A 144,179-nucleotide genomic window follows, 5' to 3' on the forward strand; every position below is an offset into this window, starting at 1 on the left:
AGGCAATTGCCTTATGTGGATCTGTGTGAATAATTACCAGCGATGCTTAGGAAATGAGTGTCTAATGTTCGCAGAGGGACTGAAACTGAATAAAAAATGGCTTGGGTCCTGATCCTGCCATCTCAGATCTGCTTGAGGATTCATGCAGGGGAAGCCTAAGCCACAAGGACTGAGATCCCAGTTCTGACTGGACCGCCCTGAATACAAACATAACCTATGGACTATCTCTGAAAGAACTCTTTGCATCTACAAAGCTCACCATCTATGCTGTGAATCTGAAGCTCAAGATTGTACTTATGTCTGTATGTATACTGATCTTTTAACTTATACTCTCTCTTTTCTTTTCTTTTTTAAATACATTTTAGTTTAGTTAATAAGAATTGCCTGTAAGCATGTATTGGGTAAGATCTGAAATATTCATTAACTGGGAGGTAATGTATCCGATCCTTTGGGATTGGTAGAATTTTTTAATATGATTAATATGATTTTTGGTAATCCTCATCATATTTGACTTGGATGTCTAGGTGGAGGCCTGAGACTGGGTTACTTTAAGGGAACTGTGTTGCTGACTTCTGAGTAACCAGTGAGGTATAATAGAAGCAGTTTTGTATTGGCTTGGTAAAGCTAAGTATTGGAATATCCACCAGCTCTGGGGATTGCCTGCCCCATTCTTTGCAGTTCATCCTGAGTGACCTCAGTTGGCTCTGACCGGGACTCTGGTCACACCACCCATTTAATAAATGATAGGAATGTTTTAAGTCTCAAGTGATAAAATGAACTGGAGTTTAGTGTTTCTTGTTTACTACATTAGATTTAAGGGCAATAAAAACTCTTTCAGAGATACCATTCGTCTGGAACATTTGGGTAAAGTAAGTACAAGTGACAATGGGACTTTTCATAGTATAGGATTTTTCTACTTACGTAGGAAAATAGAGAAGCTTTCATTTTCTAGCTTGTCATTATTAATAAGATAACTTGACACACAGGGGTGAAAGTGAGCCGGTACGGGCCGGTATGGCGTACCGGTAAGAAGCCGGTACCGGCCCGTATGCAGCCCACATTAATTTAATGTCATTGCCACTCCCTCTACCCCCGGGCCGCCGATGAGGGCGGGGGCAAAAGCGCAGCTGCTCTGGGGCCAGTGATTTAAAAGGGCCCGGGGCTCCCGGCTGCCGCCGCTGCTACTGCAGCAGTGGCCAGAGCCCAAGGCTATTTAAAATCGCTGCAGGAGCCCTGGGCGGCGGAGGCCAGGCAGCGTACATGGGCTGACTGAGGGAGGCTGACCCTCAGCCCCACCCTTTCCACCCGAGGCCCTGCCCTTTCCAGGGGCCGGAGCTGGCCCCCGTACCAGTAAGAATTTATTATTATTTTCACTCCTGATGACACAGAACAGATTTCAGGCCCAGCTGGATTTTTCTTGCATGCACATTGCAACTTGTCTCATGTGCTCAGAAATAAAACAGCCTGATTCTGATGTCACCTGCTTTACCCTAGTGTAACTCCCTTGATTTCAATGGAGCTGCTCCTGACTTATATTGGTGTAAGATCTAGGTCAGGGCCAAAGGGTTTGTAAATTTCCAACAGAAACATTACCTGACCCAAACTTCAGTCTTTATAAGATTTTACCTTTGAGACAACCTAGTATACTGAAAGTGTAGTGTATTTTATTATAAAAATTATCTGTTCCAGGAATATTCTTTTAAAGAGATGATGATCATTTATCCAGATAAAAGAAATGTCTCTTTACATTACAAATATGAACAAGCCATACGCTACACTTGAGTCACACAGCGCTCCCATTGAAAACATTGAGGAGTTCTGCCACAGATCAAGGGTATATGGCTCTATATAATGCACGAAGTAAAACCAGATTCATTATTTAGGTAGCTGTTCTGTCACTTTCCATAAACTGGTGTTACTAAGGTCTAGCTTGCTGTTTTACATTTCAATTAACTAGCTGCCAAGTTGGACTTTCAAAAGCACCTAAATGGCTTAGGAGCACACGTACCCTTGAAATTCACCCATGTTACTACATGTCCTCAGTTATTTGCACCTCTGACATAAAAATACCTGCCAGATCATTCCTCCCAAGCAAAAACCCTTGGGTGGAAATCATGACAAGGCCTGCCTTACTGAGATCCCACCACATCATCCCACTGGAGGGTTGTAATTTTCACAAGGCCAGATGATGTGCATTCCACTCTCCCTCCATCCCATCCATTCCTCATCCTATTCCTACTCCAGACAGCACAAAGACTCCCTACCGCAGTGTAGAAAGGGAGGGAAAAATGATACCACAAAGATGGTCAAACTCCTGTTCTATGAGGAACTTGGAGAGGTCCCTGCATAGATCCCTTGTGCAAACCTAGGGAGCACAATTTGGCTCACCCACGTCACGAAAGGTGCACATATTGGAAGAAAGAATAGAAAATGGCACTGAGTATGCTTATATTCCCTATCTTGCAAAGTTGTGTTTAAAAACACATCACCTCTACCTGTTGTATAAATACTATTACAGGAATGTTTGCAATAAATAGAAATCACAATCCTCACTTCTTCCAAAAGATGCATGATTTTAGTGGAGCAATGCACAGAATAATTTACACAAAGCATATCATTCAGGTAAGCCTTTCTTCACTGGGCATATAGCCCTTCTGCACAGACATCAAGCCTTTCAATGAATCCTTTCCTGAAACTCCTTGCATCTTATCAACATGGTTACCAGACAATCTGGTAATACCAAAAATAGCTCCCCATGTTTCAACTGCCCTGCTTTTTAAAGTTAAGCTCACTCCTTAATTAACCAGAAAGGTATGATAGGTAGCGTCAGCTTCTTTAGACGCTGCTCCATTAGTGCACTTCATTGGCATTTTGAGACATGCTGTCTCCAGAAGGCAAATGAAGCACGGTTGTCAGATGAGAGAGGATTCTAAAGCAGCCTTAGTATATTCCCAGTTAAAAGTGACATGCTCCTGTTGGGTAATTAGTTGCTCTGTGAAGTGAACACTAGCCTGACCAAGGATAAGCAGGCAGTGAAGAATCCAAACTTTTATCATGCACTGTATAGCTGCCAAATTATTCCTCATGTTTAGCAAATATCTGAGGCCCACAGAGCAAATATCAACCTATTGAGTGGCCTAATTCTATTTTAGCTCCTGAAACACAAACAAACATTAATTAAGTAAACCTTTGGAGATTTCTCTGGTGTAATAAAAATGATTTATTACAGTCAGGGCTTTTGGGCTATTTTTTCATTACTCTAGTAATAAAATCCAGTATACAGAATGGAAAAAAATTATGGTCAACAATCAAAATATCTACTATAATATTTGAAAGAAACTCCCTGAAGTTTAAATAGTCTAGACCAGCTACCACATGATGTATCAAGTGACACCAATACAGCCACCCTCAAATGTTACAAAAATCAGGAAGTCTTATTTTATCTTCCTCTGAGCCCAATCTGTTGCTACAGGTTTCATGGCTATCTTCCAAACCTGCTGAGATAACCCTGATGATGAAACAATGTGAGTCCACAGGAAGGTCATTTGTTGAGCAGTGAATTCCCGCTATCTTGATAACGGCTGTCAACTCTGGCTGCTATACTAAAACATTCTCAACTAGACAAATGGTTGAAAATGCTGGTGAAGAAACATGCTTGAGGTTCACATCTGCGAACAAGAAAACATTTACCTCAGCATGTGGGTGGCAAATGGAAAACAGTTATCCTGAACGCTTGTTAAAAATAGAACATAAGCTGGGTATCCTATATTTCAACCATGAGACCTTCGCCAACATAGATAGGAAAAAGCGAGCATAACCGGTGAATAATGAAAGGCAAAATGGAATATTCAAATAAAGCATTATATAGGTGATAAGATTTCGGCGGGAGGGATGACCAAAAAGAAAAACTGAGCAAAATATTAGAAAAAGAAAAGTAAAATGTGTGAGGAGATATTAGTTAGAATTGCTAGGATATATTCTGGCATTGCTTTCTATAGAACATCATGGGCATGAGCAGAGATAGAGCTTGCTGTACAGTCTATCACACACATTACGCAACAGGAGGAATAAAAAATGTTCAGGGACAGCATGGTACCTATTAACATTAATGCATACTTAAACTGTTTGCTCCTACATCTGAGGGAGTTCATTCAGGTCTGCAACAGGCATATATTTAATCTTCTGCTGATTGCTACTCAAGAAGTGGAAAGAGACCCAGTCATCTTTTAAAAAGGATTTAATTCTTCATTAGATTAGATTCTAAACTTTTAGGGGCAGAAACAGCCATTTCATTGTGTGTTGTACAGTGCCAAGCACATTGCTGTCCTGGTCCATGAATGGCCACTATAGTAATAATACAAACTTATTTTGTAACTACTTTCTACCCACACTGATAACCTGAATTTAAGAAGGATTTAATCTCTGTTCCAAAATTTTCCTTGAGCCTCATGTTGACAGTTTACCAGTATTGAAGATAGAATACTTCTCAGTCCAGACAAGTAGACTTGCACATGTATGAAGGTTTCCATACTTAGTTACTTTACTTACGCCAAGAGTTGCACATTCTGCAAGTGCTGTTCTGGGTGTTGTCTGATTATCCTTGCTAGGAATATGACATGCCAAGTCACACTGTAGACAAATCAAAAACAGTAGTCATCCACCTTGTAGTTTCAAAATCCACTGCTAAAAGAACATTTCAGCTTATCCAGTTTTCATGTCACCAAGCTTCTGGAGCTTTCTGATCTCATTTAAACAGCACTGCATTGTCTAGATTTTTACTTCTCTTTGCCTACAGTTTGATCTCTAGGTTTTTATTTCTTAACACCTTTTGGTTAGGCTACTGGTGTGCCGAGATCACTAGCTATCATGCTGACCAATATTGTCTCCTTGTAGTCCCCCATCAGTTTTTCTGTACATATCTGTTGTCTTCTGACTTGTACACTCCCTGGGGCAGACACTCTATTTGTTCTAAGAAAAGGAGTACTAGTGGCATCCGATGAAGTGAGCTGTATCTCACGAAAGCTTATGCTCAAATAAATTGGTTAGTCTCTAAAGTGCCACTAGTACTCCTTTTCTTTTTGCGAATACAGACTAACACGGCTGCTACTCTGAAATGTATTTGTTCTGGGTTTGTACAGCGCCTAGCACAATGGGGTCCTAGTCAATGACTAGGGTTCTTAGCCACTATGGTAACAGAAATTACTACTAATAATTTATTTTCACATCTTTCTCAAGGTACGCTTTTGGGGGGGGAGGAGGAAGACAAGTGACTTGATTCTTACCCCCATTGAAGCCAATGAATCTACTCCTATTAACTTCAACGGGAGCAAGATCAGGCCCTCTTCTAGCTACAAAATCTTAGGGCTGGTCTGCTCTCGGATTTTACATTGATATAGCTATATCTTTCAGGGTGTGAAAAATTCACATACCTGAGAGACGTAGCTATACTGACCTAAACCTGGTGTAGACAGCACTAGGTTGATGGAAGAATTCTTCCGGCGACCTAGCTATCACCTCTTAGAGAGGTGGATTACTTGTGCTGATGGGACAACCCTTCCCATCAGCTTAGGTCTACACTGAAGCATTCCAGCAGCACAGCTGAGTTGTGCAGCTGTGCCATTGTAGTATTTTAAGTGTAGCTGAGCCCTTATCCACTATGCCAGTTGTTTTCAATCTTTTTTTCATTTGTGGACCCCTAAAAAAATTTCAAATGGAGGAGCACACAGTCTGCGGACCCCCAGGTTGAAAACCACTGCTCTATGTTCAGATAAAGCATATATGTGAAAAGATGCATATGTGCTTGAGACAGCGAGAGTGCCAGTGAGCTTTGGGACCTTCAGCTAACACCTTCCTTCCTGAAATGCTGAAAAAGATACCTAGCAATGTCAGGAAATAGGCCACATCCATCCCTGTGCCAGTCCTTTTAAGTCAATGTAGTTACACCAGTGTGAATTTGGCCAAGTATTTAAAAGGCCTTGAAGAGAAGTGTCTCCCAGGGAGCAGCTTTCTAATCAAACTTCCAGCATTTGTACTCTAATGATGGATATTTTTGTTTAAACATCTATTTCCTACCTCACTGAATTATTCTGAAATTTCTGACAGTATGTTACACTGCAGTGCCCTCCCCTCAGAGAGTGCTTTGTGGTTTAGAGGCCACCACAGCAATGAAGCCATGATGAATGCCAGTGGAAAATCACTAGCATAAGAAAACTGCCAAGTCTACACTTTGTTTAGCTATTTCCCACCAAATCTAAAGTTTCTATTACAAAACATGTTTATATCTTTGCCATTGAGAGGAGGGAGAACCCAGAGCAAAGTGCTGCACTCTACCCTTGTTAATTCAACCTTCCCAAAAACTGTTTCTAGCCACACAAATAGCAAGAGCAGGAAAGGTCTGAATTAAACTATTTCCCCACCTCACTGAGGGGTGAACATCAAAGACTAGGTGGGGGGCTATTTACCTGCTAACATCAAGCCCAGAAATGTAAGTTTCTGTCTAAATGATGAAAAGCTACTGTGTTGTGGGAACATAGGCCAAAATTTTCAAGTGTGAGTGCCTAAAGTTAGGCTCCTGAATTCATATTTGAATTCACTTTGCAAGAAGCTGGGAATGGGCGACAGATCACTTGATGATTTCCTGTTCTGTTCATTCCCCCTGGGGCACCCGGCATTGGCCACTGTCAGAAAACAGGATACTGGGCTAGATGGACCTTTGGGCTGACCCAGTTTGGCTGTTCTTATGTTCTTATATTTAGGTTCTCAAATACAAGGGCTGTAGTATAATGACAGGTTTCAGAGTAACAGCGTGTTAGTCTGTATTCGCAAAAAGAAAAGGAGGACTTGTGGCACCTTAGAGACTAACCAATTTATTTGAGCATAAGCTTTCGTGAGCTACAGCTCACTTCATCGGATGTGAAAAGTATAGAACATCTTTTTATACACACAAAGCATTATTTTCATGTGCTGTATATTTATACCTGCCTACTGTATTTTTCACTCCATGCATCTGATGAAGTGGGTTATAGCCCACAAAAGCTTATGCCCAAATAAATTTGTTAGTCTCTAAGGTGCCACAAGGACTCCTCTTTGTTTTTACAGTTAAAACATGATTCCTTCTACACCACAAGTCTGAAGTCTCCAAGATACTGTGGTGATGAGAATGGGACAGACAGAAAGAACAACCTATATGAGTATGTTGTAACATGATCCCAGAACAAAACATGTGTAGTGTAGCATAGTCCTAGATAGAGACAAGAAGTCACTTTTGAAAAAGTGTGTTCTGCTTTTCCTCACACTTTTTAAACAATGGGCCCCTTGTTTAGTCTCTCTTAGAAGTGGGACTTTCCTGTCCTTGCATTAACTGGAAAGAGCGCAGGATGTTCCAAGACCTGTCATTTTTTTAGAACTTTTTTTTCTCCCGGTGCTCAGTGGAGGCACATAACTCTTTTCTGCTGCATCTACAAACTGCTGTACTATAGATTTCAGAGTAACAGCCGTTTTAGTCTGTATTCGCAAAAAGAAAAGGAGTACTTGTGGCACCTTAGAGACTAATCAATTTATTTGAGCATAACCTTTCGTGAGCTACAGCTCACTTCATTGGATGCATACTGTGGAAACTGCAGAAGACATTATACTATAGATTTCATCTATGAAGGGAGTCCTGTGAGGTCACAGATTAATGCCTTGCACTTTACCCCTGCAGACTCAGCTACTGTCTCTACAATGCTTTGTTTCCTAGGACCTAGATCCTGACTCAATCACTGTCAAATGCATGCTGGTAACAGCCAACTTTAAGTGAATTTACCACTGCAGGCATGGGCTTCCTCCCAGAACTGCGATAGCCACACTATACATAAGCAAAGCCCACCTCCAATCCCTACTGCGTCTATGGTAGGTTATATAAAATGGTTATAACTCTACATCCATTCAACTCTAGCACTTAAGAAGTGGATGACTTAGCAGGCCCTCATACTTTACTGCTTGATGCAGCTACACAATTTTGCCTCTCCGGCTGCTGCTTCACTGAGCTGATTGTTGGCTTGTTTGTACCTTATGCCATGTTATAGGGACAATTACATCAGGGAGTAGGCTGAGAGCAGGCACGTGAATGACTATCATAGTGTGTTTATAATTTTTTTTTAATCCTTTAATCCCCATTCCAAAAAATCCTGAGCATTTCACTAAAAATGTCCAGTTTTTCCCTAAGTGTTAACAATGACATACAGTGGAAGCCATTAAACAATCAACATTCCCCAACCTGTTACCACAGTTACCTTCTACTCCTAGGCCTGGTCTACAGTACACGGTTAAATTGACATAATCTGCCTTGCGTCGACCTAGCTGTGGAAGTGTCTTCACATAAATTTGGCTCCAGATGACCAAAGTGCCTCTCTATGCTGATTTAGTAACAACGCCTTCCAGACCCATGTGGAGTCATGGTTGATGTAGTTAGGTTGACGTAGCGTCAGTATAGACACTGTGTTGCTTCTGTCTACTGTTGCTGGCTTTCAGAGCCGTCCCGCAATGCCCCACACTGACAATACAATCGATACAAGCGCTCCTGGTGAGAACGCGCACCGCTGACACAAGGAGCCAAAAGTACATATACACAGGTGATTAAAAAACTGTGGTGGCTGTGGGCCAGTGTAAGTTAGGACAACATGATTTTGTAGGGTGGATGTAGTCCAAGTGTTGCAGGAAACTGGGATAACCATAGGCGCTCATCCTGTAAACTTTCTTACACACGTGCTTAACTTTACTATGCTGAGTAGCCCCTGAGGGAAGCAAACCACAGCACAGCCTTAGTTTTAAAAAGGTGCAGCAGTTCTGTCCTGAACAAACACAAGGGCAAAGCAGAGACAGTTTCTGCGATTCCCTTGGTCCCTTCACTCACTTTCTCCAGGCTGTTTCCCCATTCTATTAGGCAAACGTAACTAACTTTATCCTGACAGGGTTCAGAGGGGTAGCCGTGTTAGTCTGTATCAGGAAAAACAATGAGAGTCCTTGTGGCACATTAGAGACTAACAAATTTATTTGGGCATAAGCTTTTGTTGGCTAAAACCCACTTCATCAGATGCATGGAGTAAAAAATAGAGTAGGCAGGTATATATATATTACAGCACATGAAAAGATAACAGTTGCCTTATCACATCCTTTATTGGGTACTAAGCAGAAGCGCACCCTAGGAGTGGTGTTTGAGGTGGAGTGGCATCCCCCCATGGGAAATGGAGGGTAGTGTCTCATGAACCTCCCAGCCAGAGGTTAAAATAAGGTGAAAGGAGCAGGTGAGCTGCTTCCTCCAGCCGGGGGTGGGGGGGGGGAGAGGAAGACCCTTAGGGGTTTAGCAGAGGAAAGGGGGGTCACCCTTAGGGGTTTAGCAGGGGGAAAGGAGAGGGAACTACCCTAGGAGTTTAGCAGGGGGAAAGGAGGGGGGCACCCTTAGGGGTTTAGCAGCCGGAGAGGAGGAGGATGCCCTTAGGGGTTTGGCAGGGGTAGAGGAGTGGGGCACTCTTAGGTGTTTAGCAGGGGAAAAGGAGGGGGGCACACTTAGGGGTTTAGCAGGGGGAGAGAAGGGGGGCACCCTTAGGGGTTTAGCAGTGGGGCACCCTTAGGGGTTTAGCAGGGGGAGCGGAGGGGGCACCCTCAGGGGTTTAGCAGGGGGAGAGGACGGGGTGCCCTTAGGGGTTTAGCGGGGGGAGAGAAGGGAGCACCCTTAGGTGTTTAGCAGGGGAAGAGGAGGGGGCACCCTTAGGGGTTTAGCGGGGGGAGAGCGCGCCTCTCCCCCACTCTCCGGGCCTTTCACCGCTGCTCCCTGCGGGGGCGGGGTTCTGGCTCTTCGGGGAACCAGGCGGCCCCGTGCCCGGCCTGCGGCGCTGTCCCCCAGCCCGCTCCCCCGCAGCCGGCTCCGGGCAGGGACCCGCCCCTCGGGCGGGGAGTGGGGGGAGCCGAGACGTCAGGCGGGCCGGGGCTTAGCCGGCGCTGCGGCTGAGGCGAAGGAGCAGAGCGTCCCTGCCGCGTGCGCCCCCGGTCGCCGCGCGCCCCAGCCCGCCCAGCATGTCCCAGACCGTGGCTCTGACCGGCCCCTCGCCCTGGGGCTTCCGGCTGGTGGGGGGCAAGGACTTCAGCACCCCGCTGACCATCTCCCGGGTAAGCCCGCCCGCGTGCCGCCCGCCGCGGCCAGGGCTGCAAGGCGCCCCCCTGCAGCAGCCAAGCGGGGCGCTTAGTTGCCCGGGCTCAGCGCTGGCGGGGGGGGGGGGGCAGCAGGTCTCCGCGGGCAGCTGGGGCTCGTTTGTACAGCTGTCGAGATGCCCCGGTGCTCTCGCCTCCCGCCGAGCTGCGGGGTATTTTTTGGGGGGGGGTGTTTGCAAAGGACGGGGGGGGAGCCGCAGCTCCGCAGGCTGGGAATTGGGCAGCGGAGCTCCGCCTGGAAACGCAGGAGCGGAGCAGCTTGCGGGGTGACTGGCAGAGACGGGGCTGCCGTGCTGGGTCCCCGCTGCACCGCACCGGGCGCGCGCCCTCGCCCCGCTGGGTCTGGCGGGGACTGACTGGTGCGGGGCTCGCGGCCACGGTGGCTGCAGCTGAAGCAGGTGGAAGGAGGCTGTGGGGAGTGGGCTGGGTGCGTAGCTGATCCCGCCGACTGGCGGTTTCATTCATTGGTGTTGGGGGGGGGGTGTGTTGTTTTGCATTGGTAGCCAGACCTTTGCGCGCTGAGGGTTGTTCAGAAAGAAAAGGAGCTGGGTCGTCCAACACTTCCTTGGTGTAACTGTAACTCCACCGAAGTAGATAAAATTATACCCGCTGAGAAACTTTCTGGAGGCTTTGTCTGCCGCGGGATTTGGCAAAAATCAGTGCGATGCAGTTGGGCCTAAATTAAAATTGAGTTAATAGGCTGAAAAGTTGCGTACCCCAGCCTTATGATTTGGAGCTCCCATCCAGGAGAGAGGTCGGTTTTGAACATAGTTGATAAAAGCTTACTTTTCATGCTGCAAACTTACACATTTTCTTGCATTCCTGATAGTGCCTTTGTTTTGTTTTACAATGAACAAAAATCTGCATTTTTGTGAAAGGCAACCAAGTACAGTGACAGTCACCAGGATCTTCTCTGCATAAGGTGGCTGTGGTCATACAATGGTTTAAAGCTTAGATCAAAGTCTCTTAAAAAGTAGAGAGCGCCACCTCCTAAATTATTAATTCTTTGTTCACTCTCCGAGAAAGTAAAACAGTGCAGTATTTTCACCTGATAAGAGAACAATTGCAATGGCATTCCTTGTTCACCTGGAAGCACAAAGAAAGTGACATGTGACAGGATGGCTGGGTAAACTATTATGTTGGGCCAAATTTGGCCTTCAGTTTCACTTATAAAATCCCATTTTTCAAGTGGGGTTTCAGGGACATAAGTTAGGACAGAACTTGGCATTTTATGTCTTACAGGATTGCAAATATAATAAGGATTAACTTAACTCACAGTAATTTACCATGTCATTTAGTTATCAAAAAGTAGTGTTTTATTTTCTTGAATAACCCTTTTTGGGTTCAATTCATTTGGGATGAGCATTTATACAATATAATTTTAATAAATATGATTCAGAATATTTTTGCAGTGTAAGCAGTTTGAAGTTTGTTGCTCCTTTCACAGTAGCGTTGTAAACTTATTTTTCCTTTCTGTACTTAGTATTGCATAAATCTGTCCTCCTTGAATTGGTGCAGCTGGATATTAGCTATCTAATTTATTCTATTTTCCATTTTCCTATAGACAGATTCATTCTAGTTATTTAAATATATTGGTAAAAAAGACACTATATATTGCATCTTTCATGTAAAAATATAAAATATTATACCTGCCACTGGAAATATCAAGGCGCAGTTGGAGGAGAATAGAATTGTGGAAATAAACAAACATGTCTGAGTTTTCTATGGCATCTTCTAAATGGATATTTAAGATGAATTCTTAAAATGCAATCTGGGTATATGTCAAAGAATAACTGTCCGATCACTGCATATTCTGTTCTAATATCTTAAAGGCTAAAACCTTGTTTTCCAAAGTTTTCATATTTGTGTCAAATGCATTAAAAGTAAAAATACATTGATGGTAATTAACATCTCTTCAGTTCTTCTCAGTAAATAACATGTATTTTCCAGTTATTCTGTCCAGTTTTTAGATGTAAAGAACCTTCCTGCCTATACAGTAGAGGGATTAGTCCTGGGGATAGGTCCAACCCTGCAGTTTTTGTTTAGGTAGCTACGACTGCAGTTAATGGGAGCTCTACTTAAGTAAAGACTGCAGAACTGGGTCCAACACCCAATCCTGTGTTGCATAGTAACTATTGCAGTGTCAGGTACTTGTGTATAATACCATAGGGGTATGTTTTGGGAGTTTTTGTTTAAATACTGCTGCTGGCTTGAAGCAACTTGTGCACATTTTAAAAAATCCTTAATAGGAATGTGTGCAGGTAAGTGATGTATGCTGGCCTGGATTAACAAGTGTGGTGCTTTGCTGAAGCATCTAAGTATCCTGTTCAGGGCTGTACCCTGCAAAGTGCAGAGTTCTCTCAACTACCCAAACTGAAATCAATGGCAGGTGGGATTGCTCAGAAGCTCTGAGGAGACATTCAGCACACCCACAGGATTGAGCACATACTTTTTGTGTTGGAGTTGAATAGTAAGTTTCAGGATATCAGTCAAGTGGTCATTTTACTTTTGGAATTAGTGAATAAATGCTCCACAGAATATTGATAGGCATTGCAAGGAGAAACAGCTGTTAGAAGATGCTTCCCCCCACATACAGAAATTGTTCACCAACTCTATACTTGCCAGTAGGAGTGACTGCACATAATGGAAGTGAGTAAATAGGATTTTAGGAAAGCTATATGTGATTATAGAAACAAACCATGTTTTTTAAAAAGAAAATGAGTTCTAGTGGCACCTTAGAAACCAACCAATTTATTTGAGCATAAGCTTTTGTGAGCTACAGCTCACTTCATCCATCCGATGGACGGATCATCGGATGGATGAAGTGAGCTGTAGCTCACGAAAGCTCATGCTCAAATAAATTGGTTAGTTTCTAAGGTGCCACTAGAACTCCTTTTCTTTTTGCGAATACAGACTAACACGGCTGCTACTCTGAAACCTGTTTTTTAAACTACTCAGTTTGTAATCTTGAAGTTACACACGCTGAAAAGCTTTGCATGTTTGCTTTCATTTGGGGGTGTTTCTTATCACACATTACAGGGATCTTTTGGTTTTATTTATTCATTTTAAAATAAAAACAAAACGAAGGAAAAATGTAGCATGGTGAATAGCAACAGACAGTATTTGAGCAAAATATATCTGTTAAACAAACATATGCTAGATGTGCCCAGTGGGGAAGTAATTGGCCTGCAGGTGTCAGCACGTATTTCATTAATTTTAGGAAGTCTGTTAATTTTCTCCCCCATTTTTACAGAATTTATCACAATTAAATAACTACCCGTCTCTTAGAGATCATAAAATATTTCTCTTGTGAAGATTAAAATAACGAATGTAGGTCAGAAAGCCTGTTTTATTGTTACTTTGATGGAAATATTTTGTTTTACCATTATGTTAGAAAAACCATAGAGCCTGGCTTTGCAGCAGACAAGAAGCTTGCCAAATTCCTGATCTGATTCAGCAAATTTAGGGGCTAGAAACTTTTTACTTCAGTGAACAGAGACATTTTACTTTGGTCCTAAGAGGATGTAACATGCGATTAGCAATTGTATAGTATTTCATGTTATTCATTACACTTTATGTAGTAACTTTTAAAAACCAGTCAGACTTCAAGGGCTTGATCTTGCTGTGATTGAAATCAATGGCAAAACTTCAATTGACCTTGATGGTGTATTGGTTTCAGAGTAACAGCCGTGTTAGTCTGTATTCGCAAAAAGAAAAGGAGTACTTGTGGCACCTTAGAGACTAACCAATTTATTTGAGCATGAGCTTTCATGAGCTACAGCTCACTTCATCGGATGCATACCGTGGAAACTGCAGCAGACTTTATATATACACAGAGAATATGAACCAATACCTCCTCCCACCCCACTGTCCTGCTGGTAATAGCTTATCTAAAGTGTTCATCAGGTTGGGCCATTTCCAGCACAAATCCAGGTTTTCTCATCCTTCACCCCCCCACACAAATTCACTCTCCTGCTGGTGATAGCCCATCCAAAGTGACAACTCTTTACACAATGTGCATGATAATCAAGTTGGGCTATTTCCTGCACAAATCCAGGTTTTCTCACATCCCCCCCCCACCCCCATACACACACAAACTCACTCTCCTGCTGGTAATAGCTCATCCAAACTGACCACTCTCCAAGTTTAAATCCAAGTTAAACCAGAACATCGGGGGGGAGGGGTAGGAAAAAACAAGAGGAAATAGGCTACCTTGCATAATGACTTAGCCACTCCCAGTCTCTATTTAAGCCTAAATTAATAGTATCCAATTTGCAAATGAATTCCAATTCAGCAGTTTCTCGCTGGAGTCTGGATTTGAAGTTTTTTTGTTTTAAGATAGCGACCTTCATGTCTGTGATTGCGTGACCAGAGAGATTGAAGTGTTCTCCGACTGGTTTATGAATGTTATAATTCTTGACATCTGATTTGTGTCCATTTATTCTTTTACGTAGAGACTGTCCAGTTTGACCAATGTACATGGCAGAGGGGCATTGCTGGCACGTGATGGCATATATCACATTGGTGGATGTGCAGGTGAACGAGCCTCTGATAGTGTGGCTGATGTTATTAGGCCCTGTGATGGTGTCCCCTGAATAGATATGTGGGCACAATTGGCAACGGGCTTTGTTGCAAGGATAAGTTCCTGGGTTAGTGGTTCTGTTGTGTGGTATGTGGTTGTTGGTGAGTATTTGCTTCAGGTTGCGGGGCTGTCTGTAGGCAAGGACTGGCCTGTCTCCCAAGATTTGTGAGAGTGTTGGGTCATCCTTTAGGATAGGTTGTAGATCCTTAATAATGCGTTGGAGGGGTTTTAGTTGGGGGCTGAAGGTGACGGCTAGTGATGGTGTAGGCTCAGTCCCTAAGTACTCAAGCTTGCAAGGTGATGAGCAATGCACCCTCATAGCTAATGTGAGTCTAGGGTGCTCAGCACCTTGTGAGATTGGCCACTAAAATGTTAGCACTGAAAGAAGCATTATTGGCTTTGGGACTAATATCTGAAAATGGTAAAAATCAGGAAAGACACTTAGACACTTGGTAAAAACATCAGTGTTTAATTTTGGGGGTTGGACGAAAGGCTAAGCTTTGTAGCAGATTGCACTGTGATGCAGATGCTAAGTGTGAATTGCTGCACTCCTCTGGTAATACAGCTGTTATTGTTGTTAGTTGTTTTACATAGATTAAAAGGACATTGTCAGGTCAAATTGAGTCCCACTTTTAAGGATTACTGAAAATAAGCTTTTACAAAACCATGGGCCAGTGAAAATGTTTTGTTGTTATTAATATTTATTTAAGTGGAAAGTTGTGATTTCTTTTCCCCAACCCAGATATTGTAACATTCTGCTAAGGCAAGATAATAGGAAATTAAGTATGAATTGACTGTGAAGAAAAATGAAACTACCTTATTTTCCTTGTCCCTCTGTTGATGCAAATACTAAAAAAACAGTATAAGTAGTGAAAACAAATCAGATTTCAAAAATTTTATTTTCAGTAATCTAAAGTGTTATCTGTAACAGAGATTAAATTTGTTTGTAAATATGGGGCCAAATATTGGGTGCCCTGATGCAGAGAACTCTTAGACTGACTTTGGGTCTGAAAATCCTCTGTGGCAAAATGCACAGGAAGGGACTGTAGGAAAGAAAATCTCCACAAGAATCCCCTTCTAGTGTTCCTTCCACATTGCCCCATCTTTTTTGGGTGTGTGTGTGTGTGTAGACAGAGATGACTGTAAAGGTAAAGCCAGCAATTTAATGCATGAAAACCATTAACTCAATAGGAGTCTCCAGGCTGCTAACTAGTTGGGCCAACTGAGCTTTGTCACTCCGTATTGCCAACTCTCACAATTTCTTTGCAAGTCCCATGACATTTGGTGTGTGTTTTTTTTTTTTTTTAACCCCAGCTCATAGAGATGTGATTAGGCAAGAACCTAAACTTTCATTTAAAACAAACAGGTTTCTAACCTTCCTGATTACAGAAGAAGCTTGACACCATGACCTAAATGTTTTCTAAGAGCTCAGAAAGCAGGAAGCAAGTAAAAAGAACCTATTTGTCTCATGATTCTTTTTCAGGGGTATTGACTTGTGATGTTGACCACATACTTTGGACTGGCAATGCTGTTTTTATATGTGCCCTTTGATATCAATACACTTTCCATCGTGACCATTCGTTTGATCCACTTGCCACAACCTACTACCCAATCACCAAGGACCCCACTTATTCACCTTCCCTTTCAGGCTTCCAGTTAGTTCCATAGGTTTCTTATTGCTTTCTCATAGTGCTTCTAACAAGAGCCTTAAAATTCTCATCGCTTCTGTGTTCACTTGTTAGGATGGTTAAAGTTTTCAGTTGCAGACTGAAATTAGTGTCTCCAGTGTCTAAATACACGTTATGATGATGTAAGCACTTCAGACGGATATAGAAGTTAAAAAAAATTATGCAAAGAAATGGAAACCCCACATAAAATCCACTAGATTATCTTTGTCTGTTGAAAACCAGGTAGGTTTTTCACAACCGTGATCTCCCCTTGTGTGGATATAATGGGTATGAGCCAGGCCTTTAATAGGAGTTTATGTTCAGACAGAGGGAAGACTTCAACATTTGTTCTGCTCTTTTAAATCTGACTAAGATGTCTCTAATCGCTAAAGACTTGATAATTTAATCCAGATTTCTCCTACAGGATGAGACCCTCTGTTGTTTACAACACCCAAGTGTATCTGTGTCTGGTTTGTTTTATAAATCATTCAGCAAATAAGTATTTGGCTTTCTATGACTGCTAGACTACTAGGGAAAAGAATAATTTCCCTCTAGACTAGACAATTCACTAATTTTAATGGAATGCAAAAATACTGTTGCTGCTGTGAGAGCACACAGCAAGCAAATGTAAGACAACATTTTACACTTAGTTACCTAGGTGAGACCCCTTTAAGATTGCAGTTTCTTTTTCAAAGTCCATCTTGCCAAACTGGGTTGAAGCAAACCAATGAAGACAGAACTTGGCCTTTATATTCCAGTTCCACTAAGGCAACATTTAAAAACATAAGTGGAAACAAATGAAAATACTTGTGTGAATAAAGACTGAAGAACTAGACCCTAAAATACCTGTATTTATAGCATGGCCGTGCAACATTTAAGGAGGAGACATTTTAACAGAGTATAAGTAGTTGAAGGTTGTAAACCCCAAGGGAGGGAGAGGAGTTATTTAGGATATTATGGAGAAGAAGACTAAAGATGGGCCCTCAAGGAAAGCTGTGGAAATGACTTCACATCATGTATTTAAATCTATTCTGGATTTAGCACTAAAAACATTCAATAATATTGTAGTGAACAATCCTGCCCTGACAGGGAGATGGATTGTATGATCTACTACGTCTGTTTTCTATCTTTAACTTCCATGGTAAATCATTACAGTTGCACAGATGCCGCTGAGAGTAGAGTTTTGCCCATTGTTTTCCAATAACTAGATTCATTTTGCTGGGGCATTTGAAGAAAGCTCATGTAATCAATAACCACATATATTTCTTAAAGTTCGTTTGTTTTTCCTGAAAATAGTTTTTCTATTTGATAAATAGAAAATTGTAGGTCCACAAATATAATTACATAGAGTGGCCTGATCCTTCACGTCAGCAGTAGAAGCGGTTACTCAGCACCTTGTAGAATTGGGCCCTGTACCAGCAGGGTTTTAGTGAGGATGGCGATGAGATCAGAGCTACACCTGTCATTATCTTCTGCCTAAAATCATTTGGAGCCTCAGCTATGGTACTGGTTACTAGATTGCTTTAGAGAGGCCAGAACTCTAGCCTGCATGTTCAATTAATGTTTGGGATAGTTTTTAAAATTTTACTCTTTATTTTTAATTTTTAAAAAATAATATTTTAAAAGGAGCTGTAGGAAGGACAGATTTTGGGGGAGGGAAGGGGGCACGTTCCTTTCTCCCATACCCATCTAACAGCAAGAACTAATTCAGTTCATTTTTCCTCCTGTATGTTGTCTGTGAAGCTGAAATTGGCCAGGCTGAGTTTAGCAACTTCAAACATACGTTGTACTGAATTGTGCCCCCATGTTAGGTGCATCAGAATCATCACCATAATACCGGCACAATGCTGGGAATAGCATTTTTAGTGCAAGGCTGCTCTCTGAGCCATGCGAGGTGGCACATGGCCTATGGGCAAGTACAACTGAGAGCTTGGAGCTGAGGGAAGAACGTTGTGTACTGTCTCCCCCTTTGTGGAATTTACAGAGGCAACAGCTGTTTGAAGCTGGCCTCATGATTTGACAGGCATTGTGCTAGAAATGAGACTTAAGATTTAATTAGGTAAGGATCTGGTTACTGTCAACTTTGCTTTCTTGGCTAATTATTCCAAGAACTGCAGTTCAAACAAGTTGAACTTTATGGAAAATCAGTGTACTTCATCTTTTAGTTTTGATTGCTAGGGTACTTCCTCTTTTTCATCCGCTGTGGTTTAATAACAGAAACAGAACCCTTCATTCATCATCCTGCTTCCAGATTACTGAAAGTACTTAACAGACATAAAGCCTCCCAACGTTCTTAGGCATAATAATACACAAAGTTGTATAGAAGTTAAGAGGTTTGGTCCCACTGCAACTCAGTGGCAGAGCTGAGGTTATCTTATGTTTTTGTTTAGTACCTATCATGGTGGTATTTAAGAGCTGAATAACAGCCAGGAGTCATGGCTCTCTGATTTCCGGTCTAATCATGAGATACACACCCTGCCTGTAATTAAAATTACCATCTTATAAGTACAGTAGGCATATTTAAAATGCATTTGGATAATTTATGGCCCAACTGTCCTGTCCAACTCCTACTGAAGTCAAAGGTATGTTTCTACTGAGTTCAGTCAAAGATGCCCCAAGCCTTTATGTTTGGAGAAAATGTAGATTTACTCCAATAAACAAATTACTCATAATTGTCCTGGGTAGCTTAGTATATTAGTCCCTCTGTTGATTTCTGGGAGTGAACCAGAAAACACATTTTCGGTATTGGCCCATAATTACACAAAACAAATGAAAGTGTGAAAAAACATATTTACAATCTATTTTTGAATGATGTAGCACTTCCATGTTTGAATGTTGAGATCATGCATTCTTTAAAGAAAATTTAACAGCGTTAGGTTTTATTTTACATTCAGGAGAGTATTTGTTCCAGTAAAGGGTTGGGAGGTTGTAAAAGTAAAGGTTTCTGACAGAACAGTTATTTAAAAAAAAAAAAATTTCTGATCTGTATGGATTTTGCTGTAGGGCTTCCTGATAATCACTCTGGATATCATTACAATCCTGAGCCTTTTAAACACATTACTTACAATGTATATGCCATTCATTATTGTAATGTAGTCTAATAACCACTGCTGAGAGACCTAGGACCACCAAATATGTGTTTTCCCCTGAAGCCCTTCACGTTAAGCCATTGTTTAGTTCCTTGGTTTTGTTTCAAATTTCTGCAACTCTGTATTTGATTACGCTTGTTTAATGTAGCTGGTACTATTTAATCTATTGCTGCAATCAGTTTTTGATTAGAGCTTTCAAATAGATTGGATTAACTGCTAAATGTGCATTAGTCCTAAAACTCGTATTGCAAAGATTGTCTGCTAGCCTTTGCCAGGTATATATCTCCTGTATGACAGAACTAAGAGTTGGTAGCTGTTTCTTTTATTCAAAGTATACTTATATGTACTAGATTTATAAGAAGCTAAAATGTAACTGAGAGTAAGTTGAAAGGAGTACTTGTGGCACCTTAGAGACTAACAAATTTATTTGAGCATAAGCTTTCGTGAGCTACAGCTCACTTCATCGGATGCATACTGTGGAAACTGCAGAAGACATTATATACACAGAGACCATGAAACAATGCCTCCTCCCACCCCACTCTCCTGCTGGTAATAGCTTATCTAAAGTGGTCACTCTCCTTACAATGTGTATGATAATCAAGTTGGGCTATTTCCAGCATAAATCCAGGTTTTCTCACCCTCCGCCCCCCCCCCACCCCCCCACACACAAACTCACTCTCCTGCTGGTAGTAGCCCATCCAAAGTGACCACTCTCTTTACAATGTGTATGATAATCAAGGTGGACCATTTCCAGCACAAATCCAGGTTTTCTCACGTCCCCCCCCCCCCCTTTTTTTTCCCCCAAAAACCACACACACAAACTCACTCTCCTGCTGGTAATAGCTTATCCAAAGTGACCACTCTCCCTACAATGTGCATGATAATCAAGGTGGGCCATTTCCAGCACAAATCCAGGTTTTCTCACCGCCCCCCTCCCCGCCCCAAAAACCTCACTCTCCTGCTGGTAACAGCTCATCCAAACTGACCACTCTCCTTACAATGTGTATGATAATCAAGGTGGGCCATTTCCAGCATAAATCCAAGTTTAACCAGAACGTCTGGGGGTGGAGGGGTAGGAAAAAACAAGGGGAAATAGGCTACCTGGCATAATGACTTAGCCACTCCCAGTCTCTATTTAAGCCTAAATTAATAATATCCAAATTTGCAACTGAATTCCAATTCAGCAGTTTCGCGCTGGAGTCTGGATTTGAAGTTTTTTTGTTTTAAGATAGTGACCTTCATGTCTGTAATTGCGTGACCAGAGAGATTGAAGTGTTCTCCGACTGATTTATGAATGTTATAATTCTTGACATCTGATTTGTGTCCATTTATTCTTTTACGTAGAGACTGTCCAGTTTGACCAATGTAAATGGCAGAGGGGCATTGCTGGCACATGACGGCATATATCACATTGGTGGATGTGCAGGTGAACGAGCCTCTGATAGTGTGGCTGATGTTATTAGGCCCTGTGATGGTGTCCCCTGAATAGATATGTGGGCACAGTTGGTAACGGGCTTTGTTGTAAGGATAGGTTCCTGGGTTAGTGGTTCTGTTGTGTGGTATGTGGTTGTTGGTGAGTATTTGCTTCAGGTTGGGGGGCTGTCTGTAGGCAAGGACTGGCCTGTCTCCCAAGATTTGTGAGAGTGTTGGGTCATCCTTCAGGATAGGTTGTACATCCTTAATAATGCATTGGAAGGGTTTTAGTTGGGGGCTGAAGGTGATGGCTAGTGGCGTTCTGTTATTTTCTTTGTTAGGCCTGTCCTGTAGTAAAAAAAAAAAAAGGGGGGGGGGTGAGAAAACCTGGATTTGTGCTGGAAATGGCCCAACTTGATGATCACTTTAGATAAGCTATTACCAGCAGGAGAGTGGGGTGGGAGAAGGTATTGTTTCATGGTCTCTGTGTATATAATGTCTTCTGCAGTTTCCACAGTATGCATCCGATGAAGTGAGCTGTAGCTCACGAAAGCTTATGCTCAAATAAATTGGTTAGTCTCTAAGGTGCCACAAGTACTCCTTTTCTTTTTGCGAATACAGACTAACACGGCTGTTACTCTGAAACCTACAGTTGTAATGACACTTAAAAATCATTTAAACTAAAGGTAAGAGCTAGTGGAATTAGATTTAATATATTTTTATTGCTTCCTAAATGTTCTGCCTTCAGATTTTATTAAATAGCTATGAGAGGAAAATAAAAATCTCTTGCTATTCAGCCTTGGAGTTTGTTTAGAAGAAAATACTAAAGAGAGAGCCTAATGCTAATTACTCTAATCAAGCACACTGATAATCCAGGGTAGGAAACTAGGTGGAAGGAATGATTCATGTAGTTCCAGTCATACAAGGTCTGACCTTGGCTTGAGTTTAGCAAAATAAACCTAATCCACCCTAAAATACTGTAGGTCTTTGCCAGACTTGACAAAACAGAAAATGTTCTACACATTCAGGGGGATTTACAGCATTTTTAAAATTGTTAGTATAATGACAACATTAGCTTTAAAATAAAATTCGAACTATTGCTCTGTTAAGACAGGTGTTGAGAGTTCTTGTAAAATGACCTGTAGCCAAAAAGCTAGATACTTTGGAGCTATTTTTTATTAATCCAGTTTCTCCCTCTAACCAGTATCAAGATGGTTAAAATGACTTTCCCAATACTAAAAACAAGTACAATGATATTTTTCTCTGTGTCATGTAGAGCATGATAGGCCGCAGTCCTGGTCCCATTGCAGTCAGTACATTTGCAGGCTTATGCAAAGTGTTTTAGAATTTCATCTCCCAGTGTGCTGGCTGTTACGTTGCTGGTTGTGCAAAATTTCATACCGAGCCAAGGTTTGAGCACTGTGTTATTCAGTAGTGGTCCTTACACCCTCTTGAGAGAGAAATCTATCACTTTTGTGTGTATATACAAACAATATTTTTACTATTTATTTTTTGGTGGGGAACAATACCACTAGGGTATCTACTCTGCTCTCCAAGAGCATTGCTACCAATATAATATCAAAGCATCACAAAGGCCCTTTCAAAGTCCATGCCATTACTGATAATTTCTCATGGAATGCAGCAGTGTGAAGGAGCTATGCTGGCCTCATCTATGTTTCAAATTCATGTCGACCAGAACTTCAAAGTAATTTCACGAAAAAATATCTTGTGAAATAATTTAGTGACATTTGTGTGCAATCCACAGTAAGATTTCCAAACTTTAAAAATACAGTAAAATCAACCTACATCTAGCTCCAGAACAGAAGGATTCAAAAACATTTGTTATTCCAAATACTGAATGTTGCACAAGGACAGCTCCTCCACACCTGCAGTCAATTTAACTTTGCCTTCAGTGAGAGGGAGTCTAGGCATCACATGATCAGTTTTCCCACTAGGGAAGGTGTGGTGGGAGCTTGAAGGTAAATTGCAAATTTACCCATTCCTTAAACTTTCATAATCAATTGCAACATAAATGAATGAATAAATCATGATTTTGTGTGTTTCTGCATCTCCCTAACCTGTTCCTACTATTTGTTATTACTATCAAAAGGAGATTACATATACTTACCCCTCTGGTTGGGAAACCCAGTACTCTTAAGATAAAAAGCCATAAGCCGCTTCTGTTTGTCTCCTGTAAAGCACACAGGAGATTGCTCCAAAACTGACCTAAAGCCATACCACTTACATTCCAGGAAGTGACTGGTGGGATGGAGGTAGCCAGTCAGTGCTACGGGGGTAATACAGCTGCAATTCAGTCCTGCTGCGGAGGGTAATGAGCAGGAATGTCTCTGCTTGTTGTGGATTAGCAAAGGCAATTGATAAGGGGAAGCAAACTGTATCCGATACCTTTCAGGGTACCCTTGTTCGGAGCATTGTTGTGTCCAATTTTGAGGGGGCCATGTTTTAAAAAGTATTTAGTTGCCCAAAGATGCAGATAGGTGCCTTGTGAGAATTTCAGAAATGCCTATGTGCCTGTCTGCATATTTAGGGGCCCAAATACCTTTTAAAATGTGGCCCTTGGGTGAACTGTGTATTTCTTGAAGAAGGAGCTCTTAAGTCTGCATTTATACTTTAGTTTGTCACTTGCCTCCTATTGCTCAGTCACTGGCATTCTTAATTCTCCAACCTCATCAATTTATATAATATATAGGTTTGTGTAATTTATAGGGTTCAGTGGTTCTCAGCTTTTTCCATCTTTGACCAAGGTGAGCCTCAAAGATCTGGACTGGAATTCAAACTGCAAGAAAGCCTGGATCTAAGTTTTGATTTGGATCCATCTGTATTTTGAATGTAAAACTATTATCAAACATCTTGCAATTTCTCCATCCTGAATCTCTTAACCTATTTATTAATATGTCTTTGTTCTTACCAAATTTCTGTGTTGTGGGAAAGATGCAGGTGGATTGGAATGAAACATCTGTTGTTCTCTCCCGTGAACTATGCTAAAACAGAAAGCTTAATAAAATAAACAGGAAAATGCTAAAGGTGGTGGTGGTGGCGGTGACGGGTATTGAACTTCATTGGTTGATAGCTTAACTTTTGATTCTTCCGATTTAAAAATCTTGCTATACGAAATACTGCAGTGGTGGTACATGGCCTGCTGTCTGAGGATAGAGCAAGTTCATTTGTTCTCTCTGATAGCTGTGAATTTTGTCATGTTTTTGTTAGACCACATCTGACCAGCTTTCTAAGGCTTTGATCTGGGCCTTTTGATCATGCTTATGGAACAGTATGTTCCCCTAACTTGCCTATAACCAAGTCCCACTGGTAGAGAGCAAAAAACGCAGTGCTGGCTACAACAGAGCTGGGAAGACTGACTCTGTATCATTCACTGGCGGCCCATGGGAACTCTTCTGAAAAGGTAATATAGTCCCGGGCTACAATGGAGCTTCACTCCCAGGGAGCAGGGGGAACCACCTGGGACCATGGAGCAGTCCTAGAAGGAGAGAACATCTGCACAGATGGTCCAAGCCTATAGCAGAGCTCAGGGGATCCACAGAATTAGGGTTGCAAGCCCCCTGCTTGGGGGAAATATGCCTTGCTGTTTGTGAAAGAATTTGGAGGACATGCTTGAAGGGGGAACCTTGCAGAGTTTTCCTCCCCCTTGGCCCCATTGCCATGGGTATAGGTGGGGCACAATGGTACTCTCAGGTTTTGGCCCCCTCCAGTTGGTTCCTTAGTGTGCTGGGGAGTGTTGAGTTTGATCTCCTTGAGAGAAAATATAAACACTGTGTGTGTGTATTTATGTATGTTTCAAGTATAAACAGTGTCGCTTAGGAAATCAAGTTGCACATCTCCAAATGCCAACTAGCTCATTACAGTATAAGCAACAGTTGTAGGAGTGTTTTCGTTTACTGGCTTGATGTCAGACATGAGCACTTTTAAAGCATATGCAAACTCCAGTGGCCAGATAAGATAGCAACTGGTATTTTTGTTAAATCTCTTCCTTAAGATCTAATTATCCACTCATCTTTGTGTTGTCTCTTAACTAATGGAATAATGTAGCTTGGCCTAGCGACGCCACCCACAGCCAGGGTCAGACATTTGAAAGCAAACTCTCCACATGAGTCTCTAGGGAAGCAGACTTCACATCGTGAGGGAAATGTGTCAGTCTCTAGGGGAAAGAGCCGACCACTCCACACATCAGCAGCTGCAGGCAGCGTCACAAAGAGACTCATTGATGCTGCTGCTTTTGGAGGGAAGGAAGGTGGTGGGTGTGTGGCAATCCTGAGAGAGAGGATGGGGTGTGTGTGAAAATCCTCTTAAACCCAATGACAGCTCAGTCTTTAGCTGAGCAAATGTAACTTGTTCGTAATTATAACTGTACACCCCCTCTCCTGCCCCTCTCACACCCCACGTTAGCACCGCCTCTGGGTTTCTCAGCATTTCTTGTTTTATCCATGAACATCTTAGCTCTGGGTTACGGACTGGCTTTTTGGGGATCTTGTACAGCGCAAAACATGTTTAATAATTCATCACTCGAGCTCTTTCTCCCTTTTTCTGTCCTTGTGCTTGGTGCAAGAGCAAAGAAATCCTCGGCTCCTGGTTTTTTCAGCCCTTTAGGGGGGATGCCTGCTTCCTGGTATAAATTAGAGCTTCAGGGGTGAGCTCTCAATTGCCTGTGGTCTTCTACGGCCATCCAGCAGATGAGACCAGCTGGAGCATAGTGTGCTGTGGCTACAACTCCTGTCCTGGGTGCTGAGAGGAGGGAGGGGTATTGTAGAGGAAAGGGATGCTTACAGGGGCTGTTCTGTCCATAATTTTACTTCTAGTTTTGGGGGGCATTACAAATGACAGATGTTTCCAGTGTAGTTCATAAGGCAGACAACTGTGCTGTGTGATCACCTCAATAGTGAAACACATGGAAGTTCTTGTGTTTTCATAGCTTTATTTATTTATTTTTTAAATCTCCATACATTTGCACAGAAAACTTCCCCAGAGCACATTACTGGGCCAATGCAAAGTAATGATACTTTACATCCTTGTAGTACCTTCCAGCTGAAAATTCAGAAGTACTTTGCAAATTTTATTGATCTGACGCCAGGCATATATTAAAAAATTAGGTCAACCCAGCTGCATCGCTCAGGGTGTGAAAATCCACACCCTGAGTGACACAGTTAAGCCTTAAGCCTGGATCAAGCATGGCTGATCACATATCTGTACTATGAATCAAACTAATTTCAATGGGCTAGATAGGAATGGTGCCATATGGATTTATATTTGCTGAAAGGACTGTAAATGCATGGCAATGATAAATAGCAACATATCCAATTGGGGAGGGTATCTAATGGGGGTAGTGCAGAGATTTTGAGTCAGGGCCAAGGCCCTTTAACATCTTTGTTAATGGCCTTGCAGGGAGATGAATGGAATGTTAATGACAGGTTTCAGAGTAACAGCCGTGTTAGTCTGGATTCGCAAAAAGAAAAGGAGGACTTGTGGCACCTTAGAGACTAACACATTTATTTGAGCATGAGCTTTTGTGAGCTATAGCTCACTTCATCCGAATGATGAAAGCTCATGCTCAAATAAATGTGTTAGTCCCAAAGGTGCCACAAGTCCTCCTTTTCTTTTTGGAATGTTAATGACACTTTCAGTTGACACTAAATACTGGTTGATTGTAGTGTTGTTGCTGTGGTGTTGGTTCCAGGATATTAGAGAGACAAGGAGGGTGAGGTAATCTCTTTTACTGGATAAACTTCTGTTGGTGAAAGAGATAAGCTTTTGAGTTTTCACAGCTCTTCCTCAGGTCTCTCTGTACCTCTTCCAGACTGTTGCTAGGGCGGGGAGGTGGTGGTGTTTTTTCACACCTCTGAGCGACATAAATTTTGCCAACTTAAGTGATAGAGTAGACATGGCCTATGCTTGAAAGCGTGTCTCTCTCACCGGCAGAAGTTTGTCCAGTAAAAGAGATTACCTCACCCACCTTGTCTCACTAAATATTGGCTAATTTAAAGACCTCAACTCAAATTATTTAAAGATTTCTTTAAGACCATAGTGTTTACAGTGTATTTGGCCTGAAGTCACTGTAAATTCTTTACTGCTATGAATGGATACTGAGCTAAACATTAGCATCTGTGTACTAATGCTCTTTAGTCTGCTGGACAGCTTAACACTGAATGCTGTGCAAAAATTGTGTCTTCCTGTGATCTGTGAATTACATGCAAGTATTATATGACACATCCGACCTGAACTGTTTCCATGTGAAATGCATTCCTCTCACAAAATACATCATGGGTGTTGACCAGCTGAAGATGACAGGCTTCCTAAATCAAAGAATGTGAGTCACTGTTTTCAACTGGTTGTAAAAGACAGAGGGTCGATTCTGTTTTTGCTTATACAGCTATAAAACAGGTTTCAGAGTAGCAGCCGTGTTAGTCTGTATCTGCAAAAAGAAAAGGAGGACTTGTGGCACGGTCTCTGAGCTATAAAACAGGAGCAGTTGCACTGAAGTCTTTCAGTTTACACCAGTGTAAAGGAGAATCAGGCAGAGAAATTTTGAGTTTGTATCCGATGAAGTGAGCTGTAGCTCACGAAAGCTTATGCTCAGATAAATTGGTTAGTCTCTAAGGTGCCACAAGTACTCCTTTTCTTTTTGAGTTTCCCCAGTTTCTTCTAAATATCCAGATGTCAGAAGAGGGTGGTGACAACTGTCCAGGGGCTTTTGAGTAGGATCAGCTACAAAGAATTTTAAATTATATAAAATTAAAGGAGATATTCTTTCCACATATACTTTGGGACCAGCTGGAAATGCCGACTGTACACAAGTGATTATTGCACAGTATTTGCTCCCTCTCCTGCAATATGATCAGCTAGTACAGACCCTTGTGCCCCAATGCAATCCCGCTGACTTCACTGGGATACAAGGGTCTGTGCAAAACACAGCATACAGACAGCCCACAAACTGAAGAGTTTACAATATAGACAAAACGGGCACAGAATAGACAAGATGTCTTGGGAATCCCAGAGGGGGAATCCCATATTGACTCACTTCTTTTGGCCATCCTGGAAGAATTGAGTCTTTACTTAATAGTCTCCAGGGGAGGTATCCCAAAGTATATGCGAAAATGTTTGCTTCCTCAAATAGCTTGAAGTGATAACAGGTGGCTCTGATCAATAACAATTGCAGATGTTGATAGCGAGTGTCTTTATTTTTAACTGTTTCCATTGGAATTAAAAAAAAAAAATCTTCATGGAAACATGGAGATTATGGGGCAGATCACTAGCTGGTGTAAATTGTCATTGCTTCGCTGCAAACCGTTTATGCCATCTGAGGATCTGTCTGCATGGATCATGGATATTGTCTTAGGTTTTATAAAAGTTTGTGTTTACATAACCTTAACTATGGAACAGGGTTTTTTTGACACTTGTCCCTTGTAATAAAGATCTGTTTTCAACAGTGGTAATTTCCAGCATCCTTATTGTCACAAAGCCTCAATAGATTATTCACAGATCATTATTTTGTCTTAAAAAAACCCCATTCTATTCATTACATTCAGCAGCATGCACAAGTAAAGTTCCTTTGAAAATTATCCAGAGCTCTGGCTATAAAGTGACTTTAGAGTGATATAGAAGAAATTAATAAAATGGGCTGGCACAGATATTTTAAGTGTTTTTAATTCCCTAATATGTGCCTGCTCACTCTCAGACCCTGCTGGCATATACTTCATTCATGTCACATGTACTTTGGTTACTGATCAAAGCAGGCTCTAGGTCTAGCTGACTGGAGGCATGGATCAATCTGCCAAAAGCCCTGTGCCAAAAATCTCGTTTGATTTATGCCACTTTAACTCCACTGATTTTCAGAACATGCCCTTTAGTGAATTCAAGTCAGCCTGCAACACACAATTATTGAATAAATCACATAGCCATACCTGCAGAGAACTATTGACTAGAACCCTGGCCATGTTGCACTCAACACCCAGTTCTAACACTTGAATTAAAAGAGAACTGTAGTTGCTAATAATTAAATGGCAAATAAATAAATCATTAACATAGTTAAGGATGCCCGGGAATAGCTTTTGCCCTTCCAGAACATGGAGTTCAGCAGAAACCAAGGAATACAGAGTTAAGGCAAATGCCCAAGGTGGGTTTCAGACTTCAAAGTTGTAGGCCCAGTGAGGCATTAAGTGGCCCATTCATCTCAATGAGAAGTTCTCAGAGGAAAGAGAATACTCCATGTTGATGAATATAGCTTGAAACAATTGCTCTGAGATGGGTGAACTGCACCATTCATGTCAGTGGGTGCTCCCTTCCTGCCAGCAGTGCAGGAGAGTTTCTGATGTGTGTTAAGCATATTGGTTCTTAGCCCCTCACCCCAGTGTTTTTGGTCATTTGCTCTGAGCATGCCTGTTCTAAGCTCCACTTCCAGAGGGGCAGGGCTTCTCCAGATCCTAGTTCACATGGGGGTTAGGGAGAAAGGCTTGGATACCGGAGAAAGGCAAGCCCTCACCCCAGAACTTGGCTTACATGAGGGGGAGTGAGAGGGGGGTCAGACTGTCAGATGGGCAGGGAACCCCAGATCCCAGCTCGCATAGGGTGGTAGAAAGAGGGGTGCCCATGTCCCTATTGTCCCCTAGTTCCCTGCTATTCAATCCATGTCCCCTTCCCAGTTCCCTTCACCTGAGACCCCCACCTCTCCCCTCCTCTACTACCCATCACCATTTGTCCCCTTCTCTTTGATGCAGCCCCAGACCCCTCTCACCCTTATTCCCCCTCACTCCCCCCTAAAAGGCCCTCCCTTTCCAGTAAAAGCATTTGCATATCTAATTAATTTTTTTTATTACATTCCCCCAAAATAACCTCCTTCTTATACCAATAAAATAAAAACCAGCAGGATCTTATTAAAGGGGAAAAGGCAAAATGCCACATTTATTGTGAATACAGAAAGAATCGTAGTAAGCAGTTAGTTATAGCTATAACATTCCATTCAATTTCATATTTATTCACATTCTCACACACACACACACACACACACACACGGGTTCTGCAAGGTTGTTATCATAGTTACCAACCTTAGAGTTGCTCATGCCAAGCCACTGGCCAGGTGGCCTGGACATGAGGAGGGAGCAGGGCCTTGTCAGATGCTCATCTGACACTCCTGGAAGTTGGTTTGCAGAATCAGACCCCAAAGTTCTCACTTTCTAGAGTCCATTTTTATAGGAATTTCTTCCTATGCCAGTCTATGGGAATTGCTTCATCATGCAGTTGCTGAATCAATCAGCAGATGACACATTCCTGACGGCTCCGTGCTGCCAGATGTTATCTTGTTCTTAGGTTCTCCCATTCTTGAGGCTGTTGGGTGGATTCCAGTCTGCCCTCCGGGGGTCCTCTGGTTATTTCCACTTGACGCCTTCTTCAGCCGATGGACACTGGATTCTTAGGCTGGCACCTCCCTGATAATTCAGTTATTATCCACACCAAGCATCCATCCACATACATCCTCTATCTCTATTTTAATCACAATTGTTAACAAAGTGAATACAACAAAAGGGCGGGGAGTCTCTGGGTGCTGTTTCTGTTGTTACAGAGTATTGCTTTGAGTCTCTCTCTGTGTGAGTAGTTGTTGTTACAAAGAATTGCTTTGAGAACAGACTCTGTCTTAGAATGTACTAACAGAATTAGCAGCTTGCAAGTTTCATACATAGAGGGAGAGAAACAGTACCAAAAACCAAAAAAACCTCTTAATTAGTAATACCCTGGAATTTAAACTATGGGGAATCAAACTCATTTGTGATTTTAATACAGAACTTCTTTAATATGATCTAGCATCCTCACATGCCCTTCCTCCCCCAACAGAGACAGATTTTACTGATATACCTCCCAACCCTTTTCAGATTTCTGCCCAAGGAGGATCAGGTTCAGAGACCTACTGTTTATCCCTTTGAGCTCTCCAGCTGGTGTGAAACTTCCAAGACTAACAATCCTATTAATTTCTCTCTCTCCATACTCAACTCAGGATAATCAATTTGGCATGAAAATCAGGCATGTGGGTCACCCTTATGACAAGCCAAACTGAAGAAGCAAAATATTTTTGAAGTAACCTTTTAATTTTGATTTCCCCAAAGAGCTGGTGGGTTCCATGTCTGTACTCATTTGGGGTAACTTTTGAGTGTTGGACACCCTGGTGCAATGAACTGAGCCCTGGTTTGATGTCTGTGTGACCAAAAATGAGTTGCCGGAATCTTTCAATTTATAAGAAAAGTTGTTTTGTTTCTCCTTAGAGTTATATCTTGGGAACCCCTTGTTCAAATGGCCCCAAATTTGGATCAATGTCAGAACCAGAGGGCACTGTTAAGTATACCAAATGTCAAGGCTAACCATGAGTAACCATGTAGATTTTAGAGCAGTTAGAGTCAAGCTTTAAATACAAACCTGATCTTAAGTACAGTAAGGTTGTTACCCTGCTATAAAAGATCCCTTATCCAATGAGTGTGGCAGCAACCAGACACAACTTCATATTTTCATGCCTATGAAGGTCCTGATCCTGCCCTAGAATTCTTCTGTAGGTCCCTGTACCCATGCAGAGTCCCACTGAAGCCAATGTGAGTCTGCCCTAGAACAGGGGTTCACAACCTTTTTATTTCTGAGGCCCCCCCAATATGCTATAAAAACTCCACAGACCACCTGTGCCACAATAATTGGCTTTCTGCATATAAAAGCCAGGGCCGGTGTTAGCAGGTAGCAAGCAAGGCAATTGCCTGGAGCCCCAGGGTCCTACATTGCTACATTGCTCAGGCTTTGGCTTCAGCCCTGGGTGGCAGGGTTCAGGGCACGAGCTTCAGACCCAAATGCTATGGCTTCGGATTTCTGCCCTGGGCCCCAGTGCGTCTAACGCTGGTCTTTTTGGCGGACCCCCTGAAACCTGCTCAAGGTTCCCCGAGTGGGCCCCGTACTCCAGGTTGAGAAACACTGCCCTAGAAGATTTAAATGCAGTTGAGGCCAAAGCCAGCACGTTAGAGGCCCCCATTAATGTCCACTTCTTGGTGGCGGGAATTTGGCTTAGAATGTCAGTGGGATCGTTTCACTGCTGTAAATCTGGAGAAGTTGGCCTGTAGGGCTTTAAAGGTAATTCAGCAACCAATACAAATGTTGGGCCTCACGCGCAAAGGACCAATGTTTATATCCCAAACTAACGAGACCTTGAAAAGCATTTCCATGAATAGCGTAAAATAATTCCAATATGAAAAAGTTGCCAAAGTAATTTTAAACAAATTACAAACTAAAAATAGGAAACCACAAAGAACTCTGTTTATGAATGGCTTATTCTCCAAGTAAGCTCTGATTTAGTTTAGCTGAATGGAGGGGGAAAACCCTATTATAAATATAGATTTTACTTGTACATTATAGAAAATGGACACTTTCATTACAGTGGAGCCTAAAAATGAAGCAGGTGGAAAGCCCAGTGGTTTGTACAGAACAAAATAAGCCATCTGAAAACATTGAAAAGTAAATAAGAAATGCCAATTCATCATGGCAAATGCATCAAAGGTCCTAGTGCAGGTTTATTGTTCTGATTAGACATAAGAGGTTCTGAGCGCCGCATAAACCCATAGAGTTCATGCCCCACTGGTACTCTGTACCCATCATCATGAAGGGGGTATTCTGTGACAAGTGACACGGTCAGTATATTTTAAACTGGATGCTCCCTGCCCTGTTCACTCAATATCTTTCCACATTATTCCTGCCAGGGGAATGAGATATGCCCGCAGAGGGCTCTGCGTGGTGCTGAGGCTGGATCAGAACATGAGTTCATATGATGCTCCTTGCCAATACAAAACGGGCCTCAAAATCAAAATGTCTACCTGAGCCTCTCTATTAGCCAGGTGATATTGCTATCGCCTGGTCCACCTCTGACCCCTTGTCTGTCTCACTACATCTGTCATATTTAAACTTAAATTGTGCTCTCTTTAAGGCAAGAATCATGTTTGTGCTTGTTTATTAGGGTCTCTAGTATGTCTCTAGAGGCTCAGAATAAATAACACTGTGCAATGTGCATGCCTAGTGGCACCCAGAAATCAACCAGAGCCTGAACTGGGTCCCAGGTGTTTGATACAATTGATATATGTGGTTTGTTAGCCAGTTTGTTCCTTGCATCCATCCAAACAATGCATATAAGGGAGATAGTACGGCGCTGAGTAGCGATTCTGCTTTTTGAGTCACATGTTGAATACAGCCTAGGAAATTTACTTTTTAGAGATGTAAATTGTGAGGATTTTTTTGTTTGTTTGTTTAAAAACATTTTCCCTTTAGAAACTCCCTGAAGTGACCAAGTCACAATATTGGAGAATTTCCCTTTCACTTTATTCTCAAACCAAACAGTCATGTCTGGAGGTTTCTTTATGTCGTTATTACTGTCATTCTATAGCACCACGCCTGTCACCTGTAATCCATATAAAAAAGCATAGTTCCATTTAAGAGTAAGATGCAACAGAGATCACGGGTTGTGTGTAATAGAAAAAAAATCAAAGCCAAAGAGTTTTCCATGAGAAAGTGAAGTTGCCAAGAGACACAGTTGTTAGAGGCTGTAATTCCATGACTAATTTGTAGTTTGTACTAGGATGGGGAGGTGGAATCTCTAGTCGATCCTAAATTAGACTTCCTTTTAATCCTAATCTGTCTGTCAGAGATGTGCCCCAGTAATTCTGCAAAATAATATGTTGAAGCAGTCACACATCTCTTGAGACACAGGATTATTCTAGTATAAATAAAGACTGACATTAAATGGTATCCAAAAAACATCACATTTAAAATGCAATGAGAGATGAATAAGTAAAATATCTAACAGACTGCACTTTCTCACTAGATAAACCATGCTGGTGGTTCTCATAGTAAGTGTGTGGAAGCATAAACAGATGCTATGAATGACTGAGGAGGAAATTCGAGGACAGACATTTAGCTATCAACAGTTTGCACAGACAAGACACGCATTTATTGGCAGCTGTACTGCCTACATATAACATAATTTTATTTTATCTTTGCAAAAATTAGAAACATGCTGGATCAGTTACAGGAAAAACACCCACTGCTTTGAATAACTATGGCTCACTCAGACCTGTAGTGTTCGGCCCTAAATCTGTACAATCCAACCACAACTGGTACCTGGACATGTCATTAGTTTCCCCAGAAAGGAATTCTAATCTTAGTGAGATTTTGGCATTAATACAAAAATAGTAGGGGAAAAGTGATGGAGATTTAGTAAGCATAATGTTATTTCATGCAAGACTGGAAAGACATAATTTGAGCAGCACTGGGGAAAGCTGATGTAGAATATCACACCTCTGAAGGAAGCTGTTAGCATGACTGGTATGATGCTTCTCTGTTTTTGCCAAAAAAAAACAACCCAAAACAACCCACCACCTTTCATTTTTTCAGCACTCTTCAGAATTTGGTTCTCAAGCTCGTGATGGAGCCTGTGAATAGAGGCTGGGATTTTCAAAGGAGCCCAAGGGATTTTAGGTGCCCAGCTCCCTTTGGGTGAAGGGCTACATTGCAAACTTGCTTTTTTACATACAATAATGTAAAGAGAACGTTATCAAGTGGTCATGGAAGTCAATGGGAATCTCTTAATTTACTTGAAAGAGCTTTGAATCAGACCCATATCTAGAACCATCCAGTGTGGCTGCAGAACTCAGTCTTCAGGGGAGAAAATAGGGCACCCCAAAATTGAGGCTACTTCTGAAAACATGCCCAAACTAGTAAATATCTTCATCCCAGACAAAGCACAATGGCCCTCTCAATAGAAAACTCTTCACTCACAGCTGCTTTGGTAACAGAAAGTTCACTACATTCCCTTCCCTTCCAAAGAACCAGTCCTCTTTCTTTAACTGTTACGTGTTCTCACACAAGGCATCCTTTTTAGTAGCACTTTTTTTCTTTCCTTGTGTAGATTAATCCTGGGAGTAAAGCAGCCATGGCTAACCTGTGCCCCGGAGATATTATTCTGGCAATTAATGGCGAGAGCACAGAAAACATGACTCATCTAGAAGCACAAAACAAGATCAAAGCAAGTATGGACCAGCTGATGCTATCTGTGAACAGGTGGGTGTCTGCACTTTTCCTTCAAACACTTTTACACCTCTTTGGTATTGACCCACTACATAGTTACTGTGTCCATAGCTGTAACTAAATGTCCCCTTCCTTGAGATGCTCTTCTGCAACCACGTGGCAGCCTTGAGCAGCATCATGTTTTCCTCTGAATCTCTGAGCTGTAGCCTCTTTCCTAGCTAGGGAGGACTGGAAGGCAGTTCGTGTTGGAGCAGATCTGATACGACATCTTAAAATAAAAATAAATAATCCCATCTGAGTGACCCTAAGGGCTTGTCTACATGGGGATGTGAAGTGAAAGTGAATCTACTGAAAGTGTGAAGTCAAGGTGCATAAATTGAAGGGCATTTCATTCAGGAGTAAAGCAGCCGTAGTACGAAGTTTGCTGTAATTGAATCCTCGTCCAAGGATTCCAGGGAGGATTAAGGGTTTGTCAAAGCACATTAACTGTTAGTGTGCATCAATCGGTCTACACGGACAGATAGTCTGAGGCAGGCTAGTGCCGGGTGAGTTCACACCCCAGTTTGTGGTGAACTAATTGGTCACATAGACAAACCCTTAATCCATCCTGGAATCCTTGGACGAGGATTAAATTACAGCAAATTATGGCCACTTTACTCCTGAATGAAACACCCTTTAATTTATGCATATTGACTTCACATGTTTTAGCTGATTCGCTTTAACTATCCTGAGGCCATGTCTACACTACAAAAGTACTCTGATTTGACAGAAGTCGATTTTTGGGAACAGATTGCATAAAGTTGAGTGCATGTGTCCACACTAAGCACATTAATTCGGCAGTGTGCATCCACAGTACCGTGGCAAGTGTCGACATTCTGAGCAGTGCACTGTGGGTAGCTAGCCCACAGTTCCCACAGTCTCCACTGCCCATTGGAATTTTGGGCTGAGCTCCCAATGCCTGATGGGGCCAAAAGTTTGTTGCAGGTGGTTATGGGTAAATGTCGTCAGTCAACCCTCCCTCCCTCCGTGAAAGCAACAACAGACAATCATTTTGCGCCCTTTTCCCTGGATTGCCTGAGCAGACGCCATAGCATGGCAAGCATGGAACCTGTTCAGCTCACCGCAGCAGTTATGACCATTGTAAACACCTTGCGCATTATCGTGCAGTTTATGCAGAACCAGCACCTGAAAAACCTGGTGAGGAGGCAACGGCAGCGCAGTGATGAGGACATGAACACAGATTTCTCTAAAACCGTGATCCCCAGCAATTTGGAGATCATGGTGTTACTGGGGCAGGCTCATACCGTGGAACATCGATTCTGGGCACGGGAAACAAGCACAGGGTGGTGGGACTGCATAGTGTTGCAGGTTTGGGATGATTCCCAGTGTTTGAAACTTTTGCATGCGTAAGGGCACTTTCATGGAATTTTGTTACTTGCTTTCCCCTGCCCTGAAGCGCAAGAATACCAAGATGAGAGCAGCCCTCACAGTTCACAAGCGAGTGGCGATAGCCCTGTGGAAGCTTGCAACGCCAGACAGCTACCGATCAGTCGGGAATCAATTTGGAGTGGGCAAATCTGCTGTGGGGGTTGCTGTGATGCAAGTAGCCAACGCAATCATTGAGCTGCTGCTATCAAAGGTAGTGACTCTGGGAAATGTGCAGGTCATAGTGGATGGCTTTGCTGCAATGGGATTCCCTAACTGTGGTGGGGCCATAGACGGAACTCATATCCCTATCTTGGGACCAGACCACCAGGGCAGCTAGTACATAAACCGCAAAGGGTACTTTTCAATGGTGCTGCAAGCACTGGTGGATCACAAGGGACGTTTCACCAACATCAACGTGGGATGGCCGGGAAAGGTTCGTGACTCTTCAGGAACTCTGGTCTGTTAAAACGGCTGCAGGAAGGGATTTACTTCCCAGACCAGAAAATAACTGTTGGGGATGTTGAAATGCCTATAAAAAGAAAAGGAAAATACAGTGGGGAGATTTATATACACAGAGAACATGAAACAATGGGTGTTACCATACACACTGTAACAAGAGTGATCAGGTAAGGTGAGCTATTACCAGCAGGAGAGCGGAGGGGAAAAAACCTTTTGTAGTGATACTCAAGGTGGGCCATTTCCAGCAGTTGACAAGAATGTGTGTGGAACAGTGTGTGTGTGGGGGGGAATAAACAAATATATGATATATGCCATCATGTACCAGCAGTGCCCCTCTGCCATGTACATTGGCCAAACCAGACAGTCTCTACGTAAAAGAATAAATGGACACAAATCAGACGTCAAGAATTATAACATTCAAAAACGAGTCGGAGAACCCTTCAATCTCTTTGCTCACTTGATTACAGACCTAAAAGTGGCAATTCTTCAACAAAAAAACTTCAAAAACAGACTCCAGTGTGAGACTGCTGAATTGGAGTTAATTGTATTCCATTTGCAAATGAACTTAGGCTTGAATAAAGACTGGGAGTGGATGTATCATTACACAAAGTAAAACTATTTCCCCATGTTTATTCCCCCCTCCATCCCCCACTGTTCTTCAGTTATTCTTGTCAACTGCTGGAAATGGCCCACCTTGATTATCACTACAAAAGGTTCCCACCCCCCACCCCCGCTCTTCTGCTGGTAATAGCTCACATTACCCGATCAGTTTTGTTACAGTAAAATGAAAAGGAGTACTCTGTGAGAGTGATGGGTCGTCCTTCAGGATAGGTTGTAGATCCTTGATGATGCGTTGGAGAGGTTTTAGTTGGGGGCTGAAGGTGACGGCTAGTGGTGTTCTGTTATTTTCTTTGTTGGACCTGTCCTGCAGTAGGTGACTTCTGGGTACTCTTCTGGCTCTGTCAATCTGTTTCTTCACTTCAGCAGGTGCGTATTGTAGTTGTAAGAATGCTTGACAGAGATCTTGTAGGCGTTTGTCTCTGTATGAGGGGTTGGAGCAAATGCGGTTGTATCATAGAGCTTGGCTGTAGACAATGGATTGTGTGGTATGGTCTGGATGAAAGCTGGAGGCATGTAGGTAGGAATAGCTGTCAGTAGATTTCTGGTATAGGGTGGTGGTTATGCAACGGGCTTTGTTGCAAGGATAGGTTCCTGGGTTAGTGGTTCTGTTGTGTGGTATGTAGTTGCTGGTGAGTATTTGCTTCAGGTTGGGGGGCTGTCTGTAGGCAACAAAGCCCTTTGCCAACTGTGCCCACATATCTATTCAGGGGACATCATCACAGGGCCTAATAACATCAGCCACACTATCAGAGGCTCGTTTACCTGCACATCTACCAATGTGATATATGCCATCATGTGCAAGCAATGCCCCTCTGCCATGTACATTGGTCAAACCAGACAGTCTCTACGTAAAAGAATAAATGGACACAAATCAGACATCAAGAATTATAACATTCATAAACCAGTCGGAGAACACTTCAGTGTCTCTGGTCACGCGATTACAGACATGAAAGTTGCGCTATTACGACAGAAAAACTTCAAAACCAGCTACAGCTCACTTCATCAGATGCATAAAGTGGAAAATGCAGTGAGACTGCTGAATTGGAATTCATTTGCAAATTGGATACAATTAACTTAGGCTTGAATAGAGACTGGGAGTGGCTAAGTCATTATGCAAGGTAACCAATTTCCCCTTGTTTTTTCCTACCCCCCCACTGTTCCTCAGACGTTCTTGTTAAACCCTGGATTTGTGCTGGAAATGGCCCACCTTGATTATCATACACATTGTAAGGAGAGTGATCACTTTAGATAAGCTATTACCAGCCGGAGAGTGGGGTGGGGGGGAGAGAAAACCTTTTGAAGTGATAAACACCCATTTTTTCATGGTCTGTGTGTATAAAACATCCTCACTGCATTTTCCACTTTATGCATCTGATGAAGTGAGCTGTAGCTCATGAAAACTTATGCTCAAATAAATTGATTAGTCTCTAAGATGCCACAAGTACTCCTTTTTCTTTTTGCGAATACAGACTAACATGGCTGCTACTCTGAAACCTATCTTGTTACAGTGTGTATGGTAACACCCATTGTTTCATGTTCTCTGTGTATATAAATCTCCCCACTGTATTTTCCACTGCATGCATCCGATGAAGTGAGCTGTAGCTCACAAAAGCTTATGTTCAAATAAATTTGTTAGTCTCTAAGGTGCCACAAGTACTCCTTTTCTTTTTGCCGATACAGACTAACACGACTGCTACTCTGAAAACTGTCTAAATGCCTATAGTTATCCTTGGGGACCCAGCCTACCCCTTAATGTCCTGGTTTATGAAGCCGTACACAGGCACCCTGGACAGTAGTAAGAAGCTGTTCAACTATAGGCTGAGCAAGTGCAGAATGGTGGTAGAGTGTGCATTTGGATGTTTCAAGGGTCGCTGGCGCAGTTTACTGACTCACTCAGACGTCAGCGAAACCAGTATTCCTATTGTTATTGCTGCTTGCTGTGTGCTCCACAATCTCTGTGAGAGTAAGGGGGAGACGTTTATGGCAGGGTGGGAGGTTGAGGCAAATCGCCTGACCGCTGAATACGCGCAGCCAGACCCCAGGGCAGTTAGAAGAATACAGCAGGAAGCGCTGCACATCAGAGAAGCTTTGAAAACCAGTTTCATGACTGGCCAGGGTACTGTGTGACACTTCTGTTTGTTTCCCCTTGATGAAAACCCGCCCCCTTGGTTGCCTATAAATTCCCTGTAAGCCACCTGCTCTCCCCCCTTTGATCACAGCTTGCTTGCAAAGGAAATAAAGTCACTATTGTTTAAAAAACATGTATTCTTTATTAATTGATTATAAAAATAGGGAGATAACTCACAAGGTAGCCCGGGTGGGGTGTGGGAGGAGGGTAGAAGGGAAGGAAAAGGCCACTTTAAAACTTGTTGAATGCCAGCGTTATGTTGCTTGGGCTGTCCACTAGGGTGGAGTGGTTGCACCCGGAGCCTCCCACCCCGCGTTCTTGGGCGTCTGGAGGCTATGGAACTTGGGGAGAAGGGAGGGTGGTTAAACAGGGGCTGCAGGGGCAGTCTGTGATCCTGCTGCCGTTCATGAACCTCCATCAGACGCTGGAGCATGTCCATTTGATCCCACAGTAGCCTCAGCGTTGCCTCATGCCTCCTATGATCTTCCTGCCGCCACCTCTCCTCATGTTCGTCGGCCACTTTCCTGTGCTCTGCTGTTGTGTCCCTCCACACATTCTGCTGAGCTCTGTCAGTGCCGGACGACTGCATGAGCTCAGAGAACATTTCATCATGTGTGTGTTTTTTTTTCTCCGCCTTATCTGAGATAGCCTTTGGGACGGAGGAGGGAGACTTGAAACATTTGCAACTGCTGGAGGAAAAAAAGGGAGTGAAGTATTTAAAAAGATACATTTTACAGAACAATGGCTGTACTCTTTCATGGTGAACAATGCTATTCACATTACATAGCACATGTGATTTTGGTACAAGGTTGCATTTTGCATCTTGTATTGAGTGCCTGCGGCTTTGGTGTTAGAGATCACACACGCAGTGCCGGGCAACATAATTCGGCTTGCAGGCAGCCATGGTAAGCCATAGTTTTTCGGCTTCTGCAACCTTCATAACAGCAGCGCCCTCCTCTCCCATACCAAGCAAAACACGTTGAGGTGGCCATTTAGTGCTGCGGTTTTCCTGTTAATGTGCAGCAGCAGAAACCAAACTAACCGGCCTCCCATCCAATTCTCTGGGATGATTGCTTTACCCCTCACCCCACCGCGTGGCCAACTGTGGGGAGGATTTCTTTTCAGCCACAGGCAAACAGCCCAGTAAGAACAGACACCTCTGAATGTTCCCTTAATTAAATTCCCCTATTTCAACCAGGTTACCATGAATGATGTCACTCTCCTGAGGATAACACAGAGAGATAAAGAACGGATGTTGCTTGAATGCCAGCAAACACTGGGACCATACGCTGCCAGGCTTTGTCATGCAGTGATACCAGATTATTTGCTACTAGCATAGCGTGGTAAAGTGTCCTATCACGGAGGACAGAATAAGGCTGCTCTCCCCAGACTACTCTGCAAAGGCTTTTAGAGTACCTCCAGGAGAGTTTCATGGAGATGTCCCTGGAGGAGTTCCGCTCCATCCCCAGACTTGTTAACAAACTTTTCCAGTCGCTGTATTGGCCATGAATGCATCCCAAATCCTCAGGGCTACTTAATCATTAAAAAATGCTTTTCTAATATGTATTATGTTTAAAAAGGTACACTCACCACAGGTCCCTTCTCCGGCTTCGTTGGGTTGGGAGGGTATTTGTCAGGGTGATAAAAAGATCCTGGCTGTCAGGGAGAACTCTGTGCTATGTGCTCTCCTCAAGCTCATCCTCCTCCTCCTCATCTTTCCCAGCCACAAAATCCTCGGGCATGGCGGAGGGTACCCCATCATTGGAGTCCACGGACGGGGTGGGGTAGTGGTGGCAGCCCCCCCATGAATTGCATGCAGCTTAACGTAGAAGCGGGATGTCTGGGGCTCTGTCCCAGAGCATCCGTTTGATTCTTTGGTTTTCTGGTGTGCTTGTCTGAGCTCCTTAAGTTTCACGTGGCACTGTGTTGCGTCCCTGCTGTAGCTTCTGTCCCTCATGGCCTCAGAGATTTTTTGAAATGTTTTGGCATTTCGTCTTTTGGAACGTAGTTCTGATAGCACTGATTCCTCTCCCCATACAGTGATCAGATCCACTACCTCCCGTTCGGTCCATGCTGGAGCTCTTTTTCGATTCTGGGACTGCAGGGCCACTTGTGCTGATGAGCTCTGCATGGTCACCTGTGCTGACGAGCTCACCTGGCCAAACAGGAAATGAGATTCAGAAGTTCCCCAGGGCTTTTTCTGTACACCTGGCCAGTGCATCCGAGTTCAGAGTGCTGTCCAGAGTGGTCACAATGGTGCACTGTGGGATAGCTCCCGGAGGCCAATACCTTCGAATTACATCCACACTAACCCTAATTTGAAATGGCGATGTCGATTTCAGCGCTAATCTCTTCCTTGGGGAGGAGTACAGAAATCGGTTTTAAGAGCCCTTTATGTCGAGAAAAATGGCTTCGTTGTGTGGACAGGTGCAGGGTTAATTCAATTTAATGCTGCTAAATCCGACAAACTCATAGTGTAGACCAGGTGGTCTAAGGACTGGTCTACACTAGAAAATTAGATCGACCCAGCTTCATTGCTGGGTAAGAAATCCACAACCCTGAGTGATGTAGTTAAGTTGACTTCACCCCGGGAGTATATAGTGCTAGGTCAGAGGAAGAATTCTTCTGTTGACTGCTTCTCAAGGAGGTTGATTTCCTACATCAGTGGGAGAGCGCCCACTGTCTGTGTAGGTAGTGTCTACACTGCAGTGCTACAGCGGCACAGCTGTTCCACTGTAGCATTTCAAGTCTAGACAAGCCCGAAGCATTCCTTCCCCTCCCACCAAAAGCCTAAGCATGCTGCCTCTTCAACAAATCCTGCATCTGTTTGTCCAGGGAGCAGGACACTGGGACCAGGACTACATTTATACATTTTTATTATTTTTTAACCCTTCTTTCCTATTTGCATAGACTAATTTGTTCCATGATATCATGCAAAGTTGGTACATCTGCAAAAGACTGGTGACTGGTCTCAGAATGAAGAATGACACTGTAGTGTATCAATAGGTTTGTTTCTTAATCTGCTCCAGTGGTTTGTGTATCTGCTCCAGGTAAACAAATGCTTTTAAAATGACATTAGTAGAAAAGGTAGATATGGCAATATATATTTCAGGTCATTTGTATTTGAATTTGCATGAGCACACTGTAGGGCTTTTGGTAGACGCAGATTTACAGGTCTAAACGTCCAGGCCTGCTCCCACTGAAAAACTCCCATTGATTTCAATGGGAGCGCTCTTGGGACCGAAATCTGGGCGTGGAGAAGCACCACATACGTGGCACCTATTACCTTAATCTCTTTTGTCTTCGTGCCGTAGCACACTTTCCAAGCGTCTGCTGAGGGTTTAGACTTTTAGGAATGATTTAAAGCAAAACAAAAGTTCATGTAAATGGATTTTGTTTTTCTTTCCACCGGAATTCATTCCCTGGCCAAATGTTTCTAATTAAATCACAAATTACTGTAATTGTCCAGACAAAATGAGTGAGTTTTATGAGGCACATTAATGACTAATATGATCTGTGATAGATATAAGTACATTTTATAAGATTTTCCACTTCAAGTTAAAAAGGCATTTCCTTATGTAAAGAGCTACCATTCACTGTTTATACTTCCTTTTAAAAATTGTTTAGATTTCTGGACCTCGAAACCTGGTCTGAAATCTAAGTAACTAGTTATTGGTGTTTCACAAAGCCACAGCCTTATTTCTGTGTGTACATTTTGGTCATTTATAAATCGCTATCATAAATAAAGTAGAACTCTCTTTTAACATTAATATTTGAGTAGTACCCAGAGACCCCGATCAAGTTTGGACCCCATTGTGCCAGGTCCTGGAGGAACAGAGCATATAGTCCCTGCTTCAGAGAGGTTAAATGGTTTGTTTCACAGAAAGCTTCATCACAAGCAGCGTTTCATATAACAAGAGAGGCTCTATCAGGCCTGCTACATCTCTCTGCTTCCCACAGGGAGTGGCTTTAGTAAGAGTGGCCTGTCTCTTCACAAAGTGGGGCTGTAGCCACACTGGGAAACATGGATTTCTCCTTACTCCTCTCCACACAAGGTGGTAACACTTCTCTGCTCCTTCTCCCCCTCCTTCTCTGCTTTACCAGTTCCCCTTGGAACTACAATGTGTCAAGGGGCTACCTTCAAGGGGACTAACATAGCGGAACCTTGTTATGCTTGAGAAAGCTTCACTGCAGGTGACCCTTCACTGAAATGCATTTAAATGGAGCTCTCACTCCACTAAAATGGAATGTCGTCCTATGTGAATTCATGAAGAGCACAAACACCCTACTGATGTCAGTCAGAGTCTTTCCATTAAGTTTAATGGGAGGTGGATCAGACCATTATTATGATCAGATTCCAGTGTATACAGAGTAACCTATATATTACATTTGAAGACATTGGGACGCTTTTAACACCCTGATCGAACTTTGCTCATTCCTTGGGATGAACAGTTTTTTGTCTAACACATTTTTAAAAATAATCCAAATAATATTTAAATGTTTCACGATATGGAGTAAATACAATGAGATTCATAGATATTAAGGTCAGAAGGGACTATTATGATCATCTAGTCTGACTTCCTGCACGACGCAGGCCACAGAATCTCACTCACCCACTCCTGCGAAAAACCTCTCTCCTATGTCTGAGCTATTGAAGTCCTCAAATCATGGTTTAAAGACTTCAAGGAGCAGAGAATCTTCCAGCAAGTGACCTGTGCCCCATGCTACAGAGGAAGGCGAAAGACCTCCAGGGCCTCTTCCAATCTGCCCGGGAGGAAAATTCCTTCCCGACCCGGCGATCAGCTAAACCCAACTATGAATAGAGACCTTGTCACCAGAACCATTTCAAATGAAGCATTTTCCTGTCCAGAAAGCCAAATTCAAAGTTAAGTTGATTTCTAACATCCAGCGTTGAAACTACACCAGCACCCACAAGCCTTGGCTCAAATAGTTTCAGAAGGGGCCTTATTGGAAGTCAGGCACAATCCCTGTCTACAATGGGAACAGAATCTTACCATATGCAGCTAAGTGAACAATCCATACTCCTGAACGATGTTAAGCGGACCCAGCCCCTGATGTAGAATTCTACCATTGACCTTACTGCTGCCTCTTGAAAAGATGGATTCTCTCCTCCGTGTAAGTAGTGTCTACTCTAAAGTGCTAGAGGTTTTTCGCAGGAGTGGGTGAGCATTTCAAGTGTAGACAAGCTCTAATGGCTGGTGGGGTTACATTATGGTTTTACTAAAACGAAAAAAATCAAGTATATTCAAACCTATGCTGAAGGCCATTAAAGGTAGGCATGTGGGGATGTTCCTTTCTAGAACAGCTTTCGCTCTCTGACAAGTTCATGGTGGTCAGGGAACATGTGCTAGAATCCTGCTAACAAGCATGTTTGCTTATGATTGGAGCTAGGATGTTTCTGTGCTGATTGTTGGCAGCCCATCCGTGAAAGTGGAGTTCAGCTTTCAGAAACACAGAGATCCAACTCTAACCATAGGACAAGCTGACAGAGAAGAAATCTGCCTGGCACCACTGTAACAATCTTTATTATACAGGGTCATTTCTCATGCAGAGGATCTTATAGTCAAGCTGCTTTATGGAAGCTCAGTCTATTTACATTATCAAAGAGATGACTTGATCATGGTCTGTAGGTTGCTATGTGGAAGATTTCTTATAGTAGTCAACTCTTTAGTTTAGTAGACAAAGGCATGACAAGATCCAATGGCCAGAAGCTGAAACCAGGCAAATTTAGACTAGAAATAAAGTGGACATGCATTTTTAACAGTCAGAGTAATTAACCTTTGCAACAACTTACCAAGAGATGTAGTAGATTCTATTGTTTGGGCTTAGATTTTTAAAGGTGTTTAGGTATTACTATGCTCAGCGTTGTAACATATAACTGATTTAGAAGTTTAAATCTCATTTTCAAAAGGGATTTAGGCACTTATGAGTCTTTTTAGAACTCAGTTCAACTCATAAGTGCCTAAATCTCTTTTGAAAATAAAATTTAGGTTCCTAAAGCAGCACCTGATAACGTGTGGCCAGTTATTCGGGAAGATAAAAGGACCGAGGCATCCATGCACAATTCCCATTGACTTCCACAAGAGTAATACTGATGTAACCGAGGACAGAGTTGGATCCAAAGTAACCATTTTCTATGTGCTTTAACTTAAACTGTATCCTGCAGTTGTTTCATACATGAATACGTAGTTCTTTATAAAGAAAATATACCCTTGAGGCTATTGTGCCAATGTAAGTTAATTAATGTAATATTTAAATAAGGCCTTTCTCCTGATAGGAAAAATTGAATAGTTTATTTTGTACAGTAAGGCAAGCAACTACAGTAACACTTCATTAGCTCTATTTTTAGCTTGGCCCAAACTGAGTGTTTGGTGACATGGCTGTTGGATTTCTCTGCTCAGTCCTGAATGATCTGTTGAGTTCCAGATAATCTTGCCCAATAGTTAGTCATTGCTGAAGTCTGATCCAGGGCTATGTCATCAGTGAAAATGAATCACCATTCAAGAGTTGCCTTTCTAAGAAAGAAGTGAGATCATTTGAATGAGGGAAGTACCTCTGGGGATAACAAGGATATATTTTTTTAATTGTCTAGTGTTACTATCCTCACAGTAGTGAAAATCTGCAAGTTTCCCATGCATTAGAAGTCATTTAGTTTGCATGGAGTCAGCTGACATTCACTTGCATCTGTGTATGAAAAACCAGAGGCTGTAGATTTGCATATGGGACACTGGTGCCCTGGCACTGTGCTTTCAGCTTCCTGGTCTGCATTAGGCATAGGCTGCATAGGTAGCTGGTTAGGTGCTAGTTTTTGTAGGGGCCTCTGGCCATGCCCCCTCAACTCTTCACCATTTGGGAGCTGCACTAGTAGGGCTGTGACTCTGGCCCCCACCACAGTATCAGTGGTAGAGGGCTGGCACACACCAATCTGGCCACCTCTGCAGAGGAGTTCTACCTCTCTGAAGGTGCTCCCACCGCTCCCCATTCCACACCACCACCAGCAATTGGGGCTGAGAGCTGCCACCTCAACAGCTGTGGCTCACCAACTCCCAGTACGGTTTCTGGGAGGGAGTCTTCCCCTTTTAAGGGTTCCCTTTCGCTAATGAGACTCCAGCCCAGCCACCTCATGGCCAGAAAGCTGGTTGGGGATGTCTAGGGCTACATAATGCCTAACAGCACTGTCTCTGTCAACTGTAGGCCATTCCTGAGCCAAAACACTCATACTGTTACATACTTAATTTTCTCTCCCGCTTTGGGTTAAGAGAATAGACCTTTCCATAGCAGCCAGTGCAGTCAACTGACACACTTACATTAACTTCATGATTGGTAAACCATCAAGGGTTTGGGTATGGTCCAGACAAGTATCCAGAAGAACCTGAGTCTGTCCAATTGGTCTGGAGTTCTTCCAGGGTCAAGTTTTCCATGAGATTTGAGCCACTTCCATTTCTGATCAGGGCTGGAAGTACAAGAGGACAGCCTCTTTTGCAGTGTTTTTCATTGGCTTTGCACTGCACCAGCTGAGAATCTAGCCCTTTAAGGGTTTGCTTTGAACTTCTAAAAAGACACTGATATGCAGGGTGTTGACTTCTTCTTACTCTTGTGCAAGTAATACATGTATTTCTGAGACGCCGAATTCTTATGCAAAGTCCCTCCTCTCTGAGTGAGTATGTAAATGTTTTCAAAGTTGTGTCCTTGACATGTTTCACTTCTTTGTTTTCTTCTAGCTAAAAAGTAATTTGCAGGCCAGCAAAAATCTTTTTTTTTTTAATTTGCTTATTTTTTAGATCACAAATTAAAACAAAAGTGGGGGATGTGTGAGTGAAATATGTTTTAAGATAGCAGGGTTATTTATCTTTTTGGTGCTCTTTTGTATCTGCTGAGTGAGTACTTATGGAATTTGGTGCTGCAAATATTTTGCCAAATAAGGCACCACCCAAATCCAGCTCTGAACGTGTGACTAATCATCATGTAAAGAGAGTAGAGGACCTCTCAATGAACATCTTTCATCCTTTTGTTTCTTTTGGGGCTTTCCATCCAGTACCCTTTTCTCACTGAACTCTCGACATTATGCGCTATTCAGATATGTAACAAGATCGTTTTTGTTTCCAAATTGTGTTCATCAAATGCCCTTTGACTCCCACTGGAAAGGTCAGCAGGAAAATCAGAGACTGGATGAATAATTTAAAAAAAAAAGTCTGATCTTTTGAAAGAAAACAGATGAACAGCCCTGGACACACTGACACCAACACTAATGGCCTGTCTTTCAGAGGTGCTGATCAACCACATCCCTCATTGACTTTGGGAGTTGTGGGTTGCGCAGCCCATCTGTAAAACTGGGTCATATAAGGCACTCAGATACTGTGCCGGTACGCATGGTATAAAAACCCAGGGTGACTGAAAATGTATTCAGCACAGAGTGACTGCAGCATAGGAAATGAAAACTTTCCTGTGCTGCCCAGCCTATGCACCTGAACGGTATTTTGGAGGGAGCAACTCAAGCAGCAGGTCTTTCACCGTCATGTGAGATCTGTTGATAAGGGGCAGAGATGACTCCATGGACAGATTGCAAATAGTTCTCTGTGTAGTTGACGTAAGAGCAGTTTTGGTTATGATGGGTCAGATAGGTGGTAATTTTTTTTTTTTTTCTATTCCCTGATTGGATAACTGCATAAACACTCCCAGCACAAATACAAACACATGTGCAATTTTGAAATTCACAGGCATGAACATCCATGCCAGTTACACTGGAGCGTATGACCATTGGTGATGAGTGATCACAAAGGGAGTATGACAATAGCCAAGGTGAAATCATATAGGAATTTGAGTGAATATTCATGGAATCTTTTTTGCAACATCCACCCAGCTTGACTGTTCAGTAGAAGAGCAGCACGAAAAGTACCAGGAATTAAAATATGCAAATATGCTCATAGTCCGCTGGCTAAACCTCAAGAAGTCAAAGCAGAGTTTCTCTTCAGATTATTAAAAAATTCCTATTTTACAGTGTTTGTGCTACACCTAAAAATCTTCATAGCAAGTGCTAACATACAGTGCATACTGAATTATTTATACTGGATGATGAGTATGATAACTAACTTCATTACATTTTGGGTGGGTGCGCTGAATATCAGGCCACTTTGTGAGGTGAGTTAATGTTAAAGGTGCCTTCCTACAGGGTGCCAAGCACCCTCAGTTGATTTTGGTAGGAGTGGAGAGTGTTCAGCAACGTGCAGACCCCACTCCAGGTGCCTAACTTTGGGGACCCAAGTTTGAAAGTACTGATTCTGGCTTGATTTCTGTAGTTTTGTAAAATGGTGTTGAGTTTGGACCTGATTGAGCATAGGTAAGAGGTGGTGGTTGTTGGTTATTTTAGTGCTGGGGGGGGGGGGGGGGGAGAAAGGATCAGCTCTCACGTTGCACTCCCCATCAGTACCCACTCCAGAGAAGCTAATGATCCAACCAGCTGACCAAATTCGGTGATGAATCCTGCTCACATGCCACCTGAGGCTTGTTGCACTAAGAAGCAGTGCTGGGAGAAGCAGTGGCTAGAAGGTAGTGTTAGCTGAATGTCTAGACTGCTTATAGATTTCATAGCCGGAAGGCAGAGCACTAGGAATTTTGTTTTTCCAGATGACATCTGCTCTCTTTACAGTCGCTTAAGACTTGTGGCATCCTTTCAGTAGGACACAAGCTGGTGATACCAGTGGATACATAATTGCATCTCATTGCCCTCAATAGACACAACTGGGAAGCTCTTGATAAGTTTTTGCCCAGTCCCGCACGGGTCTGCAAGGAATGGGAGAGGGTGCAAAGCGATTCCTTTGGTACCTGCGCTATCCAATCCACAAGGACTATGTGTTGCTTTCCTTCCAGAGAGCATGAGATAATGCCCTAATTCCCCTGGGCTGGCCATGTGCATTGGGGAATGGATGTTTCAGCCTTTTCAATTATGCTTTTGAGCAGCGTTTCTCAACAACCAGTCTGTGGATCAGCGCTGGTCCCTTAGATCTCCCAGACGCAGTTGAGGAAGGCAGCAAGCCAGTCCCGGTATCGAAAAGGTTGAGAAACACTGCTATAGAGGCTTTGTGGAGCCCCAGGAGCCACTGTTGTCTCAGGCACAGCAACTCCTGTAGCTCCAGCTGGAGCTGTCTGCCTCCGTACTGACTCCAGTGCAAGGCTGTATGGTATGTATTCAATCTCTGATCTGTCCTCTCTTAGAGGCTGCTTTCTATCTAACTGTGATGTGGGGACCTGATTCCGTTCCCATTGAAGTCAGTGGCAAAACTCTTACTGACTTCAGCAAGAGCAGGATTTTGCCTTTGGTGTGTGAGGCCGTTCAAGGACACCCATGCTGGGGCAAACAAAGTAATACAGTAGCCCATTTGTTCAGAAATGAAGCAGAGGAAAATATTCCTCAGCCCCTGAATGAAGCCAGCTTGTATAACTGATTCACATGTGGTTACTGATGTAATGTATGAGAAATTACCTAGGCATTCCTATGAAAGGGGGCAGACATTAGGGTCATGGTTAATGACTTTCAAATCCAAGGGCAAGAGTTCAAGTGGACTTAGTAGGCTACTAATGGCACATGTCTTCTGGTTTATGAGGGTGTAAATGAAGATTTAGCAGAACAATTTAGGATGACATCTTATAACTCAGCTGATATGCTTCTATGTCATCTTTTCCTCCTCCTGTTAAATTTGGAGCCAAGGTAGCGTAATATATGGCTCATTTATCATCCTGAGATTGCCAAAGGAGAGTAAAATGGTAGGTTTACGACAGCTGTTTAAAGAAGAGGTTATTTTTATTAATTAGGACTGCGCTCAGAGTTCTTTCTCGCAGAAACGCTCCATGGACATTTTGATATTTAATTCACTCCAGTGCGAAGGGCCAGCATGCGGCCTATGCACCATTTAAGTTCCACTTAAGGCAGGTTTGAGAGGCTTTGCTGGCTCTCTGCGTGAGATGAATTTTACCTCAAATGGACAGGCACTGTGTGCTCACAAAAGGTGGCCTGGTAATGGCTGTTCTGGAGAGTTTTGGGGGTCAATTTCCAGAACTTTGCATGGTCAATTTCCTTTTGCATTCTGACTTTTTCCAATACTATAAAAGTTTAATAAGGCTCCCTGGAGGGTAATGTCTTAGGTACAGTTGCTGGAAACCATGCAGTAATATTGCTGGGATATGGGAAATATTACTGTGTGTGATGGTCCCAAGTTTCCAGTAAATGTGCCACTGAAAAAAAGTGAATCACAGCTTCCCCTTTGGAACTTCTCAGGGTGTTCAAAAAAAAAAATATCCACAGCCTTCCTGGCTGTGCAAAGCCCAGAAGGCAACGTACCACTTTAGCTTGGGGAAGGAAGGGAGGAGGAAGTGAAACTCTCCAGCTCCACAGCAAGTTGAAGAGGTGCTCTGTAAAAGGCAAGTTGGGTGAATGAGCCCAAGAGTTCTGTAATTCCCAGATTCCAGGAACTTCCTTGTGAATCCCTGAAGCTCCAGGGCTGGATTAGCTACACTCAGGGCAGGTTTGGATCGGCGGGTAGCGATTGATCTATCGGGGATCAATTTATCGCATCTCATCTAGAGGCGATAAATCGATCCCCGAACACACTCCCCATCAACTCCAGAACTCCAGCTCGCGAGAGATGGAAGCGAAGTTGACGGGGAGCAACAGCGGTCAACTCGCCGCCGTCCTCACGGCCAGGTAAGTCGACCTAAGAGACGCCGACTTCAGCTACGCTATTTGTGTAGCTGAAGTTGCGTATCTTAGCTCGACCCCCACCCAGTGTAGACCAGGCTCAGTGTGCCCTGGAAAACACAGGACTATGTGCTTTACGTGTGCATCTAAGTGCTTTGATAAGTAGGGGAGGACTTAAACCGGTGCATAACTTTAAGCAGATGGCTAGAGTTATGCACATGCTCAAGTGCTTTGCGGAACTGGACTTCATAAAATTAACTCACCCCAGGGAAGGAATCATCTAACTTCTGAGCAGCTCAGGACTCCTAGAGAATATTCCATAAATTTTCTCTCCTACCCACTCCTTCCAGTTCCCAACCGTGTTTATCTGGTTGTGTGACGTTTTAACTTTATTGCTGAGGCAGAGGGTAGTCCTATGTGGCTTTGTAGTCATTGAACCAACATTCTGTAGTTATCTAGGGAAAATTACCCCTTGGGATTATGAGCAGTAGCTGTAGCAGCTAGTGGTTTCAGTCCAGTTCCTAGAGGACCAGTGTCCATATCATGAAAGCCACACTCTCAGTTTACTTGTCGTCTAATCAGAGATGCAAAAGTCTTGATGAGCATGTACACTGAACTAATCCCTCACCCCTGTAAATGACCTTGGCTGGCCAGGGATGGGGCACAATGGTATGGTTGTGGTCACACCTGTTCTGTTGTTAAACAAAGGACTGCAGTGTCCAAGGCTGTCCTTTTCCCCAAATGTTAAGATTTCATTTGCAAGGGGAGGAATTAGAAATACGGTGAGATCCAGGAATTCCCATGACTTTAAAGCAATTCTGCAATGAAGAGAACAAGACTTCCAGATTGTTACCAGGTGAAAAAGCTTTTGGTAAATATGTGACTGTATGCAAGCAATTTGTCAAAAATGACAGTGAGTCCACAAGACAAAAAATTAATAATGCAGGATAAAGGGGGACTACAGTTTCTTCTAGCTTTTTAATAATGTCTTGTCAATGGCTCTGTTCCCACAGAGCTATATATTAAAGGCATGGCAGAATGCAGGTAGAATTGTTTTCTGAGTATAGTTGTAGAAGACATTCAATTAAAGTAGAGCATTATTGATACAAGGTATTGACTTCTGCATACCTGACTTTAATTCCTTTCACCATAATACAGCACATCTGAAAACACTTTGCCGGCCCCTGAGCCATGAGTTAAGTAGCCTACTAGAAACAGACAAGTCAGAGGCTTAATCTATCACCTACTACATTAGAAAAGTCTGATTTTTGTTATATATGGCAAGGGCGAATTGTGAATCAGTTCTGCTCTACAGCACCTCCTTACAGACATTGGGCCAAAGCCTGATTTCTGTCACGCTGGTGTAAATGCAGAGTAACTCTGTTGGTAAGTGTCACTGAGATCAGAATTTGGCCTGGTGCTGCCCCTTCTAGATAGATAGATGGTAGAAGTGCTAAAACCAAAATCATCTTCCGTTCAGGCCCAACCCTGATGCTGCTGAAATCAGAAATCCATTTTTCTTACGGCCCAGAAATGTTGATACGGAGGAAAAGTTTCAAGTTTGATTTTTTTTAAAGAAAGCTCCAGCTACAGATAGGATTTCATGTGTGAACCTGGGGACTAAATTCCAACCTTATCTTTCATGATACATCTAAAAAGAAACCTTGAACGGTTTTGGAAAATGTAATCCCCGTTTTCCTGGTACACACAACAGGATCTTTTTGTTTCTGAGTCAGGTGTGAGAACTGAGAAATCACAGTTTGGCAGCTAACGATGACTATATCCATTAGGCAGCTTAAGACAGAGAGAACATCCTAATGCTTATCACTTTATCTTTCAGAACTGAAATCACTTTATGAATCCTTCCTCTTTTACTTGCTGGATTTGTTGCAATCTTAGGGATTCTTCTTAAATTGCATTTGGCATTTGGTCTCCAAAGCAGATCAGAGCAGGAAGTTCATAACTCTCTGATTCCCATCTGAACAAATGTCAAACTAATTTAATGCAGGGGGGGAGAGAATTGAAATTACGAAGGTCCTTTCCCACCACCACACCCTCAACCAAAGTAGCTAGAGATTTTCATGTTCTGCCACCTCAAAATGAAATTGAAATGCTCAGAGTGGGAGCAGTAAACATGCAGCAGTAGATTATGGTAAAGATCAAGCTAGGAGTGTTAGGAATGCTAAGATTCCAGGGAGGATCAGCCACGCCTAGGACAAGGGATGCTGAACAGTAACACATTTCTAGGGACAGACTTGAGTTACAAGGGGGGTTCCTCTCCCCAGCGTCTAGTCACTATAATAGAGGTAGTTATATTAGAGCTATGAAAAATAACAAGTGTCCCTGTGTTGCAAAAACTAGACTCAGAGGCAGCAAACAATGTGGAAAAATAAAAGCATGGAGCTTTTGGGCATGTTTGAAGTCTGTTGAAGTCCATGGGAGTCTTTGCATTGACTTCACTGAGCTTTGGATCAGGCCCTTATTTTGCAGATGTTGATGTTCTAGAAAAAGACAGGAAGAATTCAAGTCAAAGAATCCTGGGATAAAACCATACATTTCTTGTTTTCTAAACTGAGATGCTTCAAATAATTAAATTAAATTCAGCTGTGGTGTGTGGCAAATGGGGGCAGAGTCCAGCGAAGGGATTCTTGGCTGCAGCAAATAAGCAACACATATTAGATTAAACAAACTTGTCACGTTTTCCAAAAATTATCTGCACATGGCTCCTGAGGTTAAACAGAAAGTTCTGTGTTGCATGAATAAAGCACATGATGAAGATGAGAGAGAGAGACAGGCAGGCAGGCAGGCAGGCACAGGCAGACACAGGCAACAGATTTCTTCAAGTTAAAATGACGGGGGCAAAATGAAATCTTTGGATCTTTCCCAAGGAAATTCCCTCAGAAAGAGCTAAGTTCAGAAACTTTTGCAGACCAGGTACTTGGCCCCATAGGCACCAACTCCATGAGTGCTCCGGAGTTGAAGCACCTAGAGAAAAAATTAGTGGGTGCTCAGCACCCACTAGCCACAGCTGTTTCGGGTGCCACTGATCAGCTGTTTGGCAGCTAAGGGGAGGCGCTTGGGGGAGGGTGGTGAGCAGCGGGCAGGTGGGAGGTCTTGATGGAGGGGTGGGAAGAGGCGGCGCAAAAGTGGGGCCTCGGGGAGGAGCGGTGCAGTGGCGGGAAGAGGTGGAACAAGAATGGGGCCTTGTGGGGAAGGAGCGGAGTGGGCTGGGGCCTCGAGGTGGAGCACCCGCGGGGAAAAATAAAATTGCCTTTGCTTGGCCCCCACTCCAGCTTTGTGCTCTGATGATCCCCAGCTGTGTAATGGCCCCTGAAGGAGGGGTGGTGTTCCCAGCCGGTGTAAGCTCTTGTCAAGCTCTCAGTGACCCCAGGACTGAGGGAATAGAAAGCTCTGAGAAACTGTCCCTATGACTTTGATGGGCCTCAGCTTGTCTAGCTGTTAGCACGTTTTGGTATTCTTGGAGGAAAGGTGCGATATAAGTGTAAAAGATTGCTGTTATGTTAGTTATTGACAAACTGCAGCACTCGCACAGTAATGCAGTTTTTTTTAATTGAAATAATGTTTTTCTAGCATTATGTGTTCACAATAGCTATATTGATCTGATCGTCTTATTAACGAATAGTCTACAATGCTCTGAACTACATGTTAGAAACAGCAACTGTAGGTTCCTTTGGATCGACGGGTTCAGCAGTGAGGAAGAATGGCCTTGTAGTTAAGCCATTAGCCTGGTATCAAGGTTCAGTTCCTAGTTTTGCCACAGACTTCCTCTGTGACGTTCGCAAATCACTGGATCTCCCCAAGCCTCAGTTCCCCATCTGCAAAATGGGGATGATAATATCCTACCTCAGGAGTGTTGAGAGGATAAATATTCGGGAGGCACTTAGACATGTCAGTGATTCAGGGGTGGGGCGTGTCATGTAAATACCTTAGTAGATACAATGTCCTTTTTTAAAAAAAAAACTGAATCACTTAGGAGATCCTAGTGTTTAGTCTTGAGAAATTGAAATGGCATGAGAAGACCAGGGCCAAGATTTTCAAAAGCTGCTAAGTCCCACTTTCAAAAGTGACATAGTTACTTAGGCTCTTAAATATCACTGAAAGTCAAAGGATTCCTTCCTTCCTCTCTTTTGAAAATGGCACTTCTGAAAATCCTGTCCCTGATCTTCTCGTGCCATTTCAGTTTCTGGGGTGCCTTTGAAAATTTTCAGCCCCCTTAAGAGGCCCTCTTTGGCTTCAGAAATGCCAGTGAAACATATGAATACATATGCTAGACCCTGCTGTAGAGAGACAAACAAAGGGCTTTTCCAACAAATGCAGCAGACACAGAAAGCAGGTCCGACGTGCTCAGTACATTGAACTGAACAGAAATGTGTCAGTGAGCTAATCCGTACAGTACATTGGGACACCTCCGTGGAAAAAGCATTCAGGCCCCTGGAAAATCTTTGAATGGTGACATTTGCCTGGTCCAGCACTCTCGCTTTGCATGGCTGAAGATACATTTGTGCACAGAAACTGCAGCATTAGGTCATTTTTATCAGGCACATGGTATGGAAAGGATCAAGAGTAACTTAGGCAGCAAATGGTACAAACCTCTTGCTGAGTGATGTAAACTCTGCTGTGCTTCAGAATAGCATTCGATTACCTCCCATGAAAACATTTCTTTATTAAACTTCTTTGTTTAATTTTCTTGTTTAATTCCCTGTTGCAGAGCTGAAGGCAAGACTTGGTCTCCTAATATTCTAGAAGATGGAAAAGCACAAGCTTACCGGATCAACATAGAGTCAGAGTCACAGGTATGGGAGCAATAATTAGCTATCTACTAGCCTGGTGAAAAACACTGATGCTCTCATGTCCCCAAAGAATGCCCCTTGCCATTTAATAGTAACATATTTTATTGTCAGCCAGCCTTCTATATAACATGTTTTTCTAACTTATTTCATATCTTCTTGTCTCCACTTTTTCTGTTCTGTTGTATCATAGACTGTGGTGCATCTTTTCCTGCGTCAGTGTCTTTGTCCTCTTTTTCTTTCCTCTGTTTCTCTTTTTCTCTTTTGTATTTTGTCTCGTCTCCTTAATTTTCAGTCTCTTCTTCTTCTGCTCCAGAATTTGCCCCCCCAGCACTACATTTCTCTAGTCTAACTTCCCATCAGTCTCCTTGTTCCCCTCCTGGTCTGCCCACCCACCCACACATCCAAGCACCCACATCCGCTTACACCAAGATACCTAATAGCTAGGGAACAAAACCCACAATTAAAGATCAGTGTGAAGGACCTACTATCTTGAGCAGTAGCAGTAGAGGCACTGGAGTTGTCTGCCTGCAGACTTAGGAAAACAACACTGTGTGGGTTCACATTAGGTTCCCATTTGGAAGGTTATCTTTGCTGCAACAAGGTAGACTGCTATGTTCTGCTGAAGCTGATGGCACACTCGCCCATGAACGTTTTCTACTTGCCATATTCATGCTGATTCATGCTGTTACTCTGTTAAGGTGATTGCTGCAACAATTTTGTTTTAGAAATTTCTTTAAGATATTTTACCTTTCTTCAACATTTATAAAGAATCCAGAGATCAGCACCATGTGTCCGTGCCACTGGCATATCTCTGGCAACACATTATCAGTACCAGCTGCAAGCATCTGATCATGAATTCTCCCTTAACTGTGCCTGGCCCCATATGAAATCCAGCCCAAGATGGATGTCAGAATTAAAAAGATGTGGGGAACAGTTATCATAAAAACATGAGAAACAGCAGACTTTTCTTCAGGGAAGATTGAGGAAGTGGCATTAAGATTGACAGCAGAAAGGTCAACAAATGGTGAACTCAGCTAACAAGAGACTCGAATAGAATTTTCAGAAAATGTTGGCTAGCTCTAAAGAAACAGTGTGTAGGTTTCTACCATGGAAGTTGTCTCACATTGACACCATTTATTCTATAGTTATTGAAGACACAAGGTGATCTATACACTTTGGCTTTGTATTCTGTCTTTGCTGGCTTAATTAATCAATTAGGGCAATATATTCTGACCGATATTTTGGACAGACTTTGATGTGACCAAAACTTTGCATACAGTGTTAAATTAAGAACAAATGTTCTGCATTTTGACTGCCAGATACAACATTTCTGCGGTTTAAAGCAGATGGGATTTGATCTTCCTATTAATGTATATTACATATGGTACTTTTTAAAAAAGAAGACAAAGTTACATAAAATATAGTTAGTGGGGCTTTTAATCTATTATAGAACCGTGTTTTTCTGAACCAAAATGTACCCCAAATATGTCTAAACAAGAAATCTCTAAAGTAGAAAGTACATACACATTTACAGCAGAGTAACATGTAGAAATATCTGTTGAAGGCAGATGACTTCTCACTCTGACCCTCCCTTTCCAACATGTCCTTGGACTAAATTCTCCCCTTTTTCACGACAGTAGGCCATTTCTTATGCTTTAGCTGGCCCACAGAATTAATATCTGACTTTATCACCATAATCTCTGGACATGCTTAGTACCACTCAGGGATTCTGTGTAGTATCAGGGACTCATTGTGGTAGGGACTGTACAAATGTGTTGATGGACACTGTTCCTATCCCAAAGAGCCTACCATCTCAGAACTGCACTAACTTCTTATGTGCCAAGAAATGTAGGCATGCACTCACTCACTGTCAGGTGGGGCAGGCTATGTCTTTTCTCCTGTGTTTGTACAGTGTCTGGCAGAGTGGGGTTTTGGTCCATAACTGGGATTTCTAGGCACTACACTACCACTGATAATGATAGTAATTAGAACTGAGCCCTTAGAGGATGCAAGTGGTTGTCTTAATCTTCAAACTCCCTATGATGTACTGTTCTACTGCTAGCATGTCAGGAATGGCCATGGATACCTATGGACACTACAGCTGCAGGAGGCCCCCAGTTCCCGCCGGAGCTGGGGTTATATTGATTGCAGGAGTACTTTGATGTTCACTGGGGAAGGGGCCCGTGTGCCAGAAGGCTATCCCTGTGTAATGTTAAACCAAACCCTTTAGTGAAGGGTCTTTATTGAAGTGCAAAAAGAAAAGACCCATTGTAAAGTAATAGTTAGCTTCAAAATGAGTAACCTCATGTGCACCTTAGAAAAAGCAATCTGCCTTTAAACCCAAGAATAAATAGATCTTCATGCAAGCCAGCTCATGAATCACAAAAATAGGTTGAGGACTATTCTTGAAAAGATCTTGGGGGTTTGTGCTTTCCAGTAATGTGGAGCACATGTATTTCCTTCCTCCAAGGTTTTACTCTGTTAGCTTTTAGATACCTTGGAAGTCTTTGACTGTTCACTGTTTTAACGATTGCCAGACAAAGAAGAGTTTAAAGAATAAAATGAAAATTAAAAAGAAAAAAAAGGAATTTACTGTAAGGACTTTTTATCTACCACAGTGTTTATAATGCACCTGCCCCATGATGTTTAAACATAACCAAAATGATAAAAGCAGGCTGTCTGCCTGATTTCTCCCCTTTGCACGGTGACATGCAAAGAAGTGTGTGTTTGTTTATTATTATGCCAAGGTCACTTTGTTTAGAAGGCGGTAAGATTCAGCCTCATTCTAATCCCTTGCAGGAGGGAGTTCAAAAACGGTGGGCCAACCAATGAGACATCTCTCATGAGTCTCGCTCTTGTAGTTGATAATTTCATAGTTTCACAGTAGCTCCATTGGCAAGAAAGTTCCTGGTCACAAAGAGAGAGGGAGATGGTCCCTGATATAACCAGGACTCCTCGATTTGACAGCTTTGGGGACTTATCCCAGAACCTTTAATGTGATAGGTAGTCACTGGGAAACTAATGCTGTCAGAATTGTAGAACTCGGAATTTGAAATGGCTCACTGGATCAACTTGTCAATGAAGGACTGTTGCCTACAGTCTATTTGCTAGTCCTTTGTGTAGTCTGGTTGCAGTTATCTCAAGCCATCGAGCATTAATTCTGCAGCCTGATGGATATCATCATTAGGAACTTTTCCTAATATCCCACTAAAACATACCTTTGACAAATAATAATTAGTATTTACAAACACTGAGAACACAGATAAAACTAAAACCATGAGATTCAACACGCAACAAGAAACACCAGTAATACGTTCTGGGACTGGCATATATGATATCTGATATTGCAGATATCTTGGCAGCATTGTAAATACGACAGGTGGAACAGAAGAAGACATTAAAGCCGGAACAGCAAAAGTCAGACATCCCTTTGTAATTCTAAAGCTGATCTGGAGAACCAGAAATCTTGCCCTCCCAACTAAACTTTGAAATATTTAACACCATTGCTGAGTCAGTTTTTCTATATGGAGCTGAAACTTGAAGACTTTTTATGACCTTACTATCTAACCTGTTTTCATAAACAGCTGCCTTAGACAAATCCTCAATATCAGATGGCCAGAAAAAAATCAAAAAGAACTCTGGGAGAGGACCAATCAGAAACCAGTAGGACAAGGAGTTACAGAATAAAAATGGAGATGGTTAGACATGCATGGAGGCAATACCAGAATAATATAACAAGACAAGTGTTGGAATGGAACCCATAGGATAACATGGAGATGCACAATAGAAGCAGAATTGAAAGCTATCAAAATGCCAGGGGAGCAAGCGAAGACTGCAGCAGGAGATGGGCAAAGATGGAATGCGGTGGTGAAGGTTCTATGTTCTTTATGGAGTAGAGAGGCCTGAGAGAGAGAGAGTGTTTGCAAAGAAGGGTTCAAATTATAACCTCAGATCCCGATTTTAATGATGAGCCTATCTGGATCTGAATTGAGTGGCTGGCTCCATCTCTATGGCATACCAAGAAAAAACATCCTCAAACTTGGGGAAAGTTCAGCGCCAAATCCAAACCTCAGGCCCATATTATTTGTGTTGTGGTAACTCCCAGAAGGCCCCAACACCATTGTTGTCTTACAATCAAGACTGGATGCTTTTCAGGAAGATGTGCTGTGGTCAGACACAAGTTATTGGGCTCAGTACAGGGGTAACTGGTTGAAATTTAATGGCCTGTTATATGCAGGAGGTCAGGTTCACTGGATAGTCCTTATTTTCCTTAAACTCTCATGAATCATGCTAGATAGTGTACAAATATATAGTAAAGAGATGGGACCGACCCTGAAGACGTAACAATCATGCAGTGCTTATGCTATTCAAATTCTAGTAGTATTGTTATTTGAAGTATTACTTTTCTATAGCTGAAAGAAGCCTTCACTATTTATTTATTTAAAACTTGAATCTCTGTTCTGCAGCGTCACTCTCTGTTCTATTCACCCCCTTTTTAATGTAACTGTACTTGTAACTGCTGTTTGACTCTCTAGCAGACAATGAAAGCAGGGAATGCCAGTGAGCTACCATGGAGGAAAGAGATTAGTTTCTGAAAATTCCACTGAGCTTAGTTTCTTTAGCGTTGACTCTCTAGTCAAAATACAGCCATATGGTGCTAATAAAGGAATGGGATGTTTATTTTCTTGACCACTCACATGCTGCCAAAATTGACAGCTTAGTGGCATGATGAAGATTGGAAACTCATGTCTCAGACTGTGAGGTCAAACTCCCATTCTTACTAACTGACAGTAAGTTCAGATGGCTGGTCACTAGTATGACTGCAGCAAAAATTCATTTGGCAGTGGAACTGTGCATATAGCAGAAACTGGAAAGAGAATTAGGAGGCTAATGAAACACAGAGCCTTTCATATCCAGCTCAGTATGACATTGACCAAAAGTTATTGCCTTCTGACAACCCTTAGGTGCTCCTCAGGAAATAAGATAGTGAACTAGTTCCCAGTTGACAGAGGTCTGCATTCTAAAACCACCACTAGAACTGGTACTAGTTTATCTGATATCACTCATGTCAGGTTTATCAGAAAGGCTGAGGACTGAATGGATACTGAGGCTGAAGGAGGCACTTGTCCATAGAAATGGTGGCCATAACTTTCAGTCACCCTGCACTTTCGACATTGCAAAGTGCATGTAAAATACTACCACTCTGATTTGGTATGAATGACTATATAATCTATATGGCAAAGACCTGGTCTTTTATACATGGACAATGGGAGGAGGAGGGGGAGCCTGTGCTGTTCCTGTTCAGTGGATAAGCAGAAGCAATTAGATACCATGGTGATGGGCTGATTAGAAATGCCTGGATCAATACAAGACACAGGTTTCCATGACTATCTAACCAACATTGGGTTCACTAAAAATGTAGTAAAAACCAACCAACCAAACTTGGCATCAGTGGTTGACTCTTCAGCTCTTTCCTGTCTGTCAGCATTGGACTGGTCTTCATGAAACTGAGTGTATCTGAAGACCCACCTGTTTTATGAAGTGTTCATGTTGTAAGGCCCCTCTTCAGTCTGTGTTTGTCCGGTTTTGTATTGTATCAGCTCGTGCCTTGAAACTAAGCTCTTTGGGGCATGGACTCTGTTAGTAATTTAGCTCATTTCTACAGCTTTATGTACTTTTATCATCCTAGAGAAGTGATTAAAACAACCCTTGAATATGTCTCTGTCATTTATGATGGTATTGGGACAGGTCGCCATCTTTCAGTACAACCACTAGAAGGGAGGAAAGGCAGAAGAAAACTCCAGGATACTGCCTCTGTAGAGTTCCTCTCCCCAAATCATTCCATCAGAATGACTGTCCTCACCCTCACAGAACAGATCTTGGCACCTGCTCACAATACCCCTGGGATCTTTGTGGACCTTGAGGGACCAGGTGGAAACCAGAGCCATCTGTGTGAAGGACCCATACCTCTGTGCTCCCAGTGCCTCCTTCCCCACCCTACTCCCTGATACCCTGGCTCCAGTGGATTGAGGGAGCCACACTTCAGCGAAGAGTGTCCAGGAGGGGCTCCTGACTCCTCCAGGATTTTTCCTGAAGACTCATAGTGTAACAGCTCCTCGGGCTGATGTGGAAGGGGCAAGGCTATAGTCCGCATTCCCACCTCACCTTTTTCTCTTTGGGGGTATATTCCACAGCCATGTTCTGCATTGTTCCTTGCACCCTCTCCCACCTGTTATGTACCTGCCCTGCACAGGGCCAGCCACAGTGAGTCCCTAAATGTATATTTCATGTTCATTTTATCTTCTTGGTGTGGGAGCATTGGATGGTAAAACTAAGAAGTGAGTTTCGAGCTTCTTCATTAGCCCTTTTTCCAGTTCTCTGATAGCACCAGGAATATCCTACTGCTCTAACCTGCCACATTGTAGAGTTTTTTCCCCTGCAGTACAGAACTTCGTTATTGAGAGCCCGAGGATGTTTGTGTTAAAATTAAATAGTAACTGTTCTGTGTGTGAACATGGGCTTTTGGCTTCTCAAGACAAAGGAGTCTGCTGTTCAGTGCTGGGCTAACAAAATTATGCCAGATTTTCAGTGTTAATTTGTACTGGAATGGATGATATTCACAAAGTAAACAGTTGTAACTGAGCTGTGATGGTTTAAAGTTGAATGGCAGATTTGGATAAGCATTATTAAATACCTACTAAACCATTTAGGAATTAGACTTCTAGATCACTCAGGAAAAGAGAGTTTAATTCTACTTGTGTTTCATTAGAGATGGCTGCTTAAAATATTACAGCAGCCATCTCTGATTCTCCTCTTCTTGCTACACTTGTTTCCTATGACTTCAAAGTTCTTTATGAAACTTTTTCTCTTATGCAAACTTTTTAAAATGCTTTTGCAATGGCAACGAGGCTCACTAGAAATGCCTGGATCAATAGATTAGTCTCCTATGTCAGTTATTTCCATGTGATGTCAGTGGAGTTTTGCCTGATGAAGACCTGATTGGGTTAGTCCCAGATTTGTTAGATGCGAAGGAAAATATGCATCTATGTAGATAATCTAATTGAAACCTGCAGCTGACTACATATTTGAGGCTTAGACATCTGATATCTATATCATGTGTGCTAATGCTTTGCAACCTGCTTTTACAGAGGGTAATAGAAATGCTGAATCAATGAGTCAGTTTATTTCACAAAGGAAAATCTTTTTCTTTAGTCAGCACTTTTCTGTTTCACATGATTAACATTCCTGGTTTTATTGATCATTTTGCTTCTGTAATGTGAAATGTCATGAGAGGTACTGTGCACAGAGCTATATCAAGTTATTCTTGTAGTTCTTCTGCAGTCTAATTGTATAGGCAGTGGATAACTGTACTATAAAATATTGGTGCAGTTTGAAAAATATTTGAATCTACATGCACAGTAGCTTCTATGAATTTTCAAAGGATTTGATCTGTCCAAAACTTTAGTCAATTTCTAACATTAGACTTTTTACCAGTAAGTTATCAAATAGGGTGTCCCTTTCCAGCTTTAAAGGGCTAATCTTTTAAACCCAGTTTTCCAAGTTCATAGATCTTTTGGCAGCATGGGCCAAATTTATCCTTGATGTGACACTATATTAGCTTCAGTGAAGTAACATCAGGGATGAATTTTGACCTCATGGTATTAAATAGCAGCAGTAAATCCTATCTTTTTCCTTTTTCTAGAAATTAGCATTTATTATATAGGCAAACTTTTTAAAAATCAACCCAATCCTCCCAGTGTACTGGTTTACACTTGACTGTAGGCTTAATTTCTTCTGTCCAGAATGGCAGACAGAATTTCCTGACTTTGCTATATAGAAAAGGCAGGATTTGGATGGTGTCTGCTTAGAAAAAGTCTTCATTGCTACTGCAGGCTACCAAACAAAACAAACGTTTGATACATGAGAGCTCGAGGATAATTTAGTGCATTGTATGGCAAAAGGGGAAAAAATCTGTTTTGCACTTTGGGAAAAACAAAGGGTGAGATAATGCTCTGGCACAACATTAGATTCTCAATCACATTGGAACTCTCTAGCTTATTGTCTGAGGACTGCTTCAGTCATAGAAACACACAGAAGCCTTCAAGGCCACTGTGAATTGGAAGTATTTATGCAGCATTTCAAGTTCAGATATCACTATTTAGGACATTATGTTGCATGTCCAATTTATTGGGCAATGCGGTTATATACAAACTGGTGTAGATTTTCAAACTGGTGAAGGTTTTGTAACTGATAACAATGTTAATCAAGTTGAAAGCAAAGGAATTGTTAGAGTAACATTGTAATGTGGCCAACTGCCTTTGATGTGGCCATTAACCTAAAAGTACAAAAAGAGCCTAATGGGGGGAGGGGAGGGAAGCTTCTGAATGGTCTCTTTATTTAGGGCTTGTCTACACCTGCACTTTATAGCGCTGCAGCTTTCTCGCTCAGGGGTGTGAAACCAGTGTAGACTCGCCCTTAGTAAAGTGTTCAGACACTGTAGCTGGAAGCAAAGGCTACTGAAGTCAGTGGAAACATTCACATTGACTTCAGTGGGTTTTGGATCAGGCCCTATACTGTAAGCCTTTACTAGTATTTGAAAACCCAGTTCTACAATCCGTACTCATATGAGTAGCACCTTACTTCATGAGTAGTTCCATTGAAAACAATTGGCTCAATCAGCGGGGAAATTATTGCTCAATAATAGTATGCGGGTAAGTTGACGTCAGTGGGAGTTCCATTTGAGGAGTGTGTGCAAGATACGGAGTCCTATTGCAATAACCAGTTTATATTGATTTGAGGTCCATATCACCCAGTTAGTTATTAGTTAACTGTTGAAAGACCTAAATATGTGAATTTCTCAATAATCCTCGTGCTTAAGAAAAAAGCACTTAAGAAATAAAGGGAAAAATTTGTAGTTAAAGCTTTTCAATCAGGTATTTTCCTCAGTCAGTTTCTGTAATCTGAATAGTTTATTTGCCAATTTTCTTTGTTCCCATCACAGGTGATTATAGGCTATATTAATGGTAAAAATGTGGGTCTACTGGAAAAAGGAAAATACCATTTGACAGATATATACTGTATATATCACAGTGACTCTGTCGAGTTTAAAATAACAGTGTATTTTAGTGTAATTACCGCAAAGTTTATTGGTAACAGATGAGAAAACTTTAGATTAGCAACCTAAATATTGTGTCTGGTGGGACATAGTATTTTTTTGTTTCAAATCCTTGTTCATTTTCAAAACTGCAAAGCACATTTGCAAATTTTACTTTCTATGTTTCATAGTGTTTCTGTTACTGTTCTTAAAACCTATGGGGCGGCATAATGATAGTTCCATTTCATTTTTCTTAGTCATTCATTTCAAATGTACTCTTCACTCTGTAGTCATTTGTTACAGTTCTAACATATCTCTCTGTGTTACCAAGCAACCAATATGTTAAGTAAATATTCTAAATGCAGTTCTATTTTCTGGTTCCTCCAAAGGGAAAATATTTGTGTGAAGTGTAATGAGCATCGTCAACTGCTTCTTGTGTAACGTTGAATCATCTGGAAGCCTTTGTTTGAACAGAAGCTTGCCTATTAATACAACAGAAGGTTAGCTTATTTGTCCAGACTCCCAGATGAGAAAAGTGATGACCTTCAGATGTATATGTGAAAGACAAAGTGCTTACAGAGATGATCACATATGAATAACAGTTCAGTGTAATCAGAAATGTTCTTATGTGGTCTCCCAACCTTCGTGCAAGAAACAGATTGGCACTGACTTCTGACACTAAGAGCAGAAATGAGTACTTGGAAGGGGGAAAACAACAGCTGTGCCCCAGTTGATAAGTTGGAAAGTGGATAAGGTGGGACCATTCTGCATGACTAAAATGTGAATAGTTATAGAAGTTCCTTGTCTGTCTTCTGGAAACATGTTCTCCTGCAATGATTGAGCTGGTTGTTTGCCATAGGTATTGCCAGGACTTGTAATTAACAGGAAGGCCTGAGATATTTATTTGACTAGAAGCCACCTTTTTTCTTCACTACTGAAAAATAACCTGTAGGCTGGTCAATTTCAAAATAGGAAACAATTTTCTCCATCATTTTCATGTGATTTTTTTTAATGTAATTTCTCATGTAATTTCCCCCACCTGTAGGATGAGGGAGGACTTCTATTCATCTATGCCCAGAGAAATTTAGTTTTAATCGAGGGATGTAAATATCGGTTTAAAAAGTTAACCCTTTCAACTATTAAAATTATATCATTTAACCATTAACTGAGGTCACTGTGGAGGACTGGCATGGGGCAGCAGGGGCTGGGGTCCCTCCAACCGCCTGGCTGTCAGGGTTAAGGGTTACGGTCTGATTAACGGTAAGCCTAATGCTTACTGGTTAATCATTTAACCGTTTACATCCCTATTTTAAGCATATGAGGATATCTCAACAATATGAGATTCTTGGCTTTAATACTTGTGCTCTCAAACCCTCTTCTCCACTAGTATGCAGAGGGAAGGGGAGAGGGTATAATACAATAATATTTCCTGGGAAGAAAGCAATTCCCTTTGACCAGTATTAGAGGAGAATTAAAATTAAAAAAACAAAAACAAAAAAACAACCCTGTGTCCACTAAATGGTCTGTAACTTCACCCTCCAAGTGTCAAATTGTTCATGAGTTAGGCTTTTTCTTTTGTTTTCATTTCACTAGCTGGAAATTGCTTTGCTTATTAAGCGATGGCAGAATTATTATGAGCGTGGTGGATACTGCTAAAAAGTTAAGTTTCAGAGTAGCAGCCATGTTAGTCTGTATTCGCAAAAAGAAAAGGAGTACTTGTGGCACCTTAGAGACTAACCAATTTATATGAGCATTGGTTAGTCTCTAAGGTGCCACAAGTACTCCTTTTCTTTTTGGTAAAAAATTAAACAGTGCAGGATAGATGGCAAAGGTTTAAAGATGAGTAAATTTGAAGTCATGGGATAATGATCACGGGCACTGTTCTTTACTTAATAAAATTATTTATTTATTATCAAAGTACTGCCTAGGAGCTCCAGTCATGGACCAGAACCCCATTGCGCTAGGTGCTGTACAAATACAGAATGAAAAGACAGTCCCTCCCTTAGGGAGCCTACAGTAAGTATAAGACAAGAGACAACATATATATATATATATATACACACACAAAAACTGATGGGGGAGCACAAGGAAACTAGACCATATTGGTCAGATAGTGATCTTGGTATGCCAGTAGCATGAGGAAAACATTGTCAAGAACTTAAAACCTAGAGATCAAAATATAGACAATGAAAAGTCAAAATCAAGACAACACAATCCTGCTTAAAAGAGATCAGGAAGCTCTACCAGCTTGATGACATGAAAACTGGATATGCTGAAATGTTCTTTTAGCAATGGATTTAGAAAGTACAAGGGTGGATGGCTACTGTTTTTGTCCACAGTGTGACTTGGCATGTCATAGTCCTAGCAATAATAATCAGACAACACTCAGAACAGCACTTGCAGAATGTGCAACTCTTGGCGTAAGTAACTGAGTTTGGAAACCTGCACACAAACGTAAGTCTACTTGTCTGGATTGAGAAATCTTCTATCTTCAGTACTGGAAAAGTGAGAACATGAGGCTCAATGAAAATTTTGGTACAGAAATTAAATCCTTTTTAAGGTTCAGATTATCAGTGTGGTTAGAAAATGCAATTATTCCTGTTCCTCAGTTGGTGTAAATCTACATAGCTCCATTGTGGTCATGGAGCCAGGTCAATTTACAGCAGCGAAGAATCTGGCTCCATACATTGGATCCTTCCAGTGGAAATTATCTTATTACCAAAGAAAATTGTTATTACCAAAGGCTATCAGGTATTTGGTTGTGTTTGAGTGACATATATTTTTGTATTTTGTATTCTATCACACTCTTTATAGTATATAGGAGGATTCTCCACCGTTGTTACCCAAGGTACTTCATTACAAAAGTGCTTGAAATTTAATTGGCTTTTATTTTCCAGTAAGGATTGTTTTGTTTTCTCTCACAGGTGAAAATTGACAGTTACCTCAGCTTTGGGAGTGAAGTAATGATACTCAGTATTTCTGTTACTATTATGTTACTTCCACTCTGAGTCTCAAGCATATATAATGCAATTGGTGCCTTTTATAATGTTTTTAATAAAAAGAAGAAAATGGTTTTCATTCTGTCTGAAAATTCCTTTGGCTCCTCGTAAATTTGAGTACCGTTTACATATTAAATTACCTGGGGCCTGGAGTTGTCTTAAAAATTTGAACACTAGAAGATATAGTAGCTACAGCCCAGTGTTAACACAGAGCTCATTGTTTAACCACAGCACAGTGGCTGTTCTTACATTAGGCTCCAAATGTTCTTTCACTGCAAACGCGAGAGAGATTTGTCTAAACAAAGAACCAAGAGCAGGGCAGGGAACGCATTTGAAGATGCTTGGTTTATTAGAAGTGATGCAATACAAATGTTGGCAGCATGTCAAAAAAAGAAAAGAAAAGGAGTAAGTGTATTCTATATGTTCCACTTTAGCAGAAGGAAAAGAGAGTGTGTAATCCACATCTTTAACTAGTTAACTTGTTTGGTTAAAAGCGTTAATAAAACTGACACAGCGTTAGTACAAAAATCTCCCCTCCTTTGGCTGTTCGGTATACACATCCGTGTATTGTTGGCATTGAAAATCCTGACCCCAGCACTTAGGCTGGCAAGATAAGTGGAAACACATTTTAATCATTCTTGTCTTGCATGGGTAACGTATTCCATCGCCATGGATTTCTGAGAGACAGTTAGAGAGCCAGGTGGCTTAAAGGATAAAGCTGTGGCATCACAATTCAAGTCCATCTTGAGCTTTCAAGCGAAACAAGTTCTCTGGCCTCTACGAAGGGGCTGATTGTGTATGCTCCTCTTTGGATGAAGCAGGTGGGAGGTGCCAGAGCCTGGCCCCAGGATGGATTGAGCCTCTCAGGCCTGACCTTATGTCCATTGAAGTAAATGGCAAAACCTCCTCTGATTTCAAAGGTGGAGATCAGGCCCCTGGTTACCAGCAGGCACTGACCTGCTCCACTGGAAAACTCACTTTATTTTGTGTTTGTAATTTTGACCTTTTTAATGAAATAATTGCTGAAATCCCATGATAGGGAGCCAGAACTCACCCACTGTGAAGAGTACATAAGATGATCCTTTCAGATAAGACTGAAAGGCACTGAAAATAGAGTAGAGACGGTCAAATTACAAGCTACCCTCCCAAATTACAAGCTACCCGCCTTGCTCTGGCCTGGGAGAAATAGCAGACTTCAGCTGAATTTTAGTGCTGCTGCTTTTACCTTCACAGAACACGCGCTCACCAGAGAGGAAAAGATATCAATAAAAATGTAACTGTGAGGAAGTGGAGAGATTATACGGCCAGATCCTTAACTTGTGTAAACTTGTGTAACTGCATTGAATCAATGTAATAATGTCAGTTTATACCAGCTTAGGGTCTGATCCCATCACTGGACAAAGGTGTAAAAATCAACGTGCATGTAAACAGTCTAGTGGCATGACATTCCTTTGGGGAGACCCAAGCAAGATCATGCATAGCTTCGCTTGGCTTCTGTATTCAGGTTATATCTTCTTTCCAAGCCCATCCTTCTGAAAACAAATTTTAAAACACAGAATTGTCTCTTATACAAACACGCACAGAGAACTTTATAGATTTAATATGTACAAATTGACAGTCACTGAGAAATGTCTGTAGTAACTGAGTCTATACCAGCCAAATACAGGGAAATCCCAGATCCCAAATCAAGCCTTCCATTGAGGTCTTTAACTCATTCTCTTTATACCCTTATTAGAAGCGGCGAACCTAGTTATTACATCTGGCTTTTTAGCTCAGGTGACAATGTTTTGTAGATGATGGGGGTTGAAATGTATGTTTGGATGTTTGTAGCCAAACCATTTCAGTTTGTATACTCGTAAATGAGGGCAGGGTATTTTTTATTGTTTTGGAAATTATATTATTAGAGGCCAGGGATTTGGGGCGGAGGGTTGGGGGAATGAGATACCGAGATGGAATAGTAGAGCAAGACACAGGAGTGCAGGGCTGTCTCAGCTCTTATAAAAGTCTAGAGCAACTCTTTGTTATGTCGAACCTTCTGGGTGGAACAGCTCTTTTTATGTAACCTGAAGATTTATGTACCCGGATTTTGTGCGCAAGCTCTGTGGGATCACCTGTCTTCTTGTCTGCTCTTTACTTTCTAGTGTTTGGATCAAATACAGGTTACTTTAATTTGGGGCATTTTTTCCTCCTGAATGATTGAGGAGAGGCAGTGAGATTTTAAACTCCTGGCTGTGTGGTGCTCAGGAGCATGTATATAATTTGAAACGTTTCTCGCATCTAAGTAATTTTCTTCTTCAGTTTTTGTTTCTCGTGGGGATTTTCACCCCCTCAACATAAGTAAACAAAACCATTTCCGTCTTTGGAGAGTTAAATTGCAGCAACTCTGAGTGGTTTGGGACTTCTATGTAAAGAGAAACTTTCAAACACAAATCCTACAGGCTGACAAGGCAATCTGCAAACAAAAATACAAAATGTGCTATTTTAAAAGTCTCATGAGTTTTGACCCCCCACAGTCAGACAGTGGGTTAATGGTGAGCCTGGAACAGAGCCCAAGGCGAGATTCCCCCACACACACTCTGTGCCCCTTATGTTGGATAAAGGGGCTCCATAAATGCCATTTTGAGCTGGACAGGATTCTCCCAGCTCAGGTATTATGAAAGGCAGCCACAAGTCTGCCTCCTATGGACCGGCTTGCAAACATAGGGGACATGCTGGGGGGAAAGGTTGGGAGGGGCGGGGCTGCTGCAGTCAATGCCGTTGAGATTCTGGACATTGTTGCAACCTGGGAAGGCTGCTGCAATTTATACAGCACGCCAGGGCTGTCTAAGTTACACCGGCATTCTCTCCAGCAGATATGGCCACTGTAGCTACCCCACACCCCCTGTGCCTGCAAAGTCTCTTCAAGACACAGCACAGAATCTCACCTCAGGTCTCCAGAGACCCAGGCCAGTGCTCCATCCACAGGACAAGGCTCCCTCTTTAAACAGTTCTTCTCTGCTTCAAGCATTTGACAGCTGTTTGTCTCATGTAGAATTCTGAAGCGAGAGCTATTAATTTGGGAGCAGAGTCTACAGCCCTTACTAATGTTTAGCACTGCCTGACTCTCCAAATAGTCTCCCACTGAAGTCAGTGAGACTTGCCCAGAGCAAGGTGCAACTCGGTGTAAGGGTGGCTGAATCCTGCACTTCCTAGTGTTGCCAAGTGTTGCCTAGTGTTGCTTTATTTTTCTCAGTGATACGGAGTGGAAAGCAAATGAAATAGCAACACCAAATTCTTTGTGAATAGGTCAGAGGGTTTAATTGAAGGCTGTGAAAGAGGCTCCAGGACTCTTCATGTAAGACCAGTTAGCATGAGTTGTCTGTACCTGTAACTTTAACCACACCTATTATGTATGTTTAGCCTTTTCTAAATAGTGCACTGAGTGCTTGGGAAAAATGCTAGATTTCCCACTTGGGGGACTGAAGCCTTCTATTATCAGGAGAAGAATTAAAGTCCAGGCAGCAGCAGAGCAGGCTTCCCCTTTGCTGCCCATATTATTCTTCACTTCACGGATGTGTTTACGCACTAGAGAACCAAGGAGCATCTTCACTCCCTAAAGAAAGAAAAATCCAAATAGAAATGGTCGAACTACCAAGACGTGTTTTCAACTTCACTGCTCAGTCCAGTGTTTTGATCATCTCCCAGTCCCTATCCTCCCTGGGTCATTTTGTATGTGTGTGTCTCCACTGTAAGCTCTTTAAGTGGGTACCTTGTCTTCATGTCTGTTTTTAAAGTGTCTGGTACAGTGTTGGCACTGCAGAAATGATCAACAATCATTACTAATAATGTTCCTCAGCCTCCCTAAGGGCAAGGAAGAAGGTTGGTCCCTGTGCTGTTCAAATGAGAAAGTGGCTACTCTGTACCTCCCCAGGGAGTCACTCAGATGTGGAGATGCTGTGAGTCAGGCAGGTATGCTAGGACGTGACTCTCTCCCAGCTCTCTGCTGGTTTTCACTGTGGCACATGGCTGTGAAGTACTGATCTCGTGGGAGGTCCCTTCCCCTTTTGGATTGGACTGCACTCCACACAGGTGCAGAGCCCTGGTCCCCGTGAGTGGGAGTAGTTAGGGTTTGTTCTAATATAATTAATGTGATCCTTTGGCTAGGATTGGGGGGGGGGGCGGGGGAGGTTAATTGCACAGTAATTGGATCATGTGAGGAAATGCACATTCTCCATTTTTTTAAAAAAATTGATGGTGATTAAAATAACTCATTTAGTAGCTGCAAATGCTTTGAAGAAAATATTTCTAATCCAATCAATAACAGAAGGTGAGGCTTGTAAAGGCTGCTGTTGTTTTGTATTCCAGAAGTGCATATGTTTACAGAGTGGATAATGTTAAAAAGCACTGGCAAGCTCTGGCTGCCCATGAAATGTTGGTGGTTATAGTCCCTAGTTTGTGGCTTTCAGACAACTACAACAGGCACATTTTATGGAGGACTTTTTAGCATCAATGTGTTAGAGAAAGGGTCTTGATAACACATTTATTGGCTGGAAATAGAATTTTATATTGGTAAAATCCACAGCTGATAGTAAGGTCACAAGGCTGGCCATTGGGTTGCCGTCAAAAATAATAATAAAAAAGAAAACCTTTACATGTTGTTTTTCTTGTGGCTGATGAGAGCTTTCTGGGATATTGCAGATTGTACCATGCAAACAGTCTTTTTAAAAACCGTTCATCGGTTCGGGAAAGTACTATCCAAGATAATAGAGATGTGACGCTGAAAGAACCTTTTAAAATACTTGGCATCCAGATAATGCATTTTTTCCCTTGCAGTTGTTATACAGCTAAATGAATGCTTTTTTGGATGTGCAGTGGAGTACTTAAGCACATAGCTCTGTGACTTTTCTTATTCCCACTTCTCATCTGGTTCCTATTAACAGCAGAGCTTTTTCAGGATGAATTCCACCAAACCTTATTAGAGGCGGATGCAAACCTATTACTTATGACAGGCTCCAAATGGGGTCACATTTCAGATGAATGTTTTCTGCTTCTTTGTTAACCAAAGGGAGTGTAGAAAGACCATCTGACTTTAAAATGTATAAACGGAAAGATTGGACAAACCCTTTTGGCGATTATCAGATGAATGTGAAAGTTGTATAGGCAGGTTAGATGTTTTCCTTCTTCTTAGGTGTTGGGTACGTTGTTTGAAATAGTTACTTCTCAGCAGAATACTTGAAATATTTTTTAAAAAACCAAACACTCAGTTCAGCCAACTGAATCAATCTTCTTTCTCTTTTATCTATTAATCTTCAACACTGAACTAAATTCCAGGGTTGTTTTTACAAGGACGGTTTAAAATTAGCCTGAAGTCAGCTTATTCACAAAGCTGACTCTTGAATCTCCACGGTCAACCCAAAGCTTATTCAGAAAGAAAAGTTTGACAGTCAAATGAAAATAATCTCAATTTTAATGTGTGTGGCTTTTTCAATATAATCCTAGGTTTACATTCTTGTCTCTACACAGTTCAGAGTGCAGCCCTTGAAATAAAGATCTTGCACAGCATCTCTTCAGAGTGCTTTGAAATGCTTCATCTGTTGGCCTGCTCATGGTTCTCTTAGCAACCTTTAAAAAAGGTTTTGCACTTGATCCATGCTCAGTGCTCCCATTGAGAGCTCTTCACGGAGATGGGAAATTGTGACTTTAGACACCTGAACAAAGGATGATCCATGCGTTACCCCAGGAGGAGCGCTGGGAGGCAGTGTGACTTAGTCATGCTTCTGAATCACAGTTCCTCCCCTGCATCCTTCTTTCTCCAGGGGTAGGGATAGTACTTTGCTGCTGGCCTATGCCACCAGCAAATTACAACACTCCTTGCACTGCCTCAGTGACACTGGCCAGTGAATTAGTGGGGCCTTGGCTCCACCCCTCCGTACTTACTCTCCACCATCTGTCCTGGGGGAGCTAGGCTGCAGCTTTGTGGCCAGCGTGTGAATCAAGAAGGAAGAGTGGTGCTTAGGAGGGGAGAGGGTTAGAGGGAAACATCACTTGCCTGTGGGGAATGAGGTGGTGGCATCAGTCCAGTTACTAATGGAGAGATGGTCACATTACACACATGACCGTGGCACTGATGTTCACTTTAAAATTGTACCAACACTACCAGGCTGTCCCATCTCTGTTGACAAATAATGGACTTCAGTCTCCAAACTAGCATCTTTTTTGAGCATTAAACTAACAAATACGAAGGGGTGTGTGGTGTTGGGAGGGGAAATTATTATCTAACAAGTCCCTGCCTCCTTTTTAGCTGTCCATGTGAGCTGCTCACAGAATTGCCCATAAAAGGACCCTGCGACAAAGTTTGGTTTTAGGTTTGGAAGGATGTGAAAATGAATTCTTTTTAATAAAGTTCTAGGGCCTGATTCTGATCTCACCACATAAAACAGAAGTCAGTGAAGTAACACCACTGTAAAACAAGTACTAAGTCAGAATGAGGCCTTCAGGGTTTGAGTTTGTCCTCTGGAGCAGGATAGAGGCCTGGCATATGAAGAGAGTACACCTTATATTTTAAAAACATTTTGGCCATGTCTGTCTTGTTCTGCTGGTTCCCCAGTTTCAGAGCCAAAGGTAGCGAGCTGTGCAATATCCTATAAGAGAAACTTGAGCCTATAGCTATCCTGTCTATAAATATTTTCATTGTTGGATGACAGGCACAATCAATTTGGATCTCAAAATACTGTCCAACCCTCTCTGGAATTTCTGTCTTGTTTGCCCTAAATCCTTCCTGCTAAATTTAAAACAATTCAGCCAGATTCCCTGATGCAGTGCGGCTGAATTGTGCCAGGCTGCTGGCAGACTGGCCCTAAAGATGGCATAGCTAACCTTGCGAGGATCACTCCGGTACAAGGAGGATACTCCGCTGGTCTCGAGTTGGCCTGAAGGCTCCAATACCATCATTCATCTGTGAACAATCTGCTACTGGGGTAGTGGGGTAGCCAGAACTCCCCCTACATTGCAGGGATCTCAGGCTGCAGCTTTGCCCCAGGGGGCAGTTAGCAGCCACTCTGAATTAGATGAGCACTCAGGCACTCTCGCTAGGGGAGACCAGCTCCCATACATGATCTCCAGGATTGTTTTTATTTCAATTGATTCATTTTGCTTTTCTCTATAGTGTATAGGGCAAAGTTGCTCTATGCCTTAGAACAAGTGTATGTGGCTACAATTAACTGCTTTGCAGTTATACATAAACCAAATCACTCGAAAACATAATGATGTATTACAAGGGTTTAATGGCTTTTCTGTTGTTGTGATTAGTTCAAAGGGAATGATAAACCCTAAACTACAGTGTTAATGCAAGGTCTCTGGGATAATTTTAGCAGCTTTGTACTTGTAACCTTTGTATATTTCATTTTCTCTAAAGCTAAAGTGCTTTGGCTCCTCACAGAAATGTGTTGGATGGGACCAGAATTAGTACAGATTCTGAAGCCAACGTAATTTTTTTTTAAATTTGAGCTGATTGTTGTAGTTATTGTCCATAAATTAAGCAAGAACATGAGACAGGATTCAGCTTGTGCCTTTGATTAAAAATGTCTCCTTTTACAGATGGTACATGTGACATTCTTCCACTCTGATTAGGCCTCAGTTGGAGTATTGTGTCCAGTTCTGGGCGCCACATTTCAGGAAGGATGTGGACAAACTGGAGTGAGTCCAGAGAAGATCGACAAAAATTATTAAAGATCTAGAAAACATGACCTATGAGGGAAGATTGAAAAAATTGGGATTGTTTAGTCTGGAAAAGAGAAGACTGAGAGGGGACATAACAGTTTTCAAGTATGTAAAAGGTTGTTACAAGGAGGAGGAAGAAAAATTGTTTTTCTTAACGTCTGAGGGTAGGACAAGAATCAATGGGCTTAAATTGCAGCAAGGGCAGTTTAGGTTGGACATTAGGAAAAATTCCTAACTGTCAGGGTGGTTAAGCACTGGAATAAATTGCCTAGGGAGGCTGTGGAATCTCCATCTGTCAAGGTTCCTCCCCCACTCTGAACTCTAGGGTACAGATGTGGGGACCTGCATGAAAAACCTCCTAAGCTTATCTTTACCAGTTTAGGTCAAAACTTCCCCAAGGTACAAAATATTCCACCCTTTGTCCTTGGATTGGCCGCTACCACCACCAAACTAATACTGGTTACTGGGGAAGAGCTGTTTGGACGCGTCCTTCCCCCCAAAATACTTCCCAAAACCTTGCACCCCACTTCCTAGACAAGGTTTGGTAAAAAGCCTCACCAATTTGCCTAGGTGACTACAGACCCAGACCCTTGGATCTTAAGAACAATGAATAATCCTCCCAACACTTGCACCCCCCCTTTCCTGGGAAATGTTGGATAAAAAGCCTCACCAATTTGCATAGGTGACCACAGACCCAAACCCTTGGATCTGAGAACAATGAAAAAGCATTCAGTGTTTTACAAGAAGACTTTTAATAAAAATAGAAGTAAATAGAAATGAAGAAATCCCCCCTGTAAAATCAGGATGGTAGATATCTTACAGGGTAATTAGATTAAAAAACATAGAGAACCCCTCTAGGCAAAACCTTAAGTTACAAAAAAGATACACAGACAGAAATAGTTATTCTTTTCTCAGCCATTTAAAGAAATCATAATCTAACACATACCTAGCTAGATTACTTACTAAAAGTTCTAAGACTCCATTCCTGGTCTATCCCCGACAAAGACAGACACACAGACAGACACAGACCCTTTGTTTCTCTCCCTCCTCCCAGCTTTTGAAAGTATCTTGTCTCCTCATTGGTCATTTTGGTCAGGTGCCAGCGAGGTTACCTTTAGCTTCTTAACCCTTTACAGGTGAGAGGAGCTTTCCCCTGGCCAGGAGGGATTTCAAAGGGGTTTACCCTTCCCTTTATATTTATGACACGCCCCCCAAATCTCAGCTAGGGTGAAACACTGGCTGGGATTTCTTCCTGGAGCTCTAGGAAAACAGAGTTAATAAGACACATGCATCTCTAAATATACTACCAAGTACATAAAGACTAACAATATTTTCCACATCTCAAGGACGATTTTAACCAGTTGATTCTGGGAAACTTTCACGGGAGAGTGCATCAGCCACTTTGTTAGAAGCTCCTGAGATGTGTTGGATGTCGAAATCAAAATCTTGGAGAGCTAAACTCCACCGAAGAAGTTTTTTGTTAGTTTCCTTGACGGTGTGAAGCCACTTCAGTGCAGCATGGTCGGTTTGCAGGTGGAAACGCCGTCCCCAAACATATGGACGTAGCTTTTCCAGAGCGTAGACAATGGCATAACATTCTTTTTCAGTGACTGACCAGTTGCTTTCCCTCTCAGACAGTTTTTTGCTGAGAAACACTACAGGGTGGAATTCTTGATCAGGTCCTTTCTGCATTAAAACTGCTCCCACACCACGCTCGGATGCTTCTGTGGTTACTAGGAACGGTGTGTCAAAGTCTGGGGCCCTTAGTACAGGGTCAGACATGAGTGTCGCTTTAAGCTTGTTAAAGGCCTTCTGACACTTTCCGGTCCACTGAACAGCATTTGGCTGTTTCTTTTTGGTTAGGTCTGTCAGTGGGGCGGCGATTTGACTGTAGTGCGGTACAAATCGTCTGTAATAACCGGCCAAGCCTAAGAAGGATTGAACCTGTTTCTTTGACTTTGGGACAGGCCACTTTTGGATAGCATCCACTTTGGCCTGTAGGGGGCTGATAGTTCCTTGACCCACCTGGTGTCCAAGGTAAGTCACTCTGTTTAGGCCTATTTGACACTTCTTAGCCTTAACAGTTAGTCCTGCCTCCCTTATGCGCTCAAGGACTTTTTGTAGATGTTCCAGGTGGTCTGCCCAGGAATCCGAAAATATGGCCACATCGTCAAGGTAGGCGACTGCATATTCTCCTAATCCTGCTAGGAGACCATCTACAAGTCTTTGGAAAGTGGCGGGTGCATTTCGCAGCCCGAAAGGGAGTACATTAAATTCATACAGCCCGAGATGTGTGATGAAGGCTGACCTTTCCTTGGCAGATTCATCTAGCGGTACCTGCCAGTACCCCTTGGTTAAGTCCAAGGTAGAGATGAACTGGGCCCGTCCCAGTTTCTCTAATAGTTCATCAGTGCGTGGCATTGGATAGTTGTCTGGGCGAGTTACAGCATTTAGCTTACGGTAGTCCACGCAAAAACGTATTTCCCCATCTGGTTTGGGAACTAGAACCACTGGAGATGCCCATGCACTTTCAGAGGGGCGGATTACACCCATCTGTAACATATCCTGGATCTCCCGTTCTATAGCAGTTTTAGCTTGAGGAGACACCCGGTAAGGGTGGACCCTAATTGGGTGAGCATTACCTGTGTCAATGGAGTGGTATGCCCGTTCAGTCAGTCCTGGGGCGGCTGAGAACGTTGGCGCGTAGCTAGTGCACAGCTCCTGGATCTGCTGTCGCTGCATACGCCCAAGGGTCATGGAGAGGTTCACCTCTTCCACACCACCAGCACATTTCCCTTCGTAATAGACACCTTCAGGCCACTCAGCGTCGTCTCCTCCCTGGGCTGTAAACTGTGACAAACCTTTAATTCTCTGGAATAAAAGGGCTTTAGAGAATTAATATGATACACCTTAGGCTTTCGGTTGGAGGTGGGGAATGCTATGAGATAATTAACAGCTCCCAGGCGCTCCTGGACCACGAATGGCCCTTCCCACGATGCTTCCATTTTATGGGCCTGGAGCGCCTTTAAGACCATGACCTGGTCTCCTACTTTGAAGGAACGCTCTCTGGCATGTTTATCATACCAGGCTTTTTGCTCTTTTTGAGCATCCTGTAAGTTTTCTCTAGCAAGGGCTAAAGAGGTTCGGAGGGTGTTTTGTAGGTTGGTTACAAAGTCCAGAATGTCAGTTCCTGGAGAAGGTGTAAATCCCTCCCATTGCTGCTTCACCAACTGCAATGGCCCCTTAACCTCACGGCCATATACAAGTTCAAATGGGGAAAACCCTAAACTGGGATGTGGTACAGCTCTGTAGGCAAAGAGCAACTGCTGCAATACTAGGTCCCAATCATTGGAGTGCTCATTTACGAATTTACGTATCATGGCCCCCAAAGTTCCATTAAACTTCTCCACCATGCCATTTGTTTGATGATGGTAAGGAGTGGCAACCAAGTGATTTACCCCATGAGCTTCCCAAAGGTTTTTCATAGTTCCTGCCAGGAAATTAGTCCCTGCATCTGTGAGGATGTCGGAGGGCCAACCTACCCTGGCAAAAATGTCTGCTAGTGCCTGGCACACACTTTTAGCCCTGGTGTTGCTTAGAGCTACCGCTTCCGGCCATCGGGTGGCAAAATCCATGAAAGTCAGTATGTACTGCTTTCCTCTGGGTGTCTTTTTCGGAAAAGGACCCAGAATATCCACAGCTACTCGCTGAAATGGAACTTCAATGATGGGGAGTGGCTGGAGAGGGGCTTTGACCTGGTTTTGGGGTTTTCCCACTCTTTGGCACCCCTCACAAGACTGGACATAGGTAGAAACATCCTTGCCCATTCCCTCCCAGTGGAATGACCCCCCCAAACGGTCTTTGGTCCTGTTCACCCCAGCATGGCCACTAGGGTGATCATGGGCTAAGCTCAAGAGCTTGGCCCGGTATTTAGTTGGGACTACCAACTGTCTCTGAGGATGCCAGTCTTCCTGGTGTCCCCCAGAAAGAGTTTCCTTGTATAAAAGTCTTCTTTCTACAACAAACCTGGATCGATTAGAAGAGCTGAGAGGCGGTGGGTTGCTCTGTGCCGCCGTCCAAGCTCTCTGGAGGCTTTCATCTGCTTCCTGTTCGGTCTGGAACTGTTCCCTTGATGCTGGAGACATCAGTCCCTCATTGGATTGTGGACCTAGGCTTGGTCCCTCTGGAAGCGATATAGGGGATGGAGCTGTTTCTGTTGACTGTGAACCGCTCTCCGCTGGTGCACTATGTTGGGATTCAGGCTCCGGCTGAGCCTCTTGTGTAGGGTTATCGGCTGCTGCCAGTTCAGGTTTGGTGGGGCCCTCTGGTGTTGAGGTTGCAAGTACTGGATTCAGTGCTGACACAGGGTCTGGTGTTGGTTGTTCGGCTGGTTCCGGTTCTGGGACTGGTTCCGTCTGGGTCTCTAGGACTGGATCCACTACTGCTGTTGCAGACATTGGCCTGGGGTCCGGGTCCATCACCTCTGACCGGGTCCTGATAGAAGTTTCCGGAACAGAGCTAAGCCTCACGGCTTGTTTAGCCTGGCTGCGGGTGACCGTTCCCACCCTCTTGGCCCGCTTCACATGATTGGCCAAGTCTTCCCCCAACAGCATGGGGATGGGATAATCATCATAGACTGCAAAAGTCCACATTCCTGACCAGCCCTTGTACTGGACAGGCAACTTGGCTGTAGGCAAATTGAAAGAGTTGGACTTGAAGGGTTGAATCGTCACTTGGATCTCTGGGTTGATTAAATTGGGGTCCACTAAGGAAGCATGGATAGCTGACACTTGTGCTCCGGTGTCCCTCCACGCGGTGACCTTCTTCCTGCCCACACTCACAGTTTCCCTCCGCTCCAAGGGTATCTGGGAGGTATCTGGGCCTGTGGACCTCTGGTGTGATTCCGGTGCAATGAACTGTAATCTGTTGGGGTTCTTGGGGCAGTTGGCCTTTACATGCCCCAGCTCGTTACATTTAAAACATCGTCCAGCTGACGGGTCACTGGGGCGAGGAGGGTTGCTGGAGAACAGGGTGGCGGGACGATAAGGGGTCTGGAGGGTTCTTTGGGAGGTAGGTGGGGCCTTGGGCGGCCCCCGGTAATAGGGTGTGGTCTGGGGTGGTCCCTTCTGGTCTCCGCTCCAACTGCGACCAGTTTTCTTCTTCTCTGCCACCTCCACCCATCTGGCTCCAATCTCTCCTGCCTCGATTACAGTTTTGGGTTTCCCATCTAGGATGTATCTTTCTATTTCCTCAGGAACACCCTCTAAGAATTGTTCCATTTGCATTAGGAAGGGCAAATTTTCTGGAGATTCAACACTTGCTCCTGATATCCAGGCATCCCAATGTTTCACAATGTGGTAGGCATGTCGGGTAAATGACATGTCTGGGTTCCACCTTAGGGCTCTGAACCTCCGACGGGACTGCTCGGGTGTTATCCCCATTCTGACTCTTGCCTTGGATTTAAACAGTTCATACTTGTTCATGTGTTCTTTAGGCATTTCAGCTGCCACCTCAGCTAAGGGTCCACTGGGCTGCGGCCTCAGCTCTACCATGTATTGGTCAGTAGAGATGTTGTACCCAAGGCAGGCCCTTTCGAAGTTTTCTAAGAAGGCCTCAGTATCATCACCTGCCTTGTAGGTGGGGAACTTTCTGGGATGGAAAGTTGTACCTGGAGAAGGATTGCTAGGGTTTGTTGGTATATTCTGCTGGGCCTTTATCCTCTCCACCTCCTCCACATGCTTCCTCTCTTTTTCCTTCTCCTCCTCTTCAGCCCCATGAGTTCTATCTGTCTTTCATGTTCCCTTTGTTTTTCCTCAGCCTGAAATTTGGCTAATTCCAGCTGTAGTCGAGCTGCAGATTTGGTCATTCTAACCTCTCTGTTTTTAACTAACTTTACACCCGAGGTTTAGAAATAAACAAACAAAACTTGGCTGTAAAATTTTGCTGTGCTGGAATAGAATACCTATTCTCTGATAGTGATTGTCAGCCTACAGAAAAAGACAATTCCCTTGTCTCTGCTCTGGGCCCAAATTAAAGCAAAAAACCTCCAACTACTTGGAAACCTGCTTACCCAGCCCAAAGAAAAAGCAAATGGGTAGAACACACACCCCCTATTTACTTTTAGGAAGAAAAGAAAAAAAAACTCTGGGTTGGAAGACTGAATTTCCCTGCAGGAGTTAAGTACCCTGCCTCCAGGCAAAGAAAACCTGCAATTCACAAAGATAATCCCCTTTTGTCTCTGCTTGGCCACAAAGCAGAGAAAAACAAGCTGCTTTCAGTTTCAGCTGCTTTCTGGACTTCCTTTCCAAAGGAAAAAAAAAATTTCCTTTTTAAAATCTGTATTTCTAGTTCAAAAAATCTCAACTGGATCTCAAAATGATTTCAGGTTAATCCCACCACTATGCCACCATGTCAAGGTTCCTCCCCCACTCTGAACTCTAGGGTACAGATGTGGGGACCTGCATGAAAAACCTCCTAAGCTTATCTTTACCAGCTTAGGTCAAAACTTCCCCAAGGTACAAAATATTCCACCCGTTGTCCTTGAACTGGCCGCTACCACCACCAAACTAATACTGGTTACTGGGGAAGAGCTGTTTGGACGTGTCCTTCCCCCCAAAATACTTCCCAAAATCTTGCACCCCACTTCCTGGACAAGGTTTGGTAAAAAGCCTCACCAATTTGCCTAGGTGACTACAGACCCAGACCCTTGGATCTTAAGAACAATGAACAATCCTCCCAACACTTGCACCCCCCCTTTCCTGGGAAATGTTGGATAAAAAGCCTCACCAATTTGCATAGGTGACCACAGACCCAAACCCTTGGATCTGAGAACAATGAAAAAGCATTCAGTTTCTTACAAGAAGACTTTTAATAAAAATAGAAGTAAATAGAAATGAAGAAATCCCCCCTGTAAAATCAGGATGGTAGATATCTTACAGGGTAATTAGATTCAAAAACATAGAGAACCCCTCTAGGCAAAACCTTAAGTTACAAAAAAGATACACAGACAGAAATAGTTATTCTATTCAGCACAATTCTTTTCTCAGCCATTTAAAGAAATCATAATCTAACACATATCTAGCTAGATTACTTACTAAAAGTTCTAGGACTCCATTCCTGGTCTATCCCCGACAAAGACAGACAGACACAGACCCTTTGTTTCTCTCCCTCCTCCCAGCTTTTGAAAGTATCTTGTCTCCTCATTGGTCATTTTGGTCAGGTGCCAGCAAGGTTACCTTTAGCTTCTTAACCCTTTACAGGTGAGAGGAGCTTTCCCCTGGCCAGGAGGGATTTCAAAGGGGTTTACCTTTCCCTTTATATTTATGACACCATCATTGGAGATTTTAAAGAGCAGGTTAGACAAACACCTGTCAGGAATGGTCTAGATAATTAGTCCTTCCATGAGTGCAGGGGACTGGACTAGATGACCTCTCGAGGTCCCTTCCAGTTCTATGATTTACTCTTGTCATCTTTTTGTGGAATACATGTGAACCCAGATATAAAAGGCCAAAGGAGAGACCTGCTAGTGAAGGGCTGCTCCCACCAGCTACAAACGCAAAAACATTTCCCCAAGGGATACCTTTGTAAAGTTACTCTAACACCAAATGACATTTTTCAACTAATGTTTTACACCTATCAAGCCTCATATCTTTATTCCAGTAAACATCTAGCTTAAACCTTAAGTGCCCAAGGTAATTAACTGAGCACTGCAAAATGGTAGTGTGTTTTTGACCACAGCAGATCTGAGGTACATCACTGAGTCTCAACCTGTGTGCCCTCTTCCACACAGGCAGCTCAATTTATGCCAGCTGCATTGCATGTGTAGAACTGAGTGAAGAAGCTGGGTCCTGTGATTTAGAAAAATAAACCTTGTAGGTAGATTTTCAAATGCACTAAAGGCAGTTAGGGGCCTAACACAATGGGAATTAGGTACCTGGTTGCCATGTGTTCCCTGAGCACAGGATTAAGGAGTTGCTGGGTTCTAAACCCAGAGCTGTCGGTTCTAAACCTTTGTGGCCATGTGGAATTCACTTAAACCAGCATTTTCATACTTGGGTGCCTTTGGTTGGTTCTTGAAAGTTGCAGCTGCTCAGAATTTTTCAAAATCACCACTTATTTAGGTACAACCTTTAGGCACACGAGTTGGAAATCTTTGGCCTTAACCTCTCTGCTTCAGTTAACTCACGTGTAAAATGGGGTTAATAACACTTACCTATCTCACAGGGTGTGAGTGTTTTGAATAACAAGGGATTAGTAGTTTTCTAATGTTCGTACTTCCAACCTTTATGAGCCTGAGCCAAAACCCAGTGAAGTAAATGAACTTTGGAGTTGGAACAGACCTTTAAGTTTAAGAGTTAAGTATACAACTGTATCTAAAAATTCTGCCTTATAATAGGGAATCCTGCCCAGTATTGAAGCTCTCTAGCTGAACAAAGACAGAAAGACAAATAATAGCATTTTGCAGAATCCCTTACAAAGAGAATAAAATAATAAAATCCTAATAAATCTGAGATCAACAGAATTTGAGGCAGCAAAGCTGGGAAGCATGCAGAAGGCAGTAAGCCGAATAAGAGTAGGAGGACTTGTGGCACCTTCGAGACTAACCAATTTATTTGAGCATAAGCTTTCGTGAGCATAAGCAATAAAGCTTATGCTCAAATAAATTGGTTAGTCTCGAAGGTGCCACTTGTACTCCTTTTCTTTTTGCGAATACAGACTAACACGGCTGTTACTCTGAAACCAAATAAGAGTGTATGTATCTTGCCAAGCTAGGTATCAAAATTCAGAATGAGAGAGCCGTGTTTTATGTTTTTTGTTGACTGTACAAAAAGGCATTTACAAAATATGATAAACGTTGTCTTCCTTAGTGAGAGAGAGACTAATTTTCTAATTCTTTCCAAAATTCCTGGCTGATGGCATATTTTCCCTGTTAGGAGAACATTTATATTAGAAATGTTTAGCTGGATAGATATGCTCAGCTTCCGAGGCTTGTTTTACAAACTCATTTTAAAAAGTTGAGGATTGTTAAACTGCACATTCCTGATGCCTCTCCCCTGACATACAGTACCATAGGGTTTCATACTGCCACCCATAACCCTGGTCTAATATAGATGGACTATATATTTTTAAAAAATATTGGACACATAACCCTTCCTTAATATACACCGAGGGCACAAAATAATTAAAACCACATTGTGCCACCTTTACTCACGTTGGGCCATATCCTCAGCTGTTAATGGAGCTACACTAATTTCCACCAGCTGTGGATCTGGCCCATTGAGTACTACTATTGATTTGAATGGGACTACTTCATGTATCAAGTTACGACTCAAGATGAATAGGTTGTTTAGAGTCTGGCCCTTAGTGAATTAATAATGGAGAAAAGCATTTGTGCGAGGGCAACAAACCTAAATGCAAAATCATAGCACCATATTGATGAGTATGGGGATCAAATTTCTGTGATGATGAAACTCAGTTTAGGCCTGGTCTACACTCAGAGGGATTTTTTTGTACCAGTGAAACTATGTTGGTTAGAAATGTCTCTCTCCCACTGCCCCATCATAGTTTTACCAGTCCCACCATTATTGTGAACACAGTTATACTTGTATAACTCATGCTTCTACCAGGATAGCATATTTCCCTTCCTGTACATTAATAGCTACACCAGTATAAGCACAGTTTTACTGATGTAACTGTGTCTACACTAGGGGGTTGTAGCACTTTTACTGATATCGTTTACTGATATAGTGGCCCAAGGGCTTGTCTACATGGCAGGTTAGTGCGTGGCAGGCCAGGCTGTGAATCTACAGTGCACCAGCTTGCTGTGCAGTAACACCCCATGTGGACCCTGCTACAATGCAATGCGTTTTAAGCCAGGATGTGAATCTACAGCGCACTGGCTAGCCAAGCACTAGCTTGCTGTGTAAACCCTGCTACAGTGCAGTGAAACTCCCAGAGGAGCAGTACGTTAACCTTCACTTCAGGATCACTGTAGCAGTGTCCACACAAGGCAAGTTACTGTGCAGCAAGGTGTGATGTGCTGTAGTCTGGCTTGCCAGGCACTAGCTTGCTTTGTAGACAAACCATTAGTTATAGTAAAGCTGGCATAGTGGTGTATAATTCTGTATTTCTATTGAAACCTCCATCCTACTTCTTTTTATCCTCTCCTGTGTGTCTCTGAGACTGGAGGAGACCAGGCATTTTCAAAAACATTTGATCCTTGGAACTTCACTGGCTGTGTCTTGGCATGAATGGAGTAATAGGTGAGAAACTGTAGCTAAAAGAATTGCACTGAGCTAGTGGGGAAAAAAAGATACACTAGTGAGTTGGACAGGATTCTAAAGTGACTTTCCAGGAATGGAAAGAAGTATAGAAAGAGCCTCCCGTGAAGGTGGATCTCACTTTTTGAAGCACTCATTGCTGACTCTTTGTTCAGATCAAACGCAGAGCAGGGGATAGTTTTACAAATGCAAACAACTTGTCATCTTTCAACTGCAGGAAATTTTCCCTTTTTCAAAAATGAGGAAATCCCCAATGCTGAGAATATCACTTTACTTCAATTGCAAAATTTCCATTTTAAGAAAATTGTTGGATTGTTTAGAGAGGCACTATGTGTTAAAGTATTCGGGCTGTCAGACAGGCAGGCCGAGAAATGCTCTGTATCAATGGCATTAGCTGTTGGACAGCCAAGCCGAAGTCTGGGTTTTTTCCCCCTTTGATGATCTGTCAGAACAGACTATTTAAGATGATGATGTCATGACAGCTTTTCAGTAGGCTTTGTGCTTTATTTTTCTAAACATGTTGATAAAGAAAGTTTGTGTCCTTTCAATTAAATTTTAATAACATGTCAATGTACTCTTTGTTCCAAATACCAGCTTGAACGTCTCTATTGTTTCCCTTGTATATATTGCAGATACCATTGTGATTAGAGCAATGTAGAAACTTACATATTTGTATTAAGAGTTTTTAAATGGATGCAGAATAAAGTAGTTTGTGTTTTAACATCAGTACAGAGAGCGTTAGTGCATTGTAGGACAAGAGAAAGATAGTTGTACGGAGAACTTGGTCTCTTTGATGTCCAGTACTGGTGGCTTTTTGGCTATTTTCCTGCTGCATCTTATTGCTTTTTGAGGTTCCATGGGACATGCTGCATATGAAAGAAGCCTTGCAAAACCAGATTCTGTTCCATCCTTTATAAAGAAAGGTCAGGAGTGAACTTGTTTAACTATAAATAGCTAATTATCCTCCCAAACAAAAACCTTTCATGTGTGCTGGACTCTGTAACCAGCATTCCGGAGCCAGCAGCTTTTTCCTTGTCCTTGCATTTAGTTACACTGGTTTGTTTGAACTAGCTACTTGAGATAAACAAGTATCTGTTTTTCTGTTGCCACCTTAAAGCCAGCAGTGTACACCTGTAAGAGCTTGTGGCACAAAGGATCACTGGTATAAACATGTTCTACCTCAGTCCTGAAAACTGTTACAAAATATAAAAGGTTTTCATATAAAGAGTTAAATTTGAGAAGCGTTCATGTTTCAAGAAAACCTGAACTCAGCAAATAAATCTGATTGTGAGGTGGGAGGCCCCATTTCTTTTCCAGAATTCCTAATGTAAATCTCGTGAACTTGATTGTTTTCTTCAGAAAACAGTTCACTTGGTACTTTCTGTTCTGAGATGTTTGGTAACAATAAAGGGCACAGGTTATTGATAGACAGCACACGTGAGTTTCGCCCTTCTCTTACTGTGATAAGTATATTCTTTAGTGCCATTGCTTAAGATTCTTTGTGGAGTGAGGCACTACTCAGTGCATGCAAGACTGACAGAATGTGGCTTTTAGTGAATGAGGATTTACTGGGGAAAAATCCAGTAGCTCCCAGTACAATAGCCAATTTAATGTACCTCATCAGAGTATGCACTTAATGAGGGTAATCATGGATTGCTGCCAATGCTACTATTACCATAAATGTATATATATAATTTCCTTTCACTTCCTCTATGCCATGCCAAAAGAAATACTCAGAGCCATATTGTGTTGCATTTTCCTATTTCTGGAAGTAGTTCATCAGGATGTATGGACTGCATCCATAAGGCCATACATATCAGTAGCTGTTAATGTATAGGCAGTGGTGAGGGGTGTAAATTATTAATAAATGGGTGATGTATATATTTAAGAGGAAAACATGATGTTGAACTAAATGTTCCTAGGAAATACACCGAGAAAAACAGTGACAGGTGTTCACATAGATAGAACACAAAACGTGAATGTAGCTGATCAAGTAAATTTTGAGAATCTGGGACCCACTGATGTTATGAAGAATGCTGTCAAGAGTAAGAGCTCGCAGCTAGCCTGCTTTCCTACTAGCTACCTTAACCCCCCAGCAGTCCAAAGAGTGCAGCTGGACCCCAGTTGCACGTCCAGATTGACTAAGCCACCCGATTAGCAGAGGGCATCAGCAGACCTGCTCTTAAGACCAGCTGATATCAGACTCTGGCTTGATCATTGACTCTGGCATCTGGCCTCTGACTCTGGTTCTGACCCTTACTTCAGTTTTCCTCTCTGGATGCCTACTCTGACCTGTAGGCCTGACTCCTGCTCCAACTGCTAGGCAAGGCTCTCCATGTCCCAGTTCCTAACAGATGTGTTCCCCCCCAAATACCCTTTCCTCACCATGTCCCCAAGCTCTCCTCCTTTACTCAGTCATCTTTCCTCTATGTATTCTCCCCCCACCTTGGGTCAGGAAGGGAGTTAGAGATCTCCATCCATATAATAGGAGAAGTAGAAAGCCTGGCCCAGAGCTGGCCAGTGGAGAGACTACCATACAGCTAGCACAGCACCAGTTCATGCATTCAGACAGCAATAGATCACATTATTGTAATTTTATACTGCAGTAGTACCCAAAGGATCAGGTCCCCATTGTGCTAGGGCCTCTAATAACACTGTCCCTGCTCTGAAAGTCTCAATTCCCGATCTCAACCTAGCAGCAGCAGATCCACATAGCTGTGATGTAGCTGTGGTGGTGCCTAAAATGGACTTCCATCTTGAACAGCCCCTTGCAGTCTCCTTCTTTTGGCAAGAATCCATATGAGAAGGTTTAGGCTTCTTAAATCCCTCAAAATTGCAACTTCCAGTTTCACTTGTGGTTGGCCCTGTGCTCTGCTTCCTTTGGCCTCAGCCATAAAAACCTTCTGTAGAAGTGTGCCTTCTGCACTTTGGACATGACGTGAACATTACAGTCCTCTTGTTCTCAACTGATGCAAACCAACAACTTGCCAGGATTCTCTAAGTATCTTCTTGTTTATGACAAAATCAGACCAACCAATGTTGAGATCTCACCTCAGCTCCTCACGTTAAATTAATTTGTGACTCAAACAGAAATCATGCGAGAGAATCCCCACAAGCCAGTTTCCATTGAGTCCCAAAAGCCAGCTACAAACTCCATTAGATTTTGTTGTGGTTTATAATTGATCTTGGAAGGCTAGCATGAGAAAATAGATTTTAATGCTTCTCTCTTGAAGACCAAAATAATTCCCTTTGGTATAACTAGTTCTTAGCAGTGAAACTCCATACAGATTTTTTTTTAAAACTCCTCTAACTAGGATAAGTTCTATAGAACTGAAAACAGCTGGCAGAGTAAAGAAAATTAGCCACCAAACTGGGTACTTTTTTTATAATCTTAAACGTTGAGAGCAGGAAAGAAATATATCTGGATCTAGGTTTCTAAGGGCTAAGGCATGAATGTTTTGTACTATGTAAAATCTTGCATGGCCTTCATTGAAAACTCTGAGACAGGTACTAAGAAAGGAGTCTGAAACCAATCCAGGCAACCGAAGGAGTACAACCAAGACAAGTGAGCTCCCAGAAGACTGAATATTCTCCATGTTTTTCCTCTCAAGCCACAGCCTGAATCCGCAGCATGGTCCAAGAAAATAAAGCCATCAAAGACTGCAACTACTCTTGTGCATTTTGACCCAATCCCATTTAAGCCAATTGGAATCTTCCATTAGGACTTGGAATTGGTCCTTTGATTTTCAAGGTCTGGAGGTACCATCAGGTCAGCTCCCAGGCTCTGAGGAAGGGTTTGAGAACTGGCAATAAAGGGAAGTAGGTCACAGTGGGAGCATGTACTGGGGCAGGAGAGTGATCCTGAGTAGAAAGGGAGTATGCAGTGTAGTTGTAGCTGTGTCCGTCCCAGAATATAAGAGAAACAAGATGTGGCTTGAAAGCGTCTCTCTCATAACCATCAGAAGTTGGTCAAAAAAAAAAAAAAATAATACTCACGTACCTTGTCACTGGAAAGGGAGTATAAAGCGTGGCTGCTTCCAACAGTACTAGTCTTCTGCACCTCCCAGTAGCCAGTAATTCCTTCACTCCACCCTGGCACAACACTTCGCAGTTGCCCACAAGTGAAATTCTAGGAAACTGGCCAAACATCTGGGAAATAACCATTGTGCTATGAGTTAAAGTCAATTGATGGCAGAGCCTTGAAAACAGCAGAGAGAGCAGGTGATTATGAAAAAGTCATATGGTGTATGGTTATAATGACTACAGATTAATTAGTAGTGACTAAAATTAAATGAATCTCAGCCCTCACATCACCAGAGCTACATGTGGTACAAAAGGCTCGCTGTTTGTGACTGCAGGGAAGTGACATAGCAGGCTGAAAACAGAGAGGTTGGACTCAGCTCTGTAGTGAATATGCAATCAAGAAGTTCAATCCCCTTTGAGAAGAGGAGGAATCTGGAGAGAGCATTACAGTAGAAGGGCCCCATGAGCTACCAGGGTGAGTCAGCAGGAAATGAGATAACAGCCATCTGCAAGGGTTTTTCCAAAGGAGCAAATCTTTATAACTAGGAATGCAAACAAAGCAAAGGCATCTGGAGAAAAACAAAAATCCTTCTCAGCATGGGATCCAACCAAACCTCAGCACCTGGGCACAGAGCCCTGCCTCTTATAGCCTCTCTCCTGAACCCCTCAAGACAGGTTTTCCAAAGGGGTCAGTTCCCATGCTGGCAATGGAATAAGTGGCCAGCTATTCAAGAGCTCAGCAGATTGGTACTCTGCTGTTCTGCAAATCTGGCTGCAAATGCCACGATGGGAGCTGTAGGGTGCCAAACTCTTCTGGAAGTCTGGCCCCATTTGTGGGTGCTGAACACTTGGAAATCTGGCCCTGAGCTCTTTGGAGGAAAAAGAGTGCGCAGGTCTCCAGTTAGCCATTTGCTTACTAGGGACATGGTATCGCCCCTTCACTCTGCGACTTGTCCAAACCTGCCATGACAGATTTCAGTCAGGGCGGGATTGGGCCTTTAGACAATGTGTTTGTCCTTGGTTTCAAGAAGCTCAAAAAATTGGTATGATTGTTCTTAAAGTAAAACCAGCTGGTGTTTGGTTTCTTTCTGAGGTACCAGGCATGGGGTCTGTGCTGGAATCCTGTCTGGAACAGACCTGCTTCATTTTAACCTGAGCCGAAATAGTGCCATGGAGGTGCAGGCTAGGACTGTTAGGAAACAGAATGGAGCCAATAAAGACCTGCACCTCCCCACTTAGAGTGACCCTCTTCAGCTGACCACAAAACCACAGCAAGGGACATCATTGCTTGTCAAATGGCCTCACAACCATTTGTTCTAGTCACCAAATTGATACCATTCCAGACTGCACTGCCTAACCGGGAGTAGTTGGGAAGGCCCCCACAAGATTGAATAAATCTGTGTCCAACACTGAATTTCTATGCACTTTGGAGAGTGTCGAAGCAACATTTTTTAGCTTTTTAAGACACATTTGCTGTTGATTTACACATCGTTTTGTTCAACAGAAATGAATGCCTGACAGTTTACAAACTGCCTCAGATTAAAGGAGCCCCAGGAGATCTTGCTTTCAAGGCCCACATTAAAGTGCATTTTATTCCAGAAATGGACTACGATCCCATGTTACCTTAATGGTAAAGGCCCCAATCATCCCTTGTACGGAAAAAAGGACAAGATGAGGGGAGGGAAATAAATGCTAGAAACCCCTTGGCGTCAAGCCAGTAAAGTTTTTCCTTTGCATCGTCCAACCAAGAAGGAGAGGAATCCCAAACCTGCACAAAAGGTAATGAGGATCCTTCTCCAGCTTCTCTCTGTGATTGCTTGTGCCACCGAAGGGCCTCTCCCTTTGTGCCTGCACCCAAGGGAGAAGGGTTAAGGCAGTTGGGAGAAGATAATGTTACTTGAACAAGAATTAACCTTCAGGCAGATTTACTCTTGAGAACCCTTAAAGTTGGATGAGTTTGCAGTCTAGCCTGGTTTCACTGCCTCCAGCACACCCCATCACGATCTGGAGAGTGCTAACTACTCACTGTGTACCTACAATGGGGTGGGGATAGAGTGAGAGCATGCACAGGGTCATTGGCATAATGCTCTCAGATAACATGCATTCTTCTCCAAAGCAGATATACTCTACTCCATAATAGAGGGAAACATGCAGCCCAAATAATTTAAATCCAAATTCTCCCCATGGACACACATGTTGTATTTGTGTTGGCTTCTCTGGGAGCCGCACATGCATCTGTCAGGGGAGAGTTTGGCCAATAGTTCTGAGTGGCTCATCCATATAAAACAGAAGTGTCAAACCTCAGCCATGACCCAGACTAGCCTATGTCTGTTGCTCTGTGGTTTCTTCATTCTTCATCTGACTCAGGAAAGGGTAGCATTCAATTTCCTTGGAGTAAAATGCAATTTCAGACCTATTTGACATAGACATTTACAGGATTGGCTTCTGAAGAACCGATGGCTTTTTACTAAAAACGATTTACCATCTGGCCAATTTACACTATTGCTTTCCCTCAAACATTTATGGCCTTCATTTTCCCCTCTGGGGCATGGTAGAAAGTATTTGCTTTATTTCTCTTAAAATAACATTGTAAATCTGGGAATTGGGAACTGTGGCCTAATGGGTTTTGTTTTGTTTCCTTTTGTTTTTTAAAGGATCATTCGGGTGAAAAAACTGAAATATTATTCCCAGCCGAGAAATTATTTTTTAACAGATAATTTGATCTAATATGTTGGAAGCAATTATTCCCCCCATATGTCTCTGAAACAGCATTACAAAGAATGTCCTAGTTTTGCGACTACTTAATAAGCACATGGGTAACTTCATGCATACATATGGTCTCACTGAGTCCAATGGGACTGTTCACATACATAGTTACATGGTTAGGTGGTTGCAGGATCAGGCCCTATATCCCTAGACTTGCAGTTCTTACTCAGGCAAAAGTTCCACTGATATTGTTAAGAGTTTTATGCTCTAATAAATTTGTTAGTCTCTAAGGTGCCACAAGTACTCCTTTTCTTTTTCTTGAGGAAGAATTTCAGGATTGGATGCTAAAAACCTTGCCTCTGGCTGGATCTGTTTTTATTTTTCTTACCAATTCATTTTTAATATACTTGGACATAAAATTATTTCATTCTATATGCCAGTGATGATAAACTTTTGTTTCCAATTAGCATTTATTGGATGATTTCAGTCAAAAGTAAACCTGGTAATAGACCCCAAACTGTGCACTCCATTACTTGGTCACAATGTGGTTTTTCTCCTTAGCTTTTCACGAGCCTTAAATATACGAGAATGTTGAAAACTGAGGGCCAGATCCTCAGCTGGTATAGATCAGCATAGCTCCTGGATCCGGCCCAGAATACATTACAATTAAAATGTCTCTCATGTAAATGTCTATTCTTCCATCAATACAGACATGAACCTGACTAGCACAAATGGAACTAACAAGCACAGGGCAAGTGGAAGAGTATGCCCTTTGGTTTTCAGGTGCTTTTGATAATTGGATATGAAATAACCTGTCTAGTGGTTCTTCTTTCTTGTGATAGCTCACCAAGCAGAATATTAAAAAGGAGATAAAACATGGGTACAGCTTGGTTGGTAGGGAGCACCTCTAGCAGTAAATGTTACTTTTGATGTGTTTTGTACCTTCTGGTGTGCACAGGATCGAATATTTGTCAGTGGTTTTTACGGTCTTGTTAATATTTCGTACAGCTGAAATAACATGAAAACTAGTCTTTTTACAATGCTTCAGTTCCTGTTTGGTGGAAATACGACAAAGAGACCAGATCCTCCATCAGGTTGGCCCTGCAAAATGTTAATTTTCACTCAGGCACTAAAAAGCCAGCAAAAAATGTAAATATAGATACCAAGTTATTAGCTTGAGATAAATTCTGATCCCCTTAGTCACTTCAAGTAACACCTGACTTCAAGAGCAGTCCCACTGAGATAAATTAAACTATTTGTGGAGTAAGGTGTTATTCAAGGTGAGAAAGGGTGTCAGGATCCGGCCCTTTATTTGGGCTCCTGTGTAACCTGAATACATAGCCCAGGGGTTTGATTCTGATCTTACTTGCACCAGTGTGACTCAGGAGTAAATTGGAACAGTGCACAACTGTTCTATGAAATGTTTAAGAAGGATGAATTCAAACTGGAACAGGTACAGAGAAGGGCTACTAGGATGATCCGAGGAATGGAAAACTTGTCTTATGAAAGGAGACTCAGGGAGCTTGGCTTGTTTAGCCTAACTAAAAGAAGGTTGAGGGGAGATATGATTACTCTCTATAAATATATCAGAGGGATAAATACCAGAGAGGGAGAGGAATTATTTAAACTCAGTACCAATGTGGACACAAGAACAAATGGATATAAACTGGCCACTAGGAAATTTAGATTAGAAATTAGACGAAGGTTTCTAACCATCAGAGGAGTGAAGTTTTGGAATAGCCTTCCGAGGGAAGTAGTGGGGGCAAAAGATCTATCTTGCTTTAAGATTAAACTCGATAAGTTTATGGAGGAGATGGTATGATGGGATAACATGGTTTTGGTAATTAAATATTCATGGTAAATAGGCCCAATGGACTGTGATGGGTTTTTAGATGGGGTAAGATCCAAGTTACCCGGGAAAGAATTTTCTGTAGTATCTGGCTGATGAATCTTGCCCATATGCTCAGGGTTTAGCTGATCGCCATATTTGGGGTCGGGAAGGAATTTTCCTCCAGGGCAGATTGGAAGGCCCTGGAGGTTTTTCGCCTTCCTCTGTAGCATGGGGCACGGGTCACTTGCTGGAGGATTCTCTGCTCCTTGAGGTCTTCAAACTAAAATTTGAGGACTTCAATAGCACAGATATAGGTGTGAGGTCTTTTTTAGGAGTGGTGGGTGAAATTCTGTGGCCTGCATTGTGCAGGAGGTCAGACTAGATGATCATAATGGTCCCTTTTGACCTAAAAATCTATGAATCTATGAAATGGTAGAATTGAAATGTGAATCATTCCCCTTTTTCTTCCTTCACAGGACAGATAAATATTGATCATATGAGGGAAATAAAGAAATGCAGAATAATTGGCAATAGCTGAATATTGAGAAACAGTCAAGGTTATTTAATTACAGACCAATGAAAGCTGCACAAGTTCAGCAAGATCTAATTATGGGTCAAATGTGAATTTCCTTTTTCCTGGTGGATTTCTTTCTCTTCCTCTGCTTATTACACACAACAAATGAAATGCTATTATAGGCCGTGAAGAATAGCTGGAGTGGCTGTTTAGTACTGGGAGCCACTTACCTTACCGTTTTCTGTTTCTTCTCCCTTTTAGGATAATGGGCCCACTCAGAGCCGAAGACCAGTGCCCTATGCTCCTGGAGGGAGCCCCAGTGACAACAAACAGATTTTGAACTTGCAGTACAATAATCCAACACGACTCTATCCAAATAATGTAGAATCCAGTTTGCCAGCACAGATGAGTGGGCTCCATATTGCTTCGCCACACAGGTGTGAGAAAAGCTCTGATCGTGTGATTATGTTGCTAACAGTTAATGGTGGAATTTGACATTTTTAAATAGCAGTTTATATAAAGTGTTATGCTTTGGGTGGGGGGAAGAGGGTTACATAACAGGTCCCCCCCCCTCCGTGCCTTGTCCCTAAAGGATAGACGTCTGGTACAGCACAGGTAGGGTGCGCTGGCTTTTGAGCGCAAGCTGCAGAGCTCTTAGCTCTGAAGGTTCCTGGTCTAATTTTGAATATTCCAGCAAAAATGGCAGCCATCCCACATTCATGGGGAACCCGGGTTCTTGGAGCTGAAGGTTCAAGTTTCTAATCAAAATGCCATATGGGAGCAGAAGTCAGTGTTTGTTTATTTTATGTAGGTCTATGCCGTGTGCGGCTGATGTTTGTGCCCCTTATGGCACTCAGTACAATACATAAGCATGTTATACCAAAGTAGCTAGATATTTATTATTGTTTGTATTATCATAGCGCCTAGGAGTCCAATCAAGGACCAGAACCCCATTCTGCTAAACACAACTAAACGGCTTTGCTACAGCAAAAGTTCTCTTCATGCAGTTTAGCTTATGTTGACATAACATATTAGTATTTTGGAAGTACGAACGATTGGCTCCATCACATAACTGAGCTACAACACAACCATTCCAGTGATGGTCTATAAGCAACGATGACTTGGTACTTGCATCTTTCTCTGTATTCAGTAAAACTGGTCAATAGTCTGTACGTTTGAACATTCTGACTAGCCATTTCCTTGAAAGGAAGTTTCCTACTTGGAAAAACCATATTTTTGTCTGAAAATGGTGTACCTATTATGCTTCCAAGTAACACCTAAACTAACCATAACTGACCGATATTGGCAATAAAAATGATTTTCTCTATTTTTAAGTTTATTTTGTACATTTGAGAATACACTGTGCAGAGTCACTCTCATTGTTTCCTCCATATAGCCAGTTACTCTGTTTTTCTGTGGACGAAAAAACCCTTCTGTACATGAACCAGGGTAAATATTTTCAAAGGCATCTGTAAAAATAAAATCAGAACATGCTATTTAATGAGGTTCTGTCAGCAACTGCTGGGTTTTTTTTTTTACGTATTCAATTAAAAAAAACCAAAAACAAGTTGACAGTTGCCCTTCAAGTGTGGATTTCAGATGGATTTTTGTAACCACCTCTGTTAACTTCTGCAGTCTCTCCAGAGGTGGAGGTCGGCATGTTATTCTGTGCTCACCAGAAAGGACCAGGGCCAGTTTCAGCAAAAGGCTTCCTAGAGCAAATGGGGGTAACACCTGTGAGAGTCTGTGGGCCAAATTCAGTGGTGCCAATTACACAAATTGTAATCTACACGTGCTGTAATGTCAGTGGCCAAATGGCATAAATTGCACCAATTAAACATTTAGTAGATGAGCAAATAACATGTAACTGCGTGGGGGGACAGAAGGGATGTATGTAGGAGGGCAAACAATTAACAGGAAGCTGTGAAATAAAAGCAAGATCTCCCCCACTCTGCCTATCCCCACACCATTCCCAGTTTACCTGTAGGATGCCAAGCTGGTGTGGATATCAGGTTGGCTGAAGTTGTACTTTTGTTTTGCCTGTCCATTTAATGCCAAACTAGTACATTTTACTCTAGTTTATCAATTACAGCCAGGCATAGCCTTTTCTGACTGACACCCATTGTATAACTTACCCCATCATTTATATCACTACTGAATTTGGACCCTACTTGATTCAGATCCTTTTACTGCTAATGGAACTGGATAGGGTAGCAATCACCAGATGAGATCCCAATGTGGGATGATGCTAATGGTCCTGAGTTTGTCATAAACTTCAGTATCTTGTTTTAAGGAAGCGTTTGTCCACCAGACGCTTATCAAAGGTTTTTGCCCCGTAGAAGCTATGATTTCTATTATATAGTGACTAGTCTTCCAAGTGAAGCTTTGGAGCAGATTTTGGGATTATGGTTTTCATACAAAACTAAGTCCAATAAATTGGTACATCTATAAATCTAGGTGAATGCAGCTGTTTGGCAGGCTGAGGTATATTAGTGCTTATAGAAAAGAAAACACTTTTCTAGCCACACACAGCTCCGCTGAATAGCTGAAACTTTGATGCAGCCCAGCTTGCGTACTGGAGTATCTTTGTTTGAGGCTGTTGGTAATTTATGTCACACATTAGTTCTGAACTAGGAAAAATGCCCATATTAATTCCCAGTGGTGAAGAAGCTTTTTCAGATTGTGGAGTACTGTGTGTCTGTACTAATTCACACCTCGGGGTGATGAGCCAAATTCTGCCCTCTGTTACATTCGTACAGCCACATTGACGTTAATGATGCTGAAGTTGTTGAGATGGCACAGGAATCACTGAGAGCAGAATTTGGCTTTGTATACCTTGGTTAAAAACAGGGGGATTAGCCTAAGTGATGAGTGAGTGCATTTGTGCTTGATTTTGAACGCATTCATAGGTTCAAAATTGGGTCATGAACTCAGTCTTTTTCAAGTGTGTGATTTGCCTGGATTTGATAAAACACAAGTTTACTCCCTAGTTGAAAACACGTGACTTGACGGATGACAGCACTGTAACAAGGTAGTTAGGGAACTTCAGACATGCAGAAAGGACACCGGAGCAACTGGCACAGAATCTGCAGAGTCAGGTTCAAGTCACCGGTGGTAGATGCTGCAACAACTTTCAGTCCCATGTCCACTCAACGATTCTCAGCAGCAACAGCTCAGCTCGCTGACTCAAGATTTCATGGGCATCACAATCTTCAGAGAATTATGCATAGATTGCTTCATGGCTTGCATAATTGTTTCCCTAGAACAGGCTTCCCTATAGGCAGAAAAACATTGCGGGAGGAAAGGGAGTTTAATTGGATCTTTGTGAAAATAAAGTAGAATGTAATGCATGGATGAAAATATTTAATCAAATGCAGACTTGTTTGGTGACACACAGAACACCCAGGGCAGTTTGCAGAACCTTAAACCCCATGGAGTATGTGGTACGCCCTTCCCTAATTAGTTGTGGATCTTGCTCCTCTACTGTATATAATGGCATCTCCATCCGTGGTGACCAATCCAGTCCTGCCACTGCTGACTTGATGAAGAGATCACTAACTGCCCATTAGAATGTTAGAAAAATCAAGTCCTGCTTGTCCGATCTTGCAGGTTTAGCTTTGAGTTCCTAAGTTTCCCACCAACAACTGCACATTCCAAACAGAAGCTGGGCACAGCAGGAGTCTGAGATTCAGATTACTTCCAGAAAATGCAACCTTTTGCATTGTTGAAAGTGAATTTTGTTTGATTTATGTACTGGCATGAATGCAATGCTGGTGGAGACAGTGACTCATGATGAGTAAGATGTGTTATGCTGTCTGATGGGGATTAAGAGCTCTGGCTATTTTTATTGTTTTTATAAAGACATTGATGTGCATGGCACTTTACAGACAAGTAAGACAAAGTCCCTGCCCCCAGGTGCTATATTATGCTATCAGGCCCCAGTTCAACAAAAGCATTTAAACATACGCTTAAGACCTTCTCTGTTCAACAATGTGCGTAAGCATTTGCTAAAGTCTCTTTGAAGTCAATGGAACATAAGCATGTCCTTTTAGAGCTTTGCTGTATTAGGATGGATTGTTGAATCAGGGCCTTCGTTACTATATATTGTTTGTTTCAGTTGCACACAATATTGTGCTTGGTGCTTTGAACATAGACAATCCCCTGCCCCAAAGAATTTACAATCTAAACAGACAATGTGGGATCAAAGAACATGGGAGAGAATGTGATAAAATAGGACGTCTGGAGGGTGTTTTTTTAATTTGTTTAGTGGTCATTTTTGTGGGCCCGGTATTTTTGTTTTTTTAACACTTGGACTTTCTCGGACAAATACCACTGGCCTTTTCAATGCAGAATTATCCAGAAGGAAACTGGATTAGAAAGGTGCGTTCACTGGAGATAACATCATATCCACAAAAAGAACGAGGAGTACTTGTGGCACGTTAGAGACTAACAAATTTATTTGAGCATAAGCTTTTGTGGGCTGAAGCCCACTTCATCAGATGCATGCAGTGGAAAATACAGTAGGAAGATATATATACACAGAGAACATGAAAAAAGTGGAGTTGCCATACCAACTCTAACAAGAGTAATCAATTAAGGTGGGCTATTATCAGCAGGAGGGAAAAAAAACTTTTGTAGTGATAATCAGGATGGTCCATTTCAAACAGTTGACAAGAAGGTGTGAGTAACAGCAGGGGGAAAATTAGCATGGGGAAATAGATCTAAAAGTCTCAATTATTCAACAAAAAAACTTCAAAAACAGACTCCAATGAGAAACTGCAGAACTGGAATTAATTTGCAAACTGGACACCATTAAATTAGGCTTGAATAAAGACTGGGAGTGGATGAGTTATTACACAAACTAAAAACTATTTCCCCATGGTAATTTTCCCCCTGCTGTTACTCACACCTTCTTGTCAACTGTTTGAAATGGACCATCCTGATTATTACTACAAAAGTTTTTTTCTCCTGCTGATAATAGCCCACCTTAATTGATTACTCTCGTTAGAGTTGGTATGGCAACTCCACTTTTTTCATGTTCTCTGTGTGTGTTTGTATTATCTTCCTACTGTATGCATCGATGAAGTGGGTTTTAGCCCATAAAAGCTTATGCTCAAATAAATTTGTTAGTCTCTAAGGTGCCACAAGTACTCCTCGTTCTTTTTGCTGATACAGACTAACACAGCTACCGCTCTGAAACCTGTCATCATATCCACAGGGGCTGTGGTTGGCAACAACAAAAAATACCTCAGATGTCAGGTCATTTAACGATGGATGGGTAGCTTCCATAGCACTGAGTCATTAGTTTAATGAATTTTTTCAGTACATTTCATGTGTGGCACAGTAATTTACGAAGCTTTTTAGCAGCTGCCCTTTGTCTAAGACTCTTGGTAACTGGTCAAGTCTTAGTTATATTGCACAATAGAAGAGCAAGCAACATACTAGTTTATCTTTCATGATTTGCATGTTTGTTTCCCTAGAGCAAGCTTTGCTGTAGGTAGAAAACATGGGAATGGAGTATTTAATTAAATCTCTGTGAAAATAAACGTGGATATAATTTATGGGTGAAAAAGTTTAATGAAATGCAGACTTGTTTGGTGAAGCACAGAACATTTGGGGCTGCTCATAAAACTTCCAACCCCATGGAGTTCACCCTTCCCTAATTAGCTGTGAATCTTGTTCCTTTCCTGAATGCAATGGCTGCTTACCATCTGACATTGCTTTGCTTTTAAATAGTGCTGACCCTTTAAAACCTCTCCCGAGAAGCAGAAATGGGATTGACATGGAGTCAGATGTGTACAAGATGCTCCAGGATTATGAAAAGCCAGCTTCAGAGCCTAAGCAGTCTGGATCGTTCCGGTATTTGCAGGGCATGTTAGAAGCCGGAGAGAATGGTAAGGAAGACAGCATCTTAGATTGTTTGTACATACAGAATTTTCCAAAGAGTCCCCCAAGCCTCCTAATTCTTAGGGTCCTCTACGTCGGTTTGTTACCTATGAATATAATACGCCCTACAAGGGGGAAAGCCTACATGTTTCAACACCTTCTCTTTTTCTCATGAAAGAGTCAGTGGGTCACATGCTCTTCACAGTTATGCTGGAGCAATCCTGTTGACTTCACTGAGGTTGTGCTGGTGTAACAGGAAGAATTATTTGTTTTTATGATCCAAAGGTCCACATTAAAAGCCCTTCCAAGCTTGGAACATCAGTGCTTCGATACTAAGGTGACTGCTCCCCACAGAGGTAACTGTATGGTGCTCACTCATCAGAGTAGGCCAGAGCTTGGCTTTACAGCACTGAGCAGGTCATGGTACAGTGCAACAGGAATGGCTGGGAGAATTTCTGCTGACTTTGCCAGAATTACGCTGGGGAGCATACAATGAAGAAGAAGCAATGCCACCCTTTGAACCATAGCAGAGTGTAGTCACACATCCCCCTGCAGCTGTACCCAGTTACTCTGATGAGTAGGAACAGGATATGAGGCGAGGACCCTGACACTCTCTGCCCATCTACCGCAAGAGTTGGCTCCACCGCTTGCTGCCTGTTACTGTAGTTACTGTAGTATCTTTAGTGTATTTGTCCTCATAACACCTCTTTGATGCAGGGAAATGCTGTTATTCCCATTTTACTGATGGGAAACTGAGGCTCAGAGAGGTTAAGTGACTTGGTCACACAGGGATTTGAACCCTCCTCTGCCAAGTCATGGGCCAAAGCCTTAACCACTGGACCTCTCTTCCTTCATCCTTCCTAGCTATGTCAGGGGGCTAACAACACCAGACAGCCCCCCACCCAAGCTGTGGCAGAGACACAAGTGAGGAAGGTCTCTGCATTGTCTCCTTCACATTACACACACGGGCTGGGACAGCTGAAATCTGGTGTGATGCAGTGACACTGATCTTAAGTATGTGGAAAGAAATGTATTGAACTTGAGAACAAAACCACAGCCTTGCTTTCATCCAGCCCAGTTTGGTGTGTCTGGACCACTTGAAAGAGATTAGTGCTTGAGGCAGAGCTGTAGACGTCTATGTAAAGCATTTGGTGTGTGACTGGGCAGGAATGTCTTTAGTTCAGTCTTTGGGATACTTCAGAGGCTGGATTTTGGCTCTCCCACTTCCACAAGTTCTCAAACAGGATTAGCAACCTCCTCTGCACTTCCATTGTAGAGAGCTTGTTCACACATGCTCCTGGCACTCCGGTCCCACCGGCCACAACCACTTCAGCAACTAACCCGGCCAGCAACCTTCATCTTCTTTCATTGCTTATGTGGACGCTGGGAAATGAGATTGTGACAGTGTGCAAAGGTATTACCTGGTCACTGGCAAACCTCTGCTCAGATTTTCCGTGTTATTGCACAGGTGTGCATACATTGGCTGCTTGCCTGTGGAAGGATTAGACTCCACACTCTGGGCTGAGCCACATCATCCCTTGAGAAAAAGACCTGGCTGACAGCCTCTATGTAATTCTCTACTGAATCATTCCACAGGCCTGGAAAGCACTTTGAAAGGAAACTCGGAAACTGACTGTTCTGGTTCTTGTTGTTTTCAAGCTCACCTCCTTTGTGCTGAGACTTGGAATGACTGGACACGCGAACACGTCTCCAGCAATAAATGTTCCAAAGGCGGTGAACTCCCAGAGGGCAGGTTTGAAACCTGGGTACCTGAACGCACAGCCCAGATTAGCATCTGTGTGCTTACTGCATCCAAACTCAGGCTTTGGGCATCCTGTGGAAGGTGTCCAGGTTTGCAGATTGGATGCACACGGCGGCTGTTTTCCTAGAAACATTCATACAGATGTAATATTTTAGAAACAGTTGGGGGCATAATTAATAGAATATCAGTTGCCTATTTAAATAAATGTATGCAATGTTGTTGTAGCCATGTTAGTCCCAAGATATTAGAGAAACAGGGTGGGTGAGGTAATATCTTTTAGTGGACCAACTTCTGCTGGTGAGACGGACAAGTTTTTGAGCTTACGCAGAACTCTTCTTCGGGTGCTGAAGATCTGAAGGACAGCTCTGTGTAAGCTCAAAAGCTTGTTTCTCTCGCCCACGGAAGTTGGTCCAGTAAAAGATATGACCTCGCCCACCATTTCAATTTAAATAAGTGGCATTTACATGAACAGACATAATACTGGGAGTCAGAGGTCTCCGTTCTAATCGCAGTCCCACAGTCAGCTTCCTATAGAACATAACAAAGCCCATAGTTTAGCTGAATGTTGTCCACTCGTCTCCAACCCTACAAAAATCGTGAGCCAGACTGCAAAAATTATGAGATTGTCTTAAAAAGCCACGAGATTTTAAACAATAAATGTTTTGTTCATTTTGTGAGTTTTGGGCCTTTAGGGTTTAAATTTTCAAGCTTTTCTCTGCAAGAAGACTGATATTCCCACATGACTCAAGGAGCTGGGACTTTAAGGAAAAACAACAACTATTGCAAGGCTTGGGATAAAATTGCCAGAGTTTGGTAACACAGCTTTGTTGTGCCTCAGTTTCTCTGTACGTAAAATTACTGAGAATATTTTCCTACCTCACTAGGCTATTTGCAAGACTTAATTCATGACAAGCAATATCTTGTACCTACTGAAAGCAGTGACGCAACTTCCACCGGTGAGCAGGATTGGGCCCAAATGTTTGCAAAGGCATTTGAGAGCCGAAGAAAAGAGGTGCTACAGAGTGGCCCAATGTTATTTGGTGTTTGGGCTGGCAGACTCTCCACCCGCCACATTGTGGACATGGCTGGCTGGAACAGAACGGTTTTCTGCACCCTGCCATTCCAAAGCACTGCCCACTTTGTCCGTATCACTGAGACCAGGTCTGGCCTGGGGAGGCGATGAAGGGCAGGCAGACAATTCCGGGTTCCGTCGAATATCACTGCCTTGCTTTACCATCATCAGGTTACTGCCAGTCCCCTGCTGTAGGCAAGTGGCTCTGAGGGAGTTTGTGGGAGCCCTAAAAACATCATCCGTGCACTCTAGGTGGCACTGCTCCCCCACACCCACAGTGCGACCTGGGGTCCTCCAAGACCTGGAAGAATATGTGGCTATGAGCGTTACAGATCCCAAAGACCAGGCCTGGGTGAGTGCAGGAGGCCTGAGAATAAGCTATGATCTTTGGGAAAATCAGCTTTCAACCCAAGCAGCCGTTTACATTTTGTAGGCAAGGAGAAGGGCCAATAACTTACTTTTGGAAAAGCGTGAAATATGAGATTAGCCATGGTACTCCTAGGCATAGAAGTTCTATTCCATTCTAGGCTGGCAGGGCAAATGCATGATTAGCTGGCAGTAACAGCAGGATCCAATTGTGCCTTTGTGTCTTTTGACAGTGCACAACTGTACATACCCAAGAACCTCATTATTGGGAGGAAGCGAGTAGAAAGTGCTGGAGTTGAAGCTTGTAAATGACTATTGTCTCCTCCCCTTCTTCCATCCTCTCATGACGAGACCTAACTAGCACAGTGGAGCCTTTCTTTTACAAGATTTTAATAGGGTATCTTAAAAGTGCAACACTATTTAAAAAGATTTTTTGAAGAACTGCCCCCTGCCCTCCCACATGGAGTTTATTACAATGCCAACCTCTGGTAACATGGCAGCACAATGTTGTCAGAGTCTGGAATTACAAAACTGATGACAGATATCAACCAAATGGTCAGCAAGCTGGACAATTCAGATCTTCATTCTAAGGCCAGCACCATCCTTTTTTCTCTCTTACTTTATACCTGGTTCTGTTCTCCTAGTGATTTTTACATGAGGCTGGTGAATCCCTGACAAGTTTTGCAGCCACAGAACCAGGCCAGGAGCATTGATTGTTAAGTTATTGGTGTTCATTTTGTAAAGGATTAAAAATGAAATACTCTCTTCTGCAGAGATTCTGTCAGCATAAAACTCATAGGTAATTAAAAAGTAAACGTTATAAAATCTGAATGTATTTTTCTTAATTTAAGCTTCTTTTGCATTTCATTCAGCTTGGATGACGGAACTAGACTAATCCCTTTCACTTTGGGGTAAATTATTTCACTTCTGGGTTCTGGTGCACTAGGGAAATGTTATTGTATTGGGGAGTCTCAGTAATAGAGATTCCGTTTAAGATATTTAGGTTCATTGTTGTTTTTGAAATCATGCTGTTTTCTTTTTAATTTGTATCCGGGTTCTTCAGATCTTCCCTTTCCCCCTTTTAAAAAATAAATACAAAAAAGAAGAAATGTACATTTCAGGTCCAAGACTAGTCTACAGTGTCCCTTTAAAGGCAGGATCTTCTTAGTCTTAGGGAACCTGGTATTTCACATGAAGGACTGGGGATATGGAAAATTTTCCTGCCAGAAGCAGTGTTTTTTCTTTATGATGATTGGCCTCACACTGTGCCTCTAATAAGAAGTGTTTCCTGCTGGGAATCTGACAGGATTTGTAAAGAAACATAACAGTTGCCTCAATGGGTGCCCCTCAACCATGAAAGATGAGCCCTCTAACCACAAAGCATAGACAAGAATGTTTAGTTAAAGTTAGTAGCTGCCTAGCTGAGGAACATAAATTATTGTGGGGCTCTGTGTCTGCAGAAACAGAGGGAAAGGACCTAGCATTCTGGTGAGAGTTTTGAAGATCCTACCTTGTTTTAAAATCTCTCTCTCTATCCCCACCTCTGTCGAAATCATCCCAGTTCCCTAGTTTAGGAATAAGAGCAGCTTCAAGTGTAGGGTGATATTTTAAAAACTGGCAAATGAATATATGAATAGCTCAAATACAGCATCTCTCAGTGATGTGAGGTCTGACCTTGTGCACGATTGTGTCAGTCCATGCTCCACAGAAAATCTCAGCAAACGAGTTTTGCTTGAGTCCAACCAAACACACTGGAGGCCTCTTTGGCTTAACAGTCTCAGTGGGTTGCTTGGGCAGTCAGTTGCACATAGAGCAAGGGGCTGTCTTATTCCAAGTCTTCTGAAATCATTAACATTGTGTTTTACTCATGGGGGGCTGGGAGGGAGTTTGGTTTTCATGATCTTAGTTGTTTGATGGTAAAATCATGAGCACTATCATGCTTTGGCTCAGTGTCAATGGCTAAGACTGTCACTGTGCAAAGACAGAGAAATGATTAAAAGGCCCTCCCCCAAAAAAACCCTGACTTTGGGAGGGAGAGAGTTTTTTGGGTCCTTTGCTCACTTCTTAATTCTATAATTGAATAGCCTTCTCTACATTAAAGGCAAACAGTTTCTACAAGGATGAAAGTATAGTCATGCTAGTAACTGCTAGAGCTGAAATGCACTGATCTGTCTTTCTGGGTTGAAAGCAAAGCAAGTTGTCCTACCTGTTACGTCCTTATTCTAAAAGGGAAGAGGAGGTGCTTCTCTCATCCCCAAATCATTTGGGAAAATGCATTACTCAGTGGTGCTTCCCTTTCTTTTTGCTGAGAATTCAAGTCAGAAATACTGTGTGAATCTGTTTATAACAATAGGGACACGTTCAGTAAACAGCCTGGAGGAATGATACCCTGATTGATCAAAAATGCTAAGAATGAACTTTTATATACACAGAATTTTTTAAAGCTGTATTAAGCACTTTAGGGCAGAATTAAAGCTATTAAAGCTCCAAAGTAGCCGTGTGGTGAATACTTACTCCTATTCAGCACAGCACGTAAGCACATGCTAAAGTCCCATGGAGGTCAATGAAATTTAAGCATGTGCCTAAAATTAATCATATGCTTAAAGTTCTTTGCTGAATGGGGGCTTGGATGAGTATATTCAAAATTGCAACTGTGATCTGGTGGGTGACAGGGGATTCTGGAAAATCTCACAGTTAGTCATGTATGTTGTTAAGTTTTACAGTTTTTGGCAATGTACATGTATCCATGTGAGTGAGTGTGTGTGTGTGTATATATATATATATATATATAAACACTCACTATTTGTATACACTCTCTTGCTATAGATATATATATATGCACACACACACACACGTATGAGAGAGTGCACCAGTTACTATGCATAAAGCTTTCATTGCTTCCTTTTAGTTTGGCTGATCTCCGATGTAAAACAAAACTTAATGCCAAGAAAAAAGTCAGCTTCTAACATGCTGATTTACTTTTGTTTTCGGCTCACAAAAGTCTTCCTTACTCACGACAGATGTAATAAAACAAATACATCTTCTAAGAAGAAAAATACACTTAACTGTGTTATTGTTTGGTTTATTTCTTCTTTTGGTTTTCCCTGTGCTCCAAAAGGTTTTAATCTTTTTCTCTTTGACTGGTCATAGATATAAAAAAACAGTACATCTAATCTTACTCAGATAGAACCCACTCCCTCTGTTCTGCTCCTCTATGATTTCATCAGTGTGCTTCTCTCTCCCCATCTCTGCCTCTTAGCTCCCAAAAAAATCTCTCAAACAAATTCAGCCCTGGTCTGTTTAGATCGATGGGATCTGTTTAGATTGTTGAGGATGTACGATTAAATCGTGATGTGGTAATCAATGGTTATATTTCAGCCATTTCATTGCTACCATTCTGAGCAGTTAGTTACTGACCCTGCTGGCTTCATTATGATGTACCATGGATTTATGTGAGGCCTATCAGTGTTCTATGAACTTAAATGCTGAATTTGCTAAAGTCCGATTGGTCCCACCATTTTCTTTGTTACGCAAATTGCAAGAAGAGTTTTCTGTTGCAATATGTATATCATGTTTTCCCAGGTGTCACATCTCTCCTCTAAAATAGAGGTCAGCTTTTAATCTGTGTCTTTTCAAAACTCTTGGCAGGTGAAAAACTCGACCGGCTGACTGGCCCAAGAAACATCAAATCTCCAGTATCAAAACTCGGTGGTGCCATGTCTGGATTGCAGATGCTTCCTGAGTGCACCAGATGTGGAAATGGGATCGTGTAAGTACATGATCTCTCCATAGCATTCGAGGTCAATAACAACATGCAATGGAGCAGGCCGATTAACGTAGTCACAAGACCTCTATTGTGGTATTCATCTATTAGAAGTGGCTCTATTAATATTTACAGCAGAGTCCTCCAAGTCTTCCTATTTTTTTGCTAGCCAGACCTGTACACAAGATAAAAAAATCGGAATGAGGTGACATTCCCCAGTACAGTCTGGGTTGCCTTTTCAAGATGCAAAGAAATATGACCAGTGCCGTGATGTAACCGGGATTTCTACTGACGCGCATGATTTTACCATGCTTATTGTAATATACTGGCCTAATGCATGTGAGTGGTCCCAGAAATTATTACTACCCTTTTATTATCCCACAATGAACCGAGATCTCATTTGGCTCAAGTGGAAGAGGACAGTGTTTTTCATGCTGAAGTTGCTGGGTTCAGTCCTGGTGGATGACTCCAGAGTCTGCAGGGCTTTGTCTACTTGACTAGCCTTGCGGCGGTGGGTTGTTTTTGGGGAGGTTTTTTTGAGAAAGCTCCCACTGTTGCAATGTGGTATGCAGAATACAGGCATTTTTACCAGCACACCAGTTCGAGTAAGTTCGAGCGGGACTTGCTGACAACATGGTAAAAGTTCCTGTGCACTGTCCATGTTCATGTTTTCATCATTCTTATCACAGGGGAGGTGCAATGGTGGGAGATCTCCCAGAAATGGCTTGCGTAGGCAGTTATTTTATTACATTAGCATGTGAAAGGGCTGATGCTATAGGCTAAGGGGATGGCTCCCTGCTCTCACAGACAGGTCTCCTTTCCATCATCCTGGCTGAATGTGGATACTCCAGACCAGTGGTTCTCAACCTGCAGCCTGTGGGCTTGCAGCCCACAATGGTAAATAGGTTTAGAACCATTGCTCCAGATCCAGCGTCGTGCCAAGGCGTGGGGTAAGGAATTCAGGCTGTCAGGCAACAACCCACAAGAGTAGGAAAGGGCTTACCATGTACATCCCCTTCAAGTCCAATTCTGGAAGGTGCCAAGTGTCTCTTAGGAGGTGCAGGGCACCGCCCCGCACCCCCCACCCACCCGCTCCCAACAACCTTGAAATCAACTGAATGGTTGTTGATCAGCATCTGTGTGATCTGCACTGTACAGAACGTGGAGGAGACATGTTCCCTAAACAGACAGACAAAAGTCAGCAACGTGGGAGAGGCAATATCTTTTATTACAGAAGTTTACTAACATAAGTTGGTCCAGTAAAAGATATTCCCTCATCCATCTGGGCTCTTGAGGGGTGGGGGTGGAGGGACAGCCTAATGCTGATAGGCTTTGAGAAAGAAATGGGTTTTCAAGGAAGGCTGTAAAGAAGGAGCGGATGCAGAAGTGCCACACTGGGATGGGAAGGGTGTCCCAGGCAACGGTGACCATGTGGGAGGTGTTGTGGAGACGGGCATGGGAGAAGGAAGCAAAGAGGAGGATCAGGTGAGAGGTGTGGGTGGGGTAAAAGAAGCTCTGGGAACCATGATGGAGAGGAGAGTTGAGCAGCACCTTGAAGCTGAGGAGAACTCGATGCAGAAGGCAGTAGGGAGCCAGTCCAGGGCTTCGGGCACTGATGTTAACAAGGATTTTGGTACTGACATCAGTGGAAGCAGGACTGGGCCCTTGAAGGAGAGGTCAAGATGATCAGAGCAGTGGCTGAGGGAGAGGATTTTCACAGTGGGATTTTAGACGGCCAGCAGGGGGAACAAGGTGGGTATCAGGGACTGAGGCAGAAGAGTTTGCAGGGGTCAAACAATATCTTCAAAATGTCACTAAATGCCATTTACTTTCGTGTTTCTTTGCTATGCTGGGCAGTGGAACAAACTGCTCCAGAGTGCACTTGCTATGACTTTTGACATCAGCTTGGTCTGTAATCCGTCTTCTCTCCTACACTTGACAGAGGGACCATTGTCAAAGCTCGGGACAAGCTCTACCACCCAGAATGTTTCATGTGCAATGACTGTGGCCTAAACCTGAAGCAGAGGGGATATTTCTTCATCGAGGAGCAGCTGTACTGCGAAACACACGCGAAGGAAAGGGTTAAGCCCCCCGAAGGATATGATGTTGTCGCTGTTTATCCAAACGCGAAAGTCGAACTTGTCTAAGTGCATACTCTATTCCTGGAGAGGTCATAAGGCAACTCGCCCACCCACACGCACGCCACTAGTTTTAAAATATGTCTGTAATCAACTCCGATTACTAGCGTCTCAGTAAAATGGCTATTCAGAGATAAAGCGGTTTACTCTGGGGATCTCAAGGGGATGGTGTTGAAAGCATATGAACAGGTTTTTTCCTTCCTTTTGACGCTCTGCTTTTGGGTTGTCTGCTGGGTTTTTAAATAAGTTCTGCCATGGCCTTGTCCAAGATCTGTGTAAGTATTGATTAATTTTCTACTATGTTTCATATAAAACCAGTATTCTTTTTTTTTTCTCTTCATTTTAAAATGTAAGGAAAACATTTTAAAAGCTCAAAGGAAATAAGGCACTTTAACAAGAGAAACTAACTTTTATTGCATTGCTTTAGATCTATACCTTTCTGTAACACATTGCTCTGTGACTCTGAGTGCTAAAAAATTGAGACCAGGTGGAAGCTATGTTCCTGCAATGCAGCACAGTGGTGGGGTGGAAAGAGTTTCATACAAGATCTGATATTAAGCAGAGATGACTGTCCTGTGCAAAAATGATCTTTTTAAAAAGTAGTCACCGTGAAATTCACTAGTTACATGACATGGCACTGACCTGATCTGCAGACCTGATCCAGGTTTCAATCAAAAAGAATCAAAAAGGCACCGTGCACCTACATTCTGCTATAAGGTTTGCTTTTCTGTTTGCTTTTAGTTCCTGGAATTCTCTGGCATCTAATGCTTAGGACCGTGACATAGTATTGGGCTGCCTGGCTGATTCCTGAATTGGTCTTCAGCTCGTATGTTTGACTGCCTTGTTCGCCCTCCTGCAAAGGGTGTCTTTGTTTTTGTTCATCATAGGCCTGATCCAGCTTTTGCTGTTTTCAGTGGCCCCTAGGATTGTACAGCAGCTCTTAAAACTACCTGCCATTCTGGCTCTCTGTAATTTCACAGCTGTGGAACCAATAGCAAAATCCATCAAGAACTTAGAAAGTTGCACCAGAACTGGTAAATGCAGCTGCTGAGTTCATTTTTCCTGGTCTAGAGTGAGTGGGAGCAGATTCAGACCCACTGCTGCTCAGCGCAAACCTAAGCCATTTACAAGATTTTGTTTCCCGTTTGTTTTGGGGAAATGTTTGATTTTGTCGGGAGAGATGTTTTGTTCTGGTGTTTGGAGGGTTTTATTTTCCTTGGGCATCCTGCTGGAACGGCATCTGACATCCAGTATTGGCTGAACGTTGGGCCGTTTGTAAGCCGTGAGCTGAGATTTGGCTGCTTGAGTACCACTCATGCTAATGGAAGCCATGTGGCCAATTTCCCCCATGCACTGCTTTGGAAACCTTACCCCTGCATTACCAGCACATTAAAAATAAGAAGCCTGGAAACATTTTTCTTTTAGAAAGGTCATGTGTCCTGCTGCTGATCTCTCCCACCGGAAGAGGCAGTAGGATGCAGTTGCCCCAATAACCACCATACACTAGGCACCCCTATGAATTGAATTTGCACTTCAGATAGAGGTAGAGTGCATTCCACTGAAAACTGGTGGACTATAGTTCCCCCAACTCCCTTTGGGATCAGTGGGGGTTGGAGACATTCCGCTTGCTGGAATATCCGACCTTTTGAACTGTAGACGTAGTTTAAAAACCGAGCAGAAAACAAATCACCTTTTTTCTGTGTCGGAAAGCCGAACATTGAACTGCATGGTTGCCAGGGTTACCGTATCCTGGTTATAGTTCTGGTCTTTTTCTTAGCAGTTAAAGAGCAACAACAGTAACTCTGAGAAACACAAGACCCCCCCCCCCCCCCGCCTCGGCATGCCACACAGTTACTAGTAAAACATTCAGTGCAGACATTCAGTTCCGTCCTGGGCAAATCATGGGTTTTGATCGCTCCCCAGAAAAGAATGTGGTGTTGTGGTTTGAATTGTACAGCCCAGGACAGCATTATTTCTCAATACCTGAACGAGTTACTATCAGATGGGGGGTGCTATTTCTGCCTAGGAGCAGTAGCCCCTTTCCCCTACTTCTCCCCCTCCCCCTCCCCCCCCCCCCTTCAGTGCAGAGAATTGTGAGGAATGCAAAACACTCTGATACACAGCTGCCTCTTCTGGACAGGCACAAAACAGTATAGATGGGGCAACCGGCCTGCCCCTCTTTCTCCTGTCTGTTTTCCCTAAAAGGGGTCTGAGAAATGGGGTCTTGGAAGAAGGTCAGAAAAAAAGATCTGTTGGCTAGTGTTAGGCGTAGAAATCACCTGTAGAAATCGTCCTTCCTATGGCTGCTACATCACACTGTGAAACGGAGAGGCTGTGAGGGTTTGAGTGGCATATTCTTTATTCTGTTTGACGCTATGATGGATCACAGGAGGGAGGTTGGCCTGCTAGAGTGGGACACATGGTTAACCCTGTATTGGTGAAACCGGTTGCTGGCATAGCGCTGGTATTCAAATTTTCCTAGTGCTGAATGTGCTGCAGCATTGGTAGGCTGCATGAGAAGCCAGGGTCAGGAAATCCTGAGTCCAGATGCCACCTAGCAGCAGCGCAGACAAGTCTGGTAATTCATAAATATAAGGCTGCTACTGTTCATGTATGTCTAACTCATTTGCAGGAATTCTTCTGGTGGCAGGGTGAGGGCATCTCTCTGTGTGAGAGAGTGAGGGTCATTCCAGCTGACAGCATATCCATTCTCGCTTTTGTTTCATGCATTCAGTGGATCAGTGATTACAGTGATGCTAGTGGAAGTGAGAGCCTAATAGCACTGCTTAAAGCTTGACATTTTGATAAATAAGGGCTGGCTGGCTGGGTTTTTTTTCTTCACAGTTATGCAGTTTAATCCTGACCAACAATGCACCTTCCATGCCAGGCCTGAACTTCCCCCAAACAAAAGTTACCCATCCTGCAGAATGGTGAAGTAGTTTTATAATGTGGTTTAGACAGTAGCTTGTTTTCGCTTGTGATCTGCTCAGGATTTGAACCCAGAGTTCATCCCAAGAGACAAAAGGCTATGGCATTGATGCGCTGTCCCTTAGCCCCATGTGTTTCTCCTGGTAATGGAAAATACCTTTCCCCCTTTTATCTCCTGTACTCACCATCAAAACCTGCATCAGGTCTGTAAATCCATCCACACCATGGCTTGCAACTCCCTTCAGTGAGGATCGGGTTTAATTATTAAGGTACAGGTAACGTAAGGTGGTTCTGTCACATAGATAGCTGAGTCTAGTTCTCCCTTTATGTATGCTTAGCCTTTCTTAAGGAGTTGGACCATCTGAACATAAATACTTTGGGCAACTGTAAATGATTAGCTGTACTACTAAACTCCTAATCAAGTATAAAATATTATTGCACTGTGTTTGCCCGCCACTACTGGAAGCTTATTACTTCGCAATTGTCATTCATGTTCATTTCTACTTAGTTTTTTAACCTCGTACATTACTGGGCCCAGGTTAATTGGTTATAATATGTTTTGTGAAGTGGGTGCCTGCCTTATCTGTTTTTGGGGTTTGTTCGGGTTTTTACGTGCTGATGTATCATCGCTAACAATTGATCTCTTTGCACTTCGTCTATAAATATTGCTTGTGGTTCATTTCCTCTAGTTTTATTGCTCTCCTTAAAAGTCCATGTTCATTTTCTCATGTGCCCTTTAGCTAATTGTCTGCTAAATGAGAAGTCATGGTAGTCCAGAACTAGGAGAAAAAAAATTATGAGGCGTGCTACCAGTCGTGCCATAGGCTTCCTGTGGGACCTGAGGCAAGTCTCTTAACCCCGCTCCCTGCCTCGGTTTCCCCATGTGTACGATGAGTGTAAGACTTCTTCGCAGGGTTGTTGTCAAGCACCTTGACATAACTCAGAAGGAAGTTGGGAAGGAAGCATGAAGTATCTTTTTAATCAAACACCAAGATTTAAAATTGAAAAGTCATTTTCCCTTGTTGTAAGTGCCCTCTCTTAGAAACCCATTGTGTAATATCATCAGATACGGACACAAGCATGTAAGCCCATTGGATTTGCTTGGCTCGCAACAGACACTTTACATCCTTCTGGTTCCCACAGAGAAATAAATAGTCAACCATCCTCTTCAGGCCCTTAGCCATTTTTTCATTATTCAAATATTTGTGGCAACAGAGAATGATAGTTAATGCCATGTAGGCATGTGTAACGATAATCAGATGGGGACCTGGCAATAAGTCAGAAGCATAGTGACATAGAGCAGAACATGGACGTTTCTGAACAAACAGGATTGAGTACAGGCTTGACTGGGCAGGAGGAAGAGTACTACGAGACTGGCCTACCTAGCTTTTCCAAATGTATTGTTGTGAGAACGACGTAATTGTCAGGTTGAGCCATCTATCACTTTCCAGCACCTGTATCTTCTGTTCAGCTCCATTTGTAAGGCGGTTTTTCACACTGCAGGTGTCCAGCACACTTTTCAGATGTGTTGTGACACTAACATGAGGCACACCTTAGACATTCGTAAATTGCTTCATTACCCTTGTGTTTGAATGTATAAATCAAGCAAACCATTCACTTAGGCATCCTCAGTGGTCTCATTTAGCTGTTATATAAATAACAATGCTGGCAAGATCTGACCTTAGGGATTCAAACTTACCTCTGTTTTCATTTGAAAATAAGTTCCCACAAATCAAAATTTCCATACACTTGTCTCATGGCCACTCTTTCTTATGAGTAATCAACTCATTTGCTCCCCTGAGTAGCTTAAAAACGGAGCCACCTCACACAATAATATCCTGTGGTAAATTAGTTTCTGGACTGATTCCATTTTGCTCGCATTATTTGTCTTGTAACAAGTGACTAAAACCAGACTGCTATTCTACCTGCCTTACCAGGCTAGTGACAAGAATGAACCTTGTAAATACCGCAAGTGTCTGTTAACTCTATTATTTAACTCTGTAAAGCATTTGGGGGAGAGCGTTTGTATGAAATACAAAATAAAGTGGTACTGTCAGTTTCCTGTCTCTCATTCATTATAGCTGAGTTGTTGCTCTGGACTTTCTCCAATTTGTCCACATCTTTCCTGAAATGTGGTGCCCAGAACTGGACTCATGTAAGGATCCACCTCAAGAGAAGCGTCCTGCAATGCCAAATGGAACAGATCAGAATTGCAATGGAGTTTTCGCTGAATGAACTGTTAACTCTGTGAGATCCCCTTCCCCAGCTCTAACATATGCTGGCTGCCCACAGCCCAATGTGGCCATGGGGCACCCCAGCCATTCCCCCCTTTTCCCAAAAAGAATCATGCATCAGGGTCTCAGAGGGGAGTGGTGCAGGAGATATTCTAGAGGTTCTTACGTTACTCAAGGTTTCCGCTCGATGGAGCCTAGGTTGTTAGTTTATCAAGCAATGAATCTCCCTGTTGTCCCATTAGGGCATGCATGCTGTGTGCATATTGTTCCCACAGTGTCCAAACGCAGGTGGATACAGGGTATGCCATTATATAAACAGAAGGTACATGTTCTCAGTGCAGATTTCCTTTGGGAAATAATGTTATTGATTTATTGTGTTTGCAGTGTTGTTGCAGTTGTGTTGCTCCCAGGATATTAGCGAGACAAGGTGGGCCAGGTAATATCTTTTACTAACTTCCAGCTGTTGGTGGAAGTTTCAAGCTGCACATAACTCTTCTTCAGGCCAGATCTAAAGAAGAGTTCTGTGTAGCTTGAAAGCTTGTACCTTCCACCAATAGAAGTTGGTCCAGTAAAAGGTATTACCTCGCCCACCTTGTCTTGGTTATTGATTTATGGCCATATTATTTCCTAAAGGGTACGGTATTTTTGTGGTATGGGAGCAAAGAGCCTCACGTACGCAGTGGGATTAATGCTGTTTGAATTTGTATGCACATAGTTTTTATTCTTTTTGCAGAAGAGCTATCATTGCTTACGCTTCCCTTCCAGGCAGGCACCCCTATCATCTCTGCAAAAGGAAAGGACAGTGTGTAGTCTGTAGAGATGACTGTGGACCTGAGTCTGTATGTAAGCATCTAAGTAACTACTCACAGGTGTACTCTCATTGCATTTAATGGGATTAATTGACTGAGTGAAGTTACTCATAGAATCATAGAAGTGTAGGACGGGAAGGGGCCTCATTAGCTCATTTAGTCCAGTCCCCTGCACTGAAGGCAGGACTAAGTAAACCATTCCTGACAGGTGTTTGTCTAACCTGTTTTTAAAAACGTCCAGTGACGGAGATTCCACAACCTCCCTAAGCAATTTGTTCCAGTGCTTCACTACCCTGACAGTTAATTTTTTCCTAATGTCCAACCTAAATCTCCCTTGCTGCAATTTAAGCCCTTTGCTTCTTGTCCTATCCTCAGAGGTTAACGAGAAAAAATTTTCACCCTTCTCCTTGTAGCAACTTTTTATGTACTTCAAAACTCGTATCAAGTCCCCCCTGCTCCCCCCCCCGTCCTCTCTTTTTCCAAACTAAACAAACCCAGTTTTTTCAATCTTTCCTTTATAGGTCATGTTTCCTCGACCTTTAATCATTTTTGTTGCTCTGGACTTTCTCCAATTTGTCCACATCTTTCCTGAAATGTGGCACCCAGAACTGGACTCGTGTAAGCATTGGCAGGATCCACCCCAAGAGAAGCGTCCTGCAATGCCCAATGGAACAGATCAGAATTGCAATGGAGTTTTCGCTGAATGAACTGTTAACTTGTGAGATCCCCTTCCCCAGCTCTAACATATGCTGGCTGCCCACAGCCCAACGTGGCCACAGAGGCACCCCAGCCATTCCCCCCTTTTCCCAAAAAGAATCATGCATTGGGTCTCAGAGGGGAGTGGTGCAGGAGATATTCTAGTGGTTCCTACATCACTCAAGGTTTCCGCTAGGTGGGGCCAGGAGACCTCAGAGAGCTGGGTTTACCGCCTAAAGAGCTGCTTTTTGCTGCCAGAGCAAGTGAGAGTCAGGCCCAGGATATAAGCCCTAGACTACTGCTGGCAGAACGGTGCTGGGGCAGGTGTCACTCCTAGAGAATTTGGTCAGAGATCCTTTTCTTCAAGAGATGGTGGCTCTATTATTCTGACCATCGACTTTCTCATCTGTAAAAGCACCCTGGATGAATATGAAGAGATTTACCCACAATGGGGTTTAATGTGCACAATACCAGACTCCTTTTGCTGAGGACAGAACACGAACTCAGAAGGTTTTGTAAGGTCCTGCCTCAGCTCCCTGTGATTCAGCCTCGCCCACAAGTCTGTTTGTTTTGTTTACAGCTGTAGATATTTTAGCACAGGATCCAGATGGAGGGTTTTATTTGCGAGGACACAATATGAAGTAAGAAATGTGCAGATGCTGGTTATGGCTGGTCGTAGCATTCTCTGCTCTTTACAACTGGGCTTTGAAAAGGGCAAATCTGTTCAAATGTAAAGATAAATCAATCAAAAAGGTTTTGTCCCTAATTCCAGGTTCACTCACAAGAGTCTTGGTATCAAGATTCATCTTCCCAGGCTGTAAAGTGCAGTAGGATATACACGTACAAGTAGAGAACGAATGCAAGGAGCATCTGATCCACCATTCTCAGTGCCTGTATGAGGCCCATCGCTGTAGTCAGTGCTGGAATGGATACTGAGTCTCTCAGTAGCTCTGATAATCTGGAGGTGGACAAAGAAATAGGTGAGAACTACCATGTATCAGTGTGGACCCACAATCCTCCTCCGAATTATCTGGCATGAAGGCCACTTTGCTGTAACCTGCAAAATCACTACAGATTGAGACTGAGCAGCGACTGTCCCAAGATGGCTCCTCTCTTGTGCAGACACATGCTGATTGGAGCTATATGTTGATGCTTTGCTTTCGCCTTTTCTCCAGGTGCCATTACAATTTTGATCCAATGCCCCTGGGCCTTTTGGTACAAAACTATAATTTTTTCCTTTTGCCGGAGCTCATGTCTTGCCTCTGCCCATATTAACTCGTACAAAAAGCGAATGGAAGCAGTCAACAGCTGCAGCCAAGCTGAGGGACAGATGTGAACATGTTTCTGGTCCTCACAGGCTGAGTACAGAGGGCCACTTTGGCTGCCGCTGTCTACCATAAATGTGTTTTCTCCTTTCAATCTACAAGCTGGCCTTAAGGCCCAGCAAAGTGATCATCTGACAACTGTTCGGGTCCCTGTGCAGAATGTGTTAGTGGTCTCAGCCCAGATCCTAATGGACAGCTGTCCACATCCCATAAAACCATTGCTAAAGTTGGCACCATGTAAGTCTTAGCAAGGAGGCAGGGAACTGAATGGGCATAAAGACCAAACTGTTCTCAGCGCTGCACTTGCTCCAGAGCAGATTTGAGGCACACGAGCAGGGCTGGGTGGGTGGCAGTATTCCATATATCTATCAAATGAACAATCAGGAAAAGTGAATTCTTGGTGTATGAAACAGCACTGGATTCCATTTTATATTTTACAGTAAATATATTAGGATGACCAGAGGAAAAGCATCAAACAGAAAATATAGGGACCTCCTGGCATTGGCACACATTCAACCTGGGGTTCAAATCCAGTGGCAAGCAGGCTTAACTAACAAGGGCACGGATCCAGATACTTTGTCACCTGCTTAAAACAGTGCAAATCATAAGATTAAGGAAGATTTGGCATGCTTGCTAGCTAACATAGCGAAGGACATTTTCTGGAAAATCTTGCTTGGGAAGGATTTCTGAATGTACGTGTAAGGCAAAGGAGGAAAAAAACCCCAAACTACGAGTCAATATAAAAGTGCAGCACTATTTTACAAATGCATTTCTTTTATTCTTCACTCCTAGTTCACCAGCTTCGATCCCGCCCAGATTGTTAGTTTACGGAAAGTTGTTACCTGTTGCTGACTTGGGTGGCTAAAATGTGAAATGAATTTGGCCACAGTTCAGCTCCTGCTGGACACAAGTCTTCAGCACAAAAACCACTATCACCAATGGTATCAGTTGTAATGGAGAGCCTGAGTAGCAGACCCTAAGGACCGAATGGGCCATAGGTTGAAATCGTTGAAACTACTCTCGTAGTTGGAAGTTGTACCAGCTGTTCCATAGTGAGGTGCATTGACAAGCCCATGTGGGGGAACCTCCAGCAGCCCCCCCTGTCCTGTATCTGTCCTGTGGATAGTGGGGTTTGGTCTTCATGGCTATCAAACTAGCGCCTTGTAGGAGCACTTCACTCACAGGAAGTCCTTTTTGTTTTCAAAAAAACTCTACATCAGAAAAAAGTGGAGGCCACAAAACATCTGCCACTGAATAATCATCGGGCACAAAATAAGTGCAGAGGGACTAGGAAGAAACCTCCAAACATTTCCAACGGTGACTTAAATGAAGCCTGTCAACTGCTCCTAGCTTAGAGGTTGCTTTTGTTCATGTTTAGGCTGTGACTTGTACTGGGTTTATCAGTTGGTTTCAAAAGCTCAATGGACATTTTGAAAACACAAACCCACTCGCTCTCCCAAAGCTTAGGACCAAGAACTCCCTTTCTAAACATGGACCATTAAACGTTACTAAGCAGCCAGATGCAAAATGGCAGAATATGAGTGGGTTTGCCAGTTTCCGCCCTCCCTCCCCCCTCAGCAGAATTTGGGTGAGGAAACAGAACCCTTTCCTAATTCAATCACTGATGGGAAATACAAACAAATGTTACCTTTAAATATTTTTAAACTTGTTTGGACCTAATGAGCTGCCTGACGATAATGAGTCCACATCCCTATCCGAGCTGGTAATGGTTATCTGGACTTTATCATCTCATTCCAATTAAAGTTGAGTCTGTATGATTGGCCTGTTACTGCTTTTCACCATACCAGAATTTATTGCCTAGGCCTGCTACAAGCTGGAGACCTTAGACCACAGAGGGATCCAGCTTGCCTTTTACTAGCACACTGGGAACTGACGTGCTATTGTTTTGCTTCGTTATGCTTTTAAAAAAGAAACTGGTGCATCTAATGTGCTTTTAAAGGGGATCAGATGCTCTTGGCAGACTGGTGATTCTCCTGCAACTTCCACAGCAGTTTCTTTGCCTGTGAGACCCTTTTCAGTCTTCCCAGAACGCCAAGGTAAGTTACATAATGCTGCTTTCCCGCCCCCTCAGCCCGCGGTAGACCCTAATACAAGATTAAATTATTGCAGCAGCTTTTCCCTGATAGGAGGAGCCTGTCATAAAAGGGACTGACTTTCTCAGAAGTCCGTTACTGTTTTAAGCTTGACCCTAGTGCAGTGTCAGCTTCTCTCCCAGCCAAGTCCTGTTTGCTGTTTACATATGTCTGCGGGAAATGGGCTGATTTCCTAGGCAGGACAGGGCAAGGAAACTGAAGGGAAACAACATGTTCAAGGCCAGATTCTGTGCTGTGTTTTCAGAGAGATGCCACACAGAGCCCTCAGCACAGGGAGATGGGGGACAAAGATAGCTTTATGCTATCCAGGCTGTGGATGGCTTCGGGGGCATAACACCCCTGCTGTATGGTACAGCAGCTCCAGGGTCTACCTTGCAGACCCTTGCATTCAAAAGTCAGGAAACTAAAAAGCTAAGGATCCTTGCTTCATTCTTCAGTCCCTCCCCTGGGTGACGCAGACCTGTTAGAGCCACAAATCCTGGGTACAAGCAGATGTGAGAGCCTGATTTTCAGCAATGTTGAGCACCTGCTGCTCTAATCAAATTTAATAAGAGCTCTTGGTGCTCTGCACGTCTGAAAAATCAAGTCCCACTGATTCTCCTCTCCTGTGTAACTTCTTGGGCCTAATTCCTGTTCCTGCTATGGTTTCTTTATGCACCCCTACACAGTCGTGGAGAAGGAGGGGGAGTGGCTGGAGCATTTTGTGCCCTGGCAATTCTAGGCTGCAGAGCAACCCCTGGGCTGCTCTAATTTACACTGACGCTCATGCTGGCCCCTGAAGCAGCCTAAATTCTCAAGGCATTTCCCTCCTATGTCGGGATATCACCTCTGCTGCCTCTCCTGAGAGGCACAGAACCGAATAGGTCCCATCAACTTCCATAGATACAGCAGCATAAGAAAAGTAGAGAATCGAACCTGGCGTGTTGGATTCCTCATCTAATGTCTGTGCTTCGGCCGAAGTAGAAACTGGGTAGTTGCGCATGACAGTAAAGATTTACTTTTCTTTTTCATGTGAGTTAAGAGCAAACAATGTTGTTGAAAAGGCCAAGTATTGTTGACTAGCTTCTGTTTGGTCTCAATGTTCCTCGTCCTAGCGCATGAGCAAAACAAGCATCTGCACCTACAAAAACAATCTGCACTGTTGATGCGGGGGCGATATACACAAGATGGGTGGCCTGCAAACTAACCTAGCATCCGTCACTGCAAACGGAGGCATGTTTGTTCTCTTCTTCCTGTCTCCTTCTGTTCTTTTTTTAATATTTTACAGAGGGCCCTTATTTATTAGGCCCTAGTCCTGCAGACACTCGAACAACGTTACAGATGTGAAAAGAACAGGAGGACTTGTGGCACCTTAGAGACTAACCAATTTATTTGAGCATGAGCTTTCGTGAGCTACAGCTCACTTCATCGGGTGCATACCGTGGATGTGAGTAGGCCTGTTGAGTGTGTGGGTTGGAGTTGGGTTTTTTTGCATCACTTTGCAATTCCGCTGGTTCACAGATATGGCCCGCAAAGTGGGGTGGTTCTACTTTGCGCCAACCAAAATCTGCAGGCACATTGTGTAAGGGCAAACTCACTCCCTTCTTGGTGCCAGGATTTATTAACAAGGTGACTAATAATAACCCTATGAATTCCAGTCGTAGCTATTATTAGGATTCCTCTTGTAGGACCTCTTGGACTCATACTTTTGTTCCCCCCTGCCCATCTCTCTATGTCCAGGGGCAATGGATGAGTTATATCTGCCACGGTGCATCAGAAGGAATCCCTTCCCAGGCTTCTGATGCCAAACAGGATGGGCCACTACAGCCCTGCCAGGATCCAATCCCGTTCCCAGGGAAGTTCACGTTAAAACTCCCATTGACTTCCTGTGATTTTGCTTAGGTCCCTCTATTTGCATTCTGCTGCTTTGACCTACATTTAGGCTGAGATTTTTCAAAGCAGCCTAGAGGATTTACATACACCGCTGACAATTGTGCCACTAAATCACCCAGACAGTGTTGAAAATCTCAGCCTTTATTGCTTTTTTTCTTCTTCCTGTTATGCCATGAATATTTTTTGTGGTATCCCAGGTTGACTCTGTTTGCTGCTAAATTTCAACCGCTCCTTTACCTGCATACTGGACACACTAAATCTCGAGGTTCCTGATCTCCAGAGAGTGCCAATAAAATCAGAGAATTGATTTTTTCCAGTGAACAGCTTTTACAGTGACCTGTTTCACTCCATTACCCAGGAAGAGGATGGCATGGTCCATCTGAATTGGTTAGTTTGCTCTGTTGAGTTACAATACACAGAAGCTATCATTACTGTGACGTAATCGGCATACGATCCGCAGATGTTGCTGGTTTTCCTGGAGAATATTTTCCTTAAACCACATCTGTAAAAATGCTTCTCATAAAACATGAAGTCACTCTTTTTTTCAGTCACTGGAGCACATCATATATCCCAAACTGAACTGCTGTGATAACATGTTCTAAATTTAAACCTGAAATGCCAGCATTACACAAAGAGGATTGTACTGCTCTGTTCGGTACTTCCCAATATGCCAGTTTCCATTCTGGAAGCCATAATAGAAACAGAAATAGACCACAGGGCTGCAAAAGGAACTGCAGGAAGTAGAGTATTTAAAATTTATATTTTGGGGGTTTTGGAGATTATGCCCCTTCCACCTGTTGCACAAAAGTGGGGAAGGGTCACTGTCCCCATTTCCATGGGGTTGTTTTGTTCTTTAAGGCCAGAAGGGATGACACGCCGGTTTGTAATGTGGGCAGTAGACTGTCACCACTGACCCTGGAGTTTCAGAATTGTACAGATGGGCTAATTGAGGCACAGAGTAGTTAAGGCAAAATGTCAAACGTGCCTCAATTGTGAGGTGCCCTCTTTGAGACACCTGGTTTTGCAGATGTGCTGAGCACCCACATCTTCAACTGAAATCAATGGGAGAGGCAGCTGCTCAGCACCTGTGAAAATCAGGGCCTGGGTGTCTCAGGCTGGGCCCACCCCAACTGAGGCAGCTAAAATTAAGGGGTACTCTTAAAAAGATTGGTGTCAGTAACTTGCCCACAGACCAAGGCAGAGGCAGGAACAGAACCCAGTTCTCCTGACCTTCATGTCCAACTCCCATTACTGGGCCACAAAGTATATGTAACTTACCAACACCCAGCAGTGGATACTGTCCGAGAAACTCATGTACCTAGGCTATTTTTTGTTTAACACATCACGTTACCATTTTAGGGCCAGAACCTCTAACAGGATCCTCCTGCTGTCCTAGAGACCTTCATCCACATCAAGCCCTGCTGACCTAGCCCTGTACAGCTATAGTGCTGCAAAACGTCTCATTGCAGACAAGCCTTGAGCAAAGCTTAGGGTGCCCCTGTGACTCTGCAGCTTGCTTTGCTTGAAGCCTTTTGCTGAAGGAAAAAGAAAAATCTGGACTTCAACAGATATTTCCCTACAACAATTCCTGCTTTCAAGTCGTTCTCTAGTGCAGTGGGAGGGGTTGCATGGGCTTATGGCTGACATTGACAGGTATAATAATTGCCTATTGTGTGGACTGCATTACACCCAATAATGAAAGTTCTTACCACTTAAAGACTTGCCGGATTGTTCCCATGAGATCATTGCTTGGAATAATTGTCCCTTTTCTCAAATACAGCTAGTGCTCATCTAACATGCAGGGGCAAATTCTATTCTCAGTTCTGCCTATACTGCCCGAGCAAAAGTCAATAGCTTTTCTGGGTCATAAAAGAGCACAATTTGTCCCTTGGAGCTTAGGAATGTGGTGGTCATTCTGCAAGGTAAGGTGACTAGTGGCGGTCTCTAGAGCACGCAGAAAGGAGGAAAGAATGGCTTCAGATTGCATAAACCCAGGAGGGGGAACTTTAAGGCCTTGATTCTCCACTAAGCCTGAGCACAGTGATGCTTCGGGGAAGCGGTTGCGCTCCCTGATCCTCGGTCACATGGCTCCCACTGAAGTTAGCGCAGCAGGGGGGCTGTTCTAACTACCACTGGCATAAGGGCCGTATGCCAGCAGTGGATCAGGCATAGAGGGATCGCACTTCACCATGTCTGCTCCCAGAATCCCTAACCCACTACCTTACGGGGGGGATATGAGCAGCTGGTGTAGAAGGGGGCTGTGTTGCCTCTGCTAGCTTCCCCCATCCCAGTGACCAATTCCCCTCCCAAGAGAACTGCTCTACCAGCTTTCTACTGTGCCTTGGTTAAGCAGAGAAGCTGACCCTGAGACTTCGACACCTTATTATTTGTAGTGTGAAAGCCCCTGGGACCAGGGTGCCATTGTGCTAGGTGTCAAGTATCAGGGGGTAGCCGTGTTAGTCTGTATCCACAAAAACAACAGAGTCTGGTGGCACCTTAAAAAGTAACAGATTTATTTGGGCATAAGCTTTCGTGGGTAAAAACCCCACTTCTTCAGATGTATGGAGTGAAAATTACAGATGCAGACATAAATATACTGACACATGAAGAGAAGGGAGTTACCTCACGAGTAGAGAACCAGTGTTGAATTGGCCTTGTCAACACTGGTTCTCCACTCGTGAGGTAACTCCCTTCTCTTCATGTGTCAGTATATTTATGTCTGCATCTGTAATTTTCACTCCATGCATCTGAAGAAGTGGGGGTTTTACCCACGAAAACTTATGCTCACATAAATCTGTTAGGCTTTAAAGTGCCATTGTGCTACATGTTATTACAAACAAGAGGACAGCATACTGCTTACAGTCTAAGGATAAGACAACAGACAGCAGGTGCTATTCGAAAGCCCACTCTAGACTCCAGACTTCAGGCGGCTAAATGTGCCGTCTCCCAATAGATAATGGTATTTGCTGCATTTCATGTGTGGGAAAATTGTTCCCCGCCCTCCATTTTCTTACCTTGGACTGAAACAATAGCATGACAGAAACGTCTGCCTCTCCCTTTTAGCAGACTTCTTTTTAAGATGAACTTCAACGCCTCCTTCTAATTGCTTACATGCCTGCACTTGAAAGTCAGCTTGTCCAAAATGCAGCCCCTCCCTCCCCCAGCTTCAGTCACTCACCTTTGCTTTCATCAGCACTTCAGGGTTGGGTCCTTAGCATAAACTTCCAGTAGCAGGGGGTCTGGCACCCACTGGCTCTGATGTGGGTGAGGCTGCTCCATCTCAGAATGCCACGTGTAGAAGAAAAAAGTACATTTAAAAGGAAACCATGTAAAAAGCTACCAGCTGGTTTCTCTGACTGGTAAACTCCAGATGGTTCAGCCCAGATATAAACTGGGCTCTTTATGGGATATTATTTAACCCTTTGGCTCTCGGTCAGCTGAATCCTTAGCATTAAAGAGGACTGTGGAACATTCTTTCCAGTGCTCCCGACTGGCACATTGGCCCTTCTGTAAGACCATACCAGATACACTGGGCAGTGCTAGAAGTAGACTTCACTTAGGCATGGGCTAATGATATAATGTTCAGATCCAGACTTGGCTTAGAGGTGTAATCAAGCTGAGATCTCATGAGGTGTTAAGGGCAGAAATGTCACAAAACCAGCTGTTCTCATGGGCTTTTAGTGTATTTTCCCCTTTCAGTTTAAATCCTACCCAGGTCCAAAACTGTAGTGGTGGATTCAGACCTGATGATTCAAATCTGCATAGATTGTAAAGGGGTTTGGATGTGATATTCCTGTTACGTTACGTTGGCTAAAGCTAGCTATGAATCTTATACCTTAAGTAGCAGTGGAGTAGGAAATGTTTGACCCCTCTAGGTTTGGGGGAAATCCCTTGCAGCTTTTGCCTGTTTGCCGATTTGTTGCTGCTATTAGTCATGTTTTCAGTGTACATTGCTCCCACTACTACTTAATAAATGATTATTTCTATTTCAACAGCACCGAGAGGCCCCAGCCTAGCTAGTGCTGTATGTGCCCATAACAGAGAGTTCATGTCCCAAAGAGCTTGCAATCTAAATAGACAAAACTTGGGAGAAAGGAGAGATTGTTATCATCATCATTATTATTTATTATACTTATTTTACAGATGAGGCTCTGAAGCCCAAAGAGATTCTGAAGGTCTCCCAGGCTGTGTATGTCAACACTAGGCATCGAGTCCAGATCTGCTTAGTCCCAGTTCAGTACCGTGATCACAAGGGCATCCCTCTTCCCTGAGGAATTATCCATAACTAATAAATTGTCTCTTTAAATGACCCTGCTTGAATTTTCCAACAATAAAAATACAAGAGGGGTGTCTGCCAAGTAGGATTAAAAAGCTTGAGGAATCTCTCACCCCGACAGCAAGCCCCAGGTATTGGGAAGTCACCACAGCTTTCGCTTGTCCCTGGTCCTTCATTCTGTGACTTTCTATTCTAATTTAAAAGGCTCACATTGAAAGCTAGCAGATGCTATTCTGGTACGAAGGAGAATTTTGTGTTGGTGATGTTCTATAGTGCTGATTATTTTTGCATTAGCTCATGATTTGAAGGCTACTTTGAGCTTCAGAGTTCAACTCTGTCAGGGCTGGAAACGGCTGCTTGCAATTATTGCACTGATTTTTAACAGGAGCCAGTTCCTTGTCAAAGCCTTAGATCTGCTTGGAAGCAAGATGTGAAAAATTAAGAGCTTTGCAACTGTATGTTTTGGATTCAGGGAGCTGATGCAAAGGGATATCAGGAGAACTAAATTGTAAACTCAAATTTCCCCATGTACTATTTGTCCTTTGCAGTCACCTAGTTCTAATTAATGTCAGATTCCATTTCATCAGCTGGCCAACACTGCTTCTTTTGAGCTGTGAAAGCCATCGCACGAGCAGTGAAAGCAGACTGCTGGACATATGTACCCCTTCTGGATAGGACTGTTTTATAGCAATTAGCCTGCAATTATCATTTCCTCTCAGTTGCGATTTTCTTGCATTATGTAGGTGATTCTCTGGCAGACTTTTCGGTGCTGTTACTTGTGTGAGGAAAATGGACTACAATGCATGTTTCAGTTCTCTAGGAATCACTCTGTCATGAGTGGTATCTGGAAGGACACTTGACTGCACCTTGTCAAAAATCAATTCAGTTTCAGTTTGGGCAGTTTACGTGTTTTATGTGAGTAACTAAACTCACTGTGATTCTTGACAAGAGTCATTCACATTCCTGGAGCCCATAAGCTAAAAGGATGACAATGAGGAAGGGGGTGGGTAGGAGGGGGAAGAGAGAGAGTGTATGTTTAAAACCCACAGTCCTTATCTGCTTTTCAAATGTGACTGCAGTTGTCACTGTCAGTCCTGACTCTCCTAGTTTTTTGTCCATACAGAATTTTACCCTTATAAAAGGAAGCAACAGTTCAGTTGTTTTCAATAAACTCCTTCAGTGGATTACGCAGTAGGAGACTTCCCCTCTTCCCACCTCCCACCCCCTGCCCTGCCCCACCTTCTCGCATACTAGTGACACTTTACCATAAACTTACAGGGGCTAAAGAATAGCCTGTGCACAGTAAATCCATGCTAAACCAGCTACTGATTACAGCCACAACCATGGCAGTTCTTCCCTTTGCTCCCTTGGCTATCTGTCAAATTTAATGTCTTGTACACTTTGAGCGCATCCAAACTGACTTGGAATATCTCCTTAGCGGGGACATATTAGTGCAATTCTGGTTACTTCAGGATTGTCTTTGAAAATTGTGTTTCACTTGTGCTACTCGAATAAAAGCCGTGGCCGGTTACAGCATGGGAGGGCACTAGAGGTGACTGAAAAGTAAGTGTATGTATGGAAATAACCCAAATACTGCTTTTAAGAATCTGTGGGGTGAGCCCACAGGACTTATTACTTCTCAAACATCCACTTGTAATGGACTAGTAAAGGCAGTAGGACTTTCAGTTCCCAATAAAAGCTCACATCTAAGTACAAAGGAGTTATTTTGATAAAGCCTCTTTCTTCTTTCCTTCACTGTTTCTCCTACCCCCTTTCTTTTTCCTTTGAGGTTGGAGAATGTTTGAACTTAAAAGGGAAAACACCATGCTCTCATCCGTCCAAATTTCAAAATCACCCTGTGGCAGATACCTTTCCTCCAATCTGCCCTACAAACATAGTCTATATAAAATCCAAACTCCTACCTTTCCTAGGATTTGGCTTTATTAAGGGAGAAAACAACAAAATAGCATAAAAGTTATCTCGTCTTCTCCTGAAGCTTGGCTGCTCCTATATATCCTCCTTCAGGACTACTCAGCCCACACCCTAGATCCTCTGTTCCCAGAGTGACTCTTAGGTCAGCTGCCTCGGTTCTTTTGATTAGCCCTTTCCCAACAGGGTCAGCATCTGCTTACTCAAGCAAATGCTACCAGCCTGTTCCAGCTCCAACTGCTGAGTCTTTCTTCAAAACTTGTTAACATATCTAGACTGGAAGGAGATAGAGTAGATAGGATAAAGAGGACCTGGTAAGATTGAGTCAGAGCTCTTTTGCAAAATCAAAAATAAATAAATGCAACTACTGAGCTTGTAACAATAACTATATCTCACTCAGAATTTGCTTCTGATAATAGGTGTCATTAATTTACCACTGGAGGAATGTATAGAGCATTGAAGCTAAGTTTATTTAAAAATTACCCCACCAACAGAGAGTTAATTAATGGAAAAAACATTCCCAGACACCTTGTTGTCAAAAGGTCTGAGAGATTTGTATAGGGTTTCTTGCTAAATTTCTAAGAAACTGAACAGTAATTACTAATTATTTTAAATTGTCTCATAAGTGCATTTAGCTCTTATTGTATACACACATAACTAAGACTTTAATAGGGTTTTTATAGCCTTTCAAATGAATACCAAGAGACTGAGAACACATTTACCATGGTTTAACAATTCTGTAATAAATGCATGTCTGATTCTGTAGTTAAAACTTGGTAGTCTGTTTTTAATAATTGATTGGTATTCAATTAGAAGACTTAATAAATATAAATTAAATACCCATTGGAAGCATCTAATTTAAATTCCAGGGTTTTTTTTAACAACTGGGCAAGTTTTAGTCCAGGAGAATTAATAATTCTGTGTGCATACAAATATTTTACAAAGAAAAATATACCGTGAGCAATATCAGATGAACTGTTCAAGCCTTGATTCTCATACAGTTTGGGCACACAATTGTATGTCTAATTAGTGCATGCATTGAAATTGTGAACATGCATGTGCAAATATACCAAATTAGCAGTTTGCACTCGCCATTACAAGCATTCATGCACATAAATTCTATGTATGAAAATCAGGTTCTCATCTTTAATCTCAGCAACATCTTTTCCTCTGCTTCATGAGGACTTTAAGGGTAAGGCTGAATTTTCACATTGGGAATCGTCAGTAGAAGTAGTTAATATATGTATGTAGCTGATTTATAAAAAGAATTCACCTTCTGTGTTTCTGAGCATGTGTATGAAATGTTATAACTACAGCAATAAGGGGCAAATCTACAGCGGGTGTAAATTCACACCAATGGAGGATTTGGCCAAAAATATTGTGACACCAGGAGCTGCTTGTTGGACTCAGGTAACAGAGATTAGCTTTGTACCACGTCTTGAAGCTCAAGCTCAGGCTGTGCCAGACCAAGGGTAGGAAGAAAATGCAAGAGGTGAGGACGTTCTGCTGAAAATGCCCGTTTACCAGCTCGCATCTGTTCTCTTGAGTGCCATGGTGGAGCTCAGCTGTCTTGCCGAAACATGATGAGGCAGGCAGTCTCTTGGGTAGCTGGGACCCATGCTACTCTTTGTAGATCAATATATTCATAGATTCCAAGGCCAGAAGCTACCATTGTAATCGTCTAGTCTGACCTCCTGCACAGCACGGACCATAGAGCCTCCCCCAAAATAGTTCCTAGAGCATATATTTTAGAAAAACATCCAAAAATTATTTAAAAATTGTCAGTGATGGATAATCCACCGTGACACTTGGTAAATTGTTCCAGTGGTTAATTGCTCCCATGGTTAAAAACTTACACCTTATTTTCAGGAAGGAGAATATCTTGAATTGACATCAGGAGCAAATGGGAACCACTTCCATTTGTGGAGCAATACTCTCCTTGGCTAATACTGCCAAGGAAGTGGGCTGCTGCATTTTACACCAGCTACAGCTTCTGAGGGGACTTCAGTAGTCAACAAACACTGAGAGTACATCTTAGCCCTCCCTATGAGCTCTTCTGTGCTCCTTGTTGTTGGGGGCAAGAATCCCCACATGTGCCCATGGATGGAATGGATGCAGTGCTGGAAGCTAGGAAGGCTTGGTTTCTGGTCCTGGCTCTGCTACTGACTCTCTTTTTGATTTTGAACTAAGTCACTTTGCTTCTCTCCCGCACTCTCTCCATCTGTAAAATGGGAGGATGACACAGTACATGGGTGTTGTGAGGATTAGCTAACGGTTACACAGGGCTTTGAACAGATGAAACACTATCTCAATAACTACTCATCTTTGCCCATCTCTGAGTACCAAGTAGATACTTAACTACTGATTTAGCTTTCTCTACTGAGAAAGCAGAACTCTAAAAACAGACCTCTTCAAAATATCCTCAGGATGCTCCTAAACCCATAACTTATACAGGTTTTTATTCTACTCCATCCTGAAAATCTCCACGCCTCTTGTAACTCACTTTGTGGGCCAGAGAGTCTATCTTCAGGAAATATCATAAGGAAGGGTGTATCCATGATGCAGTTATCCCAAAATGCATTTGTGTAAATATTCTGCAATTATGCTTTGTTGGTCTTGATTATAGGTGAGTTGCTTGCTTAAAATAGCTCTAAGACTAACTCCCCCAAAACCAATCATCTGTTGCTATAACACCAAAAGGGGGAAATTAGTAGTGGCTGGGCCCTACAGGAAGGGAGGGAGTAGTCAGCGTGGTAAGCAATGTATAGAATCCCTCCATGTTAAAGAATGGCCCAAACCAGAACTCCAGCTGTGAAAACTCTCCAATTCTGGAGAAGCTGGACTCCATCTCAATAAGGGTTTGATCCAAAAGTTCAATTCTAGATCTAATTTCCCAAATTTCTTTCATAAAAAAGGATTAAAAGCTTTATAACAGGTTGCAAGGGGCTAGCTCTCTCATATATAATGTATGTGCAGCTAGAGAGAAAGGCAAGGGGGGCTGTGTGTGTGTGTGAGGTAACATCTTTTACTGGACCAGCTTCTGTTGGTGAAAGAGAGATGCTTTCTAGCTTACACAGGAATTCTGACTTTTCAGTTATTTCCCTGACACCAAGCTTTCCCTGCTGCAAGTTTGTGAGCCAGCAAATTACCTGCTCACCTGGTGGGTTTCTCGCGAGGGCTCTTCTAGCTTTAGCTCTACAAACCCAAATGCCTTGCTGCAACCCCCACCCCCACCCCACTCCCAGGAGCGAAGTGTTTCTGATTTGATTCTAAGACTGAGATGACATAATGAGACTGGACAGAATGCAAGGACTTCCACTGGTAAATTATTGCATGAAGCTAACAGTGTAATCTGTGCCTTGCGCACAGTTACAAAAAGTGTTCTCTACCCCCAGTCCTGGAATATGAGCAATAAAAGTTCTTAACCAGAAGCATTCTGGAAGCCTGCAATATATAGCATGTACTGTGGAACCTCATCAGGGCCGGTCATTATTTTGGGAAAATATCATTTTCAAGATCAGACATGATGTGGGGGCTTTTTATTAATTAAACAGAAGGGAGGTTTGGAGCCAAACTGATTTGGGGTGTAATTGTTTAACTTTTCCATGAATCATTATTACAATTTCCTACTTAGCAGGCATTAAATATTATTTCCAACCCCGCCTTCCTCCTTCCACTCACCCCCCTTTTTTTCCCAGGCTGCTTTTGTGTAGTATTGTTTAACTTTATCTAGTTATTGGATGACTGCCCTAGGGGCCTTAGAGAAATCTTCACTGTTTCATTCCTAGCCAGATAAAAATGCTGGTGCCATCCTGAATCAACAGATAGTAGGGACGTTAACGGAGGGAGGGGCTTTAGTCCAGAGTAAAGCGAGGAGTTCCCTTTGTTCTTTTTCTTTGTGGGTGGGTGGGTTTTTTAGTGTAAGTATTTTTCTAAAGAAAGTAGTACCCATGACTACAATAGAAACGAGACAATAGCTCCAGATTGCAAGGGCAGCTTATTTGCAACGTTATTCCTTTTCTTTGGGGGAAAAACAAACAGAGCACTGACCGATATTATTTTTACAGTGCCACAAAACCAACAATGGACAAGCTTCCCTATTATTACTTTCAATATCACATAGGTGGTTCCATCAGGATAAAAGAACAGACAGGGACAGGTGATGGAGGGGCTTTACACTGGGCTGGTTTCTGCTGCCAGCACCTTGACGTGGCAGGCGAGTTGTATAAACACCATCTGTCTGAGTGAAGACTCCAAGCCTAGGAACTAATTGGCTTTAAAAAAAAAAAAAAAAAAAAAAAAACCAACAGTGAAGTTTCATTGTGTAACAGTTACAGTCCCCTTTATTCTTGATTCCCAATGAAAAATCAGACTCTTAATCAACAGCCAAGCTGCATGAAGGGGGGCATGGATGTGGTTTACCCTCGGAATAGATCCAGCAGGGACGGTGACAATACAAGTTTCACCCAGACTGCCCCACCATCAAGCTTTCCGTAGGACAGGATGTACCTTGCCCAGCCAGGCAAAAAAATACAAGCCATTTAACAAAGGGTCTCTCCTGCTTCTGCCCAAAAGGCTGTGTCTACTTGCTGACAGCAGAGACAATGGGAAGGGAGGAGCCTCATACAGACCCAGCTGGGATCCCACCAGTGGCAGAGAGGTAAGCTCTGGGGTTAGGTGCCTGCAACAATAGGTGGGCAGTGCCCTGCCCTGTGGAAGAGGGTGGTTGAAAGTGAGAGGAAGAAGAGTCTGGACTGAGGAGGAGTGTGTTTGTGGCTCTGGAGAGATCAAAGCAGTCTGCACTTGTGGGGGAGGCATGTGCCTTAGCATAGCACTCTGAGCTGTAGCTTGTCTAGTCTGGCCCTGACCAACACCACTGTACCCTTTCCCGCCCTAGACGATCATTTAACCCTTGTGTCTCTGAGAAAACTGTCAACCAGGATACAACCTCTGGAACACTCCCCTGGTGGGTTAGGAACTATGGGCAGGGAACTAAGCTAAGACTACCCAGCCCCTTTCACATAGGCACTGGATATCTGCTGGTGGTCAGACCCTCTGCTGTTTCACACACCCCCCCCGCCCGATTCCCAGTTCAGTTCCCATTACATCATAAAATGATCAGCTGAAGGCTAAAAGCAGGCAGCATTTCCCCTGACAGTCCATGGGAGAAGGGGCTAACCTCTATGGGAAAGATTGGAAAATGGTGCTGACATGTCCCATTTGGATTCACAAAGTGGTTTTGATTTTGTAACCTCTGGCCTAATAAAGAATAAATAAAACATGCCCTTGCAATGCCAACTCTCCTTTTTCTTTTCTTCTGGGCCTCTCACACACACACACACATGCTGGAACAGAGAATGGATGCAAACTCAGAGCAGAATTTTCAGTTAAATTAATCATGGCAACTCCTCCTTCCACACATAGAAACATTTGCTTTGAATGGAAAGCCCCAGGCATAGGGGGTTTCATATTTTCACAAGCTGTGGGAACCTAACTGCAAAGCTTATTTCAGTGTTAATTTCATGCTCTTGGAACAATTTTTCTTCTTTGCAAGGGGGAGGTGGGAAGGGAAGCCTCACCAAACAAAAAAACCCCAACCTCTCCATTTCCCTCTGAAATGTGACTTGACAGTTATTCTCCTGCACAAAGCCTGGAAGGCACAGTTATTTATAATCAATATTAACAGGCATGTTAGAGGAAGTTTGAGTAAGTCTGCATTGAATAGGGACAGCCTGATTCCAAGAACTGTTGTGAGCTTGAAGTGAAAACAAGATAAAGACCAATTGCTTCCTAATCCCATTGTGCTATCACATCCCAAGGCAACAGAGCTTTAAGTGAGCAGACATTCGGTTCAGCTAAGGCACCAGATGCCAGTTGTCTCCTGAACAGCTGTGTAAAGCTAGTTGATCTTGATTTGAAAGGGTTTGTGTGACTCTCCTTGTGGTGTTTTGGGTCGTGTGTATTCACACCCCACTCACTTAAATCAGTGCAGGTTCATTGAACTCTCATCATGAGCTTGACAAACAAACATTAGGGAAATTCTGGGGGCCAATCACATTCAGAGCCAATTGCATTCTAATTTAGCAGCCCTGAAACTCAGACTAGTCTTGTTTGAAGCTCCTTCCAAACAGGGAAGCCTCAGTGACCTGGTGTCAGGAACTCAGCAGGCTCTGGGTGCATTCACCTAGTAACCCAATGAGCTCTCACTAAGTGACTGTGGTTTCTGATTGGACAGAAGAGCCATCAGATTGCCATGTAGGCTTTGTTGCAGAAGCAGTGCAGGGGCTGTTCAATGTATTTTTTGCATGTAGTTTCATCAGAGCTGCTTCCTGGACTGGTCCTTGCTTCTGCTTGCCCCTGTCCCAGTCTCTACCTTCCTCTGGAACCTGGCTCCAGCCAGTGGCTTGTCTCCTGACCATAACTCCAGATCTCTTCTGGCTCCAAGCACTGGCTTGTCGCCTAACCAGGACTCCAGTTTTTCTTCCAGCTCTGCTCGGACTGCTCGTCCTGCTGCCTGTTCTGACCACTAGGTTGCAGTGCCTAGACCACAGTTCGTGACATTTATCTTATGACAAAGCAGAAACTCAAGACCTCAGATTGGGTGCTTAGTTCTGGATTTAGTTCAAGTTGCATGTTTAATCTGAACTTCTGGAGTTTGGAAGTTTGGACCTAGAAGTACAGAGATTCTTATTTATATATTAAGAAATGATTGGCCAAACTTTGTTAAGCCTCATAAAATTCCCTTCAGGTCAGGCCAGAAGCTCTGTGTAGTAGGGACTCTCTTTCTCGTGTTTGTACAGTGCCTAGCACGATGGAGTTCTGGGCATGACTTGGGTTCCAAGGCACTATTGCAATACAAAATAATCATCATAAGATAGGGCTGGTTCTGATTTTTACTGAAGGACAAACTGGAGAGTGTGGGAGGAATGTTGTCCCAGATGAAACTAAAAGTCTACAGGGCCATTTCCCCTCCTTTCTCTCCTAATAGCCCAAATAAAATTGTTAGTCTCTAAGGTGCCACAAGTACTCCTCATTCTTTTTTGCCGATACAGACTAACACAGCTACCACTCTGAAACTTCTCTCCTTATAGTTACTTTAAAAAATGTCTCTAGCACATATTTAAGCAGCTGCAGTTGCTCTCCATGACCAGCTAGTGACTGAGTTCCGAACTCCATGCTTCAGAGTAGCAGCCGTGTTAGTCTGTATCTGCAAAAAGAACAGGAGTACTTGTGGCACCTGAGAGATTAACCAATTTATTTGAGCATCAGCTTTTGTGAGCTACAGCCCACTTCATCGGATGCATGCAGTGGAAAATACAGTAGGACGATTTTATATACACAGAGAACATGAAACAATGGGTGTTACCTTGCGCACTATAACGAGGGTGATCAGTTAAGGTGAGCTATTACTAGCGGGGGGGGCGGGGGGGGAACCTTTTGTAGTGATAATCAAGATGGGCCATTTCCAGCAGTTGACAAGAACATGTGAGGAACAGTAGGAGGGAAAAATAAACATCGGGAAATAGTTTTACTTTGTGTAATGACACATCCACTCCCAGTCTTTATTCAAGCCTAATTTAATGGTGTCCAGTTTGCAAATTAATTTCAATTCAGCAGTCTCTCATTGGAGTCTGTTTCTGAAGCTTTTTTGTTGAAGAATTGCAACTTTTAGGTCTGTAATCGAGTGACCAGAGAGATTGAAGTGTTCTCCGACTGGTTTTTGAATGTTATAATTCTTGATGTCTGATTTGTGTCCATTTATTCTTTTACGTAGAGACTGTCCGGTTTGGCCAATGTACATGGCAGAGGGGCATTGCTGGCACATGATGGCATATATCACATTGGTAAATGTGCAGATGAACGAGCCTCTGATAGTGTGGCTGATGTGATTAGGCCCTATGATGGTGTCCCCTGAATGGATATGTAGACACAGTTGGCAACGGGCTTTGTTGCAAGGATAGGTTCCTGTGTTAGTGGTTCTGTTGTGTGGTGTGTGGTTGCTGGTGAGTATTTGCTTCAGGTTGGGGGGCTGTTTGTAAGCAAGGACTGGCCTGCCTCCCAAGATCTGTGAGAGTGATGGGTCGTCCTTCAGGATAGGTTGTAGATCCTTGATGATGCGCTGGAGAGGTTTTAGTTGGGGGCTGAAGGTGATGGCTAGTGGCATTCTGTTACTTCCTTTGTTGGGCCTGACCCAGGTGACTTCTGGGTACTCTTCTGGCTCTGTCAATCTGTTTCTTCACTTCAGCAGGTGGATATTGTAAGAATGCTTGATAGAGATCTCGTAGATGTTTGTCTCTGTCTGAGGGGTTGGAGCAAATGCGGTTGTATCGTAGAGCTTGGCTGTAGACAATGGATTGTGTGGAGTGGTCTGGATGAAAGCTGGAGGCATGTAGGTAAGTATAGCGGTCAGTAGGTTTCCGGTATACGGTGGTGTTTCTATGACCATCGCTTATTAGCACTGTAGTGTCCAGGAAGTGGATCTCTTGTGTGGACTGGTGCAGGCTGAGGTTGATGGTGGGATGGAAATTGTTGAAATCATGATGGAATTCCTCAAGGGCTTCTTTTCCATGGTCCAGATGATGAAGATGTCATCAATGTAGTGTAAGTAGAGTAGGGGCATTAGGGGACGAGAGCTGAGGAAGCATTGTTCTAAGTCAGCCATAAAAATGTTGGCATACTCCATGCTGACATCGAAGGGTCAGGAAAGTACGTATCCTTTTTCATGCAAGATGGAGGAAAGGCACAAACCCACAAATTGCAGCCTCTTTATTTTTGTTCACAAAACTATTTCAGGTGAGGTCCCCTGCCTGATAGGCTACTGTGGAACTGAGCACTTGTTAGTCACTTAAGTAGCTAACTTCAACTATGTTTTGAAAAATACGTGGCCAAATACTACCACAGGGCAGTGAATGAGGTGGAGGCCCTGGAATTCCAATGGCTAAGTGCTCACTCCAGTACAGCAGGGATGAGCAAATCGAGAACCCCTTCCTCTCACACGCACCACCCAGTGAGAGGCTGTCTCTTCTCTCTCCTGCAAGCCCAGAGTGCCTCCTCATTATGGGTGCCGCAGTGACTGGATGCCCACTTCAGTCACATGGGGCCTGATTTTCAGAAGTGCTGAGCATCCACAAGTCCTCATTATCTCACTTTAAGTGGAGTAGTGGGTGCCCGCAAGGGTGGGTGTCTCAGTTGCCCCACCCAATCAGTGAGGCACCCCAAGTTAATGGCGACTTCTGAAAATGTGACTATTAGTGAGCCGTCTGAGCTGAGGCACTGACTTTCTGGCTTCCTCAGGAGTGCTCAACTCCTGCTGTGCCCCAGTTCCGGCCCCCACCTCTTCCTGCACCCCCTCCCCCAAGTGTGCCCGACCCTTGTTCTGCCTCTTCCTTCCCTACTACTCCCCCTCACCCCACCGCCTCCTGCATGCTGCTGAACAGCTGATCACTGGCAGGTGGGAGATGCCGGAGGTAGGGCCCACCAGCAGGCGGGAGGCTCTGGGGAAGGGGGAGGAGCTGATCGGCAGGGCCCCTCTGGCCTTAAAGTGGATGAGAACTGTACAAGGCCATAGTGAATCTTGGCCACTGACAGTAAGACGAGGCCTCCTTGAGCTCATTGCAGTGGGGACTTGGAAGTGACTCTAGCTGATGGGAGAGCGGATCACTGGTTCCCCAGTCCCCACCGGTTTAAACAAACTTGATTTACATTCCAGCTGTCAGGAGCAGGAGCTGGTGTTCATGAATGCATCAAACCTCTGGCTCAGTTTAAGTGGGTCTGAGCTTTGAGTATTTCACACAACCAGAATGCAGCCCCAAGAACAACACATGGGACTTGTGCATGCTGAGCTCTTATGTGTCTTTTCGAAATGAATGCTTAGGTGTCACTTCTGGCCTGATTTTGAGCCATTTCCCTCAGCTCTTAACTCAGTAGCCCTGTTTAATGGATTCCCTCGTGAGAGAGACTTCAGCTAAAGAACTACTGATCCAAGAGTGACATCTGATGGGCAAAGAGAGCAAATGACAATTCCTTTGTCTCACTGCCTCAAGTGTAGGTTCTCTATAGTCCTCCTTTTTCACAAGCAATTCCCCCAGTTCTGGAGTGACTAGTCACTTCTCTTTTCCATGTCCATTTTATATTGTTTCTTTACTGATTATTCAAATGTAGGATTTTTTCCTGCTCCATTTCTTTCAGCTTTCGCATAGCATTTGTCCAGCTAGGCTGGTGTACCGTGGTAATTCTGACCGGGAATTAAGGGCTAAGTGTTATCTTGTGGCACATGTGCACTGGGATGGGAATGGGAGACAAGGACTTCCACCTTCCTAATGCTCCCATGCAGCAACAGGGCAATATCCTGCTCTAGCGCTCTCTTGTATACTCTTCCAAGGGATGGGCAGCGTGTGTTTGCTGTTGTGCGACAACTCCAGCTCTGCTGTGGCAGCATATCAAAAGGCAGACTCACTCCTGTACAGATGCATTTCAGAGAAGCTGAACAGCCGAGGGCAAATTCTGTGTCCCCAGCAAGTTAATTTTGATTCCTGACTAAATGTATCGTTCAATAACAGTCCAACCCTGCATGCCTTCCTTTGCCAAAACTCCCATTGACGTCACTGCTGAATCAGGCCCCTGAGAGAAGGATTTGCCACAACAATATTGTTTGTGAGGTTAGTGTCAGTGCTGAAGAGTACTGTAGAAAAGAACGAGGAGGTGAAGTGACTCCTATGATGGAGTGTTTGTGGCGGGCAACAGGGAGCTGGGGAGGCAGACCCAAAGCATCCTGTTCCTGAATTAATTTGCACAAGCTTCCTCTCGGCGCGGGTAGATCCCTGGATCCTGTGATCTAATCACATCAGAATAGGACAAAGGATGAGATGCAGTTTGGACAGGATCCATCTCTTTGGTGTAAGCCAGGATCTGGGATCTCAAACCCTGCGAGCTGAATTGTAATAAAAGAAAAGGAACATTGTTACATAGCCATTTAAAAATGTTACATTGGCTGCTGAGAGAACAGGCTTGTTATCCTATCAAACCCCTCCTTTGTTCTATCACACTCTTCCATTGATACTCCCACACCTCCAACAGGGAATGGTGGCCACCTGGTGGCTCCCCCTCTTTACTACACCTAAATATCACCACCATTCCCCTTCTGTAACAGAGGGAGAGAGAAAGCTTTGTGCTATGTTTCGTGGTTGCAATATACCAGCAGCTCTGTGACCTTCTCTGTGTGCAGTCATAATACGTAGGTTGTCCTCACAGGATAGATACTGTTTGTATATAGAGAGATGACTTATTGGAGAGATGCTGCAGAGGGAGCTGTGAAGCTATACAAACCTAGGATCCAATCGCCTATGATATGCTAAGTGCCTCATGGAAGGTCCTGAGTCCCCCTCAACCCCCACTGGCTCCCAGTGAAGTCAATGGGAGTTAAGGGTGTTTGCAGGAATAGGCCCATATTAAGGAGGGATTAGATGACCCAGGAATTGCACTGAGTGTATTTTGAGGGGCACGTGCACTCGTTGAGTGCGGTAATGAATAGCCTAGAATGGCCATTTCTTTATGGTGTGTGTTATATACTGAACATAAGGGGCAAGATTATTCCATACACTCAGGCAGGCAGAAGAATATTTTCTGTATCTGGGCAAGATCTGATTTTTCAGAGAATTATTGTTCTAGAAAAGGGGGTGGGGAAGTGGCATGGCCTCAGTCACTATTCATAGTTCAGCACTTTGAGACTCAACAGCCAAGATTGCATTTCCAAGGTGCCTTTCTGTCTGATCACTGTGGGCTGTGTATTTCATATCTGTTCCTCTCCCTGTTTCTCTCCCCACACCCTTTTCTTTCATTAGATCCCCTTGCCCTTTGATTGTGTTCAGTTGTCTGAGTTTGAGGAGATATTTAATATTTTTAATGACATTTAAAATATTTTTAAATACAATTTTTTCCAGAGCCTTAGGTGTGGGAAACGGCCTCTATTATGCTAAAGGCAGAAGAGTCTAGATGCTGGGGAAAGCGTTACTGAAAGGAGATCAGCTGGGCTGATCAGAGAACAAGGGCCCAAAGGAGTGGAGAAGGCCAGAGATAGGAATGCAACACAAAATAACAATTCCAAGGGAAGATGCAAAATAGAACCCTCCCTAATCTAGCTAATATTCTTAAAGGCACATGATTCTATTCTATTGTATTATATTCTCTATAGATTCTTATTCCACACTCATTGTCATAGTATCTGAGCAACGTCCAGTAGTGCATTTAGTGAAGTAAATGTTTGTCATATGTGGCACCCTCTCTTCCTCTCCCTCCCCCACCCCTACAGGAAAATTGTGTGTACAGTGAAGTATTTTGTGTTGCTTGTGTGATTTTTATTAAATGAACACACCACTCTGTGATCATATTAGAACAGGCAGGTCACAGAAGGGCCCCTTGCCCTTGGAGCAGATGGTGGTGAGGTTTGCGATGGTCTCATAACACCTGTGGACATACCTGAACCACAATACAAAACAAAGTGAAGTGGCAGCTAGACTTTGTAAAGTTTGTATTCTGAAGATGGTTTCAAAACAGAATCTGCTTAGTTCTTTGAGCTGTATTTTATTTACCCTGAGAAACAACCTGAAGTGCTGTGAATTTCTAACAAGCAATTAGCCCAAAGACAACGCCTTGCAGGTCTATGAAAAGATTGGACAGTAGCAAGTGTTAGGGTGGCAAGGAGACGACATCTGAAAGATCTAGGATACAAAAGATGTATCCAAGCACTCTCTCTTGTCATCAACATACCCCCATGTTATTCAAACACTTAGCTCTGCGGATGATGCGGTCATTAACACAGTGCACCTCTCCGGAGCTCTGAGGAAGGTTCCCAGAACAGAGTTGACTCTCAGTTCTGTTACTACGAATAACTGGACAATAAAGTACAACCATGTACTGGGGATCACACCTGAAATGTAGGATTTTGACATGTTCAGAGGCTGTCTTTTTAGTGGCGGTGGGGGTTGGGGCGCTGTCTTTTTGCTTTCTTTCCATTTTGGCTAATGGAAACAATATTTTTTTACTGATCAAAATGGCTACAGTAAAAATGGTGAAATTTAGTATGAATTTAATGTAAGTTGCAGCACACTTTGTGACTTACCGTGACAGTCTGTGCTGGTTAGAGTCTGTCATGGCTCAGGCAGCCACTCCACAAGCATCCCCATAGAGGTGTTTGCCAGTGCACCTCATTTCGGACAGACTGTACAATCTCCCTGCTATTTCAGGGCTTTCCCTTTGCTAAGGAGAGGCTGACCATTATGAGGAATTCATAAGGATCTGTGATTAGGGATGGGGCAGAGACACCAGACAACTCATTTCTATTTGTGTCACAGATCTCTAGAGGTAAAGACTAGAGTATTTACCAGTAGTACCATATAAGAATGGCCAAACTGTATCAAACCAATAGGGTGATCGGATACCAAGTGTGACAAATCGGGATGGGGGTGGAGGGTAATAGGTGCCTATATAAACAAAAGCCCCAAATATCAGGACATCTGGTCACCTCACAAACCAATGCTCCATCTAGTCCCGTACCCTGTCTTCTGAGAGTGACCAGTGCCAGATGCTTCAGAGGGAGTGAACAGAACAGGGCAATTTATCAATTTCATCCAGTCCCAGCTTCTGGCAGTCAGAAGTTTAGGGACACCCAGAGCAGGGGGGTTGCATCCCTGACCATCTTGGCTAACAGCAATTGGTAGACCTATCCTCAATGAACTTATCTAATTCTCTTTTGAACCCAGTTGTATTTCTGATCTTCACAACATCCCCTGGCAATGAGTTCCACAGGTTGACTGTACTTTGTGTGAAGAAGTGCTTCCCGATGTGTGTTTTAAACCTGCTGCCTATTAATTTAATTGGGTGACCCCTGCTTCTTGTGTTCTGTGAAGGGGTAAATAACACTTTCTGATTCACTTTCTCCACACCATTCATGATTTAATAGACATCTATCCTATCTCCCCTGAGTCTCTTTTCCAAGATAAACAGCTCCAGTCTTAACTAGCTCTTTATTAGATCCCTTAACTAGATGCTGCTTCCCTTGGTAGAACATCATCCTACATATCGATCTATAACCTATTGTTGTAGATTATCCTTTTCTCTATCTGTTGTGATAAGAGAAATGATAGTTTGATATCAAGGCCCATGTGATTTTGTTAGATGCTAGGCCCATCAGAGCTTCATGAACTCAATGGACTGCAGTCTGAACAAGGTTCTATATATTTATGTCACCAGCCCTCCTTTCTGAGATGGCAAGGAATAGTTTGTTCTTTCTCCAATATTTCAGTAGCTATAGATTATATTTGTGACCAGACAATTGGCTGGTGTAAACTGAAGTCCATGGAGCTTGCTGATTTACAACATCTGAGGATTTGGTCCTATATTTGTGAATGTTTTTGCAGCCAAACACCGCTGTTGGGGTCTCCCCTATAAAATACTTATGTTTCATGGTATACAAACAGAGAAGTGAAATTAAAAACATAAATACTCTTGCTGGAAGATTACACCAATTTAGTTCTTAGAATTCAGAATAACAACATACAAGAACCACAAAACAGAGAGAGAGACAAAGCAGGCTGCTCCCTAAAATAAAGAGGCACATCTAACCCCAACTTACTTTAGAAGTCACTTTGCAAATTAACCGCTGCTAGTTGCATGCTTTGCTGCAGAGACCCTTAGCCTGCGAGGAGGACCAGGAAGTCTTCCCCATTCTTAAAGTGATAGCTTGCAATTCTAACAGTCCTTAACACACCCAACACCGCAATGCTGATCAGTTGATTTTATGATGCATGACCCAGGTGTAGCTCCTAGCAAATACAATTTTTGGTGTCCTATCCCTTGTGGTGTTCTCTGATATCTGTCAGGACTTTGACGCCTAGGGGCATGGCTACACTAGAGAGCTTACAGCACCAATGCAGCTGTAAGCTCTCTAGAGTAGCCGCTGTAAGATGATAGGAGATATGTGAGAGATTTACAAGGGCTACCCCTTATTAATGTTAATAGAAGTTGCATGCTAATGAACTGGGTATTTAAGGGAAAACAGACTTTGTATTTGGCAGTCCCTGGAGATTTTCCTTGAGCTGATAGCTCTCAAGCTGGTTTCTAATCCAAGGGGCCTTGCAAGATACTTTACAACTTTACTGACAGGTTCAGATGAAGTGAGCTGTAGCTCACGAAAGCTTATGCTCAAATAAATTGGTTAGTCTCTAAGGTGCCACTAGTCCTCCTTTTCTTTTTACAACTGTACTGTGAGCCTGTTAATTAGAGTACTACAATCTCTAGATCTCCACCTGGGGAGGCAATTATAGCATTTTCTCAAGACTTGGCTCTTTTTGGCATTTGGGATCTGATCAACTCCATATAACTTTTTATTTTTCTGCGCAAGAGGCCATATAGAAGGCTAGATTTCTTCCTGACTTTCTATAACCTTCTGAATCTCCTTTATAAATCAGGACATGATTTACAGACCTCTAGGTGGAACTAGGTCTACAAGAATTACACAGGTTTCAGAGGAACAGCCGTGTTAGTCTGTATTCGCAAAAAGAAAAGGAGTACTTGTGGCACCTTAGAGACTAACCAATTTATTTGAGCATGAGCTTTCGTGAGCTACAGCTCACTTCATCAGATGTTTACCGTGGAAACTGCAGCAGACTTTATATACACACAGAAATCATGAAACAATACCTCCT

The 144,179-nt window shown here is 42.9% G+C and overlaps 1 protein-coding gene across 1 annotated transcript; it reads left to right on the top strand.

The window, feature by feature from the left end:
- Nucleotides 1-9,934: 9,934 nt before the first annotated feature.
- PDLIM4 (PDZ and LIM domain 4) lies at nucleotides 9,935-115,279 on the top strand. Its single transcript, XM_073355643.2, has 7 exons — nucleotides 9,935-10,146; nucleotides 34,885-35,036; nucleotides 56,082-56,166; nucleotides 95,570-95,745; nucleotides 101,045-101,202; nucleotides 108,043-108,163; nucleotides 110,100-115,279. The coding sequence occupies exons 1-7, from the start codon at nucleotides 10,054-10,056 to the stop codon at nucleotides 110,302-110,304; spliced, it is 990 nt and encodes a 329-aa protein (XP_073211744.1). The 5' UTR covers nucleotides 9,935-10,053; the 3' UTR covers nucleotides 110,305-115,279.
- Nucleotides 115,280-144,179: the final 28,900 nt, after the last annotated feature.

Source organism: Lepidochelys kempii, chromosome 8 (genome assembly GCF_965140285.1).
Source record: "Lepidochelys kempii isolate rLepKem1 chromosome 8, rLepKem1.hap1, whole genome shotgun sequence".
Classification (NCBI taxonomy): domain Eukaryota; kingdom Metazoa; phylum Chordata; order Testudines; family Cheloniidae; genus Lepidochelys; species Lepidochelys kempii.

Bases quoted from the DNA above. Each gene is read 5' to 3' on its own strand.
- PDLIM4 (XM_073355643.2), top strand. From the start codon at position 10,054: ATGTCCCAGACCGTGGCTCTGACCGGCCCCTCGCCCTGGGGCTTCCGG. The intron at 10,147-34,884 runs GTAAGCCCGCCC...TTCCTTGTGTAG, and splicing joins CCCCGCTGACCATCTCCCGG to ATTAATCCTGGGAGTAAAGC. The intron at 108,164-110,099 runs GTAAGTACATGA...TACACTTGACAG, and splicing joins AGATGTGGAAATGGGATCGT to AGGGACCATTGTCAAAGCTC.